The sequence below is a fragment of the Cherax quadricarinatus genome, unplaced genomic scaffold (genome assembly GCF_038502225.1).
Source record: "Cherax quadricarinatus isolate ZL_2023a unplaced genomic scaffold, ASM3850222v1 Contig617, whole genome shotgun sequence".
Lineage (NCBI taxonomy): Eukaryota > Metazoa > Arthropoda > Malacostraca > Decapoda > Parastacidae > Cherax > Cherax quadricarinatus.
Genome location: NW_027195643.1, coordinates 4,236 through 148,414, shown reverse-complemented (window position 1 = coordinate 148,414; position 144,179 = coordinate 4,236). Strand labels below are relative to the sequence as shown.

Below are 144,179 nucleotides of genomic sequence, written 5' to 3'. Positions count from 1 at the left end.
TCATGACTTGGTCGGAAAATGCCAGTTGCAGCTAAATGTGAAAAAGTGCAAAGTTCGAGTCTTACTGAATGAAAATAATTCAAGCAGTTAATACTAAATAATGTAAAACGTTATCATACAGAAAGTGAAAAATATTTTGGAATCATTAAAAGTATTAAATTGAAATTGGGCGGGGGGCCTTTAAATTTAAAAAGAACTGGATTTTTAATAAAAACACAACAGGTGGAAGCGCAGAAAACCTTGATTAATTTTGAGAATTTCGACATATGGTTTTAAAAATTAAAAGGTAATGTGACATTTTTTTGAATTTGTTTTCAGGGGGTTTGTGCCGTTACAAACAATAATGGGTAGAGGTAAAATATGGAGGGGTGAATACTAGGGGGAGAAGAGTGGAGAGAGAGAGGGAGAGAGAGAGGGAGAGAGCAGTGGGAGTAGAGAAAAGGGGTGAAAGTGAGAGAGAAAAACCCTCATGACGGGGATTGTCTACCAACCGAACCCTACTCAACCAATTTTACTACACTAAAACCAATTTCACTACCACAACCAACCTTTCTACTACCAATAAAAAAACTACACAACCAAATTACTACTACAACAAATTACCTACCAATAATATTTTCTACACTACAAATTATTAAAATACCCAAAAATACTACAATTCCCCCTAGATTAAAGTCACCAAAAATAATATCCCTCCGTGTCTATGATTGTTTAATCTTTTGCCCTGGGGAGCAAACAAACCCCAAAAATGTCCATTAGTTTTAATTTTTTTTTATAAATGAAATTAGTCTGTTAGGCTGTTTTTATGTCGTCAGCAAATTTATTTATTTCACAGTTCTTTCTTCATGAAGATTATTAATGTAAATAACAATCATTTTCTTCATTCACTCAGCATTCAGTTCCATTTTCTTCATTCACTCAGCATTCAGTTCCATTTTCTTCATTCACTCAGCATTCAGTTCCATTTTCTTCATTCACTCAGCATTCAGTTCCATTTTCTTCATTCACTCAGCATTCAGTTCCATTTTCTTCATTCACTCAGCATTCAGTTCCATTTTCTTCATTCACTCAGCATTCAGTTCCATTTTCTTTCCTAAATGATGTTTAATCCTTAAATTCATCACTTTTGTATAATTTTAATCCATCTTATTTATCTGCTTGGAATACAAATTCCTTTAGAAGCTTGTATTGTATTTAATAAAATATTATACTGAAAGTACTTTTCATGTCCCAGTCAGCATAAAATAGTATTTTCTGAGTCGATTATAATAATTCGCCGAGAAAATATCTGCGACCCTAATGGCATTATCCTTATAACATTTCCATTAAATGTTCAATGTAAAATAAATATACTTGCTCATAGGAACCTCCTGTGCGATGTATTGTTAGAATAAAATTCAGCAGGTTATTTCCTCTCGTTGGTTCTGTCACAAACTGCTCTAAGTTTAGGTCTGTCTCAGGAAAGTAGTTAGACTCTAGATTCTCAATAAATAAATCCCTGTCACATTGGTTAGAACTAAAACCCCATTAGATTAGGTGTGTAATATCATTCTTCGAACGGTATTACACACCTGAGATTAAATTTTCATTTCACTCAAAAATTTACTGTTACAGAGATTCTTTGTCAGTTCTCTCACTTTCTAAAATATTTAAAATAAGACTTGATGTTTGTTTCTAACAGCAGTGAATAATTTACACCGTTGTATATGGCATTTATCAAGAATTTCCCAGTTCATTAAAACCAGGTTTAGGTAATAGCAATCATATCAATGTTTTTGTGCATGCAATTATTCTTAATTCATTATTTATCTTAGTCACTATTAGTGTAATAGATGAATAAACTGATTTGTGTTGAGACTGAAAATTATTATTATTATTATTATTATTATTATTATTATTATTATTATTATTATTATTATTATGTGAGTAAATCACCTGCATGAAGTTTACAGGGTATTTACCTGAATAATTACCTGCAGTAATTTGGGTGAGGTAAGTGGGACTTGGTCACAGTATATCATTGAACTGCAACTCCTTCGTCTGTCCACTTCTTCACCACTCTCACTAAAAGCTAGACCTGACATTAAATTAATAATTATAATATTTGAACCAGCTACTCTGGTAATTAAGATTGTATGGACTGCGTGAGATTAGGTTTGCTGGATACACAAATTATAATTGGTATTAACACTTACCATTTAATTACTGGAAGATACTTAATGTTGATGGAACCCACCATAACCTGGCAGCTAGAATTTACGATGGCCAAGACATGCAATTCTTGAAGTCCCGCAAATTTCCTGTCCAAATTCTTCAACAGAGGACATTAACACGAGTTCCTTTTACAAATTCAGGCCGAAACACCTCATTATGGCCTTGATGACGCCGGATTATTAAACGATTGTAACACCAGTGTACGACCATTAAATTCAACATGCAATTATTATATTATTTATATGTTCTACCTTTAGGCCATTAATGGCCAATGATATTTAGTGGTAATAACATTTATGTTTTTTGGGAGGGTATGTCTGTATTGTAATGAGTACATTAACTATATTACGTAAGTGAAATAAATGAAATGATATAACGGTGATGTTACTATGACCAGTTGGGTCTGATAAAAACTCAGTGTGACTTCTATATTTCTTTTTGTTGCACTACTGCTCACAAAATGAACATGGAGATCACATTTAGGTGACATAAATATTGTCTATAAATTCTCCATCCTAGTGGTAAGCATACAGGCTAGCATCTTATTCTTATCCCTCTCAGAGACAGGAACTGTCCTTGAGAGGTAAACTATTGTACACTCAATACCACACTTCTCATCACAGCACATAAGAGTTCCCAATACTATATCACTGCTACATTATGTCACAGTACAGGATAGCAAAATGACTTTTTACAAGAGTGTACCATCATTCCTATACCATCACTAACCACCAATCTTTGCTACTATGTACCATACTAATGCTACTGATCACTAATGTAGCATTCCTAGTGCTGCTCCAAACAATATATAATAACAAATATCGTTTTTACCGTACACTAACACTATTAATAATACTATTAATAAGAGTACCATTACTTAAAATATTATTCTTCCTAAAATATTGTTACACTAATAGAATCTCAGACGATCTCAACAGAAATATCCTTTAGTTTAAAACGTGTATATAACCATTCCGAGACCCTCTGAAACAAAATTTCTCTCAGGTTACCCCAGACTTGGGTGTTCTTTTCAAAAGTGCATTTAGCCTAGTTTGATCCACTTGGCTGAGTCCTGAAGATCCTCAAATGCTGCAGTAGCTACTGGTGGGAGGTGACCGGTGAATCCTTTTCAGAGTCCTGAAGGATGGCCAGTGCTGGAATTGGATTAGGCCTACTAGGAATTTTTAAATTGAAAATGCGCTTTATGTCTCAGGATATCATAATAACATGATCGCAGAGAAATTACAGAACGGGTGGGGCTCGAAGCCATGGCAAGTGAGTTCTAAAGCTCACAAGCCTGTAGTGAGCATATTGCAACTTTTAACACCTGTAGTGAGCATATTGCAACTTTTAACACCTGTAGTGAGCATATTGCAACTTTTAACACCTGTAGTGAGCATATTGCAACTTTTAACACCTGTAGTGAGCATATTGCAACTTTTAACACCTGTAGTGAGCATATTGCAACTTTTAACACCTGTAGTGAGCATATTGCAACTTTTAACACCTGTAGTGAGCATATTGCAACTTTTAACACCTGTAGTGAGCATATTGCAACTTTTAACACCTGTAGTGAGCATATTGCAACTTTTAACACCTGTAGTGAGCATATTGCAACTTTTAACACCTGTAGTGAGCATATTGCAACTTTTAACACCTGTAGTGAGCATATTGCAACTTTTAACACCTGTAGTGAGCATATTGCAACTTTTAACACCTGTAGTGAGCATATTGCAACTTTTAACACCTGTAGTGAGCATATTGCAACTTTTAACACCTGTAGTGAGCATATTGCAACTTTTAACACCTGTAGTGAGCATATTGCAACTTTTAACACCTGTAGTGAGCATATTGCAACTTTTAACACCTGTAGTGAGCATATTGCAACTTTTAACACCTGTAGTGAGCATATTGCAACTTTTAACACCTGTAGTGAGCATATTGCAACTTTTAACACCTGTAGTGAGCATATTGCAACTTTTAACACCTGTAGTGAGCATATTGCAACTTTTAACACCTGTAGTGAGCATATTGCAACTTTTAACACCTGTAGTGAGCATATTGCAACTTTTAACACCTGTAGTGAGCATATTGCAACTTTTAACACCTGTAGTGAGCATATTGCAACTTTTAACACCTGTAGTGAGCATATTGCAACTTTTAACACCTGTAGTGAGCATATTGCAACTTAACACCTGTTCAGGAAATTGAAGTGCTTTATGTCCACTAAGATAGACGTAGATAAATTAGACACATGTGCAACTCTTGGGTATCTTTACTGAGGAAACGTTTCGCCACACAGTGGCTTCATCAGTCCATACGTTCTCTGAACCATTCATCTACAAGATAGACGTAGAACTCATCAAATGCATTACTGTTTGATGCATATATTAGTGTTGTTTTAAACGTTTTTATTGATACCTGGAGTTTACTTGGAGAGAGTTTCTGGGGTCAACACCCCATCCCCCCCCCGCGGTTCGGTCTGAGACCAGGCCTCATGGTGGGTCAAAGTTTGATCAACCAGGCTGTTACTGCTGGCCGCAGTAGCAACCTGGCACAGCCTGCCAGTAACAGTCCTGGCACAGGACAGGCACAGCTCGGCTGTGCCTGTCCTGTGCCTTCTTGAAGACAGTCAGGGGTCTATTGGCAATTCCTCTTATGTATGCTGGGAGGCAGTTGAACAGTCTTGGACCCCTGACACTTACTGTGTTGTCTCTCAGTGTGCTCGTGGCGAAGCTGCTTTTCATCGGGGGAATGTTGAATCTCCTGCCGAGTCTTTGCTTTCATAGGGAGTGATTTTCGTGTGCAAGTTTGGTACTAATCCCTCTATGATTTCTCGCCTGCATTCCAAGGAATACAAATCAAGGGACTTCAACCGTTCCCTGTAATTTTGGTGTCTTATCGTACCTTTGAGTGCTGTAAAAGTTCTTTGTACCCTCTCCAGGTCAGCAATTTTGCCTGCCTTGAAAGGGACAGCTAGTGTACAGCAGTATTACAGCCTAGAAGGAACAAGTAATTTGAAGAGAATCATCATGGGCTTGGCATCCCTAGTTTTGAAGGTTCTCATTATCCATCCTATCATTTTCCTAGAAGATGCAGTAGATACATTGTTGTGGTCTTTGAAGGCGAAATCCTCTGACATTATCTCTCCCAGGTCATTCACATTACTTTTTCGCTCTATTGTATAGTTAGAATTTGATGTATTCCTGATAGTTTTAATTTCCTCAAGTTTTCCATATTTGAGTACTTGAAATTTCTCTTCATTTGAATATTTTGTTGACGTCCACTTGGAGTCTCGCGGTGTCATCGATGGAGGTCAATGTCATGGTAATTCAGCAGTTTTGAAAATAATTTGAATATTTCTTATGGTTTATGTCAATTGGATTCATTTATAATTAATAAATTTTGGGATGAATTTAATGATATATTAAACAAGTAAAAAATCTTAATGCTCAGGTAGAGTATTTTTTTTTTATATTTTATTTAAAACCAATACAGCTTAACATAAAACCCCTTAAATAAAATTTAAAATGAATACATTATGGATCTCAATCCTGCAGAACGTACATCGACAAAATAAAAAAGACACAAATTAACTGACACAAAGAGATTGCACATATACACTCGCAAATATTGCTATATAACAGACGTAACATTAAGAAGAATGGGTAATCTTAACCCTATTTCACAAGAAACCTAACAAGGACATAACTTACAGGTGACCTCTGTAACAGGGCCAAATAATGAATTATATAAACATCCATTGAATCGAAACCCTTTCAGGTATATATAGTTTACATAATATTACTGTGACATATGACAAAGGCTCAGTACAATAGAAAGAATATTCACGAGAAAATATATCAATTAATCTCAGCCTTCACTTTTTTTTTTATATATATTTTATTTAAAACTCAGATACAAAATATATATGGGTGCATAAATTAATATGTCAACGAGATACCAGGCACTAACAAGATTATTATTATATAATAAATATTAAAATCAAAACACTGGAAAATATAAAGACTACAATAAACAATGTGACAAAAACAAGCACACAAAATTACACACGTACACAAGCAATCACGTATTATACAACATGACACAACATCTGGCATATAACTAGGAGTGGCTTCCGCCTGCCAACACACAACGTATCCATGACTTAATCTAAGAACTCAGGTGCCTTAAAGAGCACAACAATACGTTAATTTGGGCGACTACCACGGGGTTATTATCATGGACTAAGAATAGGCATTACTGTTCAAAGGTGGAACAGGATGACACTACAATTCACAAAAATGAAAATATCTAATGTAACAAAACGAAACTACACTGTGATATTTGGCATCTCAAATAAACAAAAAGAAAAGACAATGCAAGCAGCTACAAGTGAACTTATACACTGACGAGAGGCAAACATTGAAAAATACTGCCTCCACATATAGTTCAAGCTCCATCACAGCTTACAGAAAAACAAATACTTGCATAGATACAAATACTATTGAAAAGCACACGAACACGGCATAAAGTATAAACAGAAATAAGAAAATGGTCAACTGTGCTAGGAAGCACACCATATACAAAATGTACACCAATGACTTGTATTGAGGCATAAATGACGGAAAACATTCCTAAAAGCTGTATATACAAAGCCTTAAGATATATCGTCGTCACCGTCACATAGGAGACGCACATAAACACAGCGATCACAAAACATTCACGCACTTGACATACACAATTAAACAGCTGACAAGCCCGTTAGATTACCCACTGAACACTCACAACTATCTCAAATCTCGTAACTCCAAGGCTTTATATTCAGACGGGAAGTCTCTATCCCATCTCCCCTCATATATCAACCTATTTCGACATTTTGTCCTATAAATCGTCCTCGCTAAAACCTTAATTCTACTGTTACCATCAACGTGCCTCATAGCCCATGACACGAAAATATAATCGGCCACAACGTACGATACCGCACGTTGTACACGCAAGTCAACCCCACCTACATCAAAACTCAACGCCCAGAGCACCGACAAACCTCCCCCCCCCCACCAAACGCAAAACCCTACTGAACCACTCTCGTACCATACCTAAAGTCTCACAGAAATACACAACGTGAAAAGCAGATTCCTCCATCCCGCACGCCGGACAACTCCAGTCTTCCCCCAAACGCCTATTATACAACACCACCCCGGACGGCAAGATTCCATGTAAAAATTTAAAAACCACTTCCCGTACTTGAGCAGGCAGACGCAACTGTTGAACCCGCCTCCATATATCACCCCACGCATACATGGGATACATTCCTTCAACTCGCACCACGACTATCTCCACACCCGCCCTTTCTAAGGTACATAATTTTACACAGCGCACGTCCCTCATGTGCAATAATACGTGGAGCATTGTGTCGCACCTAATTAAATTCCTCCCTCCCCACCACCTGCGCAGGTCGTGATAAAATTTACTTAACCCACCATGCATCCCACCCAGTCGGAGAAAACGATGCTTTACGTAACATGCCATGACATGAGCCTCTAGAGGAATGAGACCCAACCCTCCCTGATGCATTGGTGTCTCCACCACCGCTCTTGTGAGCCAATCGAATCTGAACCCCACAAAAATCGATAAACTCTATGCAAAAGACGTTTGACATCCCCCTGCAACAGAGGATACAGTGCAGCAACATGCCATACTTTGCTATAAAGCAGGACATTAATGACCACCGCCCTCTGATGCAGGGTTAAATGTCGCGGCCGTAGACTATTTAGGCGCCCCAAGACACTATGTACAACCCTCCCAGAATTACACGCCCTCATCTGATCGACCTCCCGTATATAATGAACACCACATGTAGTGATACGATCAACCACAGTCCACCCCTCTGCATCCACCCCATCCCCCACCCACTCCCCCAACTCCATAATCTTCGATTTTTCTCTATTAACACATCCCCGTAGCCTTGCCAAATATGTAAACAAGTCTCCCAACAAAACCCAATTGCTCCTGTGAACGTAATAACACAGTAGTATCATCTACATAACCCACAAGGGTCGGTCGACCACTACTCGGACCCCACGATGTCTCTACTCCCCGTCCACAAACAGCCCAGTAAAAAGGGTCCTGCATACATGCAAAAAGCATTTGAGACATGGGGCATCCCTGACGAATGCCCCTGCTCAAGTGTACAAAAACACCTAACTTCCCATTAACTTGTACTTTAAATCCCGCTCCATTGTACTACGAATGGGCCCACATGACGACCTCATTTCCAAAACCCTGCCATCTCATAAATTTCCACAGAACCTCCCTTTCCACATTATCAAAAGTGGCTCGCCAGTCTAAAGCCAAAACACCACCCCCACCCCTCACCCTGCATTCCTCAACAAACCCCCTGATATTCCCATGACCATCATACATTGACCTACCTGGCACACCAAACTGACTCTTTTGGATTACCTTATCAAACACTTTCTTAATTCTATTCATCAAAATTTTCGCATTTGGATTACCTTATCACTTTCTTAATTCTATTCATCAAAATTTTTGCATTTAGTTTATAGTCACTACACATCAATGATATGGGACGGTAGTCCTTAATTGCTAACGGCACATCACATTTCCTAACTAAGACCAACACTGCCGTACGCTGAGACAGACCTAACACCCCCCCCCTTCATCGCATTGAGTAAACGAACCATAAAAGTCCGTATTACCTCCCAATGTTTGATATAAAATTCACAAGGGATGCCATCAATGTCTGGTGCCTTCCCCTTACTCATTCCTTGTAGTGCCTCCCACACCTCTACCTCAGATATAGGCCCACCCATGAGAAGGCGATCATAATCATTTAACTCGCATCGTACTCCTCTCCCCAATTCCTATATTGCATGCTCACTCACATCTTTACTTTGCATCTGGATCTTACTCCATGTATCGACATAAAAACTTATCCCCTCAGTTGTTGTTAAGGCCTGTCCCTCACTATACCTGTCAATTTCATCCTGCACCACTAAACTCAAAATTTCAGTCACCTTTCGCCTTTGTGTCTGACTTTGTAAGACACAAGCAGATGGCTTGTCACCCCACAAAGCCTCCTCCACCCCACCCAAAATGCGCGCCCCATCGAAAACCTTATTTTTCAATACCTGGATTTGTTCTCTAAGATCGTCAATCTCATCCACTGGATAAACCCAAGATGCCTCTCCCTGCGCATAACATTGTCGTAGATGACCCTCCAGGTACCTCAGAAAACCATAATCCAAGCGAGTGGCCGCCTTACCCCGATGCACATAAAAATCCTTAATTCGAGGCTTCACAACCTCATCCCACCATCGCACTAAATCCCACCCCTCCCAGGAGTCTACTCTCATAGAAGCCCACAAGTCCATGAATAGTGCCCTATCATCTGCACTTTGTAGCATCTGCGTATTCAATTTCCAGTATCCCTTAAAACGATTCGGGAGACCCCCCCAGCCGAGCTCTACAAAAACTCCCCGGTGGTCGAAGAAAAAGACATTCAACACACGCACATTGATTACGACCACCCGCTGAGGCACATACACCCTATCTAAACAGGCACACACGGCAAAGAATCAGACTCTTGCGATGCTAAAAGGTCACTCAATGCAGATACAATATCAGCCTCCATATCACCTGCCTCTCTTGCTATAGAGATCTCACTGCTCACATGTTTCACCTCGTCAAGGGAGGCAGTCCCAGGTAGAGTCACACAAGATGATTCTAGTAGCATGGCCCAATCAACCTCAGCACTCCACGATGTCAGACGCGGCGAATCCTCGACAACCTCTTCTTCTAGAGCCTGACGGAGTACCTCGCCGTCAGGAAGACGACCACGCCCTGAGGGCGGCTGGCGCTGAACACATTGAGCTGCCATGTGATCCAAAGTGCCGCAGAGGCGGCAAGTTCTTCTCTGTCCAGGATATGTAATATACACCTAAGAACGAAAATCCTCCAGGTGTACATACGAAGGAATCGGCTGATGCAGGGACATTTTCAAAGTAAATGACCCCTCCTGAAGACCAGCATAGAGGCCGTCAGACCACCTACCCATGGTGACCAGGTGGATCTTCCCATAACGTTCAAAAACGTTACGTATATCGACTTCATTGGCCTGAAAAGGCACATTTCGCACACGTACCCAAGTATAGTACCGTGAAACGTCATGCAACTGGACAGTAACAGCTGGGGTGACTTGCTTACTTATATCCTGGTACCGGGTCACAATCTTCTCCTAAATCTGAGCATCACAAAACTTGAAGATCCATGAAGTTCCATTCAAGGCGACACCACACAAGGATTCACGCTGAATGCCATATGTATCACGAATGATTGCTGGCATTAACACATTTATTGATTCGCTGGTGATAGAGCCCTGTATTAGTTGAATACAAACAGTATTAACACACCGGCGAAACGCAGTCGCCATTGTTGTTGATGTAGTAAAAACTCCTCCATCAGGTGTCGGGACTGAGGAGAAGCAGCTGACAACCGCTCAGCACAATGTCTGAGCAGAGAATAGCCTTCATATTAGTCGATAAACGAAATGACCTACATCATAATCTCATTAAAACAAGTACATACTCTTCCCCAACTAACCCCTGATACAGGAACTTCACTAAACATACATACATGCCTCACTACAAACCTTATCGAGTCATTACAAAATAATGAAAGCCATAAGCATTCCGCCCTCATCCACAGAATGAGCACATTATATAATACAAAAAGAAAATGAAAGAAAATGCATTACAATCAATACAAACTCTCTTTGTCAGGGCAATGCGTGTAAGAAATGCACAGTATACCACACAATCAATAAAGGAGTATATCCTAACATAAACAGCCATAACACTTCATAAATAACAACAAATTAACACCTCAAATCGATAAACATATCCCACATGAACGTGTCCACAAGGCTGTATATGCACAGTCTACATAAACCCAAATACTCCTGCAAGGTCTTACACCAACATTCATAACACAAATCACACTTAGTATATTAAGATGGTCATGAACCCACATTCACGTCACTCTCACCCCCTCCTAGGAGGCGACCCCGCTGTGACCCCCTGACTTCCCGCTCTACGTATATAATCCCCAAAACCCCCACCCTTTACTCATCCCAAATTCACAGATTCACGAGAATCTCTAACGTTAGCATTCTATATCCTTCCGAAAAATCCTGCGCCCACCTCTTCCAATACAGTTCCTTGTTACGACACATCGTAAGATAAAACATTACCACAAGTACCCGCCACCGCACCTCACAAACCCTCCTCCCTCATCATCCACGATATATATATATAATCCACCATGATATAATCCAAAGCTCTTGTAACATCCTCGTCTAACCCTCCCACATCTAGGCTTAGTGCACGCAGAACCGACACCTAACTGCCCCCCACTCTCTGCACCACCCTACTTAACCAACACCTGACACCCTCCAACCCCTCACAAAAATATACTGCAAGGAACGCCGTCTCATCCCCACCACAGATCCCGCACCTCCCGCCCATTACTACCCTTCTGGTTCTTAGTACCTCTCCCGATGGCAGGATGCTGTGTAGAAAATGATACGTTACCTCTCGCATCCTAGGATTTAACTTCAGCTTGCTAAACCTATACCAAATACTCCCCCACGTGTACATGGGGAACAGCCCCTCTACTGGGACAACGATCCTCCCTGCAAGCAACCTACACAAAATCCCTATTCGAATTTTCCTAGGTTCACTAACCAACATCAAAGCCCGCAAGACGATTTCACATTCCCTCAACTCCTCTCCACCATACAACTTTCCCAACCTATCATGTACTTTTTTCAGCAGCCACCCCCCCCCCCTCACTCCCTCGTGCAAAACCTTCCATTTAAGAAACACACATTTAACCCTCCTTCTCAGATCCATCAACCCCAACCCACCCTGATGCACAGGTAACATTTCAACCTGTCTCCATAACCAATTGCAACTTAAACCCCACAAGAATTTAAACACCCGTCTCAGAATCCACGCAATCGCCGTCCCTGTTATTGGGAACACAGCCACCACATGCCAAACCTTACCATACAATAATACAATTATGACAATTACTCTTTGCACGAGGGTCAGATGATGAGGTTTCGATGCACCCAGACACCCCAGGATCCTTTCCAAAAACTGATTAGAGTTTTCCTCTCTTGCTGCATCCAGGTCATCCCTATAGATGATACCGCAAATTTTTAAAGACACCGTCTGTTTTCTCACATTACGTCTCCCTCCCCCCCTACCCAATCTCCCAACCCCATGACCATTGACTTCTTACTACTTACCTGCATTCCTGTTGCACGTCTAAACAATTGCACAACATCATCCAAAACCCCCAGCGACATCCCTTCCTGAACCAGGACGGTTGTATCATCTACATATCCTATTAATCCAGGCCATACTTTTCCTGCCTCCACTCCACCCCCACTCTTATTACATACACTACGTTCAACCATTCAATAGAAGGGGTCCTGAATGCACGCAAACAATGTTTGTGACATGGGACACCCCTGCCAAAGTCCCCTTCACATTGCAATCTCCTCCCCCAAGCATCCATTTATCTGTACCCACATCTTGGCTCCTTTGTACAACGTGGTTGCCCAATTAACTATTTCTTCTCCATAACCCTGCCTCCTGAGTATAACCCCCAATGCTCCCCTTTCCACTCTGTCATAGGCCCCCTGCCTCTCTAAAGCCAACAACGCCACCCCCCTCCCCTCCTTTTGACTCCACAAAACTTCTCAGTATCCCATGACCTTCAATCATTGACCTTCCAGGCAACCCAAACTGCGTTTTCGAAACCACTCGCCCCACAACACATTTAAACAGATTACCCAAGACTTTAGCAAACAACTTATAATCTGCACATAGCAGTGATATTGCACAGTACTCCTTGAGGGTGTGCTGGCCCTTACCCTTTGGGACCAACACTACAACTGCTGTTGCTTGCTTCTCCCCCATCTCACCCTTCTCCATCTGATTCAATAACCTGACCATGAAATCCCTCATCAGCTCCCAATATTGTAGGTAAAATTCAGCTGGGAGACCGTCTATTCCCGGTGCTTTGCCCTTCTCATTCCCCTTAATGCCTTCTCTATTTCCTTTACCGTAATTACCGCTCCTAATGCCTTTCTATCACTGTTCCCTAAATTGCACGTCACATACTCACACACCTCTAAAGCCACATCCCCCACCCCTCCACTTGTCCAATACCCTTCATACCATTTATCTGCATACGCACACATTCCTTTCGTAGCTCTTATCTCCTGACCTACCCTATAACCTCCCGCTGACTCGTGTACCTCTAATCTTGGAATTGCTGTAACCTGCTGCCTTTGCTTTTGACGTCGCAACACACATGCCGATGATTTGTCGCCCCATAGCACCTACTCTACCCCTGCCTGCACCCCTACCACTTGAAACCTCTCATTTTGTAACTCCCTCAGTCCCCACTTCACCCCGACAATATCATCCATAGGATAGTTGCCCCCTACAGCCTCCTGCCCATAACAGCCCCTTAACCTGTCCTCTAAATAGTTTGAAAGTCCATATTTTAAGTTATTTATACATTTACCCTCCATCAAATAATATTTCCTAATCTTTTCCTTAACAATACAATCCCACCATTTCACGACATTTTCCACTCCTTGTGCATCCTCACTAAGCTTCTTCCTCATCACTCAACACACTTATGTTTAATTTCCAGTAACTCCTGTATATTTCTGCAAGCGCCTCCCACCCTACCTCAACCACCACTGTTCTATGATCTGACAATGCTACCTCAACAGTTTTGAAAGATTGTACTACAACCCCTTGAGAAAGATACATTCTGTGTAACCTCGCTGCATACCCTCTCCTAACAAATGTATGCTCTGTCTCCCACGCCCCCCCCCCCATCAAATGCGTCCCATAACCGAATATCCCTCATTAAATCTTTTAGGGTCACAGACACATAGCCTGCCCTTTCGGTTTCACATAGGCCCTCCTAATAACACAATTCCAGTCGCCTCCTACTAGTGCCACCTCTGGTAATGCACGCAAGGAAAACACAAGGTCTTCACACACAAACTCCTGTTTCACCTGTATGCTATTTTCTGCAGGCGCATACACGCTTACGAAGGACACACACTTGCCCATCCACCAACAATCCACACGCAACACCCTCCCCCCACTCCCCCCTCACTTCTCTGCAAAACAAACGGGCTCGCCTCCCTAATAAATATACCCACACCTCCTTTTAAATGGGCAGATGGCAGGGTTACCACCTGAAACCCTGCCACCTCTAACACCCTACCCTCCTTAAAATTATTCTACTGAAGTAACACAACATCCACTCTAGATTTATTTAGAATCGTTCTAAACCATTCTCTCTTTACACTATTACACAAACCGTTAACATTTACTGTCATACACTGGAGGCCTTTAAAGTTTCCACCCCTGCCTCCTCTCTCCACTCTTCCCTGGGGCACCAGAGCTTGTGGTTCCACTTGTCCCCTTCACACTTCCCTCTCTCCCCTCCCTTCTTTCGGTACCTCCTGTCATGGCCACCACTACCTTCATCTTCAGCCCAAATCTGCTTCCCAGGTCGCTGTACTGGCGTTAGACATCATCTGAATCCGACACAGCAGCCCTCTTCCTCGTGACGATCACATCCTCCATAGCAAGCTTGGTGTGGGGATGCCTCACAATGGACCACTACTTCCGCTGTTGTACATTGTTTCATTGATCCCGGTGACACCTCTGTCACGCTGTCAGTCCTGTAGTCCATATGGTTCTCCTGTCGTTGATGCACCTCAGCAGTCAACTCGTCGTCAACTACCCACTCAGGTGCAACCGCCTCCTCAGGCAGTGACAAAGACTTCAACACCTCAGCCAATTCCTCCTCAATTTCCAACACTTCCTCCTGTACTTCCTGCTCGACACTTGCCTCTGGAAGAGTCTCTGGGCCAGTTAACTGGTCGAGGGCCTCACCCTCTCCCCCAGCCATATGCGCCTTATCCACTATCTCGCTCAATAGACGACCACGCCCTCCCTCACGTCGTTGTTCCCCATCTGCTTCCTCTGTTGCAGGAATGGATGCCTCCACCGCTGGGCCAGGTGCTCGTTGCTGCTTCCCACACGCCGCTGCTATGTGATCATATTCCCCAGATAGACGGCATGTACGTCTTTGCCCGGTGTACGAAACCATGACCTGCGTCCTGAAGTCCTGTAGGTACATGTAGGACGGTATGGGGTGTCGTAAAGTCATTTTTAGGTTAAAGGTGCCTTCCGGCAGACCCACATAGGCTCCTGTTACCCACGTACCATGCTGGGCCAAATGAACTGTCCCATATTTCTCAAAAACTCCTCTAATATCTGCCTCATCCACCTCAAAGCGAACATTATGAAGCTCGATCCATGTGTAATTCCTGGATACATCAATCATCCTCACACGAACAGCTGGCGTAGCATCAAGACTTACGTCCTGAAAACGATTGACCAACGATTCGTAGACCGTTGCTGTGAGCAATTTCACAAAAATCCTGTGCACTCCATTTAAAGCTACCCCGTATAACTCTCCATTATGAATGCCATATGTCTCTCTGATGATCTTGGGTAGTAATACTTGTGCCGAAACAGGCAATATTGCTCCAGGAGAAGCTCAATTCCTAGAGTGTTGATTCTGCGTCTATGACTGAACGCCATGTTGACTAATGGTAGCTCTCCTGGTATGACAGAAGAGGCGCGACAAGCACCACCTCACATCACCGCAGCCAGGCAACTGAGGAGCGTCTGCGCAGTAGATCCTCCCGGCCCGAAAGCGAAGAAAACAATGGAGGGTAGAGTATTAGGTGGGTTTTACAAAGTCGGGTGTTGTCACGCCTGTGCGAGGTGTTCACTTTCAACTTTCTTCCTTTACACACCTTCCCAAACTCGTCCACTAACTTTTGCAATTTTTCTTTAGAATCTCCTAAAAGCACAGTTTCATCAGCAAAAAGTACCTGTATCAACTCTCATTTTGTATTTGATTTCCCATAATTTAATCCCACCCTTCTCCCCAACACCCTAACATTTACTTCTTTAACAACTCCATCTATAAATATATTAAACAACCATGGTGACATTACACATCCCTGTAAGACCTAGTTTTACTGGGAAGTAATCTTACTCTCTACTACACCCTAACCTGAGCTTCACTATCTCATAAAAACTCTTTACAGTATTGAGTATCTTACTAGAGTGCTTTACAGTACTTTACAATATTTAGTATCTTATCTGCCACATTGCTTCCCTATCTTCCCTACCATATGCCTTTTCTATATCCATAAATACAATGAAAACGTCCTTACCTTTATGTAAATACTGTTCACATATATGCTTCAATGTATTCACTTGATTTACATATCCCCTACCCAATCTAAACCCGCCCAAATGTGTATATATATACATATATAGTAGGCAGTAGGTTGGTAGACAGGAACCACCCAGGGAAATACTACTGTCCTGCCAGATGACTGTGAAACAGAAACCTGTAACTGTTTTACATGATGGTAGGATTGCTGGTGTCTTTTTCTGTCTCATAAACACGCTAGATAACAGGGATATCTTGCTACTCCTACTTACACTTTGGTCACACTTCACAGACACGCACATGCATATATACATATATACATACATCTAGGTTTTTCTCCTTTTTCTAAATAGCTCTTGTTCTTCTTTATTTCTTCTATTGTCTATGGGGAAGTGGAAAAGAATCTTTCCTCCGTAAACCATACGTGTTGTATGAGGTGACTAGAATGCCGGGAGTAATGGGCTAGTAACCCCTTCTCCTGTAAACATTTACTAAAAAAGAGAAGAAGGAAAACTTTATAAAACTGGGATGCTTGAATGTGCGTGGATGTAGTGTGGATGACATGAAACAGATGATTGCTGATGTTATGAATGAAAAGAAGTTGGATGTCTTGGCCCTAAGCGAAACAAAGCTGAAGGGGGTAGGGGAGTTTCGGTGGGGAGAAATAAATGGGATTAAATCTGGAGTATCTGAGAGAGTTAGAGCTAAGAAAGGGGTAGCAATAATGTTGAAGGATCAGTTATGGAAGGAGAAGAGAGAAAATGAATGTGTAAATTCAAGGATTATGTGGATTAAAATAAAGGCTGAATGCAAAAAGTGGGTCATTATAAGCGTGTATGCACCTGGAGAAGAGAGTGTAGAGGAGAGAGAGAGATTTTGGGAGATGTTAAGTGAATGTTTAGGAACCTTTGAACCAAGTGAGAGAGTAATTGTGGTAGGGGACCTGAATGCTAAAGTAGGAGAAACTTTTAGAGTGGGTGTGGTAGGTAAGTTTGAGGTGCCAGGTGTAAATGATAATGGGACCCTTTGATTGAACTTTGTATAGAAAGGGGTTTAGTTATATGTAATATATATTTTAAGAAAAAGAGGATAAATAAGTATACAAGATATGATGTAGGGCGAAATGATAGTAGCTTGTTGAATTATGTACTGGTAGTCAAAAGACTGTTGAGTAGACTTCAGGATGTCCATGTTTATAGAGGGGCCAGATATATCAGATCACTTTTTAGTTGTAGCTACACTGAGAGTAAAAGGTAGATGGGATACAAGGAGAATAGAAGCATCAGGTAAGAGAGAGGTGAAGGTTTATAAACTAAAAGAGGAAGCAGTTAGGGTAAGATATCAACAACTATTGGAGAATAGATGGGCTAATGAGAACATGGGCAATGGGGTCGAAGATGTATGGGGTAAGTTTAAAAATGTAGTTTCAGAGTGTTCACAGCAGGGAAGACGTGGCGAGCGGTGTGGGAGAAACGTCGCCGTGTTTCGTGGGACGAAGCACGGTGGAGGTTGAGGTCCATCATGCGGCCTCCTTCGACGATAACATGGAGGACTAGGTTCTCACGAGGAAGAGAGCCGTGGCATCAAATTCTGATGATGTCCTGATGCCGGTGCAGAGACCAGGGAGGGTTGATGAATTTCGTCGTGGTAGCCAAGACAAGAGGCACCGGAAGAAAGGGGATGGGAGGGAAGGTGATGTGAAGCCTGGTAGAAACCCAGGTGCAAGTGGACCTGGGAAGAATGGAGAAAGGAGGCAGGGGTGGAAACTTTAACAGCGGCCTCAGGTGTATGACTGTGAATGTGAATGGACTGTGCCAGGGTGTGAAAAGGGAATAGTTTCGAATGCTTCTGCTCAAATATAGAGTAGATGTAGTGTTTCTTCAGGAGCACAATTTCAAGGAGGGGAGAGTGCTGGAAGTGGCAGGGTTTCAGGTCATGACTATGCCCTCTGAATGTCTGAAAGGTGGTGTGGGTATTATGATCAGGGAGGCGAGCCCATTTGTGTTAAGAAGTGAGGGGGGGAGGGGGGAGAGTATTGCATGTGGATGGGTGGTGGATGGAGCAGAGGGTATCTTTTGTAAGTGTGTATGCACCAGCAGAAAATGATGTGAGAGTAAAAAGGGATTTTGCATGTGAAGAACTAGTTTTCTTCTTATGTGGTTTACCTGCAGTGGCCATCGTTGGTGGGGACTGGAATTGCGTTATTAGGAGGGCTGACGTGGAACCAAAAGGGGCGGGGCACACGTCGGCAGCCTTGCGAGATCTCTTGAGGGATATTCAGTTGCGGGATGCGGTTGGAGGAGGGGCGTGGGAGGTAGAGCACACTTTTGTAAGAAGGGGTTACGCAGCTAGGTTGGATAGGCTGCATATATCTCAAGGGGTTTGGTTGACATTTTTCCGTACAATAGAAGTAGCTTATTCAGATCATCAGGCGGTAGTAGCAGAGGTGGGGTGGGAGTCACTAGCAGGTATATCTAGGGGATATTGGAAGTTAAATATGAGTGTGTTAGGCGATGAGGAGGGGATAGAGGGTTTTGCAACGCTGTGGGAGGGGTTGAGTGCAGAGGTAAATGGGGTAGAGGATGTGGTGATATGGAGGGATGGTGTGGCTAAAGAACGGATTAAGCAATATTATGTAAGAGAAGGAAAATGTATCAGTTCTTTAAAATATGGGCTTGCCAACTATTTGGAGGACAGGTTACGGGGTTGTTATGCGAGAGGGGCGGTGGTGGGCACTTATCCTATGGATGATATTATGGCAATTAAAGGGAGGCTGCGTGAGGTACAGGATGAGAGGTTCCAAGTGGTGCATGTACAGGCGGGGGTGGAAGAGGTGTTATGGGGCAATAGACCTTCATCGTGCGTATTGCGTAGGCAAAAACAAAGACAGCAGGTGATGGCTATTCCATGGTTGGAGGTTCATGAGTCGATAGTGGGGTACAGGGAGGGGCAGGTCATACAAGCTATGGAAGGAATGGGGGAGTTTGCAGATAAGTGGTATGAGAAGTACTGGCAATGATAAGGGGTAGAACAGGTGTGTGGGAGTGTGGTATGTCAGTTGCATAACAGTGACAGGGAAGCACTGGGTGGGGAAATAACTGAGGGGGAAATATAGAGGGCTTTAAGTGGAATGCAAAAGGGCAAAGCACCGGGAATTGATGGACTCCCTGCAGAATTTTATCAGCAGCATTGGGAGCTAATGAGGCGTTTTTTGGTTAGGTTATTAAATTACATGAAGGAGAGTGGTGAGCTGGGAGAGAAGCAGGCAACGGCTGTCGTTGTTTTGGTACCGAAGGGTAAGGGGCAGCATATGCTTCGGGATTACCGGGCAATCTCGTTATGTGCGGATTACAAGTTGTTTGCTAAGATTTTGGGAAATCGGTTTAAGTGCGTGGTGGGGCAGGTAGTATCGAAAACTCAGTTTGGGTTGCCAGGGATGTCTATGGTGGAGAGGCATGGGTTACTTAAGGATTTCGTGGAGGCAAAAGGGGGGAGGGGGAGGTTTGGTGGCACTCGATTGGCAAGGGGCATACGATAGAGTGGACAGTGAAGCACTGAGTACCATCCTCGGGGGACAGGGGTTTGGGGAAGAAATAGTGGGTTGGGTTGAGGCGTTGTATCAAGGTGCAATGGCGAGGGAACAGATTAATGGTCGATTGGGTGGGAAGATTGTAATGGAAGATTGTAATAGGCAGGGGTGTCCTATGTCACAATTATTGTTTGCCTGCATACAGGATACCTTTTATAGATTGGTGGAGCAGCGTATGTGTCATGTAGAGGGACCAGGGAGTGGGGTTGCGAGGGTTTAGCCAGTTTTAATAAGGTATGTGGATGATACTACTGTTTTGATCAGGGAGGGGATGTCAATGGACACATTAGATGGGGTAGTACAAATGTTTGCAGGGGCAACTGGTATGAGGGTGAATTCAGACAAGTCCATGGTCATGGGGTTAGGAGCGTGGGCGGGAAGGGTTGAGTGTGGTAGTGCAGTCGTGAAGAGGCAGGTGAATTCGTTAAAAATTTGCGGTCTTATCTATGCAGACAATCTGACTGTGGCACGCATGGAAAACTCGATTAGGATGGTAGACAAGATTCAGGGATGCTTAGTTGCATTGCGACCTTATCATTATGGCACGTGGCAGCCGTGTTCCCATTAACTGGGTTGGCAATAACGAACATACTTAGGAGGGTTTTTAAATTCTTGTGGGGTTCGGGCTGTGACTGGCTTAAAAGGGAAGTGGTAATGTTACCTGTGCATCAGGATGGGGGGATTGCTGGACTTAAAGTGGAGGGTCAAATGTGTCTTCATTAAAAGGGAGGTGATGAGGGAAGGTGTGGGTGGGGGGGGGGTTTGGCCAGGATCCACAACAGATTGCAACAGATATATGCAGGAGTTGAGTTGCATGAGCGTGAAACTGTTTTGAGGGCTATGGCGTGGGATCGAGAGCCGGGGAAGGTCAAAATAGATAGGTTGTGTAGATTGTTAGCCGGGAGGGTTGTAGCGCCTGTAGAGGGAATTTTCCCCATGTATGCATGGGGAAGTATATGGAGTAGGTTGAGTAGGATGAGGTTGCACCTCGTGTTCGGGACGTAATGTATCGTTTTCTGCATGGCATTTTACCATCGGGTGTGGTTCTACGGGAAAGACGAGTGGTTGACGGGGATATGTGCGGGATATGTGGTGGAGAGGTGTTGGCGTTTCATGTGGTGTTTTTGTGACGGACTGAAGAGTGTCAAGGGGTGGTTAAATAGGGTGATATATAGGATAGGAGGTCAAGGAATTTCTGTATTGAGAGCATTAAGTCTCGACGTGGGGGGTTGGGATGAGAGTGTTATCAGAGCTGTGGGGTACATTATGGTAGATTATATATATATAGCGGGTGAGGTGAAGAGGAGAGTGTTAGCGGTAACGTTCTATAAAACAGTATGTAGAAATAAGGAAATTTATGGGAGGAGGTGGGAGAGGGATTTTTCAGAGGGATATAGGCAACTTACGTTACAGGTTTTATTAGACTTGTAATGTACGAGGGAGGGGAGAGTACGACTGGAAAGTGTTGCTGGGGTAGGGAAGTCGTGGGTGAAAACAGGGTCGCCTCCCTGGTTATGGACGACAATAAATGTTTGCGTGTGTGTTGGATGAGTGATGCGTGAGTGAATAATGTATGGACCACGGGTGCTAGCACCTGTGGAGCTGGCCAGTTTCTTGTGTGTCATGCACTATACACTATTCATATAGTCCTCATGTTCCTTCAAGGTAGTAGTGAATGATGGATAAGGTATAAATTCGGGGGGTCCTTGCCTTTAACAGTGCAGAGTGAGGGTAGGGCAGTATATTGTGTTGGAAGTGATGGACAGTTGCTTGTCCAGTGTATTGTAGTCTAATGTGTAGATAATAAGCATATTATTGCATATAGAAAGATGAGACAACATACAAGTTGGACTTGGACTTGTACAATGAGAATTATTCTCTTACACCTGATATGTTAAGGCGGATTTATCAACTGTGATTCATTCAAATTAGATTTATTATTATGTTATCTATGTACATATCAGTCTTAAGTAATATGATGTGAGTTGTGTTAAGGTGCAGTTGTCACAAAAAGTTGTTTTGTTTTATCTGTGTTAGGGAAGTATGTGGAATTTTTTGCGTGTAGCCGCTACATGGCTGGGGTTTTATACCTTATACCTTTGTATTCTGTGATGTTTTTCATAATATAAAGTTTTTATTTATATGCTGTGTTGAATGAATAGGGTTTACATGCTAAGATAATTGCACATAAGTTGCCTTTGGGAGTTGTTGAGATTCATTGTTGCAACCTTCTTAGAATATTTATCTTTTGAAGTGTATTTTCTTTCACCAGGTTGAGGTGTCATTGTGTTTAAGTAAAGACATGTATCCCATTGTTAATAATGTTATTAATATTGTTGTGTCTATGGTGTTACTGTATCATTCATGATAGTATAATTACTATGTATCCTTTAATGTCAAGTTAAGATGCAATCAGGTTGGTGATGCTTATATTTTGTGGGTGGGGGGTGGTGAAATTGTGACGTAAGTTTAAGCCTTCACAGGTATATAATTCTGGTATAACTGGGTGTATATGGTGTGTGAAGTGATAGGGTGTCAGAACACTTTTGTCTGGTGTAGTCATTTTTTGTAAGGGTAAATTTGGAATTTGTGATTTAACTCATTTTGTGTACCTTTTAATATAATTTCCACCTTGTATTGTAATGTTTTAAATATAAAAAAAAAAAACTCTGAGAAACTCAGCTCCTGAGCCGTAGCTTCTGACCTAATTTGTACTGGTATCTGTGTACTGTCACAGTCGGGGATTTTCTTATGCTGAACCTAGATTCAGTAGTATGGGAGTTTTGTGACTTTTGTGGAGGATCTGCAGATGGTCCCTTAGGGTCGTTATGTTATCTCCTTGTTCCTGATTCTGTGTTGGTGCTGCTTGTTGTTTGGCGAATCAGTCGTTTTACTGTTCAAGCAAGCTGTTCTGATTGCCAGGTTGGTCAAGAAGTTAGTTTATGTGAGGACTTTTAGTCAGTCACTGGTTAAGTCTAGTCGAGTCTTGAGACATAGCAAACTATTTAGAGCACATACACACATACTCACTTGTATATATTAGAATTATGTTCCTAAATGCTGCAAATGTGCCAAACGGTACTTAAAAGCCATAAAGATATGATATGTGCCTTCAGCACAATACTACTGTACACTAGAAAAGCGTAGGAACTTGTATCCTATATTATATTAATGGATTACTTTGATTTACTTTGATATTGTCCACCTAGACAACTTTATCTTTACTAATAAACTTCTTACATTAATTTCTTTAGTAGAAGCCAACCAATTGTAATCCTGAAGCACTACTGAATCTTACTATTAAATTCTAATTGATAATTGGACCAGGATACTGACTACTTGTTACAAAAAAAAAAAAAAACAGTAACAGGCCGGATGCTAGAGGGACAGACCTTTCTAGTATTCACTATCATTATTCTCTATCATTATTAGATATCGCGTTTTTGTAACTATATATATATATATATATATATATATATATATATATATATATATATATATATATATATATATATTCTAGGTAGTAGGTTGGTAGACAGCAACCGCCCAGGGAGGTACTACCGTCCTGCCAAGCGAGTGTAAAACGAAAGCCTGTAATTGTTTTACATGATGGTAGGATTGCTATAAATATATATATATATATATATATATATATATATATATATATATATATATATATATATATATATATATATATATATATATATATATATATATATATATATATATATATATATATATATATATATATATATATATATATATATATATATATATATATATATATATATATATATATATATATATATATATATATATATATATATATATATATATATATATATATATATATATATATATATATATATATATTCATATATATATATATATATATATATATATATATATATATATATATATATATATATATATATATATAATATATATATATATATATATATATATATATATATATATATATATATATATATATATATATATATATATATATATATATATATATATATATATATATATATATATATATATATATATATATATATATATATATATATATATATATATATATATATATATATATATATATATATATATATATATATATATATATATATATATATATATATATATATATATATATATATATATATATATATATATATATATATATATATATATTCTATATATATATATATATATATATATATATATATATATATATATATATATATATATATATATATATATATATATATATATATATATATATATATATATATATATATATATATATATATATATATATATATATATATATATATATATATATATATATATATATATATATATATATATATATATATATATATATATATATATATATATATATATATATATATATATATATATATATATATATATATATATATATATATATATATATATATATATATATATATATATATATATATATATATATATATATATATATATATATATATATATATATATATATATATATATATATATATATATATATATATATATATATATATATATATATATATATATATATATATATATATATATATATATATATATATATATATATATATATAGATATATATATATATATATATATATATATATATATATATATATATATATATATATTTATATATAATGTATATATATATATATATATATATATATATATATATATATATATATATATATATAATTTATATAAATATATATATATATATATATATATATATATATATATATATATATATATATATATATATATATATATATATATATATATATATATATATATATATATATATATAGAATATATATATATGTATAGAATATATATATATATAGAATATATATATATATATATTCTATATATATATATATATTCTATATATATATATATTCTATATATATATATATATTCTATATATATATATATATTCTATATATATATATATATTCTATATATATATATATTCTATATATATATATATTCTATATATATATATATATATATATATATATATATATATATATATATATATATATATATATATATATATATATTCTATATATATATATTCTAGATATATATTCTATATATATATATATATATTCTATATATATATATATATATTCTATATATATATATATATATATATTCTATATATATATATATATATATATATATATATATTCTATATATATATATATATATTCTATATATATATATTCTATATATATATATATATTCTATATATATATATTCTATATATATATTCTATATATATATATATATATTCTATCTATATATATATATATATATATATCTATATATATATATATATATATATATATATATATATATATATATATTCTATATATATATATATAGTCTATATATATATATATATTCTATATATATATATATATTCTATATATATATATATTCTATATATATATATATTCTATATATATATTCTATATATATATATATATTCTATATATATATTCTATATATATATATATATATATTCTATATATATATTCTATATATATATATTCTATATATTCTATATATATATATTCTATATATATATATATATATTCTATATATATATATATATATATATATTCTATATATATATTCTATATATATATATATATATATATTCTATATATATATTCTATATATATATATATATATATATATATATATATATATATATATATATATATATATATATATATATATATATATATATATATATATATATATATATATATATATATATTCTATATATATATATATATTCTATATATATATATGTCGTGCCGAATATGTAAAACTGGTTATTTAGCAAGAACTCATTTAAAATTAAGTCCTTTCTGAAACTTTCTCTTATACGTTTAAAGATATATTTTTTCATTAATGTTAATGTAAAAAAATTTAATTTTTCTCCAAAAGAGCCTTAGAAAACTTACCTAACCTAATTATAACAAGAACAATTTATTTTAGCCTAACCCAACTAAATATATTTTAGATTTGTTTACAATAATTTAATACTAAACAAACACAGTGAAATATATTTTTTTCGTTAGATCCAGAATGATTTTGGCGAAATTATTGCATACACAAATTTTCACTTGTCCTATATGGCAAGATGAGCGTTGCTATTTAAGCCAAGATCGCAAGTTCTGCCTATTCGGCACGACATACATACATATATATATACATACATATATATATATATATATATATATATATATATATATATATATATATATATACATACATATATATATATATATATATACAAGGAATTCGCAAGAGCAGGCGAAATATGCACAAACACTGATCTCTGGCTGAAGGAGACTCGAACCTACGAACCTTGGAACAAGGTACCCAGTGCTATACCAATCTCACCACTGACAATCTCACCAGTGTGGTGAGATTGGTATAGCACTGTGTACCTTGGTCCAAGGTTCGTAGGTTCGAGTCTCCTTCAGCCAGAGATCAGTGTTTATATATATATATATATATATATATATATATATATATATATATATATATATATATATATATATATATCGATCGTCCCGAATAAGTAAAATTGGTCAGTTAGCAAGAACTCATTTAAAATTAGGTCCTTTCTAAAATTTTCTCCTATTCGTTTAAAAATATTTTAAGGCAAAAATTAATAATTTTATACCAAAGGAACCTTAGAAAATTTACCTAATCTGACTATAACAAGCGCAATTTAATTTAGCCTAATCGAACAAAACGTATTTTAGATAAGTTTAAAATAATTTAATTATAAACGAACACAATGAATTTTTTTTTTCATTACGTTCAGAATAATTTTTCCGAAATTATTGCATACACAAATTTTCACTTGCCTTATTAGGCAAGAAGAGCATTCTATTTAAGCTAAAATCATAAATTTTACCTATTCAGCGCGACATGGTAAAAATTGTGAAGGGATGCAGGGAAACAGCTTAGCCAGACTAGAAGTGAGAAGTACAGTGCCTGTGCTGTAAAGGAGGGGCGCTTATATGTTGCAGTTTTTTTCCTGTAGTGTAGGGATGCCTCTGGCTCTACAATGATGGAGCGAATGGTGATGAAGGTGTTTCTTCTTTTTCTGGTCACTTGCCATGGTGGGTAATGGACGATGTGTTAATAACAAAATAAAATGTTACTCCTCAGGAAGTAAGACATATTTAGCGTTCTCATTAGGTGTTATTTCTCTCAAGTTTTTCTAATTCATTTCTTTTGCATATTTCGGGAATTTGTTATGCATGAGGCCAAATAGCAAAGATGTCATGTACATAGAGGAATAAGAGTGAAGGTCGTACATCAGCAGTAGGAAGAAGAACAGTCTCGAAGTATTCCATTTAAAAATTAACAAGAATAGGAGATAGAGGAGAGCCCATAGAGACACCGAAGATTTGAGAATAATATTTACATAGGAAGGAAAAGGAATTTGAGTCCACACAAAGGCGGATAAGATCAAGAAAGACATCCGTATGTATAGGGAGATGAAGTAACCCTTCATTGGCCTTCTCTCTGAGAAAATTAAGGACATCATAAATTGTATCTCGTATATGTATCTCATAAATGCCAACCTGTGACCCAATCAAACTTTGTTACTATTTAACTTCATTACCTGACATAATACTCCATTCTACTGATTACACAGCAACACAGTAATGACCATATGACCTGTCTTTGTAATACTCATTTGTGCTAAATTGTTATCTGTTTTACAATAATTTTTGTACCACTGAATATATCATTGCTTAGTTAATCTTAAGTTAATTTTAAGCCTGCCCGTAATGCTCTGCATTCAAGTGGCTTTGGCATGCTGCACTTTACTGTATTCTTTTGTACTTCACTGTATCATGTTCAAATTAATAAATAAATAAATAAATAAATCATCAAGAGGGACATTAGTGAAGAAGGACTCAATGTCAAGACTAAGCATCTTACAGGTCGGGAGAGAACTAACCCGTTTGATGAAGTCTTGAGAGTGACGAAGGTGGGCAGGAGAAAAAGTACCAAATCTCCTGTTCTTGCTAATCTCTACACGGAATACTTCGAGACTGTTCCTCTTCCTACTATTGATGTGCGACCTTCACTCTGGCTCAGCTATGTTGATGACATCTTTGCTCTGTGGCCTCATGACTAGTTTTTCAACTATTTCTTGACACCCTTAATCTTGCCCTTTCCATTAAGTTTGAAGCTGAATGGGAATCTTATTTCTTGCTTCCTTTCCTTGATGTTCAAGTCCACCGCTCAGATACAGGTTTTGCTGTACCCGTGTGCCGCAAGCCTATGCACAGTGGCATGTACATTCACTATTTTTCCTATCATGCTTCATCTGTCAAGAAAAGTGTTCTTATCTCCCTCTTTCTCCGTGCTCTCCGCATTTATGATCCTCAGTTTCCTGAATCAGAAATTTGAGCTCTTCGTAATTCATTTTCCCATCTAGGCTACCCTTCCCATTCCACAGACTGCCTTCTCACGTGCTAAACCGACTTTCTTCTTTCCCAAACTTTCTACTCCTGTGAACTCTCCTGTCCTCTGCCTTCCCTATATTTACAGTCTTTCTAATCTCAACTCTCTCTCTTCCTTAAACTTCAAACTTATTTTCCGCCAGACTAACACTCATCACACCAAAATAGTTCATACCTCTCCTCACTCCATAGATTCTCCTGATATCTACTCTATTTCTTGCTCATCTTGTTCTCTTCAATTCTTTGGAGAAACTGGTCGTTCTCTTTGTGACAGACTCAGGAAATACAAAAGTAGTGTTAGGCTTGCCGACACCAACAATGCTCTTTTCTGTCGTGTCAGAGATCATAGTCATCCTATTGACTGATCTTCTGCCCAAACTGTCTAACCTACGTCTAACTTTCACAGTCACCGTCTGGTTGAATCCTCCCTTATAAATAACTTTCCTTGTGCGAATCTTAGTTGTAGCTTTGTCTCTGTAGATGCCTTCCTTTCCCAGCACACTGTAAAATGCTCCAAACTTCAGAACACCTGTGACTTAACCTGATTCTTGTTTCCTCTTTTTCTCTCTTCCTCTTTCCTCTTTCTTCTCTGGGTTTCCTTTCTTCCGCCTTGGGTATTTGGTCCATTATTATTTTCCCCTGTGTTCTTTTTGCTACCCTTTGTGGGCCTCTATCTCCCTTGCAGTGCTCCTCTTTCTTAGTCTTTGACTCCACTACTGCTATTACCTCTACCACTACTTCTCATCTTCCTGTACTACCTCTCTTGTCCCGTCCCTGTCTGCTGGCCTATATATGCTCCTTCCTCTCCTTTACGTTAGTGTGACTTTGTAAATGATCCAAGTTGGACGGAAAGTTCCTCTCTCCTATTTGCGAGTTATTTGTGCACTATGTCGACAAGTGGTAATATCTACTTCACTGTCGTTAAAGAAAAATTCAAGACAGGTCGTTATCAAGACAAGTGCACAAGGTCCAACAAGTGCACAAGGTCCAACAAGTGTACAAGGTCCAGCAAGTGTGCAAGGTCCAGCAAGTGCGCAAGGTCCAACAAGTGTGCAAGATACAACAAGTGTGCAAGGTCCAACAAGTGTGCAAGGTCCAGCAAGTGTGCAAGGTCCAGCAAGTGTGCAAGGTCCAGCAAGTGCACAAGGTCCAACAAGTGCGCAAGATACAACAAGTGTACAAGGTCCAGCAAGTGTGCAAGGTCCAGCAAGTGTGCAAGGTCCAACAAGTGCGCAAGGTCCAGCAAGTGTGCAAGGTCCAGCAAGTGTGCAAGGTCCAGCAAGTGTGCAAGGTCCAACAAGTGTGCAAGGTCCAGCAAGTGCGCAAGATACAACAAGTGCGCAAGGTCCAACAAGTGTGCAAGGTCCAGCAAGTGTGCAAGGTCCAGCAAGTGTGCAAGGTCCAGCAAGTGCACAAGGTCCAACAAGTGCACAAGGTCCAGCAAGTGCACAAGGTCCAGCAAGTGCACAAGGTCCAACAAGTGCACAAGGTCCAGCAAGTGTGCAAGGTCCAGCAAGTGTGCAAGGTCCAGCAAGTGCACAAGGTCCAACAAGTGCGCAAGGTCCAACAAGTGTGCAAGGTCCAGCAAGTGCACAAGGTCCAGCAAGTGCACAAGGTCCAACAAGTGCACAAGGTCCAACAAGTGCACAAGGTCCAACAAGTGCACAAGGTCCAACAAGTGCACAAGGTCCAACAAGTGCACAAGGTCCAACAAGTGCACAAGGTCCAACAAGTGCACAAGGTCCAACAAGTGCGCAAGGTCCAACAAGTGCACAAGGTCCAACAAGTGCGCAAGGTCAACAAGGTACAAGTGCACAAGGTCCAACAAGTGCACCAGGTCCAACAAGTGCACAAGGTCCAACAAGTGCACAAGGTCCAACAAGTGCACAAGGTCCAACAAGTGCACAAGGTCCAACAAGTGCACAAGGTCCAACAAGTGCACGAGGTCCAACAAGTGCACAAGGTCCAACAAGTGCACAAGGTCCAACAAGTGCACAAGGTCCAACAAGTGCGCAAGGTCCAACAAGTGCACAAGGTCCAACAAGTGCACAAGGTCCAACAAGTGCACAAGGTCCAACAAGTGCACAAGGTCCAACAAGTGCACAAGGTCCAACAAGTGCACAAGGTCCAACAAGTGCACAAGGTCCAACAAGTGCACAAGGTCCAACAAGTGCACAAGGTACAAGTGCACAAGGTCCAACAAGTGCACAAGGTCCAACAAGTGCACAAGGTCCAACAAGTGCACAAGGTCCAACAAGTGCACAAGGTCCAACAAGTGCACAAGGTCCAACAAGTGCACAAGGTCCAACAAGTGCACAAGGTCCAACAAGTGCACAAGGTCCAACAAGTGCACAAGGTACAAGTGCACAAGGTCCAACAAGTGCACAAGGTACAAGTGCACAAGGTCCAACAAGTGCACAAGGTCCAACAAGTGCACAAGGTCCAACAAGTGCACAAGGTCCAACAAGTGCACAAGGTCCAACAAGTGCACAAGGTCCAACAAGTGCACAAGGTCCAACAAGTGCACAAGGTCCAACAAGTCGAAAAGATTCAATTCACACACAAGCTTTATTGAGACATTTCATTTGCTCCACATGTGATACACTTCAATAAATCTCGTCTCAGCATATTGTGTCTTTATTTAACAGTTCAATATGATACATGCAAAATAATTTTTAGGAACCTACGCAGAAACATTAGAAGAAGCAAGTAGCATCTTATAATCCAGCTTCTCAGTTTATTGTCCTTCAATATTTATTAGAAGGCAACCTTTTTTATCCAGGCTAGATATGGAGGATTACGAAGGTTGACGTAGAGTCCAGGGTAGTCCTTGTGGCCACAACCATACCCACGAGAGACAACTGCAGCCAAGGTGTAATACCCAGCTGAGTGCAAGCCAACAAGTGGTCCACCTGAGTCACCCTGAGGAAAGTAAAAGATCATACAAGGCTTATAAAAATGAGAATTGGAACAATACGAAAGGAACAATTTATCTTATCTTATGAAAGGTACACACGAAGATTTTCATTTACGTGTGACTTTTATCGTTTATATCTGACGGCGAAATGCCTAGATTTCACACAAAATTCAGATAGGAGTGAATTATTTTTTGACATAATAAAACATCAATTATGTATGAAAGCTGATACGAATCTTATGGGTATGTGAATTATTAGGAAATTCATCCCACCAGAATAATACAGTTGTGGCTGGAATACTTTTAAATTAATTTACAACCATCGTTAGCAACATACTCGTGTTAAAGTAATGGTGAATTTTGCACTTGATTTAGAACAACTATTTGATGTAAGAAATTTAATTATTCATAGCATAAATATCGACCTTAAACTATAAGTAGGGCATTAAAACTGCAATTTAATATTATGACCTGAAAGTAAATTAATAAAATAATATTAAAATCACTGAAAAATTAAAGGAAAAATATAATGCATCATTAAAGGTAAAATATAAATGTAAAAGACGGCATAATCTCACAAACAATATTTGTTAAGAGACATGTTAAGTGTCTCCTGATAGGGGTTTTATTCATATGTACAATGTGCAAATCATAGTGGATTATCATCTTAATCATAACTAAGTGCTAAGCTCATAAGGGTCATAGAGCACAGCAGGGCAGGATGTAATAAAAGGTTTAATATTCTTGATCAGAGATCATTTGTTAAAGAGTATAACAGAAGTAGTGTTTGTAAGGGCGGTGAGGAGTGCTAAAGGAAGAATAATCAGAAGTTGTGCAATCTGTTTCTGCCAAAAAGGCAAAGAGGGAGTCTGTGTCAAAGATGGGTCCGTCAGTGAGGAGGGAAGATAAAGTAAGTGTTTTAGAGTGGTGACGACGTTGGAGGTAAATTCTGTGTGGTCGCTGATAAACGGGACAGTCCAAGAGTGGAATTGGGCGCCTCTCCACGAGATACCCACGAGTGAGACGTGTGTGTCCGATGCAAAGACAGGAAAACGTTGTCTCAAGACCACAGCACTTATGATAAGAAGACCAGGATCCTAAACCTGGACTGATAACAGTGGAATTTGTTATGAATTAATTCAGACCAATGTTGTTGTCAACGGTTGCAAAAGTGCTAAAGATTACAGCAATTAATCTGAGAATGGAATACCTCTGTATAAAACTAGAAGATCATGTACAGATGACAATGCAGGAGAGGTCGGCCTGCTCGTTGCCCTGAGCATCAACATAACCAGGGGCCCAGCAGAAAATTATTTCTTTGTTTTTATTAGAAATGCGGCACAACCAAAGTTGTATACGAAGAACTAGGGGAAGAGACAAATTAAATGTTTGGATAGCTTGTGAATCACTAAAGTAGTCTGACACTACCACAAATGTTGAAGTAGGCCTGCAAGCAATACGGATAACTGCAATGAGAATTGCATACAGTTCAGCTGTCAAAATGACCTCAAACACACTCCGTGAATACAGCTATAAACACGACACCGTCAGAGAATTTAGGACCATCACTGTAAACTGTAAAGGCATGAGAATAAAACTGGTAGTGGTTAAGAAAAAGGGAGCGAGAAACCACTGTAGATACCTGAGCTATAGTGCACGGTAGTGGGTAAGAACAGACACGAACTGTCGGAACCTCACCAGGGGCAAGGGAAAAATTAGATGCTAGATGAACACATGAAGGGGGCAACTGAAGAGAAGTCAAGAGCGATTGAATTCACAGAGAAAAGGGATGGAATAAACAGGGGCAGCGAGCAAATACTGGACCTCTACCTATGTCCGTTTCTACCTTGTATGTAGAAGGGTTGTGAAGGTCATGAGGACCCACAAAATAACTGAGGCAATGAACATAACAGCGATAGTTCAAGGATGAAATATTCTCCTCTGCATGTAGGCTCTCGAAAGGTGAGGAGTGAGTGGGAGTGCGAGGGTCGAAATGAGTGGGACTACCTGTATTTAAATCATGTAGGGGAAGAGAAGTGAGAAGAGCCTCTAACTGATCGCTACAAGAGTGCAGTGAGACCCTTCCCAGAGATGCCACATCTGGAATAGATGATGGCTGAGAAGGAGAAAGATACAAAGAGTAGACTGTATACCACTTGTCCAAGTAGATGTGTAATGCAGTGAAGTATGGGCAAGTATCTATGAATGCTGTATACCTTGGCATACAAGTAGTGCACTTGCATTAAAAGTCCCATCAGGAAAATGATCCGATGAATGCAATTAGATATAGCCCGAGATGGAACGGAAAACACCAGAGCACAAAGTTGGTTCTTGCAGACAAACACAAACAGATCAAAACTGGGAGAACACCTGAAGCTCACTCACATTATTCCTGAGCCCTCTAATATTCCACGGTAAATAAGCCACGATCGGCTAATAGAGCATTACAGTAACATTTTATAGGTGTTGACGGACCAGAAGGGTCAGTAAATTCAACATGCATAGACACTGGGAGCTAGTAAGAAGTGAAGTATTGGGATGGTATGAAGAAAGGTGGTGTGAAGGCGCGGATGGTGAGAATGTTAAGTGTCGAGGAGGGGAGAAGACGAAGAGAGCTTGGCGGCAGAGGGAGAAGGTGTAGTTTGGGTAAAAAGTGGAGAGACAATAGAAGACACCAAGGAAGGGGGAGAAGTGTCTTAGAAGGCAGAAATTTCCTGAGGGACAGGCAAAGGAACAACTGTACTCAAGGGTGCACGAACCTCGAGGCTGAGAGATAGAGAAGAACGTTTGGGAAAGTCATGTGGCTAAGGGGTTGAAGGAGTTTTGGAGGCATGTGTAGATGTAAACCTTGGCGTTGATTTAGATTGGAGGGGTGCGTAGACAATGAAGCATGTAAGTGTGAAGGTGAAGTAGAAACAGAAAGAGATGATGAGCCTCAGAGCCCAGGACCGTAAAAGGGTCGGGCACTGAGTTGACTGCAAAAGGGGCACAGAGACAATTGTGGAATCAGGCACCAGCGAATTCTGAGGACGTCTAGTGGCCCTGAAATAAGAAAGCCATGGAAGTTTCCCTTGGAGGTGGAGATGGGAAATTACCATGGTTTGATTTATGAGAAGCCCTCTTTGTCTTCAAGACAATGGATCTCCCTCTCTCTTAAGCAAATTAAGCATTGGCGAGAATAGGCCGGGTGTGCCTCTTTGCAGTTAAGGCAAGAGGACATGCTACCTCTGACCTGCAACAATTTAGTGTGTGGCCACAGCACCGGCATTTTTCGAAGGTAGGGATTGCCTCCCGCACTTTTCGTCATTGTCCCGCTACATAAACAGATGGTGGCAGTTGAAGGATCAGGGAATACTGACATGGGTCGATCCTAGGTCCGGTGCTATTTCTTGTGTACATGAATGACATAATGGAAGGAATAGATTCAGAAGTGTCACTATTCGCTGATATGAAACTGATGAGGAGAATACAAGCGGACGAGGATCAGTTTAAATTACTAGGGGATTGGGACACACTACAAGTCTGGTCCGACAAATGGCTCCTGGAGTTTAACCACAGTAGGTGAAAGGTCATGAAGATTGGGGAAGGAGACAGAAGACCACAGACGGCATACAGGTTAGGGAATCAAAGGCTGCAAACGTTACATAAAGAAAAGGATATTGGGGTAAGCATTATAACAATCATATCCCATGAGGCACACATCAGTCAATTAACTGCTGCAGCATATGGGCCCTTGGCAAACCTGAGATTAGCATTTAGACATCTGAGTAAAGAGTCATTCACGACATTGTACACCGTGTATGTCAGGCCTATACTGGAGTATGCAACACCAGTATGGAGCCCTCACCTAGTCAAACACATCACGAAACTTGAGAAAGTGCAAAAATTTGCAACACGATTAGTTCCGGAGCTGAGGGGTATGTCTTATAAGGAGAGGTTAAGGGAACTCAACCTGATGACACTAGAGGATAGGAGGGATAGGGGGGGACACGATGTTAACGTACAAAATACTGAGAGGAATTAACAAGGTGGAAAGGGTTCAAATGTTTCAGAGATAGGATACAGGAACAAGGGGCCACAGTTGGAAGCTGAAAACCAAATGAGTCATAAGGGTGTTAAGAAGCATTTCTTTAGCATTAGATTGTCAGGAAGTGGAATAATCTGGAGAGTAAAGTAATGGAAGCAAGTTCCATACATAGCTTAAAGAAGAGGTATGATGAAGCTCACCGAGCAGGGAGAGAGTGAATAAGTATCGGCCAGAGAAGAGGATGGGCGAGGAGCTATGACTCGACCTGTGCAACTACATATAGGTGAGCACATATAGGTGAGTACACACACACACACACACACACACACACACACACACACACACACACACACACAGAAGTGTCCCTGTTTGCAGATGATGTGAAGTTAATGAGGAGAATTAAATCTGATGAGGACCAGGCAGGACTTCAAAGAGACCTGGACAGACTGGACACCTGGTCCAGCAAATGGCTTTTCGAATTTAATCTTGCCAAATGCAAAGTCATGAAGATAGGGGAAGGGCACAGAAGACCACAGACAGAGTATAGGCTAGGTGGCCAAAGACTGCAAACCTCACTCAAGGAGAAAGATCTTGGGGTGAGTATAACACCGAGCATGTCTCCGGAAGCACACATCAATCAGATAACTGCTGCAGCATATGGGCGCCTGGCAAACCTGAGAACAGCATTCCGATACCTTAGTAAGGAATCGTTCAAGACACTGTACACCGTGTATGTCAGGCCCATACTGGAGTATGCAGCACCTGTTTGGAACCCGCATTGATAAAGCACGTCAAGAAACTAGAGGAAGTACAAAGGTTTGCGACAAGGTTAGTTCCAGAGCTAAGGGGAATGTCCTATGAAGAAAGATTAAGGGAAATCGGCCTGACGACACTGGAGGACAGGAGGGTCAGGGGAGACATGATAACGACATATAAAATACTGCGTGGAATAGACAAGGTGGACAAGGACAGGATGTTCCAGGGAGGGGACACAGAAACAAGAGGCCACAATTGGAAATTGAAGACACAAATGAGTCAGAGAGATATTAGGAAGTATTTCTTCAGTCAGAGTTGTAAGGCAGTGGAATAGCCTAGAAAATGACGTAGTGGAGGCAGGAACCATACACAGTTTTAAGACGAGGTTTGATAACGCTCATGGAGCGGGGAGAGAGAGGGCCTAGTAGCAACCGGTGAAGAGGCGGGGCCAGGAGCTAAGACTCGCCCTCTGCAACCACAAATAGGTGAGTACACACACACACACACACACACACACACACAACACACACCACACACACACACACACACACACAAGAAGTATAGAAGGCAAAGGACCCAGGAGAATAAGAAGAGCAGTCATAGCACCAGAAGTTAATATGCTGAGCTAAGAAGGGGGGCCGATGAACAATTCGAAAATGACATATTGCGGGGCTTTGTTTACTGGCATTAATATCTGTTGTCCTGGAGCGGAGGCCAATAACTGCCCCTCCACTCCAGAAGTGTTTTCAGTTGGTGTGGGATTTCTGTCATTTCTTCCCAGTGATTTTTTCCTTCCTGGCACTAAAAAACTTTCTTCTCTGGAAAGGTTTGGCTTCCCATTTTTGTTTCCCATGGTCAGGGTGATCTGTATCTTCTTGTCCCTTGACGGTATATGTTGTAGCATTGTCTTTCATGAACTGACGAGTGACACATTTTGGGGTGAAATAAGTTGCAAGAGGAAGAGCTGCACCCTCCTGTTGTCATGTGGGTGCAGCATTTTTTGGGATAGTTAAAGGTGCATGTCCCACCTGTTCTTCCAGATACACCATGACTGCAGAAACCAAAGGCATAGAATCTGCATAGATTGGATTTTTGTTTGCCAGAATTTTTTGTGGGTGTTTCCTACTGGAGCATTTTTTCTTTCCCCACTGCCTACAGCCCCTGTATGGACATCAGTGCTTCCACCAGTTTTTACTGGTAATATGTCAAAACTATTTCCTGAGACATCAACCCCTTGTGCTCCATCTCCAGCAGTATTGCTACTTTATACCTTTGGAAATTGTATAACATTGTCTTTACCTGTGTCATCACCAGGGCCACTATCTCCATTTGGTGCACTGTCTTCAAAGACAACACCAGCCCCATCTGGTGCACTATCCTCCAGGACAACACTAGCCCCATCTGGTGTACTGTTCTCCAGGGTAACACCCACACTCTCTGGTGCACTGCCCTCCAAGACAGCTGCATCCGACCCACTCATTTTATTTTCCCAGCAGTTATACAAGGCTGTCGTGTTTTCTAAGAAGGAAATTTTGTTAGCGTTCTTGTATTTTAATAAAGATATAATTTTCTCCAACAGGTGTATCTCACTTGGGCAGAGCCAAAGACAATTTCCTGAATTTATATTAATAGTGATTACTGGTTTAAAGTTCCTGCATGACCCATGGGACCATTTATCACAGAGATTGTATGCAATCCAAGCATGACTACACTTGTAACTCTTTCTGTAAACTGCACAGATATTTCATGATGGTGGTCATTTCCAACTCCTGGCACACTTGGCAACTCTTCTACTTAGCTAATTGAAAGGTCTACTAAAGGTATTTAGCTTTCATTGTTTGAACAGTTTTTCTGAGTAAGCTGGCTAGGATAAGCTTACCTTAAGAAAAAGAATTTTGCTTTATATGTTGGTATATATACTGTAGTTTGATATACATGAATTTTATATAATATAGTTTCAATCGTATACAACAATCTTTCTTCCTGGTGCACTTGAACAGTTCTCCTGGGTAGGATGGATAATAAGCCTACTATCAAAGTATTTTGTTTTATATGTTGTATAGATACTGTAGCTGGATAATATATATATATATATATATATATATATATATATATATATATATATATATATATATATATATATATATTACATAAATAACACTGATCTCTGGCTGAAGGAGACTCGAAACTACGAACCTTGGAACAAGGTACGCAGTGCTTTACCAATCTACCCACACTGGACCAATAATACCTTGGAGTCCAGCTTGCGCTAGACGTTGATCCAAGGCTGCCAGCTTTCAGGGAGAAGGCTTACAACTTTTCATCTCATCCCCTGCATGCATCAGCCTTACTATCGTAGGTTCGAGTCTCCTTCAGCCAGAGATCAGTGTTTGTGTATATTTCGCCTGCTCTTGGGAATTCCTTGCACACACACACACACACACACACACACACATATATACATATATATGTGTATTAGTAATTATTAATACTTTCATTATCACAAACTTTCCTCGTGGTACACTTAAACAGTTTTCCTAGGCTGGCTCGGTATAAATCTACGATTAAAGTATTTTGTTTTAAATGCCAGAATATATACTGTAGCTTGATATATATAGTTTTATGGATTATTCATAGCTTCAGTATCCCATGCAACAAACGTTCCTCCAGGTATACCTGAACAGTTCTGGTAATCCTGAACAGTTCTCCTGGTATACCTGGAAAGTTCTCCTGGTATACCTGAACAGTTCTCCTGGTATACCTGAACAGTTCTCCTGGTATACCTGAACAGTTCTCCTGGTATACCTGAACAGTTCTCCTGGTATACCTGAACAGTTCTGGTAATCCTGAACAGTTCTCCTGGTATACCTGGACAGTTCTCCTGGTATACCTGGACAGTTCTCCTGGTATACCTGGACAGTTCTCCTGGTATACCTGGACAGTTCTCCTGGTATACCTGGACAGTTCTCCTGGTATACCTGGACAGTTCTCCTGGTATACCTGGACAGTTCTCCTGGTATACCTGGACAGTTCTCCTGGTATACCTGGACAGTTCTCCTGGTATACCTGGACAGTTCTCCTGGTATACCTGGACAGTTCTCCTGGTATACCAGGTAGGGTAAAGGTCTACTATAAAAACATTTTGTTTTATATGTTGGTATATATACTGTAGTTTAATATATATACTTTTATAGACTGTAAAGATATTATTACTGTTTGACTTGCATGTTTGGTGAACTGGTGACTGGTGGCAGCTTCTACTGCGTACTGGAGGAAGTTCGTGACCTCTAGCAACCTTTTAAACAGCCTGAGGTTTTGGGCACTTACAGATCACTATTTAACTTTCCTAGCTTTTTTCCACCTCCACCTCATCAAATGCTATTTGATCACTTTTGTTAGCTATGGTAGGGCGACTGGTGAAGAAAGATTACTGGAAGAATATCTGCTTTCCGTTGTGTATATTGCGACCACTGCTGCCAACTACACAAGTTTTACCTATTTCCACAAGTAACTATACTTCTCGTATTTCAATAAATAATAATTTTCTAATTCTCGTCACTCCAGCACACTAAGTACCATTTTGTTACTGTTATTAGCTATGGTAACACTGGTGAAATGGTTTTTGGATGATAAATGGTCTTATGTTGTGTACGTTGCGTTCAATGACAACTCTACACTGTTGTGTATGTTGCATTCATTAGCAGCTCTACAGTGTTGTTGTGTATGTTGCGTTCACTGATAACTCTACACTGTTTATCGTATTTCTACAAGACTGAACACTTCGTATTTCCTAAAGATTGTGCAACTTCTCGTATTTCAAAAAAAAATTTTACTCAGTGGTATTACTAGACTATACGTCAGGTACACTAGCCTATACGTCAGGTACACTAGCCTATACGTCAGGTACACTAGCCTATACGTCAGGTACACTAGCCTATACGTCAGGTACACTAGCCTATACGTCAGGTACACTAGCCTATACGTCAGGTACACTAGCAGGTTTAGGAAGATTATTAATACGAGCTGACCTGTGTAGTATCAGTGGTATCACTAGACTATACGTCAGGTACACTAGCAGGATTAGGAAGATTATTAATACGAGCTGACCTGTGTAGTATCAGTGGTATCACTGGACTATACGTCAGGTACACTAGCAGGTTTAGGAAGATTATTAATACGAGCTGACCTGTGTAGTATCAGTGGTATCACTAGACTATACGTCAGGTACACTAGCAGGTTTAGGAAGATTATTAATACAAGCTGACCTGTGTTGTATCAATGGTATCACTAGACTATACGTCTGGTACACTAGCAGGTTTAGGAAGATTATTAATACAAGCTGACCTGTATGGTATCAATGGTATCACTAGATTATACGTCTGGTACACCAGCAGGTTTAGGAAGATTATTAATACGAGTTGACCTGCGTAGTAGGATCCTGGGGACTGCTGGCAGCTGTTTACAACTGTACTTACAATAGCGGGTTGCAATACAAAGAGAGCCTCTATTATGCCTTGGCATTATAGGCCAACTTAACATTACTGGCTTACAGACTACTTACCACTAAGGATTATATCATAGTTGTACAGTAGGATAGTAATTATTTCATAGTTGTACAGTAGATTATTAATTATAAGTGAATCAAAATTTGTGTAAGACAAAAGATATATTCATATTTTCGAAAATGCTTTTTGTGAAAACAATGATTCAATTATATTCCTGTCAACAATGGATAAAAGGTTCAAAGTGATTGTTGAAGTTATGATGTGGGAGTACATAGGTGAGTTATGTGTGTACTGAGTATTTAGCATTTAGTCTAGGGTGATTAAGTGGCTTTTGAGAAGAGTCTTAAATTGATTTTCAGACTGGGTTACTTTAATATCTTCTGGTAATGAATTCTATATTTTGAGGCCCTTTATGTGCATAGAGTTTTTACACAGTGTGATATGGACACGAGGTATATCAAATAGAGAACTGTGTCTTGTGTTGTGGTCATGTGTCCTGTTTAGGTTGGTGAGGAGAAGTTTGAGTGGAGGGTTTATATTTGTGTGTATTGTTCTTGGGGGCTTTAGGTGATTAAAATTTTATCCCCAACCCAACAAAAAAAGGATTGGGGGGAAGGGGTAACAGTACAGGGGAGATTAAATTGTAAAAAGAGCCCCTTTTATCTTTTGATAGATGTCACAGTTTTGGAGATTTTCGGGGATTTGTTGAAAAATTTTGGAATTTAAAAATTGTCAAGGTGGATACCTGGAATTTTCCCCTCTGTGAGTCTTGTGACTGGATCCATTTATTTGGTTATGTTAATTTTGGATCATTTGCAGTTTGTTTCCAAACTAAAATGAATGGTTTTACGTTTTCAGGTTTTTAAATTAACATCCAGGAAAGATATTTTCTGAAATTTTTGGCATTGACTGTGTTAAAAGGGGGATTGTTTTGGGTGGGAAAAAATATGAAAAATTAACTGCAAAAAAAAGGGTTTAAAAAAAGTTGTGATTTTCGGTGATTTTGATAAAATTTTTAAAAGGGAGGAGGGTCCGGTTTTTTTCCCTTGGGGGTTTCCCACTGTGTTTGGGTTGGGGGAAGAGTTTGACCATTTGCATACACAATTGAGTTCTGTTATTTGGGGGTATGATTTTTGGAAGGGGGGAGTCCTTTCTGAAAACACAGTGCATTATTTGGGAGTACAGCAGTTCATGGCCGATAGATCAAAAGTTTTATGTATATCAGTGAAAAGGGCCCATAAATTCTTTTTCTTTAGGGGTGCGGTATAATTAGTTCTAGCATTTTATAAAAAGATCTTTTGTACCATTATTCCTGAATTAAAAAAAAGGGTTTTAAATTGTTGTGGAGACGAGGGGGAATAGATCCTCAGAATTAATTTTTTTCAAAGATTTTGGGGAGCATTTGGGGTAAGTTAGATATTGGTTTTGTTATTAAAGTAAAAGGGGTCCCCTTTTATTGTGGATCAAGTGACCCTCCCCTTTTTTGAGGATTGCTAAAGGAAAATTTTAAATTTGGTTTTGTTAAAGACCCGGCCAATTTGGGCCAAACGGCATTTTTGGAAAACCCCTGTTCCCGGGGGTTTTTATGAAAATTTTTTTAAGGGTGTTTTGATGAGCAAAATTTGGGTATGGGTTTTGGGAGGAATAGCGGGTTTTTTAAAAAAAACCCAGGGGAAACCTAACCTAGGTTTGCTTTTGGTTTTTTTGTTCACTAGTTTTTTTCCATGGTGGAGAAAAAAAACATTAAGTCTTTTCCCTCCCCCCCAAGGTATGAGTGGGGGTTCATCTTTTTTGTTATTTGTTTTTTTTTGGATAATTTTTTAGTTCCAAAAATTTTCAGATATTTCTGTTTTTTTTTTCCCCTTTTGGTGTTACATAATTTTAATTTTCAAATAAAATTTTTTAGACCCCTTATCAGATTAGGTGCTGAGAGTAACTTTTTAAAATTCTTTTTTTTTGGGGCCATTCATACTTTTTTTTCATATTTGTGAAAAGGGAAGGGTTTTTGATGATGTTTTGGGTTACCCGGGGGATTATTCCCCCCTTTTGGCTGGGACCCGTTTAGTTTTGGGGAAACTTGAAAGAGGTTTTTTTAAAAAATTATTTATACTTTCCATTCAATCTGTATATGTTTTTGGGTTTCTTTTTGGGAATCGATGTTTTCATATTCCCATAATGGTGTTAAAAATGTTCAAATTTAATTTAAGGGTTACTTTAGTAATTTTTGGGCTTTTCCCCTTTTTTGGGAAAAATTGAAGGGCTAAAAAATTTCATTTTATGCCCCTGATTTTGGGGATTGGTTTTCCAGATGGGCCCAAATAAGAGATCCCTTGGGCCCGGGGATTTTTGTAGGTTTAGATATTGCTGGAGCAACAGGAAGTTCCCGTGTTTGTGAATTGGTTTACTTGGGTCCGGTCGTGGATGTTTTATGTTGAAATTCCTGTTAGTGGGTGGTTTTTTTCCCATGTGTCTGGTAATCATGTTTCCAAATTTTTCTACCAAAGTGGAAAAATTTTGACGGGGCATTTAAAAGGTTTTTGGGGTTTTTTTTGCAGGTTTTTTGATTTAAATTTCCATGAATATTCCCCATTGCCCCTTTTAAAAAGATTTATTGATACATTAAATTTTTTTGAAACATATATTCCTCCTTTGCGGGTTTTTTTTCCAATTTTACCATTTGGGGAATTATAACATTCAAAAATGGGTTTAAGCCGGGGTTTCGGAGTGTGATGTTTATTTTGGGAAATAAATTGGAATTGAGAAGCTGTGGGGTTTTAACATAATTTTTTCCCTAAATGACCCGACATTGTAAAGAAAAATTTTATGTTTTTTTAAAAACAATAAAAATTTTTTAATAATTTTAATTTCCCCAAAGGGGCGGGCCTTTTCCCTTTTATGTCCTACCTCCCCTCCCACCCCTTTTCCACCATCACCCTTTTTTTCCTTTTCCCATTTTTACCAAAGTTTAAACAAAGAAGAAGTCTTTTTGGTCGGGCTGATAATAATTACAGTTGTTTTTGATTCATGAAATTTCTTTTGGAAATTTTTCACCAAAACTTTAGGAAATCGGATCAAACACTAGGGCCCCATTGCCATATACGTTGTACAACCATGAAACACTATTACCGGGGAGATTTTTTTCCTCCAAATTTTGTTCAAAGTTATTTTTTTTGGGACACAGCCCCCTAGGCCTATAGGGGCCGGGGGTTCAAAAAGGAGATAAGGGGGTTGGAAGATATACACACTTTTTGGGATGGTAACAATATATTGCGGGTGTGAAAAAGGGGAGCCCAACCTGCCGTGTTTTGGCCGGTAAAAGGCTTAACCCTTCCCACGACTTTGATAACCTTGTAACGATGAAAAGCAGGGAGGAAACCCTTTTTGGCTGGCTGGGCTGGATGGTGTGGGGTTTGACCTTGGGGTTTCTTTTGCCTCAGTTCTCGGTTTATGTTATTGCAAACTTTATTTTTTTGGTTCCAGGGAACTATTTTTTCTGGTTTAAGTCTGTTGGCCAGTGAACTTCATTTTCCCCGGGAAATTTTAAAAGTTTCCAGAGAAGGACAAATGGGACTGCAGAGGTCTAAGAGGTAAGAGGCTGCCAAACTCACTCATGGATAAGGATCTTGGGGAGAGCATCATACCGAACACATCTCCTGAGGCGCACATCAACCAAATAACTGCTGCAGCATACTGGCACCAGGCAAACCTGAGAATAGCGTTTCGACATCTAAGTCAGGAGTCATTCATGACACTGTACACCATGTACAACAGGCCTATATTGTAGTATGCAGAATCAGCATGGAACCCACAGCGGGTCAAGCACGTCAAGAAATTAGAGAAAGTGCAAAAGTTTGCAACAAGACTAGTCCCAGAGCTAAGGTGTTTCTCCTTTGAAGACAAATTAAGGGAACTCAACCTGACAACACTGGAGGACAGGAAGGATAGGGGAGGACATGATAACAATATAAAAAATATTGAGAGCAATTGACAAGGTGGATAGTGACAGAATTTTTCAGAGGTGACACAGCAAAAAGGGGATCACAACTCAGATGAGTCATAGGGATGCAAGGAAGTACTTCTTCAGTCATAGAGTTTTTAGGAAGTGGAACAGTCTGGAGCATGTAGTGGAGGCAGGATCAATACACAGTTGTAAGAAGAGATATGATAAAGCTCATGGAACATGAAGAGAGAGGAGCTAGTAGCGACCAATGAAGAGGAGGGAGCCAGGAGCTGTGACTTGACCTCTACAATACAAACAGGTAAGTTCCTAATTAATCAATCTTCAAACACCTACCCCCACCCACACACTCATGCACACACACACACATACTCATACACACACACACACACACACACACACGAGGAGGACATGTCTGAGCTAATAAATTTTCAAAGAATAGGAGGGGTCCTTGAAGGAGATAAATCAGCCAGCTGAAGTGATTTTCAGAACAGAAACAGTGTGGGACAGGATCCTGCGGGAGAAACCGCAAGCTAAAGTAATCATCAACATCCTAGAGGGTGTTCCTAGACCGTGACAGAACGAGGACAGAAAAACAGCAGCTGAGAGGACACAGACGAAAGAGGCAAGAAAGGCAAGGCAGTAGAGAACAACCAGAGTCGAGTGGAGCAGAGTACACAAACACCCACAGAACCACCTTTGGAACCTCATAGCCAAATACACATCCCACACTCACAGCTCCCACCCCACAATATGCAGTAGAATCAAATACCACCCTGCCAGGTCCCCACCTCACAAACCCCCCAGAATACAGTGTTGGGGAGGAAACTGAAGGTATGGTGCACCAATGCTAATGGTATAATGAATAAGTGGAGGAGTGGCATGTAAGAATCAAAGAGGCATCACTAGACATCATAGCCCTCACAGAAACCAAGTTCTCAGGTATTATAACAAATGCCATTTTTCTAATTGGAGATCAGATCATCAGGAGGGAAATGGGGGAAGGGGAATTTTGAGGAGATGGGAAGGACAGACAGAGAAGAAGCAAGGAACTACATAAAAGGAACACTTGAGACTGGAGATCAAGAAGTAGTGATTGCAGTGTTGTATAACCCACCACAGAATATCAGGAAACCAAAACAAGAACATAAGAGTAACAGAGAGATGGTTGATGCACTGGCTGAAGTGGCTAGAAAGGCCCTTGTGGTTGTAGGACACTTCAATCACAAAGAAATCGACTGGGAAAACCTGGTGCCACATGAGGGCCCAGAAACGTGGAGGACAAATATGTTGAAGGTGGTACTGGAAAACCTCATGCATCAACACGTTAGGGACACTACCAGAGAGAGGGAACTGGATGGCAAGACTATCTAAGCTTCGAGTACATAGTAGAGTTACAAGTGGAGAGCGAGGCCGGAAGGGTAGGAAGAATGAAATGAAACCAGACTACCAGAGACAGGACTTCAGACGCATGAGGAATTTCCTGCAGGAGGTCCATTGGGACAGAGAACTGGCAGGGAAAACGGTAAATAAGATGATGTAATATGTGACAACAGTATGCAAGGAAGAGGAGGAGAGGTTAGTGCCGAAGGTGAATAAACATAACGAGAAAGCCAGGATGAGCCCTAGGCTCACCCAAAGCTGTAGAGTGACTAAAACCAAGTGTGCTAGAGAATGAAAGAAGTATAGGAAGCAAAGTACCCAGGAGAACAAGGAGCATAGTCGAAGAGCAAGAAATGAATATGCACAGGTAAGGAAGGGCACACTACAAAAATGGATAAAGCAGCGAGAGCCAAAACTGAAACGAAGCTGTTGTACAGTCACATCAGGAAGAAAACAACAGTCAAAAACTAGGTAATCAGGCTGAGGAAGGAAGGAGGGGAGTTTACAAGAAACGACCTTGAAGTATGTGAGGAGATAAACATGAGAGTCAAAGAAGCATTCACAGAGGTGACAGAAGTAACTCCAGAAAGACAGAGAGGTTGGATACACCAACAAGTGTTGGACACTATACATACAACCGAGGAGGAGGTGAAGAGGCTGCTAAGCAAACTAGACATCTTAAAGGCGATGGGGCCATATAACATCTCTTTGTGGGTCCTTAGAGAAGGAGCAGAGGCGGCCAAAATAGCACTAACAACAATCTTCAACACATCTATCGAAACAGGGCGACTACCTGAGGTATGGAAGACCGAAAATGTAGTCCCAATTTTTAAAAAAGGAGAGAGACACGAAGTATTAAACTACAGACCAGTGTCAGTGAAATGTAGTGTATGCAAAGTTATGAAGAAGATTATCAGGAAAAGAGTGTTGGACCACCGAGAAAGGAATGAGCTTATAAACGACAACCAGTAAGAATTAAGAAACAGAATATCCTGTGTCACAAACCTACTGGAGTTCTATGAAAAGGTAACAACAGTAAAACAAAAGAGAGAGGGGTGGGTAGATTGCGTTTTCTTGGGTTGTAAGCAGGCTTTTGTCACAGTTCCACACAAGAGATTAGTGCAAAAGCTGGAGGGCCTGGCGGGTATAATAGGGAAGGCACTGCAGTGGATCAGAGAATACTTGACGGGAAGGCATCAGTGAGTCATGGGACGTGACGAGATGCCAGCGTTGGCTCCTGTGGCGAATGGGGTTCCACAGGGGTCAGTCCTAGGACCAGTGCTGTTTCTGGTATATGTGAACGACATGGTGGAAGTAATACTCAGATGTGTTCGTGTTTGTAGACAATGTGAAGTTAATGAGGAGAATTCAGTAGAAGAATGACAAACCAGGACTACAGAGGAATTTGGACAGGCTGCAGGCCTGGTCCAGCAACTGGCTCCTGGAGTTCAACCCTACCAAATGCCAAGTAATGAAGATCGGGCAAAGGCAAAGAAGATCACACTCAGTGTGCAGTAAAGGGGGCAAAAGACTACAAACCTCACTCAAGGACAAAGATCTTGGAGTGTTTATAATACCGAGGACATCTCCTGAGGAGCACATGAATCAAATAACTGCTGCACCATATGAGCGAATAGCGAACCTGAGAATAGCATTCCAGCATCTCAGTAAGGAGTCGTTCTGGGCCCTGTACACTGTGTACGTCAGGTCAGTATTGAAATATGCAGCTCCAGTTTGAAACCCACACCTGGCTATGCACGTCAGGAAACTGGAGAAAGTGCAAAGGCTTGCAACAAGACTAGTCCCGGAGCTAAGGGGCATATCTTACGAAGACAGGTTAAGGGAACTCGATATGACAACACCGGAGAACCGGAGTGACAAGGGGACATAATAACGATATATAAAATACTGAAAGGAATAGACAAGGCAAACAGAGACAGGATGTTCCAGAGATGGGACACAGCTGCAAGAGGTCACAATTGGAAGTTGAAAACTCAGATGTGTTACAGGGATGTTAGGAAATATTTCTTTGGTCATAGAGTTATCAGGAAGTGGAATAGTCTGGAAAGTAATATAGTGGAGGCAGGTGCAATGCTTAGCTTTGAGAAGAGGTATGAAAAACTTCATGGACCAGAGAGAGGGTGGACCTAGTGGCAGCCAGTGAAGAGGCGGGGCCATGAGCTATGAATCGACCCATGCAACCGACATTAGGTGAGCAAACACACACACACACACACACACACACACACACACACACACACACACACACACACACACACACACACACACACACAGCATTGAAGTACAGACCATTGTCACTGACATGTATAGTATTCAAAGTCATGGAGAAGATTAACAGAAGAGTGGTGGAGCACCTAGAAATGAATGAACTTATTCACGACAACCAGAACAGGTACATGGAAGGGAAATCCTGTGTCACAAACTTACAGGAGTTTTACGATAAGGTAACGGCAGTAAAGCAAGAGGTAGAGAAGGCTTTTGACACAGTTCCACACAAGAGATTAGTGAAAAAGCTAGAGGATCATGCAGGTGATGGCATTCAAATGGATCAGAAAGTACCTGGCAGGAAGGCGACAACGAGTCATGGTACGTGATGAAGTGTCAGAGGTTGGCGCCTGAAACAAGCGGGGTTCCACAGGAATCAGTCTTAGGACCAGTGCTGTTTCTGGTATATGTGAATGATATGACGGAAGGGATAAACTCAGAAATGTCCCTGTTCGCATATGAAGTTAATGAGGATAATTCAGTCTGATGAAGATCAGGAATTACTACAAAGGAATTTGGACGGGATGCAAGCCTGGTCCAGCAACTGGTTCGCCAATTGCAAAGTCTTGAAGATCGGGAAAGATCAAAGAAAACCACAGACAGCGTGCAGTATTGGGGGACCAAAGACTACAAACCTCACTCAAGGAAATGGATCTTGGAGTGAGTATAATTCCGAGCATATCTCCTGAGGTGCACATCATCGAAATAACTGCAGCAGCATAAGGATGACTGGCTAAGAATAGCGTTCCGACACCTCAATAAGGAATCGTTCACCGTGAATATTTGGCTCATATTGGAGTATGCAGCACCAGTTTTGAACCCACACCTGTTCAAGCACGTCAAGAAATTAGAGAAAGTTTAAAGGTTTGCAACGAGAGTAGTCGTGGAGCTATGTCGTGCGAGAAGTTAAGGAATGTCGACCTGACGACACTGGAGGACAGGATGAATAGGAGGGACATGATAACGACATATAAAATACAGGGAGTAATTAAAAATGTGGGCAGAGACAGGATGTTCCAAAGATGGGACACAGCAACAAGGGGTCAAATTGGAAGTTGAAGATTCAGATGTATCACAGAGATGTTAGGAAGTATTTCCTCAGTTATAGAGTTGTCAGGAGGTGGAATAGTCTAGAAAGTGATGTAGGGAAAGCAGGATCCATGCACAGCTTTAAGAAGAGGTATGATAAGGCTTGTAGAGCAGGGAGAGAGATTAGATCTAGTAGCGACCAGTGAAGAGGCCGGACAAGGGGCTATGACTGTTCCCCTGTAACTACAATAGGGTGAGTACAATTAGGTGAGTACACACACACACACACACACACACACACACACACACACACACACACACACACACACACACACACACACAAACACACACACACACAAACACACCACAAATAGGTGAGTACAAATAGGTGAATACACACACATACATACATAGGAATGGGAAGAACAGAATGAGCTCTTGGTTTACCCGAAGGTGTAGGGAGGCAAAAACTAAGTGCACTAGATAATGGAAAATGTACAGAAGGCAAAGGACCCAGGAAAATAAGATTAGTCGAAGAGCCAGAAACGAGTACGCACAGATAAGGAGGGAGACCCAGCGACAGTACGAAAACAACATAGCATCGAAAGTCAAGTCTGACCCGAAACTGCTGTATAGCCACATTAGGAGGAAGACAACAGTCAAATACCAGGTGATCAGGCTGAGGAAAGAAGGTGGGGAACTCACAAGAAACAATCAAGAGATATGTGAGGAGCTCAACACGAGATTTAAGGAAGAATTTACAGTGGAGACAAGAAGGACTCAGGGAAGACAGAACAAAGGGGACACCAAAAAGGACTATACCAACAAGTGTTGGATGACATACACACAACTGAAGAGGAGAAGAAGAAGCTGCTAAGTGACCTTGATACTTCAAAGGCGATTGGTGGCCTGGTGGCTAACACTCTCGCTTCACACGGCGAGGGCCTGGGTTCGATTCCCAGCCAGAGCAGAAACATTGGACGTGTTTCTTTCCACCTGTTGTCTATGTTCCCCATCAGTAAAATGGGTACCCGGGTGTTAGTCGACTGGTGTGGGTCGCATCCCGTGACACTGACCTAATTTGCCCGAAATGCAGAGCATAACAAGGGAGTTTCTATATAGTAGTATGTCATTGTTGTCAGCTAGGACTGTATACCTTGTACATGTACTTGTAGTAAATAAAGATATTATTATTATTATTATTATTATTATTATCTCCCCGTGGGTCCTTAGGGAGGGAGTAGAGACGCTGTATGTGCCACTAACCACGATCTTCAACACATCCCTCGAAATTGGGCAACTTCCTGAGGTATGGAAGAAGGCAAATGTAGGTCCCATTTTTAAGAAAGGAGACAGAAACGAGGCACTAAACTATAAAAAAGTGTTACTGACGTGTATAGCATGCAAAGTCATGAAGAAGATTATCAGGAAGAGTGTGGTAAGCACCTGGAACGGAACAAGATTATAAATGACAACCAGCACGGATTCATGTTACAAAACTCCTGGAGATTTATGACAAGGTAACAGAAAACACGAGAGAGCGGGGTGGGTTGACTGCAATTTCTTGGACACAGCTCCTCACAAGAGATTAGTGCAGAAGCTAGAGGATCAGGCACGTGTAACAGGAAGGGCACTGCAATGGATCAGAGAATACCTGACAGGGAGGCAACAAAGACGCATGGTACGAGATGAGGTATCACAGTGGGCGCCTGTGACGAGCGGGGTTCATCAGGGGTCAGTCCTAGGACTAGTGCTGTTTTTGGTATGTGTGAATGACATGATAGAAGGGATAGACTCAGAAGAGTCACTGTGTGCATATAAAGTGAAGTTAATGAGGAGAATTCAATCGGACGAAGATCAGGAATTTCTAGAAAGGAATCTAGACAGGCTATAAGCCTGGTCCAGCAGATAGCTCCTGGAGTTTAACCTCACCAGTAAAATCAGATGAGGATCAGGCAGGACTCCAAAGAGACATGGACAGGATGGACACGTGGTCCAGCAACTGGCTACTCGAATTTAACCCTGCCAAATGCAAAGTCATGAAAATCGGGGAAGGGCAAAGAAGACCGCAGACAGAGTATAGGCTAGGTGGCCAAAGACTGCAAACCTCACGTCTCTGGAAGCAGACATCAACCAGATAATGGTAGCAGCAAATGGGCGACTGGCAAACCTGAGAATAGCGCTCCGATACCACAGAAAGGAAACGTTCAAGACACTGTACAACATATACGCCCACACCTGATCAAGCAGGTCAAGAAATTAGAGAAAGTGCAAAGGTTAGCAACAAGGCTAGTTCCAGAGCTAAGGGGAATGTCCTACGACATAAGGGAAATAAACGAAATAGGCCAAACAACACTGGAGGACTGGAGGGTTAGGGAAGACATGAAAACGACATACAAAATATTGCGAGGAATAGATAAGGTGGACAGAGACAAGATGTTCCAGAGATGGGACACAGAATCAAGAGGTCAAAATTGGAAGTTGAAGACTCGGATGAGTCAAAGAGATGTTAGGAAGTACTTCTTTAGTCATAGAGTTGTCAGGAAGTGGAACAGCCTGGAAAGTGAGGTAGAGGAGGCATAGCTTTAAGACGAGGTATGATAAAGCTCATGGAGCAGGGAGAGAGGTCCTAGTAGCGATCAGTGAAGAGGCGGGGCCAGGAGCCGAATCTCGGCTCCTGCAACCACAATAGGTGAGTACACACATACACGCGCTTACACAAACACACACACACACACACACACACAGGTATGGAAGACAGCAAATGTAGTCTCAATTTTTAAAAAGAGAGACAGACATGAAGCACTAAGCTACAGACCAGTGTCACTGACATGTATAGTATGTAAAGTCATGGAGAAGACTATCTAGAAAGGAATGATCTCATCAACAGCAGCCAACATGGTTTCACGGATGGGAAATCCTGTGTCACAAACTAACTGGAGTTCTATGACAGGGTGACAGCAGTAAGACAAGAGAGAGAGGGGTGGGTAGATTGCATTTCCTTGGACTGTAAGAAGACGTTTGACACAGTTCCACACAAGAGATTAGTGCAAAATCTGTAGGACCAGGCAGGGATAATAGGGATGGCACTACAATGGACCAGGAAATACTTGTTAGGAAGACAGCAGCGAGTCATGGTACGTGGCGAGGTGTCAGAGTGGGCACCTGTGGCGAGTGGGGTCCCACAGGGGTCAGTCCTAGGACCAGTGCTGTTTCTGGTATTTGTGAATGATATGAAGGAAGGAACAGACTCCGAAGTGTCCCTGTTTGCAGATGATGTAAAGTTGATGAGAAGAATTCATTCGGACGAAAACCAGGCAGAACTACAAAGGGATCTAGACAAGCTGCAGACCTGGAGTTCAACCCCACCAAGTGCAAAGTAATGAAGATTGGGGAAGGGCAAAGAAGACCGCAGACGGAGTACAGTATAGGAGGCCAGAGACTACAAACTTCACTTAAAGAAAAAGATCTTGGGGTGAGTATAACACCAGGCACATCTCCTGAGGCGCACATCAACCAAATAACTGCTGCAGCCCAAAATACAAAAGAGAGACTACACAGGCATGAAAAATTTCCTGCATGAGGTTCAGTGGGAAAGGGACCTGTTGGCAAAATCAGTAAATGGAATGATTGAATATGTGACAATAAAATGCAAGGAGGTAGAGAAGAGATTCATACCCAGTTGCAACAGAAATAATGGGAAGACCAAAATGAGCCCTTCACTCAACTAAAGGTATAGAGAGGCCAAAACTAAGTGCACTAGAGAATGAAAACCATAGAAGACAAAGGACCCAGGAAAATAAGTAGATTAATCGAAGAGACAGAAATGAATATGCACAGATAAGGACATAGCATGGAGAGCCAAATCTAACCTGAACCTGTTGCATAGCTACAGAAGGAAGACAACAACAGTCAAAGGCCAGGTAATCAGGCTGAGGAAGAAAGGAGGGGAGTCACATTGTAACGAACGAGAAGTATGTGAAGAGCTCATTATGAGATTAAAAGAAATATTTTCAGTGGAGTCAGAAAGGGTTCCAGAAAGCCGGAATAACGGGATACACCAAAAAGTGCTGGACACAATACACACAGCCGAAGAGGAGGTGAATAGACTGCTAAGTGAACTAGATACCTCAAAGACGGTTAGACCTTACATCTTTCCGTGGGTAATGAGAGAGGAAGCAGAGGCGCTCTGTGTGGCACTAACAGCAATCTTCAACACATCCATCGAATCAGGGCAATTACCCGAGGTGTGAAAGACAGCAAACGTAGTCCATATTTTTAAGGAAAGAGACAGGCAGCATTTTACTACAGGCCAGTATCACTGACATATGCAAAGTCATGGATAATTAGTTCAAAAGCTAGAGGAGTAGGCAGGTATAACAGAAAAGGAACTGCAGTGCCTCAGAGAATACCTGACAGGAAGGCAACAACGAGTCATGGTATGTGAGGTGTCTGAATGGGCGCCTATGATGAGCGGGGTACCACAGGGGTCAGTCCTAGGGCCGGTGCTAGGATGGATTCAGAGGTGTTCCTGTTTGCAGACATTTTGAAGCAGTAGGATGAGGATCAGGCTGCTGGCACGGTCCAGAAACTGGCTCCTGGAGCTCAGCACCACCAAGTGCAACATAATGAAGATTGGGGAAGGGCAAAGATGACCACACACGAGTACAGTCTAGGGGACCAAAGACTACAAACCTCACTCAAGAAAAAGGATCTTGGGGTGATTATAATACCGAGCACATCTCCTAAAGTGCACATCAACCAAATAACTGCTGCAGCATATGGGCGCCTAGTAAACCTAAGAATAGCATTCCGACATCTCAGCAAGGACTCGCTCAGGACTCTGTACACCATTTAAGTCAGCCCCATACTGGAGTACGTAACACAAGTTTGGAACCCACACCTGGCCATACACATCAGAAAATTAGAGAACATGCAAATGTTTTCAACTAGACTTGTCCCGGAGCTAAGAGGCATGTTCTACGAGGAGAGGTTAAGGGAAATCGACTTGACAACACTGGAGGACAGGGTAATGGGATATGATAACGACATATAAAATACTGAGAGGAATCGACATGGTGGACAGAGACAGAATGCTCCAGAGATGGGGCTCAGCAACAAGGGGTCACAATTGGAAATTGAAAACTTAGATGAGTCAGAGGGATGTTAGGAAGTACTTCTTCAGTCATAGAGTTGTCAGGAAGTGGAATAGTCTGGAAAGTGATGTAGTGGAGGCAGGATCCATACATAGCTTTAACGAGAGGTATGATGAAGCTCATTGAGCAGGGAGAGAGTGGCCTAGTAACGACCAGTGAAGAGGTGGGACCAGGAGCTATGATCGACCCATGTAACCACAATTAGGTAAGTACAGTTAGGTGACTACAGCCAGGAGTTAAAACTCGACCCTTGCAACCACAAATTGATGAGTACTACATACATGCACATGCACTTACACACACACACACACACACACACACACACACACACACAGGAGAGAATGAAGCAGCAAGGCTGGAGCTAGTATTCACCTTGAGTAGTGCAGACACTGAGGTTATCACATATGAGACCTAGTGACCATATGGTCCTGAGTTCTGAATACACTGTACAGTTAACAGTGGAGAATGAAGCAACACGAGAAGGACGTGAGAATATAAACTAGAAAAGAAGTACCCAGGCATGAGGCAAATCCTGCACGAGGTGCACTGAGGAAAGAAAACTGAAGGAAAAGACAGTAAATGAAATGGTACACATGAACATAAAATGAAATGAGGCAGAGGAGAAGCTCGTACTCAAGAGCAACAGAAACACTGGGAAGACCAGAACGAGCCCTTGGGTCACCCAGAGATGTAGAGATGCCAAAGCTATGTGTGTCGTAGAGGATGGAAAAACAGATATCAAAGGATGCAGGAAAATAATAAAAAAAAAAACGAAACGAAAAGCAAGAAATGAATTTGTATGGATGAGAAGGAAGGCCCAGCAGCAATACGAGAACAACATAGCTTTAAAAGCCAAATCTGGCCCAAAGCTGTTATACAGCCACATCAGGAGGAAAACAACACTATGGGAAAGGGTAATCAGGCTGCAGGAGGATCACAAGAAATGACCAGGAAGTAATTCCTGAGTGCAGCACGAGATTTAGGTAGGTATTTTAAGTGAAGACAGAAAGGGTTCCAGGAAACAGGGATGGTAGGGTACACCAACAAGTGCTAGACACACTACAAATAACTAAGGAGGGTGTAAACAGACTTCTAAGCAAACTAGATACCTCAAAGACAAAAGCAATCCATGGGCTATGGGTGAGGGAGCAGAGACACTGTGTGTGTGCCACTAACAACAATCTGCAACACATCTATCGTAATAGGGCAACTATCTGAGGCGTGGATGTCAGTAAATGTAGTCCCAGTTTTTAAGAAAGGAGATATACAGGCAGCATTAAACTACAGATCAGTGTCAGAGATATATATAGCATGTATAGTCATGGAGAAGATTATCAGAAGAGTGGTGGAGCACCTACAAAAATAATAAGCTTATCCACGATAACCAGCATGGTTTCAGTGAGTTTGAAACCCTATGACAGAAAGGCGTACACGGACTGCATTTTCTTGGATTGTTAGAAGACTTTTAACACAGTATCGCTCAAGAGATTTGTGCAAAAGCTAGAGAAGTAGGCAGGAATAAGAGAAAAGTCACTATGATGGATCAGGGAACACCTGAGAGGAAGGAAACAGCGAGTGATGGTACGTCACGAGATGTTCGAGTGGGCGCATGTGATGAGCAGGGATCCAGAAGGGTCAGTCCTATGGCTGGTACTGTGAATGACATGACGGATGGGACATGTTAAAAGGTGTCACTATTTGAAGACGACATGAAGGTAATGCGGAGAATTCAAGTGGACAGGCTGCAAACCTGATCCGACAAATGGCTCGTGTAGTTTAACCCCACCAACTACGAAGTCATGAAGACTTATGAAGGTCAAAGGAGACTGCAGACGGAGTACATGCTATGGGGTCAAAGGCTGCAAACCTCACTCAAGGAAAAGGATCTTAGTGTGTGTTATACCGAGCGTATCTCCTAAAGGGCACATCAACCAAATAACTGCTGCAGTATATGGGAGCCTGGCAAACCTAAGGAAAGCGTCTCGATACCTAAGTAAAGTCATTGAAGATACTATACAAAGTGTACATTTGACCCAAATTGGAGTATGCAACACCAGTATGGGACCCAACACCTGATCAAGCATATCAACAAATTAGAGAAAGTGCAAATGATTGCAACAAGACTAATCCTGGAGCTACGACATATGTCCTATGAGGAGAGGTTAAGAGAAATCTGACAGACGACACCTGAGGACAAGATGGATAGGGGTGACATGATAGCAACATATAAAATACTGATATGAATTGAGAAGGTTGATAGCGACAGAATGTTTCAGAGATGGGACACAGCAGCAAGCAGTCACATCTGGAAGTTGAAAACTCTGATGAGTCACAGGAATGTTATGAGGTATTTCTTCACTCATAAAGTTAGCAAGAAGTGGAATAATCTGGAGATTGATGTAGTGGAGGCAGGATCCATATATAGCTTTAAGAGGCATGATACAGCTTTTGGAGCAGGGAGAAGGTGACAGCGAAGAGGCTAGGCCAGGAGCTGTGAATTGACCCCTGTAACCATAAACAGGCGAGTACAAGTAGGCAAGTACACACACACACACACTAGTATATAAGATAAAGCTTTACCTGACAAGCATCTTTTCCTCCTTTTGGATCTCCGGCACAAATTGTCTCTTCCTTTATACTACGAGGCCAGACAGTAGAGTATTCCTGTAGCGTCGAATAACTCTCTACACATTTTGTAGATGGTAATATTGTTATGTCCACTTCTTGCAAAACTGAACTTGACGATCCACCTGGAAAACAAATAAATGCATAATGTTATATTTAATGACGGTTTTGAAAAAAAAAATATAGAGTTTTCTAAATATAGATCTACCAGAGGAATTTTTACCAATTGTCTCAACAGATTCTGTGGAAATTTCACAAAAAAATATGTTAGGATTATTTTATGCAATTAGTGAGAGAGGAATATGTGTATTTCATTATTATGGAAGTAATTAGTGTATGTCTGTTAATAAAATAACTACCATATGAATTGTGCTTATCAACAAGTCCAGAAAAAAAAATTAATATAATAATAAAGGCTGCATCTTTTCCATACTGAGAGACTATAGCAATGTGTTACACAGTAGAGAAAGGATCATTATTAATATATCAAGTACCAATAACACACACTTAAATTACAGACTTGTTAATGTAACCCTATGACGAGGGATGAAGTACCCAAGGTCCAAGCTCCTGATCCGTACAGGTGTCTGGCAAGTGCATTGCCACCGCCGCTCAAAATAGTAAATACTTTCTAACCAAAACTCTTAATTTAATTTTAGTGTTGGAATAAGCACCAGCTTTGCCCCAAATAACTGTTTACAGACTTCTCTTTTCTCCAGGATGAGTGTACTTCAGTGGTTAGTGAGATTAAAGGTACCACTAACTCCCCTGCTAATCAAGGTAAGAACATTCTGGTAGTGGGTGATTCTCAGGTAAGGTATATGGATGGTGCTTTCTGTAACAGAGTTAGGAAGTTGAAACAGAGTGTGTGCTTCCCAGGTGCTGGTGTTGATGACAGTCAACAGGTTGGATAATATGTCAGGTAATGGGAACAAGTCCATTATCTGTCTTAGTGCTGGTGGAAATGATATTGGGAAGGGTAGGAGACAGGAGCTGCTTGATCAGTATAAGTCAGCCATAAGTGTAATTATACACAAATAACCCGCACATAAGAGAGAAGCTTACGACGACGTTTCGGTCCGACTCGGACCATTGACAAAGTCACAGTGTGACTGTCAATGGTCCAAGTCGGACCGAAACGTCGTCGTAAGCTTCTCTCTTTTATGTGCGGGTTATTTGTGTATCGTTCCAGTCACGGTTTTGTGCCTTTGTTATTTATAGGTGTAATTAGATTTAAGGAAGGGGTGTGAATCATATGTAGCATCTTGCCTAGAAGGGGAGTGGGCAATAAATGAATATCTAGGGCAACTGGTGTAAATTGCTAGTTAGACAGGTACTGCAAGGAACTTGCAGTCCCATTCATTGATAACTGGGACAAATTTTATGGCAAACGTGATATGTATGCAATGAATGGGGTTCATCTCTCAGGGGTTGGAGTGGCTGCATTAGCCATCTCGATTGAGGGGAAACCCACTGCTAACTTGTCTAGGACTTTACACTGATTGATTATAGAGGTATGAAGGTGTGTGAGAATCATGCGGCAGCACAAGGGTTGAAAACAGAAGATATTACCAGGATTCCTCAGGGATATTTTTAATAGACATTATTCAAAATAAAGTTGCTAGTAAAGGCAAAGCAATTGATCAACAAAGAGAGACAGTAGAGGACAGCGAGTGACTAGTTCTGTTACGACTTTGATGTCGTTACTTAAAATGTTCCTGGCTCCTATAGGCTGCTTACACTGCTGTCTAGGGGTTACAAAATTACTCTGAAAACACAGCAAACCTTGGGCCAGCATGTACTCATACAAATTAAGCATGAGTTCAAATAATTAACGTTGTATAAGGAAGGACACAAAAACTCGCCTATACATAAATATATAAGAAGAAGAAGAACATAAGAACGAAGGAACACTGCAGAAGGCCTACTGGCCCATGCGAGGCAGGTCCAAGTCCCTACCGGCTTAAGCCAATGCACCCAACCTAGTCAGGTCAGGTCACATTGACTCAAGGGAGGAACACGGCAACCGACCCGTTAGCACAAGCTATCAGGTCTAACTCACACCCACCCACATCTACTCATGTATTTATCCAACCTATTTTTAAAGCTACACAACGTTCTGGCCTCTATAACGGTACTTGGGAGTTTGTTCCACTCATCCACAACTCTATTACCAAACCAGTACTTTCCTATATCCCTCCTGAATCTGAATTTTTCCAACTTAAAACCATTGCTGCGAGTCCTGTCTAGGCTAGATATTATCAGCACACTATTTACATCCCCTTTATTTATTCCTGTCTTCCACTTATAAACCTCAATCATATCCCCCCTAATTCTACGTCTTTCTAGAGAGTGCAGTTTCAGGGCCCTTAGTCTATCCTCATAGGGAAGGTTTCTGATACATGGGATCATCTTTGTCATCCTCCTTTGTACATTTTCCAGAGAATTTATATCCATTCTGTAATACGGTGACCAAAACTGTGCAGCATAATCTAAATGAGGCCTAACCAAGGATGTATAGAGTTGAAGAACAACCTGAGGACTCCTATTATTTATGCTTCTTGATATGAAGCCAAGGATTCTATTAGCTTTATTGCGAACACTTATGCACTGTTGTCTTGGTTTCAGATTACTGCTAACCAGAACTCCTAAATCTTTTTCGCAATCCGTAATATTAAGATCTACATTATTTAGTTTATATGTGGCATGGTTATTGTCCTGTCCAACATTTAGAACTTTGCATTTGTCTATATTAAACTGCATCTGCCACTTCTCCGACCACTGCATCAGTCTATTCAAATCTTCCTGGAGTGCTCGAATGTCCTCGTCAGAATGAATTCGACGGCCTATTTTGGTGTCATCGGCAAACTTGCCGATGTCGCTCTTTATGCCCTCATCTATGTCGTTTATGTAGATTGTGAACAGCAGGGGGCCCAACACTGACCCCTGTGGAACACCGCTCGTGACGCTTCCCCACTCTGATTTCTCCCCATTTATGCAAACTCTCTGCTGCCTATTTGTCAACCATGCCTCTATCCAGGAAAAAATTTCTCCTCCTATTCCATGTGCTTTAATTTTCCTCAATAGTCTCTGATGTGGGACCCTGTCAAAAGCCTTACTGAAGTCCATATACACAATATCATATTCGTTACCATGATCTACCTCCTCAAATACCTTAGTGAAAAAAGTTAATAAATTCGTAAGGCAGGAACGTCCCTTTGTAAAACCATGCTGAGATTCGTTGATTAATTTATGCTTTTCAAGGTGGCTACGAACTGCCTCGGCAATTATTGATTCCATAAATTTTCCCACTATGGAGGTTAGGCTTATTGGTCTATAGTTCGAAGCTAAGGACCTGTCACCTGTTTTGAAAATAGGTATCACATTTGCCATTTTCCACTTATCTGGCACCATGCCAGTTTGTAGTGATATGTTGAAAAGATTAGCCAAAGGTGTGCTAAGCTCCTCTTTACATTCCTTTAGAACCCTTGCATACAGTTCATCAGGGCCTGGGGATTTGTTAGGTTTTAATTTATCTATTTGCCTAAGGACCATGTCACTTGTGACCCTAATAGTGCACAGTTTATTATCGTCCTGTTCTACATAATTTATCATTACTGGAATATCACTGGTATCCTCCTGTGTAAAAACTGAGAGGAAGTATGTGTTAAAAATTCTACACATTTCCTTATCACTGTCAGTGAGCTGACCCGAGGAACTTTTGAGTGGGCCTATCTTGTCCCTGATCTTACTTCTGTATACCTGAAAGAATCCTTTTGGGTTAGTCTTCGATTCTCTTGCAACTTTAACCTCATAATCTCTTTTTGCTTTTCTAATTCCCTTTTTTATTTCTCTCTTTAACTGAATATATCGATTTCTTAATTGCCCCTCTCCTCTTTTGATTTGCCTATATATGCCTCTCTTTTGACCAATCAGATATTTTAATCTATTGTTCATCCATTTAGGATCATTTTTGTTTGATCTGATTTCCCTATTTGGAACATAATTTGACTGAGCAGCTAGAACTATGCCCTGGAAAGCATCATATCGGCAACCATCACCACCTACCTGACCCCTAGTCAGGTCATTCCAGTTCAGCCCACCTAAGTAATTTTTCAGTCCTATGAAATCAGCCAAGCGAAAGTCAGGGACGGAGACTTGATTGCCATTATTAGGGGAATTCCATGATATGTTAAAACTGAGTGATTTGTGATCACTCTCCCCAAGCTCATCATTAACCTCAAGATTATTAATTAGTGTTTCCCTACTGGCAAGAACCAAGTCAAGGAGGTTATTTCCCCTAGTTGGCTCTGTCACAAACTGTTTTAAAAAACAATCCTGGATCGTATCAAGAAAGTCACCCGACTCTAAATTTCCTGTCAAATTGCTCCAGTCAATCTGTCTATAGTTGAAATCTCCCATTAGCACAACATTTTCGTATGTAGATGCCTTACGAATTTCGTCCCATAGAAGTTTACTGCACTCCCTATCAAGATTTGGGGCCCTGTAAATCACACCCAAAATTAGTTTTTCTCGGCCCTCGAGAAGCTGTAACCAAACAGATTCAGTGGCTGACGCTTCTAATTTAATATCTTGTCTAACACAACAATTTAAATTGTCTCTGACATACATCGCTACTCCACCACCTTTCCTGTTGACCCTGTCAGTGTGGAATAATTTATAGCCTTGTATGTGACATTCAGATGGCATCTCTCTATCTTTCAGATTGAGCCAGGTCTCTGTTATAGCAATAATATCTATGTTTCCTGCACTTGCAATTAATCTTAGCTCATCTATCTTATTTCTAACACTCCTGCTATTAGTATAGTAAACCTTAAGGGAGCTAGTCCCTTGCTGCCCTCTGCTGTCCCCCTTTGTTTTCTGACCTGTTCTATTGTCTTTATTTATAACTTCATGCTGAATGCCTTTTATACATTTACTGTTTCCAACCCTAGTGTTGCAACCTGCTTGTTTCCCACACACACCCATACCTCTATCTTCCATCAGTTTAAAATCATAGGCATTTCACCAATGGCCTTCTCAATCGAGTCTGCAAGTGCTACCACCCCTGCCCCAGAGAGATGAACCCCATCCCTTGCATACATATCATGTTTGCCATAAAAGTTGTTCCAGTTGTCAATGAATGGGATTGCAAGTTCCTTGCAGTATCTGTCTAGCCAGCAATTTACACCAATTGCCCTAGACAACCATTCATTTCCTACTCCCCTTCTAGGCAAGATGCTACATATGATTGGGATCCCTCCCTTAGACTTAATGAAATCTATAGCTGACCTGTACTTATCTAGCAGCTCTTCTCTCCTACCCTTCCCAATATCATTTCCACCAGCACTGAGACAGATAATGGGCTTGTTCCCATTACCTGACATGATATTATCCAGTCTGTTGACAATGTCCCCAACACCAGCTCCAGGGAAGCACACTCTATCTCTCATCTTCTTATTCCTATTACAAAAAGCACGGTCAACATATCTTACCTGAGAGTCACCAACCACAAGAATGCGCTTACCTTCATTAGCAGGGGCAGTAGTACCCTTACCTTCACTGGCCACTGAAGTACATTCATCCTGGAGAACAGAGAAGCGATTTCCTACCTTCAGATCTTCACTCTTAACTTTCCTTACTCTGATGCGCCTCCCATTACTGTGAACAACTCGCCACTTGTAGCAGGTGCTGGGCTGCACCTCACTGCTGGTACCCGTTGCTACCTCCCCACCTACAGCCTCCTCACAGTGAGAGACAGACTGCACCTCACTGCTAGAAGCCTCATTCCCCACATCTCCAACCACCTCACACTCTCTCCCAGGGCCATTGAGGTGGACCTTCAGCCTCCTAATCTCCTCCTGGAGAAGCAAGACCTCCTCCTTCAACTCTCCAAACTCAGTTTTTAAAACACTGCAGAAGCAAGCCATGCTTTGTAACCGTCCACGCTAATCCCCAAAGCAGCTCAGGGTCTGTGACCTCACGTGACGACTGACCACTGACCACTGTAATAACTTACATACAACTTACAATCTAATCCAAAAAAAAACCACCACACTCCAGTACACATTAGCTCACTACCACACTGCTACTAATTAGAGTTAAACAAAATAAATGAACATTTATAAACAGGGAGAATCCATGACACCCCCCCAGAAAATAAACAAAATAAATACACTAAAAAACTTACCAAAATTACCTACTCATACTACCACCCAAACATGATGACTTTACTCCCATCACCACTTGTCTCGTACTGAACTAAACACACTTCTCATCTGCTCCTGTTCTGGCCACTGCCTGACTGACAGGAACAAAATGCGTTCGCTTTCAGTTTAATCCCGAACTATGTTAAATAAAATATTTTTTTCTGCATGTCACTGCATAACACGCTCCCTTGAAGTTTACTATACTAATAGTAGGAGTCTACAAAATAAGATAGTTGAGCTAAGATTACTTGCTTATGCAGGTAATGTTGATATTATTGCTGTAATAGAGACCTGGTTCAACCTGAAAGACAGATAAATGTCTTCTGAATGCCACATACAAGGCTATAAACTATTCTACACTAAACGAGTCAACAGGAAGGTTGGTGCAACCGCAATGTATTTCAGAGAAAAATTTAAATTGTGCCAGACAAGATGTAAGATTAGAAGCATTGGTCACAGAATCTGTTTGGCTACAGTTTCTCAAATCTTGATGGCTGCGATGGGACGAAATTCATAAGATGTCTAGATATGAAAATGTCGTGTTAATGGGAGATTTTAACTTTAGACAAATTGACTGGAACAATGTGACAGGAAATCTTGAGTCTAGTAATTTTCTTGATACGATTCAGGATTGCTTTTTAAAACAGCTTTTTGGCAGAGCCAACTAGAGGAAACAATCTGCTTGACTTGGTTCTTGCCAACAAAGATTCACTAATTAATAATCTTGAGGTTAATTAATGATAAGCTTGGGGAAAGTGTTCACAAATCACTTAGTTTCGATATATCATGGAATTACCCAAATAGCTGCAATCAAGTTTTTGTCCCAGACTTCCACTTCGCTGATTTCATGGGACTGAGAAATTACCTGGGTGAGCTGAATTGGAATGACCTGACTATGGGTCAGTTAGGTGATGATGGTCACCAATTTTCCGTTTTTCAGTGCATAGTTCTAGCTGCCCAGACAACTTATGCTCCAAGTAGAGAAATCAGATCAACCAAAAATGATCCCCAGTGGATAAACAATAGGTTAAAACATCTCAATGGTCAAAAGAGAAGCATATATAGGCATATCAAAAGAGGGGATGGGCAGCTAAGGAAACAATATATTCAATTAAAGAGAGAAATATAAAAGGGATTATGAGGCTAAAGTCACAACTGATTCGACGACTAACCCAGGAATTTCCTTTCAGGTATACAGAAGTAAGATAAGGGACATGACTGGCCCACTCAAAAGTAACTCAGGTCAGATCACTGAGAGTGATAAGAAAATGTGTGAAATTTTTTACTCTTATTTCCTCTCAGTTTTTATGCAGGAAGATACTAGCAAAATTCTGACGCACGTCCCTTTCCACCTGGCGTTAGTATATAAGTGCCAGCCTCCTTGCTATGCTCCAGAACCTCCACGACTACGGTGCTCTTCACACCAACTCCAAGGCTGAGGAACTGATTGCCTCATCCTTTGTATATAGTTCTACTGTCTTCAATTTATGTCGTAGAATTCGTATTGATAAAGCCACTGGATGGCGAAACGTCTACAATAAAAATACCAGATGTTGCACATGAGTCTTAATTTCTTCTTGTCGGTATTGTATACCATTCTTGTACAACGGGCGAGGTTTAACTGGAATTACCAATAGATCCTCTGATATGTGGGTGATTTCACCCAAACCAAGTATTATAGGCAATTCAGATGATGCTGAGATATACGCTTCTTTGGGGCAAATTGTATAATAAACTTGCTAATCCACATCCAATATGGACTCTGGGACGGCACGCCAAAGGGATGTCCAGGGAGAGGCTGCTGGACATTGTGCTGTTAAGTACCGATTACTATATGTTTGTTTCATGCAGGAAAGTGTACTGATGTAATCAGTTCTGCACACCTGACCTGACCAGGTTGGGTCATTGGCTTAAGCCGGTAGGTGACTTGGACCTGCCTTGCATGGGCCAGAAGGCTTGCTGCAGTGTTCCTTCTTATGTTCTTATATAGGCGCAAGTCTACATTTGTTAATGTAACTTTTATGCACATATAAACGTAAATTGCTCGGTTAGTAACCTGATGAAGGTTCTCACAATTTATCTAACCTTATTTTTTTCAAAACTAAACTACTACATAGTAACACCGAGAAACAACAGGGAGTGCCTGACTGTGAAAATTATTTCTTATTCGCTGTTACTGAACGGAGGATCGAGCCTCCATTCCTTGCGCTTAACGACTCACACTGATTTAGTACTTCATATAAATACAAAAATATAAAAAGAGAAAGAACTGGTACAGCATATATATTACGCATGTTGACATACACATTATCAAGATGTGATACCCATTATCCATACTGGCATACATATTTAAGGCCAACATTCAGATTCACTGCTGACATGCATATTTAATGCTGACGTACTCATTACCGATTATAACACGTTACTCATGCTAATACACTACAGCCAGACCATTCCTGCAACTTTTCCTTTTCACATCATCTGCCTGTATCTTGTCTGTGTGTTAGCACAATGGTGACACATCCCACCTGTCAGAGCTGGCGCCAAAATGTGTAGCATAACCTGTGTTAATTCATTCCTCAGCCTATATTACCAGCACTTGGTCCCTCCTACCATCGGCACCATGGATCACGGCTCTCACCAACCAGGCTTTGACTTTTTATAAATATAGCACAAACCGCCATAAACACTGATTCATGTCCTGCAAACTGGTCAACCCTTATCAACATTAAGAATGTCATATTTAGTGGAAGCAGGAAAGTATTTCATGCGTCTTCACACTCACCAAGCCTAGCTATCACGCCAACACAAATGTTAGAACCTAGACAAGTTACTTAGAGAGACAGAGACAGATACAAATTGCTTTGTCTCCTGTGAAGATATCCAACATTTTATATCGCTTCAACAGCCGTCAATTTGTCTCTACCAGCCCATGTTGAAAACAAACTGTCTACCCGAATTCTGTAGAATTTTTTTTTTCAGACATTCTGTGCAGGACACCTGTTGCTGCCACCTGAGGTCACACCACATGAAAGCCTCTTGAACTCCATGTCTCTGCCAGCAATACCTACGTCAACACATACATTGTTCAGTACAATATTCTGTACACGTCTACGAATGTTTTAGATGGAGGATCAAAGTAAAGTGTGCTGGACTCTGAGCGTCACGTTGTGTATCGCCTTCCTAATCTCCTGTGCTCTTGCTCCGGCAGCCTATTGCCAGATAATCTGTGCAAAAGCATGGCGGAAGTGAAGGAATTGGCTTATTTTGTTAGGAGTTTTTTGGGTCACTACAGATTATACCATGTTGAATCCTGCTTATCAGTTTTTGGGAAGAAATAGTGCTCGAAACTTGATGAAAAATTATATGGGAACAGGAGTTCCTTATGAGACTAGAAACGCTTTTCCCAAGCCCAAGAAATCAGCAAAGCGGAAAAAGGAACTTGCGTATAGCGCCTTGATGAAGTGCCCAGCGCACAGGAGGAATTCTGTGTCCTGTGGGTTAAAATAATTATCCCGGGGAGAGAATGCTGTACCCAGTGTGCAGTGAATGATTAAGGGAGAGAATGGGAGTAATCTGTTATGCTCTGAGTAAAGTAAAACGACCGACGCTGCAATCTGAAAGAATTATCCTCCCGTGGTCTTTATGGTATTGTTTTTCACGCAGTAACGTTACTATAGTAAACCGTCTTGTTATCCTAGTGGAACTAGCCGTCAGCCATTGCTAACTCCGGCTGCTCTGTGCCGATATTTTTAATTTTAATTTCTTTAAGTTTTGATTAATTAGCAATCCATTTTTGCAACTCAAAATGTTTGTGATAATTACACTTCCCTACTGCTTACCAAGTTTGCAAGAGACTTGTAATGAAGTTGTTAAGTTGGTATCGGGTCCTTTGCTCACCGCTTGCAACTTATACACCCAGGACAGAGGTAACAACCTGATATCACACACTCCATGAGTGTCTTTTGCAGAAAATTGCCGACTCCAGACGTTGTTTGGCTGTAAGTCGTCCTTTGAATAGCTGTGAATGCTGCTCTAGTGTATGCCACCACATGCAGCATATATAGATGAATGGTTCAGAGAACCGACAAGTTGATAAATGAGACATGTGCAACACTTGGGTATCTTTAATGAGTAAACGTTTCGCCACACAGTGGCTTCATCAGTCCATACAAAAGAGAATGGTGAAGAACAAGAGGAGTTTGAGGTAATCAGTCCCTCAGCCTTGAGACGATGCAATCAGTCCATCAGTCTTGTAAAGAATACAGCATATATACCAAGCAGTGGCTTATATACTGTATAAGTGTTGCAACTTGTCGGTTCTCTGAACCATTGATCAACATTCCTGTCAGACAGAGCAACGTCTTTGGATCTTAATACAGGGAATTCTTCACTTGCCCCTCCTTTAGATATGACCTACTTCCACGTTTGGATTTGCCAACTGTGATACCACCTACGACTGCTGCACCTCTCCTGCCTACAGTATATAAGCCACTTCTTCGCATATATGCTGTATTCTTTTAAAGATTGATGAACTGATTACATCGACTTATGGCTGAGGGACTGATTACCTCAAACTCTTCCTGTTCTTCACCATTCTCCTGTGTATGGACTGATGAAGCCACTGTGTGGCGAAACGTTTCCTCATTAAAGATACCCAAGTGTTGCACATATGTCTCATTTATCAACATGCAACATAGACCCCGAAACACGCCAGTGTTCATAACTTGAGTGTCGTACACCTTAATCAGCCTCACATGTTACCCGAGTGTCTATATAACTTGTCACCAAGTTACAGTCTGCTTCAGCCTGGGAAAATATGTCCCACAACAATTATTATTATAATCAAAAAGAAGCGCTAAGCCACAAGGGCTATACAGCGCTGGTCTCACAACAAGAAAACTCAATTAAGCTACTTACAAATTATAACCTGATAGAAAACAGCGAGATGTCACCGTCAGAAGCAACAGGAAACTTGTGTTGTCTTGTCAAATATTTTATATATTGAAATTTCTTATTACAACCCAGAAATATCTGATAAAGAAAAATAATAAAATAAGTAAATTGAATTAGCAAGCTTTAGAAATACACGGAACATATTGATATTGAACAACATCAGTTTTGGGGAGAAAATACATTTGTAGTTCAGTACTGAACATAATCAGGTATATAATTGCTACAGTGAAGAGGTACTTCAGGAAAGTTCTTTGTAGTTAGAAAACTAATTTGGATGAATTTAAAGCCGTGGAAGTAAAAATAGAAAATAAGGTTAATAAGAGTTCCATAGATCCATAATATACCCCTTATATGTATTTTACAGTAGGCGTCTTGAACTTTTTCCATTGATTAAAATACCGGAGACGTGTGACAAGAATTACAATACCCCTCATGTGTTCAATGACAAATTCGCACATTTACATAAAAAATAGAAAGTGGTGCAGCAACTGGGAGAAAGACTGAGGGGACTACAGCCCCCCCCCTTGATGAAAATAAGTTATGTACATGAATAGTACATTGTACCCACAAAATGAAGAATGACACATGTGTAACATCTGGGTATCTTTATTTGCAGACGTTTCGCCAACCAGTAAATCAGTCCCTGGAGTCAGTGAAAAACACCATAATCTTGAAGAATCTGAAACACAGCCATATATACCGGCGTCAGGTGAGGGACGAGCAGCAGGTGAAAGCATTGTTGTAGTGTACTGATCAAGCCGCTGGTTGGCGACACGTCTACAAATACATACCTAGATGTTGCACATGTCTCTAATTCTTCATCTTGGTTGGTAAGCGAGACACATAGGCAACAGTTAGGCATCTTCATTCCGTAACGTTTCGCCTACACAGTAGGCTTCTTCAATCGAGTATACAGAAAGTAGGCAGGAGCAGTAGAGATGTGAAGACTATGTAATCAGTCCATCACCCTTGAGCATGTAGATTTGAGGTTGTCAGTCCCTCACCCTGAAAAAGAGTCTTGTTCCATAGTCAGTATTGTAGACGATTTTAATATTCACTCTGTCAGACACCAACAGAATGGCATCTTGGTACAGAAGAGAAAACACCTTGGAGAACTTTTTCAAATGAGAATGGTTGGATCTGAGAGGGACGTGAACTCTCAGTGATTACATTCTTTCTTCTACCACTCTACACCTCTCCTTTCGACAGTATACAAGTCTCCACACTGTCGTTTGATTTTCACAGTTTCAGAGTATTGAACAGAACTCTTCTCCAGGCTGAGGGATAGACAACTTCAAATCTAAGTCTTCAAGAGTGATGGACTGATTACACCGTTTTCACATCTCTACTGCTCCTACCTGCTTTCTGTACTCGATTGAAGAAGCCTCCTGTGTAGGCAAAACGTTTCGGAATAAAGATGCCTGTTTCCTGTGTCTTACTTTAGCGTTATTACACCGTGATCGCACTTGTCAAAGGCTTTCGTAAAGTCTGTATATATTATATCTGCATTCTGTTTTTCTTCCAGTGCAACCAAGACCACATCACAGTGATCCAGTAGTTGCGAGAGGCAGGAGCGACCTGCCCTGAACCAAGTTGCCCTGGATTGTGTAGTTTTAGGGAATCCAGGTGATTGCAATCGTGCTTCATTTACTTTTATTTTATTTCAGCTAACAATACTTTATTAAGTTGTACAACGATTTCATCAATTTTATTCAAGTTGTTTACACTGTACTAGGGTACAGAGGAAGAACGGTAATTACACCATATGTGAAGTGTGTAATTTGTGGGTGCACAACGGTTGTAATTTTGGTTATGTTAATGGTGCTAAATATCTGTTTGCAACAAGAACATTTGAGCTCCATTACCCTCCAGCAGTGCCGACATTGATTTATCTAACAGTTTTACTACAAATGAACCCCTGCCATATATTAATGACTATGTTTCAAGAAAGAAGACCTTCACTTTACTCAGGTCAATGTTAGATCACTTTCACCAAAAATGTCGGAAATTAGGATTCTAGCAAACAAGAGTAATGCGGCAGTTACATCCCTCTCTGAATCCTGGTTAGATGACACGATGACTGACGACGAAGTTAAAATAGAAAACTACAAACCATACCACGGGCGGGGATAGAACCCGCGATCATTGAGCCTCAAAACTCCAGACCGTCACGTTAGCCACTGGACCAGCTAGCCACAATAAGATTCATCCAACTAGGTATATTTCTACACCATAGGAAGGTTAGCACAGGCACAACTGTGACCACAAATGCAAGTTTTTACAGACGAATCTCCAGCTAGCGTGGCCGTGGCAATCGTGTCATTACGATTTCGTGAGTCAAGAAAACTACAATATACAACTCTTGGATAGAAATAGACAAGGTGGTGGGGTACGTGTTTAAGGAAGAAATGATTTAACCTACAACCCAAGATCTGATTTGTATGACAATAAACTGCAGTAACTAGTAGGAACTAGTTACTGCAATGATCAGTTTTTAGAAAACTTTTCGAGAATCTTGTAAAGAACTAAGAACAATAGCAAGATAATAATAAATTAGACACATGTGCAACTCTTGGGTATCTTTATTGTGGAAACGTTTCGCCACACAGTGGCTTCATCAGTCCATACAAAGGAGAAACTTGAAGAACAGGAGGAGAATGAGGTAATTAGTCCCTGAACCTTGAGTCGATGTGGTCAGTCCATCAATCTATTCAAGATTGATTGACTGACCACATCGACTCAAGATTGGACTGATTACCTCATTCTCCTCCTGTTCTTCAAGATTCTCCTTTGTATGGACTGATGAAGCCATTGTGTGGCGAAACAGTTCCTTAATAAAGATACCCAAGAGTTGCACATGTGTCTAATTTATCAACATGTCGGTTCTTTGAACTATTCATCTACAAAGATAATAATACTTGGAGACTTCAATATCTGTTATCAACAGTAAATTAACGGGCTATGTAACAGGTATAAGCAATATCTAGGACTAAATAGTCAGTCAGCCATCATTATTACAGATCTTAGTGATCATTTTATCATTTATTGCACCAGGATAAATTATTAGTAAATGGACAGGTCTACACAAGACAATAATAATGAGGTCAACTAGCAGGTACAGTAAAGAAACACTGGTAAATAGTCTACACAGTTGTGACTGGACTGTGATAAGTTGCACAAAGGTAAATTATGGGTGAGAAACATTCCAAACCATGTTCACTGCCATCCTTGATAGCTCTGCACTAATTAAAGAGGTTAGATTAAACGAAGAACTGAACTCTGGATAACTGCTGAGATATTTAATATCAAACTCGGGGACCCATTGCTGAAAATATTTAAGGCAAAGAGACAGAATATTTCAGCTCTAATTGAATTCAAAAGGGTAAACAACAGACTACAGAATACAAAAATAACCACAAAGTTCTGGTAACAACTAAATGACCTGGGGTATAGCCATAAACCTGTAAATAGATCTAACAGTGCTAAATATTGATAATGAGGTATGTTATGAAACATTTTAAATCATACCACACATCTCTGGCATCAACACTAGTAAGTAAACTGCCGGTTGCACCGAATATCTTAACACAGACTCCAATAAGATTAAAACATACTAGAGTAATAAAGGAGTCACCCCAAACAGCTGACAACAGTAGGTGTATCTTATGATTTCGTGCGAAAAGAACTGAGTTAAACCCAACTAAAAGCACCAGTACAGAAAACATCCCGTCTAAGTTCCTAAAGGATGGAGCCTCTGAATTACCAATCTCCATTGCTCACATAATAAATTTGTCTGTCACCAACAGTACCATGACAGAGGTTCAAGAAGGCCGGATTTGCTCCTATCTTCAAGAAAATGATAGGTCTGACGTCAGCAACAATAGACCTGTTAGTATACTCACTATGATGTCCAAAATTATAAAGCAGTGTACTGTTAAGTAGTTAAGTATCTTAATGACAAAAAATTCTCCATAGTTACCAAACAGGCTTCAGGAGATCTTACTCTATCGACACCACTCTAATTAGTCTCATGGACTATCGTAGAACTCAAATGTCATTAGGGAATCTCATAATTACGGTGACCCTGGACTTGCAAATGGCCTTCGATATGGTCCACCATAACATATTATGGATGAAACTACAAGCTATCGGCATAGGTTCGGTAGACTGGCTCAAGTCAGAATCCCTGCCGATAGCATGTGGGGTTCACCAGGGCAGCATTCTGGGGTCCCTTACTGTTCCTATGTTATGTGAATGACATGCCCATCAATGTCAAGAGTAAGCTTCTTTTGTATGCAGACGACAGCTAAGGTACTGTCACTAGAACGAGAGTTCTGCTGCAGTGGCGGCTCGTGCGGGGGTACTGCAGAACCCCCTATTTTATTAATTCTTTGAGTATATAATGTACAAATATAAAGAATTATAGAAAAAAAGACTCATTATATTGAATGTTATCGATAATATCAAGTGAAAATAGGGGGTGCTGCAGTTCTGCAGCACCCCCGCACCAGCCGCCACAAAAAATTGATGCAGGACTCCTGCATCAAATTATCGTTACACCGAGGGAAAATGGAAGCCATACTCTTTGGTGCGAAAAATTAACTGGAAAGGAAAAATAATTTTTATGAATTGTGTAATCGGCAACCCATCACTTCGGTATTCTCTGTGAAATATCTGGGAATCCCGTTTGACCAAAGGATGTCAAGAGAATTTAGAGGGAACAGTGTAGTAAAGAAAGCGAGTGCCAGACTAAAGTTCCTCTACAGACAGGCACGGTGTCTACCTACTGAAGCTCGCGGGACCCTATGTCTAGCTCTGATACAAAGGCAGAGAGATTACTGTTTCACTTCATGATGCTGTCTTAATAATGGTGAGACTCATCCTGGACCTGGGTCCAAGAGAGCATATAAGCCAGGATGAATTACAACAACTGGATATGCTGAAGACAAAATAAAGCAACTGAAGTTAAATCACGTTTATAAAATTGCTCACAAGCAGAGTCCAGAATATCTTGCTGCCAAGTTTGTCAAGACTGGGAACACAACTTTGTAGGGAACACAACTCTGTAGTACCCACAACAGTTGGTCAGGCTTCAAACACCTTTCATTGTATAGCATTAAGATAAGATTTCGTTCGGATTTTTAACCCCGGAGGGTTAGCCACCCAGGATAACCCAAAGAAGTCAGTGCGTCATCGAGAACTGTCTAACTTATTTCCATTGGTGTCCTTAATCTTGTCTCCCAGGATGCGATCCACACCAGTCGACTAACACCCAGGTACCTACTTGCTGCTAGGTGAACAGGACAAAAGGTGTAAGGAAACGTGTCGAAATGTTTCCACCCGCCGGGAATCGAACCCAGGCCCTCCGTGTGTGAAGCGGGAGCTTTAGCCACCAGGCCACCAGGCCTGCCTGCACATGTCAAAGCCAGTCATAGTATGAGCCAGTTCAGAAAGAGGGTTAAACGGTACTTAATGAATGAAGCTACAGAAAGGGAGAGTGATTTCATGTATAGCTAACATTCATGTACCTATTACTGTTACATTCATGTACCTATTACCGTTACATTCATGTACCTATTACTGTTACATTCATGTACCTATTACTGTTACATTCATGTATCTATTACTGTGATCTGATCCTCACTTTAATGATAATGTAAGATAAGATAAGATTTCGTTCGGATTTTTAACCCCGGAGGGTTAGCCACCCAGGATAACCCAAGAAAGTCAGTGCGTCATCGAGGACTGTCTAACTTATTTCCATTGTGGTCCTTAATCTTGTCCCCCAGGATGCGACCCACACCAGTCGACTAACACCCAGGTACCTATTTGCTGCTAGGTGAACAGGACAAAAGGTGTAAGGAAACGTGTCGATATGTTTCCACCCGCCGGGAATCGAACCCGGGCCCTCCGTGTGTGAAGCGGGAGCTTTAGCCACCAGGCCACCGGGCCTGCTTTTTCCCACAGTTGAGCTACTTAGCATTTTTTAACTGTTAAGATTTAAATAATAAGATATTGCATGGATCATAATTAGTATGTGCAGGCTGCAAGCAGCAACAACAACGGTTGCTCCTATATCATTGCCGTCCCCTGGGCCGATCCATGCTCCAGTGATGGCCTAATTACAAGTAATGCTGCACCAACATACATACAAGGAACCTATAATGACAAGAAAACTGACAGTGACGACTACGAACGGACCAAATATGACTAAAAGAAGACGACCGGCATTCAAATGCCAGATCTGTTACCAGACGAACAGTCAAACAAGCGACGCTTTCCACTGCACTATAGTAACTGACCTTATATCAGTGTTCACTGGGAGGACAACATAGGAGAAAATCTAACAACAAAACTCCAAGAAAACTGACAGGTCTGTAGTGACGGTTTTTTTCCCTCAGCGCCAAATGCGGGAAGTGAACATTGCTGATACATCACGTCAAGGTCAGGACCAGTCAACAACAGGATGCCAGCCCCACTAGAGTGGACCGAGGAGGCCACTAGGATGGATAACACCATGGACAAGAACTTTTTATCTTGCCAGGATGGAAATGGGTTACTAGAAGTGTGAAGGGAGAAGCGGGATTGTGAAGTGAAGGGTGAAGTGGGTTTGTGAAGCATGGGGACGGATGAGGGGTGAAGTGGGCATGTGAAGCAAGGGGACAGGTAAGGGGTGATGTGGGTTTGTGAAGCAAGAGGCTGGGTGACGGGTGAAGTGGGTTTGTGATGAAGGGGGCCAAGTGAGGGGTGTAGTGGATGTGTGAAGGACAGGAAATTTACTAGCAATCAATGGGGACCGCTGGAGTGGCCTCTTGGCTATTGTTAGATGACTGATAACGATCAATGCTTCTTGAAAAAAGGAGGAGGAAACTTTTTTGCCGTGAAGGGACAAGGGAGTGAAGAGTGAAGATGGTAGACGTTAGAGGAATACGCGTTGCCATAATTGTATTTATGTGTCTTCTGAAATTTGGAGAAGGAAATCCGTCATGGGGACTGGAAATGGTAACTGGAGTAATGGCACCCTGGACAGTGATAGCCCCATAAATGCCATCCTATCAGAAACGTAAATGTCCCTGTCGCTGCAAGGCATGACAACACCGCATACCCATAAAAACAAAACAGTGGCGCACAGCTCATTTTGTGGCGCTGTTTTGTGGTGATATTCAAACTAATCCAGGACCTTAAACTAATGTACAGGTGCACACCAGGCAGATTAGGTGTCCCTGTAATTATTGTGGTAAGGGTGTTGGTAGCCGCAGTCGGGCGATAAACTGTGATGTATGTGAAGAGCGGGTGCACAGAAGGTGCACGGATAAAATAAGTGACGATATATATGATGGACTAGGAGCTAGGAATGCCAACCTTAACTTTGTAATGCATGAAAAAGTCAACGTGAGACCACAGAAACAATACAATTACCTCAAATAACACCAGACAAATCTTTATTACCTTGTACTAAGACACGAAAGAAGTACAGAAAACACATCATATGTAAACGTGTAAGGGGTGGGTGCATTATGATTGTATGTTCGGTCATATTAATGTTTGTAACAAATGCACTCTAACCCAGTGGTTTGGTAATAGAGTTGTGGATCATTGGAACAAACTCCCGAGAACCGTCATAGAAGCTAAAACGTTGTGTATTTTTAAAAATAGGTTGGATAAATACATAAGTGGGTGTTGGTGGGTGTGAGTTGGACCTGACTAGCTTGTGTTACTAGGTCGGATGCTGTGCTCCTCCCTTAAGCGACGTGTCTGACCTCACTAGGTCAAGGCATTGGTATAAGCTGGTGGGAGAATTGGACCTGCCTCGCATAGGCCAGTAGGCCTGTTGCAGTGTTCCTTCTTTATGTTCTTAAAATAAGGAATATCAAAATGGTATACAATACCGACAGGTTGGTAGGTAAGACACATAGGCAACAGTTAGGCAACTTTATTCCGAAACGTTTCGCCTACACAGTAGGCTTCTTCAGTCGAGGAAATGGTATGGTGATACCGACAAGATGTGGAAAAAGACACTTATGTACAGTTCAGGACATTTATTAAAGGAAACGTTTCGCCACGAGTGGCTTCTTCAGTCCTAATACAGAGAAAACTAAGAAAACACATATATATAGTGGCGGGAGTCAGGTGAGGTGACGCGTGGGTAGAGGTGGTGGTAGTAGTAGTAGTAGTAGTAGTAGTAGTAATGGAACTAAGGAGGTGAGGCAAGAGAGGGACCTGCTGGCATCAAGTAACACCAGTTCCCAGGATGGGTAATATCCTCTTGCTTAGTAATTTTGAAATACTGTAACTATTCAGTCGAGTACAGAAAGTAGGCAGGAACAGTAGAGATGTGAAGACGATGTAATCAGTCCATTACCCTTGAAGTCGTAGATTTGAGGTTGTCAGTCCCTCAGCCTGGAGAAGTTCAGTTCCATAGTCAGGAACTATCTGAAGATCAAGCGACAGTGCGGAGTCTTAAATGCTGTCGGAAGGAGAGGCGCAGAGTAGTAGTAGAAGTGAGAAAGCAGCCTCTGAGAGGTCAGGTCCCTCTCAGATCAAACAATTCTCACTCGAAAAAGTTGTCCAAGGTGTTTTCTGTGTCAAGATGCCATTGTGTTGCAGTGTGACAGGGTGAATATCAAAATGGTATACAATACCGACAGGTATTGTATTCGACTGAAGAAGCCTACTGTGTAGGCGAAACGTTTCGGAATAAAGTTGCCTAACTGTTGCCTATGTGTCTTACCTACCAACCTGTCGGTATTGTATACCATTTTGATATTCACCCTGTCAGACACTGCAACACATCTTGGTACAGAAAACACCTTGGACAACTTTTTCGAGTGAGAATTGTTTGATCTGAGAGGGACCTGACCTCTCAGAGGCTGCTTTCTCACTTCTACTACTACTCTGCGCCTCTCCTTCCGACAGCATTTAAGACTCCGCACTGTCGCTTGATCTTCAGATAGTTCCTGACTATGGAACTGAACTTCTCCAGGCTGAGGGACTGACAACCTCAAATCTACGACTTCAAGGGTAATGGACTGATTACATCGTCTTCACATCTCTACTGTTCCTGCCTACTTTCTGTACTCGACTGAAGAATCATACTGTGTAGGCGAAACGTTTCGGAATAATGTTGCCTAACTGTTGCCTATGTGTCTTACTCTTTAAATAATGAGATTCATTCTGGACCTGTGTCCAAGAGAACATATATGCCAGAATGAATACAACAACTGGATATGTTGAATGTTGAAGACAGAGTAAATCAACTAAAGCTAAATTGTGTGTGATGAATGGTTTTGAAAACCGACAAGTTGAAGAATTGAGACACTTATGCAACACATGGGAATCTTTATTGAAGAAACGTTTCGCCACATAGTGGCTTCATCAGTCCAATACAAAGTAGAAATGGGTAAGGAGGGTAGAAGTTTGAGGTAATCAGTCCCTCATCGATTCCAGGTTGAGGGACTGATTACCTCAAACTTCTACCCTCCTTACCCATTTCTACTTTGTATTGGACTGATGAAGCCACTATGTGGCGAAACGTTTCTTCAATAAAGATTCCCATGTGTTGCATAAGTGTCTCAATTAAAGCTAAATTACATTCATAAAATTGGTCACAACCAGTGTCCCCAATATCTTACTGCTAGTTTGTGAAGGCTGGCAACCAATACAATTACAAAACTAGGGGAAGGATGAACAACTTTGCAATACCTGGAGTCAGTGGTCAGGCTTCAAAGGCATTTTTCTATTCAGCAATAAAGGAGTGGAATGGACTGCCTGCACATGTCAAAGCCTGTCATAGCATGAGCCACTTCAAGAAGGGAGCCAAAATGTACCTCATGAATAAGTCTACAGAAAGGGATGATAGTTCTTATATAAAAATAACTAATTTTACCTCTCCCTTAGCATATCTTCTTTTATTGTGACTGCTTTTACATAGTTAAGATACTTACCTGTTTTTAACTATTAAATATAAATAATAATAATCACAAGGACCCAGTTGGAAATAAGTCACTTTGTCTGCCTTTTATGGGTTAACCCAGGTTCTCCACACGTATACTGCTATGTATGACAATTTATGTAAACGTATTTATGTGTACCTGTACCTGAAACTTACAAAGTGGGAGGAGCTAGGAAGACCATGATGAAGCCAGCAATGACGATGAAGATGGTATTACTGGAAAGAGCATGTCACTTATTGCTTTATAAAATGTCATATTTTGACAATTTAATATATTTATCTATCATATATACTCCAAAACTATATTAGACATACAATAAATACCATACAAATATAATACAGTCTCCTAAATGAATAAAAAATGACATTTCCAGGAGCCGTTGGAACTGAGCGTATAAACTGCATGGCAGTGTACGCTCTAGGCTATAATATTAATCACTCTGGTCTACTGACAAAGAAAACTGTGTGTATCATAGGGGGGTCACTAAACCTTACTCTAGAAGACGGGCAGTGGAACCAAGCTACACTTCCAGTTAGAATAGGAGGTATTGGTGTCCGCAAGTCATCACAGACTGCGCTACCTGCTTTTCTGTCCTCGTGTATTGTATCCAGAGGGCTTGTAGCAGCAATTCTCCCTGAACATCTTAATAACAAGATTGGAGTCCAGGACCAAAAGTTCATTGACGGAGCCATGATCTGGGATAATCTAACGGGCTCTGAAACCAGACCTGCTCCCCCCAACAACTACAAACAGTCGCACTGGGACGGTCCAATAGTGGAAAATATAGCATCAATAGTGCTTCAGAGTGTGTCAGGGAAGGATAGAGCCCGCCTCCTGGCAGTGAGGGATCCTCATGCAGGGGACTTTCTGTATGCTGTTCCCAACTCGAGCCTTGGCACACGCCTCGACCCACAGAACATCCGCATTGGTGTTGCCCTTCGACTTGCCGCCTCTGTTCTCGCCGAACACAGGTGTATTTGTGGCAGCGAAGCAGCAGTCCGATTCGGGTACCATGGTCTTGTGTGCCGTAAATCCGAGGGAAAGATTGCAAGACATGAGGAGAATAACATTATCAAGAGGAGCCTCACAACAGGAGGCTCACGTTAGGGTGTGTAGGAGAGAGGAAGATTACTTTCCAGTAAAAGTAGGTCTTAGACAGTGATGTGTAATGTCACTATGGCTGTTTAACATATTTATAGAAAGAGATGAAAAAAAAGTAAATGCTAGAGTGTTGGGAAGAGAGATAAGATTAAATTATGGGGGAATCAAATACAAAATGGTAGTAGTCACAGATACTTTTGCTGATGGGAGATTCTAAAGAGAAGTTGCAAAGGTTAGTGGACGAGTTTGGGAGTGTGTGTAAGGAAAGTTGAAAGTGAACATAAGAGAGATAAGATAAGATTTAGTTCGGATTTTTAACCCCGGAGGGTTAGCCACCCAGGATAACCCAAGAAAGTCAGTGTGTCATCGAGGACTGTCTAACTTATTTCCATTGGGGTCCTTAATCTTGTCCCCCAGGATGCGACCCACACCAGTCGACTAACACCCAGGTACCTATTTGCTGCTAGGTGAACAGGACAACAGGTGTAAAGAAACGTGTCGAAATGTTTCCACCCACCGGGAATCGAACCCGGGCCCTCCGTGTGTGAAGCGGGAGCTTTAGCTACCAGGCCACCCACCAGGCCACCGGGCCACCCCACCAGGCCACTAGGCCACCGGGCCTGGAGGGTATCAAATGCGTTAGATAAATTGGATATCGCATTGGAGGGAGGGAGTATGGAGGGAGTGAATGTGTTCAGATATTAGGAAATGGATGTGTCAGCAGATGGGGTTATGAAGGAAGAGGTAATCATAGAAATGATGAAAGAAAAGAGGCGAGTGGTGCTCTGAGGTGTCAGGGGAGACAAAAAACGTTATCCATGGCAATGTACGAAGGCAATGTACGAGAGTATAGTGGTACCAACACTCTTATACTGGTGTGCAGCATGGGTTGTGAATGCTGCAGCAAGGAGGAGGCTGCAGGTAGTGGAAATGTCATGTCTAAGGGTAATGTGCAGTGTTAATATTATGCAGAGAATTCATAGTGTGGAAATTTGTAGGTGTGGCGTTATACAAAGTATTACTCAAATGGCTGAAGAGGGATTATTGAGGTGGTTTGATCATTTAGAGAGGGAGGAGTACAATAGAATGACTTGGAGGGTGTATAAATCTGTAGTGGAGAAGAAGAGGGTAGGTGTCGTCCTAGGAAAGGATAGAGGGAGGGGGTAAAAGAAGTTTTGTGTGCAAGGGGCCTGGACATGCAGCAGACATGTGTGAGCATGTTAGATAGGAGTGAATGGAGACGAATGGTTTTTGGGACCGGACGAGCTGTTGGAGTGTGAGCAGTGTTATATTTCGTTAAGAGATTCACTAAAACTGGTTAGCCTGGCTTGAGTCCTAGAGATAAGTACATTGCCTGTTCTTTATAGAAGTGGTTTGATATACTGGCTGTTTGGAGTGACATCTAAAATGTCATATTTGGGCACCTCTGTAAAGACAGTGAATATGTGTGAATGATGGTAAAAGTGTTGTATGGTGACGAAAGTGTTTTCTTTTTTAGGTCAGCCTGCCTCGGTGGGAGACGGCCGGCGTGTTGAAATAATAATAGGATTGATGAGGGGAAATAGGTGTGTGGTGCACTTAGGAGTCTGTGGAGAGAAAGAACTGTCCATGGAGGCAAAGAGGAGAATATATGAGAGTACAGTTATACCAACGTTCTTATGTGGGTGTGCAGCATGGGTGATGAACGTTGCAACAATGAGAAGGCTGGAGGCAGTGGAGATGTCATGTCTGAGGGCAATGTGTGGCGTGAATATAATGCAGAGAATTCGTAGTTTGATAACTAGGAGGTGTTAGAATACCAAAACTAGTATCCAGAGGGCTGAGGAGGGGTTGCTTAGGTGGTTCGGTCATGTAGAGAGGATGAAACATAACTGAATGATTTCGAGAGTGCATAAATCTGTAATGGAGGGAAGACAGGACAGGGGTCGGCCTAGGAAAGGTTGGATGGAGGGGGTAAAGGAGGTTTTGTGTGAGGGGCTTGGACTTCGAGCATGCATGCATGAGCGTGTTATATAGGGGCGAATGGAGACAAATCGTTTTTAGGACTTGACGTGCTGTCGGAGTGTAAGCAAGGTAACATGTATGAAGGGATTCAGGGAAACCTACAGGCCGGACTTGAGTACAGTGTTTGCACTCTGAAGGAGGGGTGTTAATGTTGCAGTTTTATAACTGTAGTGTAAGCACAAGAGACGGGCCACCCTGCCTTGGTGGGAGATGGCCGATGTGTTAATAAAAAAACTATAATAATATTTAAGTCAATTTCAAAAACATTAATCATACTTAACTGTTACACACGTGTCTTACGTATCAACCAAGAGAAAGTAAACAAAAATCTACTTCAACTGACCAAACAATGTGTCGCCCCAGCCAGTCAGCTTCATCTTGCTGCCAGTAATGTTGGCGAGGCTCTCCTGGCCCCAGGGAAGACAAACTGGCCTTATATATTTCTGAAACGATAATTATAAAAAGCTCATCACATCAGTAAATAGACGAAAAGAAAATATGCTCACCTGAATTCATATTAGTTCCCCAGTTCTTCCTAACAGACTGTTCTGGTTGTGTTAGTAATCCAATTATAATACCCTCCCAGTTAAATGGGTAAATAAATAATATATATATATATATATAAAATATATATATATATATATATATATAAAATATATATATATATATATATATATATATATATATATATATATAAAATATATATATATATAAAATATATATATATATAAAATATATATATATATAAAATATATATATATATATATATAAAATATATATATATATATATATAAAATATATATATATATATATAAAATATATATATATATATATATAAAATATATATATATATATATATAAAATATATATATATATATATAAAATATATATATATATATATATAAAATATATATATATATATATATATAAAATATATATATATATATATATAAAATATATATATATATATATATATAAAATATATATATATATATATATATATAAAATATATATATATATATATATATATATATATAATCTATATATATATATATATAAAATCTATATATATATATATATAAAATCTATATATATATATATATATATATATATAAAATCTATATAAAATATATATATATATATAAAATATATATATATAAAATATATATATAAAATATAAAATATATATATATAAAATATATATATAAAATATAAAATATATATATAAAATATATATATAAAATATATATATAATATATATATATAAAATATATAAAATATATAAAATATATATATAAAATATATATATAAAATATATATATAAAATATATATATAAAATATATATATAAAATATATATATAAAATATATATATAATATATATATATAAAATATATATATATATATATATATATAAATATATATAAAATATATATATATATATATATACATATATATATAACATATATATATATACACACACACATAAACAATCGCAGACGGGCGATCTTAACTGTGCAGGACAAGCCGGGGGGGGGGGAAGGTTGAAATCTTTAGCTCAAGTATTTTCACACTTCTCAGTGCATCATCAGGTGCTGTGCAATGTTGCAAGGGAGCAACCAAAGCAGGGAGAGAGGTCTCAGAGTAGCGTAGGTGTCACCATCCACGGTTACCCTTAGACTGGGTTAGTGGTCAGTGCCAACCCCACCCTACCATCATCCCCCCCACTACCCATATTGGGTAGGAAGGTTTCTGAGATGTGAAGTATGAAATTATAAGATATAAAAAGCCAATCCTAAGCTTTTTCTAATCTTTTATAACAGGTCATGTGGTTTGAGAAAATATTTGATATTAAATGTCTTAAGAAGATAAGGCATATCAACCAAGTTTTCATGGTAAGGGAGAACCAACATATGTTTAGTTGAATAAGGTTGGTTGTCCCTTTTTGGATTGTAAAAAATTATTTCTAGCAATTTTAAAAGATTTATCAATTACATTCCTTGGGTATTCCAGATCATTAGCTTTTTCATAAATTTTGGATATTTCTTCATCTATGAACTCTGGACTACAAATACATAAAGCTCTCTAAAACATTGATGAGAAAACTAACAGTTTAACTCCATCTTGATGTGAAGAATAATACTGCACATAGAAACAATTATTTGTAGGTTTTCTGTAAATTTCATACTTAAAGTCGTTTAATAATAAAAACGTCTAGAAAAGGCAATGAGTTATTTGCTTCAAACTCAATAGTAAAGTTTAAAGAATTGGCTAAGCTATTTAATTTAGCAAAGAAATGGTTTATATCTACATTCTTAGGCATAAGACACAAAATATCATCTAAACCACATATCTCTATTAGGGAGGATTGTTTCAAAAAATTCCATGTATAAGTTACTAAGAACAGGTGAGAAAGGATTTCCCAATGCCATACCAAACTTCTGAGTCCAAAACATATTATTAATTACAAATTTTGCATCAACAATGAAAAGTATAAAAAGCTTAATGATAGTAGGAACTGGCAATGGTAAATCATAATTAACAAGTTCTTCAGATAAGAAACTTAATAAATCATTAACTAACCATCATCAAAACTAATCATTTTAAAATCATTAAAGTCAGTCAAGGTGCTTAATTTATCAACTAAATCTATGTTAAAAATAACATTAAAGTTAGAAATTTTTCCAACAATAGGGAACAAAATGTCGACAAGAAATATAGATAATTTATAAGAAACTGAACCTATGGATCTTATAATTTGTCTAACTGGATTAACTGGTTTGTGCATTTTTATTAATACATATAAATAGGGTAAAGATGGATTAGTGGAATAATTTTTTTAATTAATTCTTCTTTGCAGCTCAGTAGATGTTGGAATTTCACTGTTCTTTCACAGTGGTTGCTTTGCGTACTGTGATATCACCTGTTTATTGTGATCTTATTGCATATATCCGAAAAGTGCAAAAACCGAAGTAATATTTCCTTTAAGACAATGTAAATACAATTAATCCATTCCAGACACCCAAAAATCTTCACAAAAAAAATTATTTTTTAAAGAATAACTATAGTTTTACATACAGAAAGCAATGATAAATAAATGTAAGTAAATACAAACATTACATATCGTTACTAAAGATTGTTGGCGTAATAAAGAAGGTGAGGAGGGGAGAGGGAGTTGAGGGTATTATTTGTAAGGGGAATCCCCCTTCATAACGACTTTAGGAATCTAAGCTCTTCCTGGGGTTACTTCCCGTCTTTGTCTTTTACTGCCACTAGGACCAGCTTGAGAGTTACTCGACCCGTGTCGCACAGAAAAAAAAAAAAACTGTCCTGAGAACTGTTTCTGGCGTCTCTTCAAGATTTGCCTGAAGTGGGAGAAGGTTTTGTCACTGAAAACTTTGCACATATGGCTTGTTTCAGCTTGGTCAGGGTGATATTATTCAAGAAATGTTTGCAACTCATTCCATTTTGCACATATGTTCTTAATCAATGAAGAAGGCACCTTCTTCCCTCTCTCTTTCGCTTCCTCCGAAGCAATATTCTCAGCTGCAGTGTGTTGCCGTTCCAGTTGAAGGTCTTGCAGCTTTTCAGTGGTTAGTTATTACATGTGATCCTCCAACTCTTCCACATCCTGGCAACTCACATCCAACCCCATGGACGTCCCGAAAGACACCATACTTTCCACAACAGGCATAGGGTCGGCAATGTCCGCCTCAAACCCTTCAAAATCTTTGTCGATGACACATTCTGGCCACAGTTTTCTCTAAGCAGAGTTTAAAGTCCTGGAATTCACTTCCTGCTAAGCCTTACCTATAAGACTTATGTAATGGAGGATATTGAAGTGATCCCTCCAGAACTCTCTTAAGGTCAATTCAGTGTCCGAGGTCATTCAAAGCACCTTTGGAACATTGCTTTCGTGTAGAGTTTTTGGAAGTTAGAAATGACCTGCTGGTCCATGGGCTGGATGAGAGGAGTGGTGTTAGGAGGCAAGAACTTCACTGTTATAAAACTCAAGTTCCTAAACAATTGGTCTTCCAAGTCTGGAGGATGAACAGGAGGATTGTCCAGTTTTTTTTTTTTTTTTTTTTAACCAGGAAGCACCTGAGTGGCAATTTATTTTCCAGGAGGTATTTTTTCACTCGGGCCAAACACTGCATGGACTCAGTCAGTGAAAATTTGCCTGTTGACCCATGCCTTATTAGCTTTCCACACCACACAATTTATTCTTCATGACATTGTTTTTCTTGAACACTCTGGGATTTTCAGAGTGATACACAAATAAAAGCTTCAATTTGAAATCCCCACTAGAGTTACCAAAGAACAAAAGAGTAAGCCTATCCTTCATAGGCTTGTGTCCTGGCAGTGCCTTTTCCTCCTTCGTGATGTAGGTCCTCTTTGGCATTTTCTTCCAAAAAATCCTGTTTCGTCACAACTGAACACTTGTTAGGGAAGGAATCCTTCAGCCTCTACGTAATACTTGAATTCGTGCAACTGCACGTTTGTCTGAATGTGCAGCCTCACCATGCCTTACAACACTGTATGCCACTACGCTTTTTGAATCTGTCGAACCAGCCTCTGCTGGCCTTAATTCACATACAGCAGCACTCGCTCCAGGCATTTTCTTTACGAGATCCACATGTAACTACCTTGCCTTTTCTCAATGAACGACTCAACAACACTATTTCTCACTAACTGTTTTTCGTTGTTATCCACACCAACAACAACTTCTCCACATCTTCCATTGCTTGTGATCTCTGTTTCGCTAGCATATTCACCCCTGTCGCAAATTTAGCTTCCTTGATTTCTACTTTTTTGCCAGGATGGAAAAAATTGTTGATTTCGACTTCCCATACATCCTGGCAAGCTCTGCTAAACTTATGCTACTTTCGTATTTTTCTACAAACTCTTTTATTTTAACTCTATCGTGTTTCTCATTTTTTTTTTACCAAAGGGCTGGTACTAGGAACTTTCTTTGGCTTATTTAACAGTCACAATCAACACACACACACACACACACACACACATATATATATATATATATATATATATATATATATATATATATATATATATATCAATGCCCCTGTTTGGAGAGCATGAAATCACATTATCAGAGGGTGTCCAGCAAGGGGATCCTCTTGCACCATTTCTCTTCTGTATAGCAGTTAGGGAAATCACAATCAGACTGACCAGTGAACTGATCCATTGCAGTGCCCTTCCTGTTATATGTGCCTAATCCTCTAGCTTCTGCTCTAATCTCTTGTGAGGAACTGTGCCGAAGGCCTTCTTTCAGTCCAAGAAAATGCAATCAATCCACCCCTATATCTATAGGGTCACTAGACTGATTAATGATCATTACTTGAGATTGAGTATATACATTGAGAAAGAACACTTTCACTGAGTAACACATTGGCATAAGGTAAATATCACTTAAGAGTTCTATACTTGACAGAGGTCGTCATACTGAAGGTAACTGTACATAGCTGTCCGCAGACTTCACTTCAGAATGTACCTCCAGCCGGTTCAAGAGTTTCTACAACAATTCTCTATCCAAGTGAGAACAAGGCGGAGTACTATAGGGACTGCCAAGCCAATGTTCACTGAGTCGGCAGACAGAGCGAACTGACTTAACACAGTTAATCAAGGACATACCTTGTTTCATCTCTTAGCCAGCTGTTACCTACCTACCAAACACATTACTCCAAATACATAATTATGTATACACATCATACCCGGGTATAATCGTAATAATACATATCCCCAAACCAGATATTATAAATTAGTGGAATCTTTAATTTAGCTAATATTAAGGAGTGAGATTAACAAGTTAAGGAAGCCTAGAGAACAAATTGATTTGTCAGTTAAAAATAGGAGAGGAGAGTTATTAAATGGAGAGTTAGAGGTATTGGGAAGATGGAGGGAATATTTTGAGGAATTGTTAAATGTTGATGAAGATAGGGAAGCTGTGATTTCGTGTATAGGGCAAGGAGGAATAACATCTTGTAGGAGTGAGGAAGAACCAGTTGTGAGTGTGGGGAAAGTTCGTGAGGCAGTAGGTAAAATGAAAGGGGGTAAGGCAGCCGGGATTGATGGGATAAAGATAGAAATGTTAAAAGCAGGTGGGGATATAGTTTTGGAGTGGTTGGTGCAATTATTTAATAAATGTATGGAAGAGGGTAAGGTACCTAGGCATTGGCAGAGAGCATGCATAGTTCCTTTGTATAAAGGCAAAGGGGATAAAAGAGAGTGCAAAAATTATAGGGGGATAAGTCTGTTGAGTGTACCTGGTAAAGTGTATGGTAGAGTTATAATTGAAAGAATTAAGAGTAAGACGGAGAATAGGATAGCAGATGAACAAGGAGGCTTTAGGAAAGGTAGGGGGTGTGTGGACCAGGTGTTTACAGTGAAACATATAAGTGAACAGTATTTAGATAAGGCTAAAGAGGTCTTTGTGGCATTTATGGATTTGGAAAAGGCGTATGACAGGGTGGATAGGGGGGCAATGTGGCAGATGTTGCAAGTGTATGGTGTAGGAGGTAGGTTACTGAAAGCAGTGAAGAGTTTTTATGAGGATAGTGAGGCTCAAGTTAGAGTATGTAGAAAAGAGGGAAATTTTTTCCCAGTAAAAGTAGGCCTTAGACAAGGATGTGTGATGTCACCGTGGTTGTTTAATATATTTATAGATGGGGTTGTAAGAGAAGTAAATGCGAGGGTCTTGGCAAGAGGCGTGGAGTTAAAAGATAAAGAATCACACACAAAGTGGGAGTTGTCACAGCTGCTCTTTGCTGATGACACTGTGCTCTTGGGAGATTCTGAAGAGAAGCTGCAGAGATTGGTGGATGAATTTGGTAGGGTGTGCAAAAGAAGAAAATTAAAGGTGATTACAGGAAAGAGTAAGGTTATGAGGATAACAAAAAGATTAGGTGATGAAAGATTGAATATCAGATTGGAGGGAGAGAGTATGGAGGAGGTGAACGTATTCAGATATTTGGGAGTGGACGTGTCAGCGGATGGGTCTATGAAAGATGAGGTGAATCATAGAATTGATGAGGGAAAAAGAGTGAGTGGTGCACTTAGGAGTCTGTGGAGACAAAGAACTTTGTCCTTGGAGGCAAAGAGGGGAATGTATGAGAGTATAGTTTTACCAACGCTCTTATATGGGTGTGAAGCATGGGTGATGAATGTTGCAGCGAGGAGAAGGCTGGAGGCAGTGGAGATGTCATGTCTGAGGGCAATGTGTGGTGTGAATATAATGCAGAGAATTCGTAGTTTGGAAGTTAGGAGGAGGTGCGTAATTACCAAAACTGTTGTCCAGAGGGCTGAGGAAGGGTTGTTGAGGTGGTTCGGACATGTAGAGAGAATGGAGCGAAACAGAATAACTTCAAGAGTGTATCAGTCTGTAGTGGAAGGAAGGCGGGGTAGGGGTCGGCCTAGGAAGGGTTGGAGGGAGGGGGTAAAGGAGGTTTTGTGTGCGAGGGGCTTGGACTTCCAGCAGGCATGCGTGAGCGTGTTTGATAGGAGTAAATGGAGACAAATGGTTTTTAATACTTGACGTGCTGTTGGAGTGTGAGCAAAGTAACATTTATGAAGGGATTCAGGGAAACCGGCAGGCCGGACTTGAGTCCTGGAGATGGGAAGTACAGTGCCTGCACTCTGAAGGAGGGGTGTTAATGTTGCAGTTTAAAAACTGTAGTGTAAAGCACCCTTCTGGCAAGACAGTGATGGAGTGAATGATGGTGAAAGTTTTTCTTTTTCGGGCCACCCTGCCTTGGTGGGAATCGGCCAGTGTGATAATAAAAAAATAATAATAAAAAATTAAGGAAACCCCAAGTATAATATTAAATGGATATAAATTCATTCTATATAAGTCAATATCGAAATCACCTTGGTCATAACAGTACCCCACTGTTTTGTCTTCCCAGTGTCCCTTCAGCCTCCTCTGTAAATACTTCTGTGTGTATGTGTGTGTGTGTGTACTCACCTAATTGTGGTTGCAGGGGTCGAGACTCGGCTCCTGGCCCTGCCTCTTCACTGATCGCTACTAGCTCTAGCTCTCTCTCTAGCTCTCTCTCTCTCTCTCTCTCTCTCTAGCTCTAGCTCTAGCTCTAGCTCTCTCTCTCTCTCTCTCTCTCTCTCTCTCTCTCTTTTTCTCTCTCTCTTTCTCTCTCTCTTTCTCTCTTTCTCTCTCTCTTTCTCTCTCTCTGCTTCCTGAGCTTTCTTATACCTTGCCTTAAGGCTATGTATGGTTCCTGCCTCCACTACAGTACTTGCTAGGCTATTCCACTTCCTGACGACTCTATGACTGAAGGAATACTTCCTAACATCCCTGTTACTCGTCTGAGTCTTCAGCTTCCAATTGTGACCTTGTTTCTGTGTGCCCTCTCTGGAACATCCTGTCTGTCCACCTTATCTATTCCACGCAGTACTTTGTATGTCGTTATCAAGTCACACCTTGACCAGGTGTGAGTTCCAAACTGGTGCTGTATACTCCAGTATGGGCCTGACGTACACAGTGTACAGTGTCTTGAACGATTACTTACTAAGGTATCGGAACGCTATTCTCAGGTTTGCCAGGTGGCCATATGCTGCAGTAGTTATCTGGTTGATGTGTGCCTCCGGAGACGTGTTCGGTGCTATGGTCACCCCATGATCTTTCTCCTTGAGTGAAGTTTGCAGTCTTTGCCCACCTAGCCTATACTCTGTGGTCTTCTTTGTCCTTCCCCAATCTTCATGACTTTGCATTTGGAAGGGTTGAATTCAAGGAGCCAGTTGCTGGACCACGTGTCCAGCCTGTCCAGGTCTCTCAGTAGTCCTGCCTGATCCTCATCTGATTTAATTCTTCTCATTAACTTCACATCATCTGTGAACAGGAACACTTCAGAGTCTATCCCTTCCATCATGTCATTCACATATATAAAAAATAGCACTGGTCCTATCACTGACTCCTGTTGGACCCCACTAGTCACAGGCACCCACTGTGATACCTCTTCACGTACCATGACTCGTTGTTGCCTCCCTGTCAGGTGTTCTCTGATCCACCGCAGTGCCCTTCCTGTTATACACACCTGATCCAGCTTCTGCACTAATGTGAGGAACCGTGTCGAAGGCCTTCCTTTAGTCCAGGAAGATGCAATCAACCCACCCCTCTCTCTCTCGTGTCTTACTTCTGTTACCTCGTCATAAAACACCAGAAGGTTTGTCACACAGGATTTGCCTTCCATGAATCCATGCTGGTTGTCGTTTATAATTTTGTTCCGTTCCAGGTGCTCCACCACTCGCCTCCTGATAATCTTCTCCGTGACTTTGCTTACTATACACGTTAGTGAAACAGGTCTGTAGTTTAATGCCTTATGCCTGTGTCATTTTAAAAAAATTGGGACTACATTTGCCATCTTCCATACCTCAGTTTCAATGGATGTGTTAAGATCTTTGTTAATGGCAGAAACACCATCTCTGCTCCCTCTCTAAGGACCCACGGAGAGATGTCTGCTTTCATCGCCTTTGAGGTATCATGTTTACATAGAAGCTCCTGTACTTCCTCCTCGGTTATGTATACCTCATCCAGCACTTGTTTGTGTACCTCCCTGTTCAAGTTTTACCTGTTTCCACTGTAAATACTTCTTTAAATCTTATGTTGAGCTCCTCACATACCTCTTGGTCGTTTCTTGTGAACTCCCCACCATCCTTCTTCAGCCTGATAACCTGCTCCTTGACTGTTGTTTTCCTCCTGATGTGGCTATACAACAGCTTCGGGACAGACTTAACTCTCAATGCTATGTCATTTTCGTATTGTAGTTGAGCTTCCCTTCTTATCTGTGAATATTCGTTTCTGGCTCTAACATGTTGATGCATGAGGTTTTCCAGTACCACATCCATCATGGCTCTCCTTGTTTTGGGACCCCCATGGGGCTTGAGGTTTTCCCAATCTCCTTGTGATTGAAATCACCCATAGCTAGTAACTTCGCTCCTCCCCATGCGAGCTCTTCTGGCCACATTGGCTAGTGTGTTAACCATTACTCTGTTGCTCTCGTCGTATTCTTCTTTTGGCCTCCTGCAGTTCTGTGGTGGGTTGTACATTACTGCAATTACCACCTTATGGCCCTCAGACTGGATTGTTCTTACTTTCCCAAATTCCATCCATTCCATCCATTTCCTCAAATACCCACCGGTTTTAATGAGCAGTGCAACGTCTCCTCCCCCTCTCCTCCCTCTATCTTTCCTGCGGATTTGATATCCAGTTGGGAAGATTGCATCTGTTATCTTCCTGGTGATTTTCGTTTCTATGAGTGCTATCATGTCTGGGGATGTCTTCTTGATTCTTTCATGGCACTCCTCGCACTTATTTGTTATTCTGTCTGCATTTGTATATCAAACCTTCAACTTCTTTTCTAAAACTGTGGTCTGGGGGTTCCGTTGGGGTTGGGAAAGTGGGAGATCTTATAAGGAACTGAGTGGTTGCTGTGAAGGCGGAGTTTGTAATGAGGTGGGTGGGGGAATTGGATATGGCATGTGTTTTTTTTTTGGGGGGGTTAGAATGTTTGGTTTTACCCCCTGGACCTCTATAACTTCATATTGAAGGGAAATACACCTGTTGAATATACTAGGTAAAGAGTTTGGTAGAATAATTATGGAAAGAATGTAGAGTATGACGACTGCCTGAAGCACCGCATTATGGAACTTGAGGGAATTTCAAGTCCCGGTGAGAGGCACGTCTGTGTGATCCTTCAAGTATAATTAAATGAGAGATCTAATCATGTGTACTTATAAGCCTCAACAGTATATAAGTATGAAAATATATATTGTTACCATGTTAGTGGTATTCGAACCTACTATTTTATATCACTAAAAATATGTGAAGGATATGGTAATATTAAAGCTGTGGTAAACTAATGTAGTAAATTAAAAGAACTAACCTGTATGTCCACCTTCTGAGCTAGTTTGAGGAGAGCCAGGTCATGGTATGCCTGTGGAAACGTATAGTCAGGGTACAAAATAGTTTCAGCCACCTCAAAGTCCATAGGTTCTGCACTGTCATTGTTGTTGTTGTAGTCGTGTTCACCAAGACGCACAATATTTGCCTCTCTGAAAAATTAGCATCAATCAGTGACTCGCAGAATTTGTTCCATAAACATGGAGCATGTTGTGAGTGCAAGAGAAGAGAGTGGTGAATCAGTGTAAAAGGAAAGTGAAAGAGAGTATACCTGGAGCGGGTTTAGGGGGGGCAACGTCCCCGTGGCTTGGTCCGAGACCAGGTCCTTTGTACATATTTTAGTGAGTATAAGAAAAAGGTCTTGGAGTGAGATAAGTTGAAAAAGCCCAAGGAACGAAAGAATTTAACCATTAAAAAAAAACAGTTATTAGATGAAGAGATGAAAGTATAAGAAAGATAGAGGGAGGTATCGACTTTATGTAGTGGCCAGGAAAGTATAACATACTTTAGGAGTGAGGAAGAGCCAGATATGAGTGTGGGAGAGGTGCACGATGCAGTTGATAAAATAAAACGGGGTAAAGATGCTGGGATTGAATGGATCGAGACAGAAATAATAACAGAGGGTAAAGATATAGAATTTGAATGGTTTTGTGCTTTTGTTCAATAAATGAATGAAAGAGGGAAAGGTATCTATGGACTGGCAGAAAGTGTACATAGTGTTAGCGCAAAGGAAAAGAAAGATCAAGAATTATAAGGCGTATGCAGGCTACTGCCTAATTGTGATAAATTATATTATAAAGTGTTTATTGTGTGAGAAAAAGTGGTCTATAATTTTGTAAATCATATCGGTTTTTTGTGGACGTTTTTAGTGAGTGGTCGCACCTTACATGATGAGATCTGGGACACATCGCAAGTGAGGATGCAGATAAGTAGTGTTCGGTGTTTTTTGCTCAAGCAGTAGGTTGTTTGAGTGCTGTTTTGCACTTATGTGGGTCCTGGACCTATTGTTCGAGTGGGGGCTGTGTGAGGTGCAAATATACATAAATAATAGCGTATTTATCTGCTGGCTGGAAGCCGACCTTGGAGTATGGCGGCACACTGGCGTCATTAACTAATAATTTCTAGCGTATTAACTATGGTTTTGTAACATGTGCTGATGGCATTCTCAGTGTATCTATACCGCTTGTACAATATATATGTTTATTTTTGTAAAGGACAGTTTCACTGGTCTTTCTGAAGGACCAAACCTAAGATGATTAAGAAATAAGTGTTAACCACCTGTTTAGCACTCTGAGTTTACGAGCCTCTGGCCATACGGTGGTTTATTTTAATAATTTTCTGTTTACCTCAACGCAAGTATTTTACCCCCTGAACCTCTATAACTTCGTATCAAAGGGAAATACACCTGCTGAATATACTATGTAAAGAGTTTGGTAGAATAATTATTGAAAGAACGTAGAGTAAGTAGGAGAGCAGGATCGTAGATGACCAAGGAAGTTGAGGGAAGGGCCATGTGTTTGCACTGAATCATGTAAGGAAGTTTTCTTTCTATTTATGAATTTAGACAAGGCATATATAAGGGTGAAGAGGGGAGTAATGTGGCAAATATATGGAAAAGATGGTAGGTTACTTAAAGCAGCTAAGAAATTTTATGAGGATAATGAGGCTCAGCTGAGGGTATGTATGAGCGAGGAAGATTATATACCAGCAAATGTAGACCATAGACACAGATGCATGATGTCATAATGGTTAGTAACATATTTATAGATAGAGTTGTAAATGAAGTAAATGGTATGGTGTTGGGGAGTGATGTGGGATAAAAGATAAATAATCTAATACAAAGTGAGAGTTCTCACAGCTGCTTCTCACTGATGACATGGAACTTTTTGGAAGATTCTGATGAGAAGTTTCAAAGGTCGATGGAAGAATTTGGGAAGGTATGTAAAAGAAGGAAATTAAACGTGAACATATGAAAGATCAAGGAGATGATGGTAACACAAAATTTAGGTCATGAAAGATTAGATACCAGATTGTGTTCATATATTCAGCGTTAACTTGTCAGTAAATGAGTTAATGAAAGACGAGGTGAATCATAGAAATGATGAGACAAAGAACGTTGTCCATGGAAGCAAAAAGGGGAATGTCTGAGAGTATGATGTACTACCAGTTTTTTATGGGTGTGAAACATGGGTTTTGAATGATGTCACCAGGAGTAGACTGGAGGCAGTGGAGACATCGTGTCTGAGGGCAATATGTGGTGTGAATATTATGCAGAAAATTTATTGTATTGAAATTGGAAGGAGGCATGGAGTTATTGTAAATAGTTTCCAGGAGGGATGAGGAAAATTGTTGAGGTGGATTGGACATTTAAAGAGGGTGGGGGAAAAGAAGATGACTTAGGGTGAAGGGAAGGATAAAGGAGGATTTGTATATGTGGAGCTTCGACATCCAACAAGCATGTGTATGCGATCGTGTTAGATAGGAGTGGAGGCAAGCAGTTTTAATGACCTGTTTTCCCTGGACACTCAGGGAAAACAGCTGAACTTGAGTCCTGGAAGTGGAAAGTACTGTGGCTGCACTCTGAAGAAGTCACCTGAACTATAGTATCGGCGTGTCTCCGGCAAGGCAGTGATTGAGTGATTGTGAAATTGTTTCTTTTTTTTAGGGTCACTAGCGTGGTGGGAGATGGTTGTTGAGTTACAACAAAATACACGCATTGAGCATTAGAATAAAAGTGGGATATGAAAAGTGGGTTATAGTAAATGTTTATGTATCTCGCAGCTAGAAAAATCTAAGAGAGAGAGAGAGAGAGAGAGATTTGAAGGAGTTTTGAACTAAGTGAAAGTGCAACTAATTGTTTTGAGTGACAAATGCTAAAATCGGAGCTACTGTTACAGGCATCAAAGGTAAGTTTGGAGTGCCTGGAGTGAATGATAAAGGAAGGCCTCTTAATGAATTATGTATATGAAAATGTTTGTTTAAACAAAACTCTTTTTTTTTTTAAATGAAACGCATAAAATATTTATGATGTAGTGCACATTGGAAGCGGTTTTGTAGACATTGTATTGAAGCATAAAATATTGGCGAGTTAACTAGCGTTAAGAGGAAAAGAAGGATTGCAGAGGAACGAGCAGGATTTAGGAAGGGTAGATGAGGTATATACCAAGTATTTACCTAAAAACTTTATAAGTACATAATAATAATGGTAAGAAATTGATTATCTCATGAATTAAGAATAAAACAATTGAGAGGTCTGATGGGGATTCAAAGTGGAAAATGATGCAAATGTATGGACCCCTCAAGGAAGGTTCCTTGATGTTGGTGAGGGGCTCTTGATTTAGGGAATTGGATCTGTGCTCCAGTTCCCCGAATTAAGCCTGAATGCCTTCCACCTCCACCCCCAGGCGCTGTATAATCCTACGGGTTTAGCGCTTCCCTTTGATTATAATAATAATGTATGGAAATAGTAGTAGGTTATTACAAGCAGTAATAATTATAATGGAGAGTATATAGCTCAGGTTAAGGTACAACACTGAGAACGGAACAATTTTCCAGTAAAATTAAGCCTTGAGCAGATGTGTGTTAGGTTAGGTTAGGTAAGGTTCGTCAGGAAACAGGACAAATGTTTCCTGACGCGGGTCTTAGTCAGATGATGACCCGCCTTTGGAGCTTTTGGTCATCTGACCGAGGCCTTCCGCTGGCTTACCGGTCCACCCCTTTAAAAATTATGGTCATTTATAACCATTGTTATAACAGATGTGTGTGATGGTGGGGCGTAGCGGCGAAATATCTTGGAAATATATCAAGACAAGATGAAATTTTGCAAATGTTAGTGGTCGAGTTTGGAAGATGTGTAAAAGAAAAACAATGAAAAGAGTGAGGTGATTAATTAGAAACAATTACGTAATGAAAAACTGAATATGAGACCGGGAGGAGGAGGGAGCATAAATTTAGAAAAAAAAAATACATTCTTTTAGGTAAGTAACTATGTTCATAATTAGATTTTCAAATTAACAGATCCAAAGTAGAGAAAAAGTATGAGGGTCAGCCTAGGCAAACTTACGAATATAATAAATTAGTATCTAACACTCAACGTCCGACTTATTATGTAAAAGAGTATATGGAACTAAGAATATCCTCAGAATTTCTTATAATGGACCTGATCTGGCCAACTAACACTTTAGTTTTCTCTCATTACAAATACTCCATCAGAATCTGTGTTGTTCTACCGCAGTTGTCTTCCTTAAGTCAATTATCACAACCAAAGGAAATTATCAAAACTATCGCATACTGTAATATAAGGATAAACACTTTATTCTTATTCTAGTCACTAAATTCAATAAATATTAAAGCTATAAATGCCTCTAACTATTCACTCCACATATTTAAAACTCTTCACTGTAATATTGTGGCTGATGGAAGACACTGTTAGGAAAACTATTTAATAACACAAAAACATCACTTAAAAAAAAAGTCTCTCATATTGCTAGTGATAGTCTAAAACGCTATAGAAAAACAGCATAGATAAAAGGGCTAACAATATAGAACAGTTTGCATAAGAAATATAAAAATCACAACTTAATGAATTTAAGAAATTAAAAAACTTAACGAAATTTCTTAGCGTAATGTACTTCCTTTGAATCATTTTCTACATTGATCTTATACCTTTATGTCCACGTTAAAAACTGCACTGTGTTCCTTGGTATTTTTAATGTCAATGATATATCTCCAACCATTATTAAATTATTATTACTTTATTTGCTTTATAGTTCTCCTAAAGTTAAGTTTCAGTTTAGTAATAAATAGTTATTAACGGCTTCATTTAAATGCTAGAATTTCACTAAAATTTGTTTTATAATATTTCGTAATTTTATGTTTAAATTTCAGTGTGTACTACATATATACATATTGTCTACTTTTAAATTCTTCTACTATTAGTTCTAGCTTAAACCTATGCTAGATATGTCCTAGTAAGACTTAAACTTGTATTTCAGAAGTGTATAACTCTAATGCATCTTCTTGAAAAGTAAGTTACCACATTACATCCTGAGAGCAAGTGAGGGTTTGTTAAGGTGGTTTAGGTATTTAGTGAAGATGGATCATAATAGGATGACTGAGAGGGCACATAAATCAGTGTTGGAAGAAAGAAGGGGTAGGGAGTCGCCTCAGGAAAGGACGGAGCAATGCTGTGATGGTTTGAAATGACAGGTGTTTGATCATCAAGTAGGTGTGTGAGTCTGGTTGATCGGGTTGAAAGAAGTGGTTTTAGGGATTTGGCGTATTGTTGGAGTGTTAGAAAAGTAACATTTTGAAGGGATTCAGAGAAAACCAGTTAGCCGAGTCTTGCAAGTGAGAAGTGGTGTCTGGACTCTTCCAGAGGGATTGGAATGTTCCAGTTTAGATGCCAATTTGAGTTGTGATGTTTACACACTTCCAGCAAGTGTGTTATTGAATGAATAACGGTCGTCTTTTTTTAATTTCCGTAATTTGACTGGAGATGGACGATGCGTTAAATTCACTAAAAAATAGAACTATTATACCTAATAGCTAGAATCTTAAGGTTACTTAGAATATCTCATTATGACTTCTAACTAACCTGCGTAATCTTCATAACGTGTTGTACATATCGGTCAGTTCTTAATACACAATGTAAGACAAAGAAGAGAACACTCGCTGTCGTTTGCTTAACAGTAGGGAAGAGAAATCGTGTACACATGAATCATTATCCTTGCCTCACTCTCGTAGGGAAGAGAAATCGTGTACACATGAATCATTATCCTTGCCTCACTCTCAAAGCAAGTACAATACTTGTCCCTTCCTCTCCTTCCATATTTCAACAAACTCAAGTTGGAGCTGCCCCTTCTCCTGAACGCCTTCATGGGTATTACCATGATCTTTCAAACTTGAACATCACGTTAAACCAATGGACCGTTTACCTTCACTTATTACAATCTTGGCAGTCACATGTGCCTGCTCAAGGTCTCGCAGCAACCCTTTCTTTTATATGCAGGTGTCTAGTGAAGGGCTCTTCTCCCTTACTTACCTTGGATCAAACCTTATTCTTCCTTTCCAGAAAAGACAATATATTCTCTGCTGGATATTCGTACAAATATAATCTACAACATTCTTTACACCTTTCCACTCATCCTCGGTGAGGTAGAAGGACAACCAGTAGAAATGAAGATGACAAAAACAAAATTAGTGTAGGCCTACAAACAGTCTGAGAATATTTCATTCACAAAGACCAATAAGACAACACTAGATTTTTTATTTTCTTTCTCCAATTTCTCAGATTTTATTTCGTTGGTGACACGAGAACGTCTCGTCCAGTCAGCTTCAAATCCCCAATTTGTGTCAGGAAACGAGAAGAAAATTCTTGTAACAAATGTGATGCTCCCGTGCCCTTGTAGAACTCATTCTCTGCATCTTGTAATGACTCATAACTTCCAAAATCCCTCAGTGTTTTAACGTCATTCAAAAAATAGTGTCAAAATATAAGAAGATGGAGGAGAGTGAAATTCAGATATGTAGTTAAAGATTTTACCTGTGTAAATTGTGAAATTTTCCGTAAAACACCAATAATTTTCACTTTACAGAACGGCTTCAATATTTAATGGTACATGCATCTCAGGCTCTACTACTGCTGTAGTACAAGAGTAAAAAAAATTAAAATCCTTGGAATACATAACTGGTAAATGACTCATTTGATCGGCTGTAAATTTTCACTTTAGTGGCTCCTGAATACAAGGTCGGGAACCACTTAAGTGGAACCACTTGAGTGGCTCCTGAATACAAGGTCGGGAACCACTTAAGTGGAACCACTTGAGTGGCTCCTGAATACAAGGTCGGGAACCACTTAAGTGGAACCACTTGAGTGGTTCCTGAACACAAGGTTCACCACTTGAGTGGTTCCTGAACACAAGGTTCACCACTTGAGTGGTTCCTGAACACAAGGTTCACCACTTGAGTGGTTCCTGAACACAAGGTTCACCACTTGAGTGGTTCCTGAACACAAGGTTCACCACTTGAGTGGTTCCTGAACACAAGGTTCACCACTTGAGTGGTTCCTGAACACAAGGTTCACCACTTGAGTGGTTCCTGAACACAAGGTTCACCACTTGAGTGGTTCCTGAACACAAGGTTCACCACTTGAGTGGTTCCTGAACACAAGGTTCACCACTTGAGTGGTTCCTGAACACAAGGTTCACCACTTGAGTGGTTCCTGAACACAAGGTTCACCACTTGAGTGGTTCCTGAACACAAGGTTCACCACTTGAGTGGTTCCTGAACACAAGGTTCACCACTTGAGTGGTTCCTGAACACAAGGTTCACCACTTGAGTGGTTCCTGAACACAAGGTTCACCACTTGAGTGGTTCCTGAACACAAGGTTCACCACTTGAGTGGTTCCTGAACACAAGGTTCACCACTTGAGTGGTTCCTGAACACAAGGTTCACCACTTGAGTGGTTCCTGAACACAAGGTTCACCACTTGAGTGGTTCCTGAACACAAGGTTCACCACTTGAGTGGTTCCTGAACACAAGGTTCACCACTTGAGTGGTGACATGAACATGAACACTGGTCATAGAGCACTCACAAATACCAGTAGTCACATGAACACTGGTCATAGAGCACTCACAAATACCAGTAGTCACATGAACACTGGTCATAGAGCACTCACAAATACCAGTAGTCACATGAACACTGGTCATAGAGCACTCACAAATACCAGTAGTCACATGAACACTGGTCATAGAGCACTCGCATATACCAGTAGTCACATGAACACTGGTCATAGAGCACTCACACATACCAGTAGTCACATGAACACTGGTCATAGAGCACTCACATATACAAGTAGTCACATGAACACTGGTCATAGAGCACTCGCATATACCAGTAGTCACATGAACACTGGTCATAGAGCACTCGCATATACCAGTAGTCACATGAACACTGGTCATAGTGCACTCACATAAACCAGTAGTCACATGAACACTGGTCATAGAGCACTCGCATATACCAGTAGTCACATGAACACTGGTCATAGAGCACTCACATATACCAGTAGTCACATGAACACTGGTCATAGAGCACTCACCTATACCAGTAGTCACATGAACACTGGTCATAGAGCACTCGCATATACTAGTCACATGAACACTGGTCATAGAGCACTCACATATACCAGTAGTCACATGAACACTGGTCATAGAGCACTCGCATATACCAGTAGTCACATGAACACTGGTCATAGAACACTCACACATACCAGTAGTCACATGAACACTTGTCAAGCACGTCAAGAAGTTAGAGAAAGTACAAAGGTTTGCAACAAGGCTAGTCCCAGAGCTCAGAGGGATGTCGTACGAGGAAAGTGAGGGAAATCGGACTGACGACACTGGACGACAGAAGGGTCAGGGGAGACATGATAACGACATACAAGATACTGCGGTGAATAGACAAAGTGGACAAAGATAGGATGTTCCAGTGAGGAGACACAGAAACAAGGGGTCACAACTGGAAGCTGAAGACTCAGACGAGTCACAGGGGGGTTAGGAAGTACTTCTTCAGTCATAGAGTCGTCAGGAAGTAGAATAGCCTAGCAAGTGAAGTAGTGGAGGCAGGAACCGTACATAGTTTTAAGAAGAGGTATGACAAAGCTTACGAAGCAGAGAGGGAGAGGACCTAGTAGCGCTCAGTGAAGAGACGGGGCCAGGAGCTGAGTCTCGACCCATGCAACCACAATTAGGTGAGTACAATCAGGTGACAACACACATATACCAATAGTCACATGAACACTGGTCATAGAGCACTCGCATATACCAGTAGTCACATGAACACTGGTCATAGAGCACTCACATATACCAGTAGTCACATGAACACTGGTCATAGAGCACTCACATATACCAGTAGTCACATGAACACTGGTCGTAGAGCACTCGCAAATACCAGTAGTCACATGAACACTGGTCAGAGCACTCACATATACCAGTAGTCACATGAACACTGGTCATAGAGCACTCTCATATACCAGTAGTCACATGAACACTGGTCATAGAGCACTCGCATATACCAGTAGTCATATGTATGAACACTGGTCATAGAGCACTCGCATATACCAGTAGTCACATGAACACTGGTCATAGAGCACTCACCTATAGCAGTAGTCACATGAACACTGGTCATAGAGCAATCGCATATACCAGTAGTCACATGAACACTGGTCAGAGCACTCGCATATACCAGTAGTCACATGAACACTGGTCATAGAGCACTCGCATATACCAGTAGTCACATGAACACTGGTCAGAGCACTCGCATACACCAGAAGTCACATGAACACTGGTCATAGAGCACTCACAAATACCAGTAGTCACATGAACACTGGTCATAGAGCACTCACATATACCAGTAGTCACATGAACACTGGTCATAGAGCACTCACAAATACCAGTAGTCACATGAACACTGGTCATAGAGCACTCACATATACCAGTAGTCACGTGAACACTGGTCATAGAGCACTCACAAATACCAGTAGTCACATGAACACTGGTCATAGTGCACTCACATATACCAATAGTCACATGAACACTGGTAATAAAGCACTCGCATATACCAGTAGTCACATGAACACTGGTCATAGAGCACTCGCATATACCAGAAGTCACATGAACACTGGTCATAGAGCACTCACAAATACCAGTAGTCACATGAACACTGGTCATAGAGCACTCACATATACCAGTAGTCACATGAACACTGGTCATAGAGCACTCACATATACCAGTAGTCACATGAACACTGGTCATAGAGCACTCACATATACCAGTAGTCACATGAACACTGGTCATAGAGCACTCACATATACAAATAGTCACATGAACACTGGTCATAGTGCACTCACATATACCAATAGTCACATGAACTGGTCATAGAGCACTCACATATACCAGTAGTCACATGAACACTGGTCATAGAGCACTCACATATACCAATAGTCACATGAACACTGGTCATAGTGCACTCACATATACCAATAGTCACATGAACTGGTCATAGAGCACTCACATATACCAGTAGTCACATGAACACTGGTCATAGAGCACTCACATATACCAGTAGTCACATGAACACTGGTCATAGAGCACTCGCATATACCAGTAGTCACATGAACACTGGTCATAGAGCACTCACAAATACCAGTAGTCACATGAACACTGGTCATAGAGCACTCACATATACCAGTAGTCATATGAACACTGGTCATAGAGCACTCACATATACCAGTAGTCACATGAACACTGGTCGTAGAGCACTCGCAAATACCAGTAGTCACATGAACACTGGTCAGAGCACTCACATACCAGTAGTCACATGAACACTGGTCATAGAGCACTCGCATATACCAGTAGTCACATGAACACTGGTCATAGAGCACTCGCATATACCAGTAGTCACATGAACACTGGTCATAGAGCACTCACATATACCAGTAGTCATATGAACACTGGTCATAGAGCACTCGCATATACCAGTAGTCACATGAACACTGGTCATAGAGCACTCACATATACCAGTAGTCACATGAACACTGGTCATAGAGCACTCGCATATACCAGTAGTCATATGAACACTGGTCATAGAGCACTCGCATATACCAGTAGTCACATGAACACTGGTCATAGAGCACTCACATATACCAGTAGTCACATGAACACTGGTCATAGAGCACTCACATATACTAGTCACATGAACACTGGTCATAGAGCACTCGCATATACCAGTAGTCATATGAACACTGGTCATAGAGCACTCGCATATACCAGTAGTCACATGAACACTGGTCATAGAGCACTCACCTATAGCAGTAGTCACATGAACACTGGTCATAGAGCAATCGCATATACCAGTAGTCACATGAACACTGGTCATAGAGCACTCACATATACCAGTAGTCACATGAACACTGGTCATAGAGCACTCACACATACCAGTAGTCACATGAACACTGGTCATAGAGCACTCACATATACCAGTAGTCACATGAACATTGGTCATAGAGCACTCGCATATACCAGTAGTCACATGAACACTGGTCATAGAGCACTCGCATATACCAGTAGTCACATGAACACTGGTCATAGAGCACTCGCATATACCAGTAGTCACATGAACACTGGTCATAGAGCACTCACATATACCAGTAGTCACATGAACACTGGTCATAGAGCACTCACACATACCAGTAGTCACATGAACACTTGTCAAGCACGTCAAGAAGTTAGAGAAAGTACAAAGGTTTGCAACAAGGCTAGTCCCAGAGCTCAGAGGGATGTCGTACGAGGAAAGTGAGGGAAATCGGACTGACGACACTGGAGGACAGAAGGGTCAGGGGAGACATGATAACGACATACAAGATACTGCGGTGAATAGACAAAGTGGACAAAGATAGGATGTTCCAGTGAGGGGACACAGAAACAAGGGGTCACAACTGGAAGCTGAAGACTCAGACGAGTCACAGGGGGGTTAGGAAGTACTTCTTCAGTCATAGAGTCGTCAGGAAGTAGAATAGCCTAGCAAGTGAAGTAGTGGAGGCAGGAACCATACATAGTTTTAAGAAGAGGTATGACAAAGCTTATGAAGCAGAGAGGGAGAGGACCTAGTAGCGCTCAGTGAAGAGACGGGGCCAGGAGCTGAGTCTCGACCCCTGCAACCACAATTAGGCGAGTACAATCAGGTGAGAACACACACATACCAATAGTCACATGAACACTGGTCATAGTGCACTCACATATACCAATAGTCACATGAACACTGGTCATAAAGCACTCATATACCAGTAGTCACATGAACTGGTCATAGAGCACTCACATATACCAATAGTCACATGAACACTGGTCATAGAGCACTCACATATACCAATTGTCACATGAACACTGGTCATAGAGCACTCACATATACCAGTAGTCACATGAACACTGGTCATAGAGCACTCACACATACCAGTAGTCACATGAACACTGGTCATAGAGCACTCACATATACCAATAGTCACATGAACTGGTCATAGAGCACTCACATATACCAATAGTCACATGAACACTGGTCATAGAGCAATCACATATACCAATAGTCACATGAACACTGGTCATAGAGCATTCGTATATACCAGTAGTCACATGAACACTGGTCATAGAGCACTCACATATACCAGTAGTCACATGAACACTGGTCATAGAGCACTCGTATATACCAGTAGTCACATGAACACTGGTCATAGAGCACTCACATATACCAGTAGTCACATGAACACTGGTCATAGAGCACTCGTATATACCAGTAGTCACATGAACACTGGTCATAGAGCACTCACATATACCAGTAGTCACATGAACACTGGTCATAGAGCACTCACATATACCAATAGTCACATGAACACTGGTCATAGAGCACTCACAAATACCAATAGTCACATTAACACTGGTCATAGAGCACTCGCATATACCAGTAGTCACATGAACACTGATCATAGAGCACTCATATACAAAGAGTCACATAAACACTGACAATAGAGCACTCTCATATACCAATAGTCACATGAACACTGGTCATAGAGAACTCACATACCAAGAGTCACATGAACACTGGTCATAGAGCACTCACATATACCAATAGTCACATGAACACAGGTCATAGAGCACTCACATACCAAGAGTCACATGAACACTGGTCAAAGAGCACTCACATATACCAATAGTCACATGAACTTGTCATAGAGCACTCACATATACCAATTGTCACATGAACACTGGTCATAGAGCACTCATATACACAAAGAGTCACATAAACACTGATCATAGAGCACTCACATATACCAATAGTCACATGAACTGGTCATAGAGCACTCACATATACCAATTGTCACATGAACACTGATCATAGAGCACTCACATATACCAATTGTCACATGAACACTGGTCATAGAGCACTCACATATACCAATAGTCACATGAACTGGTCATAGAGCACTCACATATAACAATTGTCACATGAACACTGGTCATAGACCACTCACATATACCAATAGTCACATGAACACTGGTCATAGAGCACTCACATATACCAATAGTCACATGAACTGGTCATAGAGAACTCACATACCAATAGTCACATGAACACCGGTCATAGAGCACTCACATACGAATAGTCACATGAACACCGGTCAGAGCGCTCACATATACCAAGAGTCACATGAACACTGGTCATAGACCACTCACATATACCAATAGTCACATGAACACTGGTCATAGAGCACTCACAAACCAAGAGTCACATGAACACTGGTCATAGACCACTCACATATACCAATAGTCACATGAACTGGTCATAGAGAACTCACATACCAATAGTCACATGAACACCGGTCATAGAGCACTCACATACGAATAGTCACATGAACACCGGTCAGAGCGCTCACATATACCAAGAGTCACATGAACACTGGTCAAAGAGCACTCACATACCAATAGTCACATGAACACTGGTCATAGAGCACTCACATATACCAATAGTCACATGAACACTGGTCATAGAGCACTCACATATACCAGTAGTCACATGAACACTGGTCAGAGCACTCACATACCGGTAGTCACATGAACACTGGTCATAGAGCACTCACATACCAGTAGTCACATGAACACTGATCACAGAGCACTCACATATACCAGTAGTCACATGAACACTGGTCATAGAGCACTCACATACCAATAGTCACATGAACACTGGTCATAGAGCACTCACATATACCAATTGTCACATGAACACTGGTCATAGAGCACTCGCATATACCAATAGTCACATGAACACTGGTCATAGTGCACTCACATATACCAATAGTCACATGAACACTGGTCATAGTGCACTCACATATACCAATAGTCATATGAACACTGGTCATAGAGCACTCACACATACCAGTAGTCACATGAACACTGGTCATAGAGCACTCACATATACCAGTAGTCACATGAACACTGGTCATAGAGCACTCACATATACCAGTAGTCACATGAACACTGGTCATAGAGCACTCACATATACCAGTAGTCACATGAACACTGGTCATAGAGCACTCACATATACCAGTAGTCACATGAACACTGGTCATAGAGCACTCACATATATCAGTAGTCACATGAACACTGGTCATAGAGCACTCACATATACCAGTAGTCACATGAACACTGATCATAGAGCACTCGCATATACCAGTAGTCACATGAACACTGGTCATAGAGCACTCACATATACCAAGAGTTACATGAACACTGGTCATAGTGCACTCACATATACCAATAGTCATATGAACACTGGTCATAGAGCACTCACATATACCACAGTCACATGAACACTGGTCATAGAGCACTCACATATACCAGTAGTCACATGAACACTGGTCAGAGCACTCACATACCAGTAGTCACATGAACACTGTTCATAGAGCACTCACATATACCAGTAGTCACATGAACACTGATCACAGAGCACTCACATATACCAGTAGTCACATGAACACTGGTCATAGAGCACTCACATACCAAGAGTCACATGAACACTGGTCATAGAGCACTCACATACCAAGAGTCACATGAACACTGGTCATAGAGCACTCACATATACCAATTGTCACATGAACACTGGTCATAGAGCACTCGCATATACCAATAGTCACATGAACACTGGTCATAGTGCACTCACATATACCAATAGTCACATGAACACTGGTCATAGAGCACTCACATATACCAGTAGTCACATGAACACTGGTCATAGTGCACTCACATATACCAATAGTCATATGAACACTGGTCATAGAGCACTCACACATACCAGTAGTCACATGAACACTGGTCATAGAGCACTCACATATAGCAGTAGTCACATGAACACTGGTCATAGAGCACTCACATATAGCAGTAGTCACATGAACACTAGTCATAGAGCACTCACATATACCAGTAGTCACATGAACACTGGTCATAGAGCACTCACATATACCAATAGTCACATGAACACTGGTCATAGTGCACTCACATATACCAATAGTCATATGAACACTGGTCATAGAGCACTCACATATACCAGTAGTCACATGAACACTGGTCATAGAGCACTCACATATACCAGTAGTCACATGAACACTGGTCATAGAGCACTCGCATATGCCAGTAGTCACACGAACACTGGTCATAGAGCACTCACATATACCAGTAGTCACATGAACACTGGTCGTAGAGCACTCACATATACCAGTAGTCACATGAACACTGGTCATAGAGCACTCACATATACCAGTAGTCACATGAACACTGGTCATAGAGCACTCACATATACCAGTAGTCACATGAACACTGGTCATAGAGCACTCGCATATGCCAGTAGTCACATGAACACTGGTCATAGAGCACTCACATGTACCAGTAGTCACATGAACACTGGTCATAGAGCACTCACATGTACCAGTAGTCACATGAACACTGGTCATAGAGCACTCACATATACCAGTAGTCACATGAACACTGGTCATAGAGCACTCACATATACCAAGAGTCACATGAACACTGCTCATAGAGCACTCACATACCAGTAGTCACATGAACACTGGTCATAGAGCACTCACATATACCAGTAGTCACATGAACACTGGTCATAGAGCACTCGCATATACCAGTAGTCACATGAACACTGGTCATAGAGCACTCACATATACCAAGAGTCACATGAACACTGGTCATAGAGCACTCACATATACCAAGAGTCACATGAACACTGGTCATAGAGCACTCACATATACCAAGAGTCACATAAATTTTGCCCCTGATCCAGTACATCAGAGTTGAAAATTTAACCTGACCGAGTAAGACTTTCTCTAGTTATAAACAAAATTTTAGGGGGAAAAAAAAGCCTAAAAAATGTAGATTAGAATGTTTGGAAAATGTGAATGTATCCTCGTTAAATTTTTTTTTTTTTTTTCATTTTGTTTTGTCATCTTTATTGTATTCAAAATTATCTATAATCCTTAAGAAAAAAAAAAACCTGATTTTGAGAGAAAATAGGATTTGATATATTTTTCATAATAAATTGGCATTTTGGTACCTTCGCAGCCAAATGTCAATATAAAAACACTTCAAGTAAAAAAAAAAAAATACTAGTGGTTAGGAAACCATACCCCCGGCCGGGATTGAACCCGCGGTCATAGAGTCTCAAAACTCCAGCCCGTCGCGTTAGCCACTAGACCAGCTAGCCACAATAAGATTCATCCAACTAGGTATATTTCTACACCATAGGAAGGTTAGCACAGGCACCACTGTGACCACAAATGCAAGTTTTTACAGACGAATCTCCAGGTAGCGTGGCCGTGACGAACTCTTGCATTTGTGGTCACAGTGGTGCCTGTGCTAACCTTCCTATGGTGTAGAAATATACCTAGTTGGATGAATCTTATTGTGGCTAGCTGGTCTAGTGGCTAACGCGACGGGCTGGAGTTTTGAGACTATGACCGCGGGTTCAATCCCGGCCGGGGGTATGGTTTGTTTGCAATCGTGTCATTACGATTTCTTGAGTCACTAGTGGTTAGGGTTTGATGCCGATCAGAAGGTTGATTCTCTAGTTTTACAGGAGAAATAATTTATTTTTCAAAAAAGCAAATTAAAATTTACACATTGAACGTCAACTGCTTCAACAAATTTCCTGTAATTATATGCAACTTTAGCAAAGTTCAGCCATGATGTATTGAAGAATTTGACACTTTATTACACAAAATGGTCGAATTTGCCCCTACACACTTGAATGTCAATTTCTGCTATTCTCTATTATTTTTGACACGTTTTAGAGCGTTAGAAGCTGCACTACAGATAATTTTGAAGTTATTAGAGCTATTGCAAAATGTTGGGAATGAGTTGAACAACTTAGGTCATATCGCACGTCAAAATAATTGTTCCAAGAATTTGGCGACCATTACTGTATAAATTGTTGATACTTAAGGCGACTTTATGAGCCATTCTCGAGTTATGCGAGAAATATAATCGAAAAGTTAAAAAAAAAAATCCATGCATCATTTTATGGTATCCCTTCTTATGGTATCCCTTCTTATGGTATCCCTTCTCATGGTATCCCTTCTTACGGTATCCCTTCTTACGGTATCCCTTCTCACGGTATCCCTTCTCACGGTATCCCTTCTCACGGTATCCCTTCTTACGGTATCCCTTCTTACGGTATCCCTTCTTACGGTATCCCTTCTTACGGTATCCCTTCGAGGATACCTAATAAAAGTAAAGATGTAGAAGTAAAAATAATAAAAATTAGAGGAATAAAAAGTAGAAAATTAACAATTAGAAAAACAGCGACAGTAATAGTATTTTTATGGGAATAATAACCGCGGAGGTTAACAACTCTGCATAACAAAAGGACATCGATGAACGTGACAATTTTCCTCGGGACTTCAAGGTCTTTTCAGATCTTCTTTACGACAACCATTTAACTTAAAAAGATCAGCAACTGTGTAACGTCAGTAAGAAATATTTTCAACGTTGTTTTGATAAAAGTACACCCATCGACACCATGCCTAACCCTTCTAGGGTAGGGTAGGTGCCTGAGCCCGAGCCTTTAGCTCATAAGACTGTCATTCCCATTAGCCCCCTTGGGGCGGGGATGGCAGACCAGAGAGGCCTAGCTTGTGGCTAGGCCTGGGGACAGTTGGTCCCAAAGATGAGGAGGTACTTGTACCTCCTCCCATGGGAGACTTAGGTCTCAGACACTCCCTAAAGAGGGAGCCAAGGCCGGGCCACCACTTGGAAAAGGCCCGGGCCGGGAGAATACCGGCTAATCTTTAATAATAATAATAATAAAAGTACACCTGACACCCAGGTAGCAAACTTGTTAAACAATAAAACTGAACATTGCTGCTGATAATCTCAGGGTAACACTGGCATGCGCGCGCACACGCACGCACGCTTAGTCACTTATTCTATACAGGCCAAGTGTCTATCGACAAGTAACTGACAACGAGTAACTAATACTGGATTATATGGTATTTGGATGAACGATCCTAAATTGAGCTCAACATTTTAAGCTGTTTGTTGACAATGTGTCAACCCAGGAGACATTATTCATCAATATTACTCACATTTACTTCATCCATTATGAGTCCTTTAAAAAGTGTTTTTTGAATAACACGAAAAATAATTATTATCACTTACTTATAATGAAAACAGTGGAGAGCTGTCAGGACCCATTGTTGGTTGATAAGAACACCAGCACAGAACCAGTTAACTGAACCCTGGACAGTCCGCTCTCCCAGTAGTGCCTAACATAAAGCTTTAATTAATTATAAATTACTAAAGTGGACTCTGTAATTCGCGTATTATCAAATATAAAAACAATTACATTCTTATCAGCATCTCCTAGTTTATGGTGTTGGGAGAGTTCTTTATATGAGCAGAGACATAAGGCGCAACTAAGTTTCCCTGTCTTCTAAAAACATGTTCATTATTTCGTAAGGTGAAGTCTAGGGTCTTTACTTAATTCATGGTATAACTTATCAAATCTTTGATGACAGTTGTGTTGCAGAGGTCTAAGTTGTGCTCAACCTCTACAACACAATTGATCCTAGACTTCACGTGGACTTCACCTTACGAAAGCAGACAATGCAAATGCGATAGTAATTACTGATGAGTTAGATTATAGGGAAAAATAAGCATGATATTAGAAGACAGGGGAAATTACTTGCCCCTGAATCTTGTTTCAATATGAATCAGATAGAGGACCGAGGGAAAAAATGCTGAATGATTTGAGTAAAAAAATTGGTTGCAAAATAAATATGACTGGTAAATCACAAGGAAAAATGGCAAAATTGGGGGTAATGAACCGTTATATTAATGTAAAATACCATCTGGGAGACAAATAAAACTTGTGGAATGATATGATGATCTGGTGTATTATGTAATGGAAATTAGCTTCGAAAATAATTTTTACAAGCAATGGTTAGTTCAATAAGGATTTTGATGCTAATGCATAAGTAATTTAAGAATGAACTTTCTGTTGAGATGAGAATGGTTAGATTAGCACTTTTAAAGGCATTAAAGTCACTAAATTTAGTAATTTTAAAGATATAATGAAATTAAAACTTTAAATTTTCTAATGGGTAATGCACAATGACCCAATCTTTGTTTTTCTCCTAAATCAGAGATTCTGGAGATTTTAATTTTTTTTAATGCAAAATAGTCAACCCTCCTTTAAGGAAAATCGAGCTAATGACTAATTTGAGAGAGTTGGTTATGGTCCAAGAGCTGGAACGCGAGGGAGAGGCATGGTCTTAGCTGTAATCTTGATCCAAGGTGTTGGAGGAAGATGGTGTTCTTGACGTGGGAATTGTAGGTTGATTTGTATTGTTCTAACTGACAGAGACAAAGTTCAAGAGGGGGGCTAAAAGACTTTTTTTAGTTAACCTATTTGAATGAAATTTTTACTACGATTTAAACAGCATTTCAGACGTGGACGCCATGTTTGTAGTGACTTTTGCCTCAAAAGATAAAGAAATAAAATAATTTCCTATTAAAATAGGACATTATAATACAAAAATCATATTGCAAAATTGGTAAGTATAAAAAAACACAAATTGGCATCATGTCCTCTTGGTGATAGCAAAGAAAAAAAATACATTTTTATTTTTGGAAAAAGATACTTAGAAATATGATACAAACAAGTTGATTGCATCAACTTGTTTGTATCACATTCTGGCAACAAGTTGATTGCATCAACTTGTTTGTATCACATTCTGGCAACAAGTTGATTGCATCAACTTGTTTGTATCATATTCTGGCAACAAGTTGATTGCATCAACTTGTTGCCAGAATTATGCACTAATTTGGGTAAGAAAACATTTTTTCCCAATTTTTTTTCTTGTAAAAGCCCTCTCCTCTCAAGGCGGATCTTGCTTCAAGAAATTGGAGCTTGGATATTTAAGATGAGAAAGATCTAGATCCAAGAAAATGCATTATGGTCTTTGATGTGGTAAAGGGACTGGAGATGTAAGTGGAGGATGGTATGCGATGGGATCATGATCATAGGAAATGGAGCTAGGTCAGTCATGATCCAAGAACTGGCGCATGTGTGATGGAGAGTGGGAATGAACAAGTGGTTTTAGGCAAATAACATTACAACTAGCCGGGGATCGAACCCCCAATATTTTAGCATGCCGTACATGTAACAACATGACCCACCACACACTGTAGTCAGTTATGCAACACCTTAGCAAAATGTTTATAACTTGCCCATAAGAGTGAAATAGCACGATAATGACAACTTCCCACCTGTGTTTTATTTTTAGGGACCAGAACAACGACCGCCGTCGACTGAAGAGGTCCCAGTCTATTCACCTTTTACATCGCATTCAGGAGGTGTACCAAAAATCCCCACAATAACTTCCAATGCTTGACAAATCCAACTGGAATACCATCAATTCCCGGAGATTTACCCGATGTCATTCCTGATATTTCCTTAAAAAAATTCTTTTCTAACGCTGGCCTGCCCCTCTTCTTAAGATTACACAAAATTCCCTTACAAACATCGGACACAGCTCCTCCCTCCGCTACCTTCTTTTCCAATATTTCTCATACCACCTGTCCACGAAAATACCCATCTCATCTGTGGTCTGCAGAACTTGCCCCTCCTGAACCCACCCACTTGACAATGCACATCTATGTAAAGTAAAAGGACACAAGTGCAACTAATGTGACATTTATTGTGGCAACGTTTCGCTCTCCAGGAGCTTTATCAAGCCATTACAAACAATACATGGACACAGAGGGTATATAAAGGCTCAGAGTGAGGTGAATACTAGTGAGGTACCATTGCGATGTTCACTAGTGGTAGTAGTAGTAGTAGTAGTGGTAGTGACAAAAGTAATACAATATGGTAGAGCAATTAATTCGTACATGAGTAAAAGGATATAAAAGCTATTACTTGGGTAACATAAAAATAGGTTGGACAAATATAGACTGGAATGAGGCAGCTTGTTTCAGTGTTCACTCTCTGTGCTTTGTGTAGTATAACAGGAGAGACTATGTGATGGCAGGGTTTACTGTTTTCAGGAGGATTCTTGCTAAGACTTCGGAGATGGTGAAGCTGCCGTTGTTTTGTTTAATTGTATTCGAAACAGCGATCAGTGCTGATTCAAGGCACTTGCGTGTGCGGAAATTAGTTTCTTTTATCACTAATTGGGCGTCTCTCCATCCGTAACAAGAAACTAAGCAGTTTGGATGTGACTTCCCTCTTCACAAAAGTACCTACCAAAAAAGCCATCGAGGTTCTACGACGTAAAGTCAACCAGGACCTTAATCTTCCTTTACCTCCCGGAGATTTTGTTGACGTGATTGAACTCTGTTAACTTCAACTGTTTTTCCTTCAATAACAAGCTCTACAAACAAACCTACGGCATGGGAATGGGGTCCCCAATAAGTGCCGTCCTAGCCAACTTATACATGGAACACCTAGAGTCCGAACACTTCGCCAACATCATCCCTTCAAGCGTCACTTGGTTACGTTACGTGGACGATGTCCTCGTAATAACTCCAAAACGTTTTGATGTACGGGATCTTCAGGCAAGGCTCAACGCAGTTGAACCAGCGATTCAGTTTACACTAGAAGAAGAGTCCAATGACAAGCTACCTTTCCTCGACGTCCTCATTCACAAAGTAGACAACAACCTAAGATTTCAAGTTTATCGGAAACCCACCAATAAAAATGATCTCACACACTTCTATTCCAGTCAAGATACCAAGACCAAAAGAGGCATCATCATCGGGTTTTTCCTAAGAGCATACCGAATTTGTAGTCCTGAGTTTCTTGACGAGGAATGTACTTACATTCACCAAACATTCACTGAGTTACAATTTCCTTCTTTTTTCATCAAAGACTGCAAGAAAAGAGCTCTTCAGATCATCAATTCTCCACGCATCAACACCGCTCCCAACAAAGTTATAATTCTTCCCAACAGCCAGGTTGCACTAAACGTCTCAAAAGTACTTTCACAAGCTAACACCAGAGTCGCCATCGCTTCTACCACTTCAATAAAGGATCTAACCAGGACAAAACCCAAGCACCACGAACCAGTCAATGCAGGAGTTTACACTATACCCTGTGGAGGCTGTGACAAGATCTACGTAGGTGAAACAGCAAGAAACCTCGACACCCGCCTCAATGAACACATATACGCATGTAGGAACGACAACTTAAACAACGCCTGTGTACAACACCGAAATTCCACCAATCATCTTATGAAATTCAGAGACGCCCAATTAGTGATAAAAGAAACTAATTTCCGCACACGCAAGTGCCTTGAATCAGCACTGATCGCTGTTTCGAATACAATTAAACAAAACAACGGCAGCTTCACCATCTCCGAAGTCTTAGCAAGAATCCTCCTGAAAACAGTAAACCCTGCCATCACATAGTCTCTCCTGTTATACTACACAAAGCACAGAGAGTGAACACTGAAACAAGCTGCCTCATTCCAGTCTATATTTGTCCAACCTATTTTTATGTTACCCAAGTAATAGCTTTTATATCCTTTTACTCATGTACGAATTAATTGCTCTACCATATTGTATTACTTTTGTCACTACCACTACTACTACTACTACTACCACTAGTGAACATCGAAATGGTACCTCACTAGTATTCACCTCACTCTGAGCCTTTATATACCCTCTGTGTCCATGTATTGTTTGTAATGGCTTGATAAAGCTCCTGGAGAGCGAAACGTTGCCACAATAAATGTCACATTAGTTGCACTTGTGTCCTTTTACTTTACATATTGTCGGTAATTCTACCAACTTTATTACAATGCACATCTAGACATAAAATAGTCACCCGCCTCCACTGCTGCTGTGCTAGTAACACACACGCAGATGGTTTGTCACCCCATAATGCCTCCTCCACCGCCGCCTGTACCCTCAATGCATCATACTGCTCATTATGCAAGCCCCTGATTAAGAACTTCAAACTCTTCATTTCATCCATATGGTACATCCCGTTAGCCGCCCCTTCCCTATCATATTGACGCAGTCTACCTTCATAATAATTCATTAACCCATATCTCATAGTTTAAGCCTCCTACCATCTCCCACATAAAACTTATGGATCGCAGGTTTTGCCACCTTGTCTCACTAACACACCAATCCCTCTTCACCCACCCCATATTGTTTTACCTCCCACCATCCCTCAAAACCCACTACCACTTCCTCACTGCCAGTGTATCCCACTCCACCTCCATGAGAACTGCCTGACCTGATAAAGCAGCTGTCACGGTGTTTACCGAACGCGCTGTAACGGATGATGTAACAAATTTTATCCATTCTATCCATTCCCTCCTCAAATACGTGTGGGCTGGTACCACCTCTGGCATGCAGCACACATCCTGCAGGTGTATATCGCGTAACAACTCTCTCAAAACCTGGGAATAATTCCCCGCCTCTCCTGGGGTCACATGCTTTTTCCTAACCACACAATTCCCCTTATTGACCCCAGTATTGACCTATGGAAAAACTAAAACTTCCCTAATAAAACCGTTATTAACCTGCACATTCCCATTCACTGGCGCATACACAGATGGGAGAGACATGGGAATTCTGTGAAGTTCCTTCTACAAGTATAATGCGACTATCCACCTCCATTTTCACAACAATGATACAAACGGGCATGACTTCCCCACTAAGAGGGACACATCTCCTTTTAAACAAACAGTAGGCAACGCATCCACTGCATAACCTGGGATCTCCAAATCCCATACATTTTTAAGGTCTAGCAAATAACTAAATCCACCCTATACCTGCCAATGAACCTGGCAAACCTGTGCCTCTTTGCTACCACACACAGTCCATTAACATTAATAGTCATGCAACTAAGGCCTAGGTAAAAGGTGGTTTGCCCCACTGACCGACTCGATCCTTATGTTGTCAGCAATACCCCTATTACCTACTTTACTACTGATCATGAGCCCTGGTTTCACAGGCCCATTGGCACTATGTTGTTTGTTCCTCACAGCCGCAGAACCAGTGCCCATTTCTACCCATGACTTTTTACAAGGCCGTTGAGCAGGTGTCAAAACACCATCTGAATCTGAAGCTGATGCTTCAAGTTTCCGGGCAAGCTTGTCCTCTACCACACACATTTCAATTGATGCATCCCAACGCACATTCACATCTGCCTCCGCAACACTGATCCCATTCCTCAGACTCATCGCTCAGCACAGGAACAATGGATGGTTCCGTTTTCGTAGTGCAGCCTCTTCACACAATTGGGCCTTAGGGCCCTCCTCTAATATTGGTGATACCCCTTCCGACTGCAGGAAGGATGATGTTCACTAACACTTTTTCCAATTCGTCCACCAGCGCCGGGCGTACTCGAACTTTATCATGCAACATGGTAACAGATGCCTGTCTTTTCCCTTGTAGGGTCTGCATCATCCACCACTACAACACTCTCCTGCTCGATGTTGTTGGGCTCCCTATTTTTATGGCTGCAACACTCGCCCCATGGCCTCAATTCTCGCTCCTTCTCAGAAAGGTCTGTCCTGTCCACACACTGTTGGTTCTTTCTACGAGGACACTACATTATTATAATCAAAACTAAGCGCTAAACCCACCAGGGTCATACAGCATTTAGGGCACTCTACAGCTATTTGATCATACCCCTCGCAAAAAGAACACTTGCGTCGCTGTCCATCACCTGCGTTCGGAAATCCGCCAGGATTACATATGACGGCACTGAGTACTTTAACGACATCGTGAGAGAGTACGTCCCTTCAGTAACCCATCTTAAACACCAGTCACCCATGTATCTTGTTGGGTCACATATGACCCAACAAGATACATGTGGCTCAACAAGATACATGCATCTTGCTAGGTCACATGTATGGTACAAGTTTAGGGAACATATGACGTAAATCTGCTCCATCAGCCTCAAAAGGCACATTGCATAGTTGGATCCATGTGTATCGCTTTGATATGTAAATTAGGCTGACTCTGATGTCATTAACCATCATTGCTATATCTTAGCAAAATTGGATGCATCTACAATGTTCTCCTAATCTATTATCTATGACAATTACAGAGTAAGAATTAAAGGTAATTATGTTTTCCTGTTTTTTTACATCAGGTTTTATAGCATTAATATACAGTGTTGTAATCTATCATCAGAGTCTTGTGTGTGTGTGTGTGTGAGAGGTAATGTGTGTGAAAGTGTATGTTGTCAGCATAGTTGCTGATCCCTGTGTTGTATAGCATATCAGTATCATCCATGTGCTTTAGATAGGAGATCCCTAGGCCTGTGACCGTGTGACGTCACGGGATGCACATGTGTACGTTCGTACCTCTGCCACTCTCTCAGTTGGCGTTTGACATAGGCTAGGACAGGCAGAGGCTGGGCTCCATTTCCCATCATCACAGTCTGACAATATATCGTTACCATCCAACAAGTGTGTCTACCTTCAACCCTCGATATCTCCATTTAAGAACCCCTACGATAAATGGTGGCAGCGGTGTGGGCGTAAAATTGATAATTATGCCGATGTACAGAGATTTCTTTCGACCAGCAAGACGGCCATTTTGTGTCGCCAGTAGGCCGACCTAGCCAAGCCTGCTACCTCAAGTCAGCTACTCTCTCAAGTTCCTACCAGGTACTACATTATTCACAGGTCAGTCTCTTTGTATTAGTGTTTATCTGCTTATTTGCATCACTCCCGAGGGGTTGACCCGAGTTTGCAAAATAAGCCAGCTTCCAGTCTGTGGTGGGGGAGTCAGAACAACCGAGTCCAGTCTAGCCTAGTCTACTCCATCCAGTTCCTTTGCTTGCCAAGCCAGTTTTCCACCCCTGCTGTGCTCACCGTGAGAAGTTCTCAAGCCATTCTGTGTGAAGGGTTAAGATAAGCCAGCTAGCAACTAACCCAGGTGTCTTAACCCAGTACTCAAGTAAGCCACATCAGTAGTCTTCATTGCTTGTGATTCAAGCTCCAAGCCATTCTGAGTGCTCTTTCATCCTTGTGGTGTTGTGGTATTTCGTGGGTATATTTTAAGCCAGCTGGCTTAGAATATCTTCGCGCCTGTGTGGGTGTCCGCAGTGAAGCTTAATGCCGTTCAACCCATAGGCCCACGACCACGTGTCTCACCACGTAGTCTCGGTCTTAGCCCTGCTAACCCCACTAACTCACCAAGCAGTCTCAGATGCCTTAGCCCTGTTTACCCACAAACCCAACCACTACCACTGTTTGGTAAACTACTAGGGGTTATAGCACCATATTTTAAGGACCACATAGGGGGTCAAGAGCTAGAGTGTGTCTTCAACAGTGGTGCCACCGTTAAAAGCCTCCTGTGTAAAGTCTATCGTCGATGTAAGCGCAATTCTACGATCACGTGTGCAGAGGACAGCAGCAAGACGACATAAACAATCCTCCAACCTTCCACCATCTACCTCATTCTACACCAAGTCGTTACAGCGATAATATTTTTCATAGACACATTTGCGAGTGTCGAGACATTTCTTTTGTGTTCCAGTAATTTTCTTAGTGACATTCAGTGACTCTCGATCAGACTCAGTGTTTGTTTGCAATAATTTGATAATCTCCTTAATTCAGTGTTAATTTTCATGCATTGTCTTATGTCTGTTGTGTTGTGTGTCTTTTTATACACTTGAAGTAAGTACTTAATGTTTTTCCTTTGTTGTGTGTGCAACATGAGCAGTATAGAACTTGTGTTTACACTTCATAATCACCTTGTGTTCTCAGTATTCCAGTGAATTAATTCAGTAATTTATTTAGTTGTGTCCTGCATCACAACTCAGTGTTGACTGTTGCATTTTTTTTTCTTAGCATTTGTGTATTCTTGTTTTGTTCCCTGTGTGTTGAACATTTTTTTTTGTGTTCATATTCTTTCATTTAGCCAGTGTCTAATTTGTCTTATTTCCACAGACAATAGTGCCATTATTTTGTGCAAGCAAGAAATTATTATTATCAAAAGTTTTCACACATCAAGTTTCATTGCAAGAAAATTCTAGTATTGTGTTTATGTTGATGTGTTGTGTTCTGCATCACTAAGTGTTCAAACCTTTTTGTTCTGTGTTTTAGCACCTATTTTTCATTGAACAAATTCACTCTTAGTGCAATTTTTAAGTTCTTCTTTTAAAGTAAATTGTTCTTTTGCTTGTTAAGTGTTGCTTGAGTGCAGTTAAGAGTCAAAGTGTTCCCACAGTTCATTCCTTGATATATTTTTCTTGTGCGTGTAATAATTTTTTTATTATTGCACATTGACTCATTTTGCAATAATTCTTGTGCAAATATTGTGTTGCCATTAAAGTTTTTCTTGCAGAGATTTTATGCAGTATTGTGCAATACTTTTTGATTAGCAATTGTCATTTGCAATATTGCTACAGTTTACTTCAGTGCAGTTTCATATGCTCTGTTCTGTGCATAATATTTTATTCTTTCTGTGTCATTTTGTTTTATTTCAGTGAATTGTGTCCCAGTTTGTTTTATTTTTTGCACAAGCTTTGAGTCCATTTTATCATTTTATTGTGTATTTCCCTGTTGAATTGAAAGTAAAGACAACTCACTGTGCCATTCATTCAATTTACAGTAAAAATTGAGCAAATCAGATTTGAGTAAAGTACAAGTTCTCTTGATTTTCAAAGTATTGTTTGTTCAGATAAGCATTTTCTCTGTGACTGAGTTCTTTGGTTACTGTGTGACCTGTCAATTTTTAATTACTTATGCAGAATAGTTAAGCATTTTTTTTCCCCATTTAAGTTCACTGTGTTGTGTGTGTTTCTCAGTTACATTTTCTTTAGTTTCTCTAAATTCTTGTTTTACATTTTGCAAACAAGTCTCAAGTTTTCTCAAGCGATGTCTCAGCACATGCTGCTAGTACAACCATTAATGCGTCAGCCCAAAATTCGAGTAACTCCTTATCAAACGATAGACATACTCAGACTTCTAGCCTGCGTAATTTTAGTCATGATCCATATGATGCTATGCCATTGTTCAATGGTAATCCAGACAACCTTGAAGGTTGGTTTTCTGCTGTTCGAGCCAGAGCTGATGCTTCAGTTGATGGTCTTCCATCTGAGAGTTGTTTAATCAGTATCGGAAAGACGAGTCTAGCCCGTTCTCCAGCCGCCTCACATGAAGGACTTTCAAGATCTAACCAGGTGGCAAGATTATAAACAGTTAATTCGTAACTATCTTGAACCAGTGCGAGAAACCGATCCGTTTGTCGTTCTCAAAGAATTAGTTTGCACAGCTCTGAGGCCAGAAGAGTCATTAGAGGAGTTTGCTCTCCGTCTTAATAACCTAATGTCCTCATTCATTAAAGCAGGTCAAAATTCCAAATACCTTAAAGATAGTGATAAACCAGCCCTTGATGGGTTTGCCAAATTAGCCGCATTCGGAGTTATTAAACAACTAATGCCACTGACATCTAAGTATGTGTACAATTCAAGTCCGCTAGATGCTACTATGGGACCGCTCGCAGCTCTCATCCATGTACAAAATTTGTCCCGAGGGAACCTTCCCTTATCGTAAGTCTATGCCAACCATTTTGTCTACTCCTGTACCTCCTCTAGTTTGTGCTACTACCATAACTCCCAACCCTCATCACTCGCGTCCATCATCCAAAGCAAGTGTTAAGAGCCATCATTCCCGTAGCACCCGTAGTATGTACAGAACCCACAGTCAAAGAATTTGCTACAATTGTGGTTACCGTGGCCATATTGCTATTAATTGTCATGATAGTAACCCTAAGAAGCATCGTACTGATGATGAGTACCAGTCAGATCTTCCCTACTGTACTAATCATAGAATTCATGGACATGACACATCTGAGTGCAATGCTCTCTACAACCTGCAGTACTCTAGATCTTTCCGTGGCCGTTCCAACCGCAGAGCCAGGAGAGGAAACAGACATCGTGGTTCACAAACTAACCAGAACCAGGCTCAATCTTCCAATTCAGGGAATCCGAGCACCCAAGTCTACTCGTCCAGTTGTGACAGTAGTAGGTGATAACGAGTACACCATCCCAGTTCAAAATTCCTATGAAGCCTTAGCCAGCCTTGAGAATGACAACCCTGCTGTTGATGTTGCTTCACACGTCTCTGACAGAGGAATTTGGGGATGAAGTAGAAAATGCCTTCTCCGATGACAACCCACCTTTCTGTTTGCATATAACTCCTAACGAAACGATTGGTCCTTTAATACAAGCTTCTGTCCATAATGCGCCCGTTCATGTGTTCATGGACTCTGGTGCACAAGTTAATATCATCAGGTCTAGCTTGTTTAAAGAGAAGCAGTTACGATGTGTCCTCCTCGTTGAACCAACTACTGTAACCTCCCTTAGTGGAGTGGCTGGTTCCCTTCTGCGAGTCCGAGGTTAGACTTCGCTCACCTTTACTATCCAAGGCAGAGACTTTACTGCTGCTTTTCTTGTTGTCGACCAGATTACTTTCCCTGGTGACCTTCTTCTGGGATTTGCTTCCATGCGAGACTTACGCATTGTGCTCGACCCGTACCGATGGCATGCCCAAATTGACGACTTGATCGTTCCATTCTGGGGTTATCAGCTTGGATCAGAAATCTGTCATACTGCTGCAGAGTATGATGTACGGATTAAGTCCTTACAAGCCAATGCATTCTCCAGTAGCGTACCCAAGCGGTCAGGCACTGGTAACTGTCACTCCCATCTGTGTTCCACCTACAGCTTCAGACTTGCAAGATAGTGTTCCGTTGCCTCAAGTGTCCAGGGACACTCAGACTGCCTTTAGTGCACAGCCTATCCCTGCAATGACTGCTAGTTCGAGTAGTAGTTTCTCCACAGGGGATGCCTTGTCAGAAAACGATTACTTGAAACTAGTAATGCCATCTCTTGTTGATGTCACATGCCGTCTGCAGAAAGACGTCTCTGTTGCGGCTAGTGCTCTCACTAGAGTGTCTGTTGTTGTTCCTAATGTTCCAGATGGTGATAACGTCCTAGTTGACAGTGACTCCTGCAAGGTCAAGGGTTTATTTGTTGAACCTTCCTTACACGTTGTAAGAGACAGTAAGATCCATTTATTCCTTGCTAACACTTCGGGTCACAGTGTTCGTCTCAGAGCAAATACCAACCTCGTTGACCTAGCTCACTATCCTTACCCTGTTCAAGTACAGGATGACGTGTCACCTGACCAGTGGGTCAGTGCTATTTCAACAGTGGAGACCTCATCCACTCCGCTGGATCAATCCATTCCACCAGTTGAGGAGAAAGACTTAGCTCCCACCGACTTCCCAGACGAAGTCAAGCGTTTGTTGACTTTGTTGAACAAACATCATAACGCCATTTCCTTACCAGGTGAGAAGATGGGTATAACGAACTTATTGTCCCATCGTATTCTACTTGAACCTGGTACTAGACCTATTTATATACCTGTGTACAGAATGCCCCATTCCCAAGTTGCTGTCGCAGAAGAACTGATCAATCAAATGCTTAATGATGGAGTTATTGCATGTAGTAATTCACCCTGGAATGCACTCTTGATCCTAGTGCCTAAGAAGGATGGCACTTGGCGCCCGGTGATTGGCTTTAGGAAGTTAAATGCGAAAACTATTCCAGATCGCTTCCCACTTCCTGTACTAGGTGACCTTTTACGCAATATCGGAGATAAAGTCTTTTCGACCCTGGACTTGTTACAAGGGTTTTGGCAAGTCCCTCTTCATGAGGACAGCCAAGAGTTAACTGCATTCTCTACTCCCACAGGTCATTATCACTTCCTACGAATGGCTTTTGGATTACGATCGTCTCCTATCACGTTCTCAAGACTCATGACCAACATCTTTAGAGGTCTTATAGGTAAAGCACTTATGGTGTACTTAGACGACGTAATCGTCATGTCCGAAGATGTGGATACACACCTGAAAAGACTTGATATAGTACTTGGCAAGCTTGAAGAAGCCAATTTAAAGATCAAACTGTCCAAATGTCAATTTTTCAGATCAGAAATTAAGTTTCTGGGTCACGTAGTCACTCCTAGAGGGGTTACGACTGATCAAAGTAAAGTAACTGCAGTACTAAATTTTCCAACTCCCAAAACTGCTGATGCTGTAAGATCCTTTGTGGGTCTAGCAGGTTTCTACAGATCTTTCATTGTAAATTTTTCTTCAATAGCAGCTCCGCTAACTGAATTGCTTAAGAAAGATGCTCCTTTCGTTTGGACCTTCCGTCAAGAAAGAGCATTCCAAACTCTAAAAAAAGAAAAAGCTAACATCTGCTCCAATTTTGAAATTCCCAGATTTTTCTAAGCCCTTCTATCTGACAACTGATGCTAGTTCAATTGGCATAGGTGCTGTACTAGCTCAGAAGACTGATGGCAAGTACAATGCAGTTGCATTTGCTAGCCGAGTCCTTACGAAAGCTGAACGTAATTATACAGTAATGGAGCAAGAAGCTTTTGCAATAGTATGGTATTTAAAGCACTTCCAAGACATTATTTACCAGTACCCTGTTCATGTCTTGACAGACCATGCACCACTGATACCTTTATTCCAGAACAAACAACCTACTGGAAGGTTAGCCAGATGGACCTTGATTATCCAAGAGTTTAATCCCACTTTTGAACATTTACCTGGCAAGTCAAATGTAGTCGCAGATGCTTTATCGCGACACGTTAGTGTAGTTACTGCAGATCCTCCATTTACTGTCGAGGATGTCAAAAATGCCCAAAGAACAGATCCCATGTGGTCTGGTGTGATTCGATTCCTGCTCCAGGAAGATCTTATTCTTACTGTGAAGCCACCAGCACCCATTAGTGACTTTGTAATGAGCCAAGAATTACTGTATCGAACAGCCGAGTTGGGTACTCCAAGCAGAAGAGTGTACCAGTTAGTAATTCCACAGTCACTAGTGAACATAGCTCTACAGCTAGTTCATGATGCACCAGGTGTTGCACACCCTGGTATGGATCGTTCTGTGAAACAAGCCAGAATGAAATACTTTTGGCCACGTATGGCAACTGACATTTCAGAGTATGTTAAGAAATGTATGGAATAGGTTGTAAGTTACTAAATGCTGTAAAAAAATTTTATGAGGATAGTGAGGCTCAGGTTAGGGTGTGTAAAAGAGAGGGAGAATACTTCCCGGTAAAAGTAGGTCTTAGGGTTGTAAAAGAAGTAAATGCTAGGGTGTTGGGGAAAGGAGTGGGATTAAATTATGGGAGACTAAAGAAAAGTTGCAAAGGTTAGTTGACGAGTTTGGGAGTGTGTGTAAAGGTAGAAAGTTGAAAGTAAACATAGATAAGAGTAAGGTGATAAGGGTATCAAACGATTTAGATAAAGAAAAATTGGATATCACATTGGAGAGGAGTATGGAAGAGGTGAATGCTTTCAAATATTTGGGGGTTGATGTATCAGTGGATGGATTTATTAACGATGAGGTTAACCATAGAATTGATGAAAGGAAAATTGTAGGAGGTGCATTGAGGTATCTGTGGAGACAAAAAACATTATCTATGGAGGCAAAGAAGGGAATGTATGAAAGTATAGTGGTACCAACACTCTTAAATGGGTGTGAAGCTTGGGTTGTAAATGCTGCAGCGAGGAGGCGGCTGGAGGCAGTGGAGATGTCCTGTCTAAGTGCATGTGTGGTGTAAATATTATGCAGAAAATTCGGGGTGTGGAAATTAGGAGAAGGTGTGGAGTTTGGCCATTTAGAAAGAATGGATCAAAGTAGAATGACTTGGAGAGCATATAAATCTGTATGGGAAGGAAGTAGAGTCGTCCTTGAAAAGGTTGGAGGGAGGGGGTAAAGGTCTTGTGGGTGAGGGGCTTGGACTTCCAGCAAGCGTGCATGAGCGTGTTAGATACGAGTGAATGTAGACAAATGGTTTTTGAGACGTGACGAGCTGCTGGAGTGTGAGCAGGGTAATATAGTGAAGGGATTCAGGAAAACCGGTTATTTTTTTAGTCGGACTTGAGTCCTGGAAATGGGAAGTACAATGCCTGCACTTTAAATATATAAGGAGGGGTCTGGGATAGTGACAGTTTGGAGGGACTTTATGGAAACTAACAAATCAAATTTCTTATGAAAAATAATGTAATGTTTCTGAACTGTTATATCTGAGCGCCTCTGCGAAGAGGTGAAGTGTTGAATGATGAAAGTATTTTCTTTTTGGGGATTTTCTTTTTTGGGTCACCCTGCCTCGGTGGGAGATGGCAGACTTGTTGAGAGAAACATATATGCGCGGAGAAATAGGGTCGATAAGGTGTATGAAATTATTTAACTTTATGGGAAAAAAAATGGTGGAAATAATTTGTTCTCTTATTCTACAGAACCGAGAACTTAACATTTTCAGTTGTCTTTCATGATGTTAAACATCTTAGTTACAGCCCTTAGACAGGACAGTTGTTTACATCTTGCTCCAAGTATTGAGTTGTATACTTTGAGAGAAATAAATAGGCCTTTATTTTTGCTTTTTGGTTCATATTTGTCAACGAAGATTTTGACAAATTTACTTGAATATAAACATACTGTGAAAAACTGTTTAGAAAGTATTAATTACATCAGTGCAATGTTTCTGTCAGCATTTTTTTTTTGTTCACTACTGGCAATCATCGAGAGAAACTTCAGAAAAAAATTATAAAGTAACAGCCATGAAAAGCCTTGGCCACTCACCATCCAAGGCCAAGCGTTTATCTTTGATGTAAATCCACCGACCACTGCAACCTTATTATCGAACCTTCTGTATTGAGCGTGATGGTCTTCGTTGAGCTTCGGTTTATGTATCACGTCAGAGACAGATCTTGATAAACTGTCGAAGGGAACATGAATGATCCTGGGATTACTCAACCCACACTCTGAAAGACAAAGTTGTTTGTTGTTCGTGCCGAATAGGTAAAACTGGTAAATTAGCAATAACAAATTTAAAATTAAATCCTATCTAAAATTTTCTCTTATACGTTTAAAGAGATTTTTTCATTGATGTTAAAGTGAAAATGAATAATTTTGTACCAAAAGAACCTTAGAAAACTTACCAAACCTTATTATAAAAAGCGCAAATAAATTTAGCCTAATCCAACTATATTTTATATAAGTTTACAGTAATTTAATAACAAACCAACACAATGAAATATATTTTTTTAGATAGATTCAGAATGTTTTGCGAAATTATTGCATACACAAATTTTTGCTTGCCCTATTTGGAAAAAAGTGTATAATTATATATATTTTTTAACACACTGGTCGATTCCAACCAAGGCAGGGTGGCCTGAAAAAGAAAAACTTTCACCATCATTCACTCCATCACTGTCTTGCCAGAGGTGTGTTTTACACTACAGTTCATAAAACTGCAACATTAACACCCGTCGTTCAGAGTGCAGACACTGTACTGTAGACAGCAACCACCCAGGGAAGTAGTACCATCCTGCCACATGACAAACAGAAACCTGTAACTGTAAACATTTACTAAAAAAGAAAAACATTATATATATATATATATATATATTTATATATTTATATATATATTTATATTTATATATATATATATATATATATATATATTACCATATCGGCCGTTTCCCACCAACCACGTCCACTCCTAAATATCTGAATACATTCACCTCCTCCATACTCTCTCTCCAATCTGATATCCAATCTTTCGTCACCTAATATTTTTTACACTGCTCATCATCTTACTCTTTCCTATATTCAATTTTTATTTTCTTCATTTAATTTCCCTACGAAACTCATCCACCAGCCTCTAGAACTTCTCTTTAGAATCTCCCAAAAGTACAGTGTCATCAGCAAAGAGCTACTCTAACAACTCCCACTTTGTGTTAGATTCTTTGTCTTTTAACCCCAGACCTCTTGCCAACACCTGCGCGTTCATTTCTCTTTCAACCCCTTCTATAAATATATTGAACATCCACAGTGACATCACACATCCTTGTCTAAGGCCTCCTTTTACTGGGAAATCTCTATCTCCTACATATTCTAACCCGAGCCTCACTATCCTGGTAAAAACTCTTCACTGCTTTCAGTAAACTACCTCCTATACCATACACTTGCATTATTATTATTATTATTATAATAATCAAGGAGGAAGCGCTAAACCCAGAGAACCATACAGCGCCTGGGGGGGGGGATGTGGAAGGCATTCAGGCTTAATTCGGGGAACTGGAGCACAGATCCAATTCCCTAAATCAAGAGCCCCTCACCAACATCAAGGAACCTTCCTTGAGGGGCATACACTTGCAACATTTGCCACATTGCCCCCCTATCCACCCTGTCATATGCCTTTTCCATATCCATAAATGCATGGGTTCGGCTCCTTGGCTAGTGCAGTGTTATTGATCAATACCATTCGTTTCGTGGGTACAAAAATATAATGTTTGTTGAGCTAGTACACAAACAGGGAGTAGAATGAAATTAGTTCAGAGTCGTCCACACCACCGTATGTCCTTCGATGGTGGGTACAACATCTAGCTTGGCTGGTTGCACCATTGTTAAGGATTGTGTGGTCTAGTGGTTTTACGACTTTGAAGTCGTAACTTAAATAAAATATTCCTGGATCCTAAAGGCTGCTTACACTGTTGTATAGGGGTTATAAAATTATTCTGAAAACACAGCAAACATTGGGCCAGCATGTACTCATATTAAACAATATTAATTATTATTAGGAAGGAAGGACAAAAACTCACCTATATATATATATATATATATATATATATATATATATATATATATATATATATATATATAAAATATATATATATAAATAATATTTTAACTTTATACAACATAACTACTACAAAAACCACCACACTCAGTTCATATTAGCTCACTAGCACACTGCTGCTAATGAGTTAAAAAAAATAAATCATCAGGAGGCCCCAAATGAAAAACCCCGTTTTTGTTTTCTTCTGGTGGACAAATTTAAGCAGGAAAGAAACCCCAAACAGTACTCCCCCAAAACGGTTTCCCCATACTGGTTCCCAAAAAACAAGAGCAAAAACCCCCTATTTTTAAAAATTGGAAAAAATTTCCCAATTTTTTCCTCAAAACCCCCCAAAAAAGGCGACTTTACCCCCGTCCCCCCTTTTGGTACTAAACCCCAAAAACATTTCCCATCTCCCTTCCTCCCCCACGGGGCCGGAAAAAAACGCCCATTTCCCCAAATTTCCAATCCCGGAACTATGTTAAAAAAAATTTTTTGCAATGGAGGGGTTTTTAATAAATATTTTTCAATATTTTAAAAAATAGTTTTAAAAAGGTTTTTTTTCCACCAGGGGGGGGGCTAAAACAAGGGTTCGGGGGTTTTGGTGTTTTTTTGATAAACCCTGTTTCGTGTCCTCGGATCACGGGGAAAAACACTAGCTAAATTTGCATTTTTTTTTTGTGATTCTTGTGGGTCCAAAAGTGGAAAGGCTTTTGTCTTGTTGCTGTTCTGGGGGGGTTTTGGGGTTTCAGGGCCGAGTCCGGGGCCTGCTTTTTAAAATGAGGGTTATATATTTTATTTTTTTTTTCTTTTTAAATTATTAAAAGGGCCACCCTTAAACGGGAAGGGGGAACTAAACCCAAAAGAAATTTTTAAACTTACCTCGGAAAAAACCCAAGGGTTTCCCGGACGGGTTTAAATTTTTTCACCCCCCTTAATTTATATTCTTTTGAACTTTTAAAAAACCCAGAAACATTTCAGAATATTTAAAAACGAATCTGGCACAATCCCAGACCCCATAAATTTTCCCCCTCCAGCTCCCCCGAGGCTGGCCGAGGCCGGGGGCAGGGGCCCAATTAGGGTTATGCTGGGGCGCGGGGAAATAAAGTGGCTGCCTTTTTTGGTGGTTCGAGAGTTCCCCCAAACCTTTACGAAAACGCGGGGCTTTTTCCCCTGACCAATTCCGCCCCACTGGGACAAATTGATTGCTCAAACCCCTGCTTCGATTTCAGCTCCTCCTGTGGTCAGTAGCTCCCCCGTCGCCCCCCCTGATGGTTTGGGGAAAAAGGTGGGGAACCACGGTAAAATTCCCCCCGGCAAGGCCCTTCCATTCTTTGGAGATTGATCCCCCCCGGGGGGTTTTCATGGGGGGGGGGGTAGGTTGGCTGCTAGTGATCGGGGCCCCCTCTCGGGGGGCACCCAGCTGTTTTGGCCACATATATTCTGTGTAAGGGGGGGCGGAAAAGGCCCTTTCCACTGAAATCGGGAGGGTCTTGGGGTCGAGTCCATTCCACCCCGGGAATGGAACTGTTTGGGGGAATTTTATGGGGTGAAACTACAGCCTGGGGGAATGCAATCCCCCTATCTGATGTTGCACCCCAAAAAATCGATAAACCCCTTTTGGCAATAAAAGGCCACCCCAGTTGACTGTTGGCAAGCCGGGCTGCCCCCAGGAGTGCTGGAGCCAAAAGTTCCCATTCGGTGATGGAAATTGGAAGGGGGGTCTTTTTTCATGAGCCCACGGGATTGGAAATTCTTATCAACCCTCGTTTGATGAAAAGGGATGGGAAAAGCTGGAAAAACCCCCAAATCTGTAATCCGTGGCTCCAACCCTCGACCGGAAGTGGGGTTTGAACCACTTCCATCGTCAAAAGATTAAAACCCACTCTAGCATGGTCTTAGGAAGAGAAATTTTCCCTTGGTTTTTAAACCCAACCCTGAAACTCAAAAAGAAAATTTTTGGAGGGGCCCCTGGAAGGGAGGGGAATAAGTGGCAAAGGGGGTTCACCCGTTTTCCATCTCCGGAGGTCTGGACCCCAGGATCAGACATGGCTTTGGCCCCCAAGGGAAACCAGGAAAAAGGCCGGGTAAAACCGGAAATTACTGGAAAAGGGCTATTTCGGGACCATCTGTTTTTGGTAAAACTATTTCATCTTTAGGGGAAAAAAGGGGCTTTCCCATGTTTTTTAATTTTTATTGGTTTTCCTGGGGGAAAAATTTCTTTTAAAAGGTTAGGTACCCCATGGGGGCCAGAATTGAGCCCCTGGAAATTAGGATTCCCATGATGACCAAACAGAATAGAAAAGGGGAGGGGGTCCCCGGGAAAATTTTTCCACGTTTAATTAAAGGCCCCCAAACAATTTTTGGAATAACAAAACCCGATTTCAAAGGGGATGAAAAAAATTTTCCTGTTGGAAAAGCACCCCTTCTGACTAAATTGAAAAGCATTGAAAAGCCCAATTGGCCCAAGGTTTTTTCATCGAAATGTTTTGAGGTCGGGGCATTGTTCAAAAAGCCCTGAAGCCTAAAACCCGATTATTCCGGCATTCCGGGCCCCTTCGATCCCCCTTCTTGCAGCCGGGCAAAGATCGGTTTTGGAACATTTTCAAGCCAGGCGGGGTTAAAAGTCACAGCACCTCTAAAACCCCCAAAATGCGGTTGAGTTTTTGTTTGGGTTGAGGCCTTGGTAAAACCCCCCGCGGCCCAGGGGGAAATGGCCTGGAATACCATAAACATCCGGGGAAAAGGTTAGATGTTTTTTCCCTCTCCCTGTCGGGGGGTCGTGTTGGTACTGGCCCCGGGGTTGGATGTTTTCCCTTTCCCAGAGTTTGCAGGGCTTGACTCCGGGCCCCATTTTTATCCTCCTGGTTATTTTCCTGACCCCCAAAATTTTCCCCTTTTTTTTTCCCAATTATTTGTTTTATATCGGTGTCCGAGGGACAAAGGGCCCACCCCTTTTGGAAAGGCATTTATTCCTAAAAACATTGTTATTCTTGCTTTTTGGTAAACCCAAAAAAGGGAAGAAAACAGAAATTTGGGCCCAGGATCTTTTGGAAGGGCTACCTTGGGTAAAGGGTGGATGTTTAAACCCAGGGATTTTTTGGGATGTCCCCGAGTCTGGGGGATTTAAATTTTGATTGCAGTTTGGGGGCCGCGGGAGGGAAGGGGTGGTGCTGGTTCGGGGAGGGGCTGTTGAGGCCTCATTGGACCCTTCCGGGACCCCGGGGGCATCCTTAAAAAAAGATCGGGCCACCCAGGGATTAGTACAACCATACCCTTTTCCGGCAGATGCCTTAAAGGGGCCTTTGGCCCCATTTGAAGTTTCGGGAACTCGCACTCCGCATTGCTGATATCGGGGGTGGGGGGGCCCCAGCTGGGGAAACGGGTTTGGGACGGCATGGAACCCAGGGGGGATGAGGGGGGGGAGGTGAGGGGGCAAACCCGGAATCAGGGGGACACAAAAGGAACAACCTTGGTCGGGGAAGTCAGTCCTGCCAAAGGGGGGGGGATAGGGATGGGGGAGGGGGCTCTGTGTTCCCCCAAAAATGCACATCCCCTTTTAATTGTTTAATTTTTTTCCCAAATTAAAAAAATTATTCGGGCCCAAAAACTAAAAATATTTTATATATATATATAATATATATAATAATTTTCCAAAAATGGCCCCCCAACCCTATGGTGCCCAAAAAAAAAAATCCCCCAAAAAAAAATTTTAAACCCTTTTCCTCACTCAAAAATTTTTTGTTTTTTAGAGTCTAAAAAATTGGAAAGTTTGGGAAAACCAGATAAAGAGGGCCAACATATCCTAAACTCCCAATGCCCCAACCCCTTCAAATTTGGGCATTGTTTTCCCATTTCCAGGACCCCAAGTCTGGCTTTTAAAATTAGTTTCCAGAACCCTTTCCCACCAAATATCCGCTCCCCCAAACGTGGCCCAGATCCCAAAACCTTTCACCCCATTCACTCCTACCCCAAAAAAGGGCTCAGCAATGCGGAATCTAAGCCCTGCCCACAAAACCCTCCTTCCCCCCCTCCCTTTTTGAGGACAATTTTCAAACCCCCCTTTCCCCTTCCCTTACGGGGTTTATCCATTCTCTAAACCAATTGGATTCATTCCCCCAAAGGGCCCAAAACCTCAACCCTTTCAGCCCCTAATACTTTCTTTCCCAAAACCCCTTTCCCCCCAATTTCCATCCAAAAATTTTCAAATATTTAATCCAGTTTTTTTAGAAAGAAAATCCCACTGTTCCCCCCTTTTGCCTGTTTTTTAAACCCAACCCAATAAGTGTGTTTTTTTTCCCTTTTTCAACATTCTCTTTTTTGCCCCCATAGAAAAACCTTCTTCCCACATATACCTGAACGCACCATCCCTTTTTTTTAAATTAATTAAAAAGTTCCTCATCCTTCTTAAATCAAATACGGGCTCCCAATTATCAAAACTTTCCCTTCTTCCCATACCCCCCTCCCAATTTGACATCCAATTTTCTTTTTCAAAAATCTTTTGATCCCTCCATTTACTCTTTTCTATGTTTACTTTCAACTTACCTTTTAAAAACCCCAAACTTGTCCCCCAACCCTTTTTCCAATTTTTCTTTAAAAATCTTCCAACTACAGTATCTTCAGCAAAAAGAAATTTAATTTCCCCTTTTTAATTTTTTTCCCAAAATTTTAACCCCAACCTTTAAAACCCCCAGCATTTACTTCTTTTAAAAACCCATCTAAAATATATTAAAAACCCAAAGTGACTTTCACACCCTTTGTCAAAAACTCCCCCAAGGGGAAGAAATTTCCCTCTGTTCTGAAACCAACTGGGTCACTACCCTCATAAATTTTAAAATTTAGAAATTTAAAACCAGGCTTTGCCTTTTAACATTGCCCCTCTATCCACTATAGGGTTTTTAAAAATTAAAATGCAAAAATTTCCCCTCCCCCGTCTAAATCCGTTCGAATATTCAAAAAAACATGATCTCCCATCCCCCCTCCTAAACCCCCTTTTCTATCTAATTTATCCCCCCCCAAAATTTCCCCCGAAAACCATACCGTCTTTTATTTTTATATCTACATTTTTCCCCATCTACAAACCCCCCTACTCTTTTTTTAAATTGAAATCCATTGCCCCCTTTGGCCTTTTAACTTGTTTAAAACCCTAAAAAATTTTTTCCAAAATTTTCCACCCTTTACTCCTTTCCCCTACCCTTCCCCTTTTTGTACCCACCCTCTCTTACCTTTCCTCCTTTTTTACTCTTCTTGTAAAACTTCTGCAAAAACCTTTTAAACTTTTTTTTTTATCACACCTCTTTTTCATCAATCACTCTTTGCCCCTTTTTCCCACCCTCCATAACCCCCAAACTTCCCCCACTTTTTATTGCTTTTTTAAACGGGTTTCCCCCCTTTTTCCACCCCCCCCCCACTATATTTCCCCCCAAAACCCCCCTTTTCAATGTTGACTATCTCACCAGAACTTCCTTCCCCCCTTAGTTTATACATTTTCCCCTCCTTTTATTTGCCCCCTTTTTTCCTCTTGTCCCATTTACCTTTTTATCTAACGGGGCCCCAAAATTGATCGATATTTGGGTTCCCTCTAAAAACTGTCTTGGAGCCCCTTTAAACCTTTATCCACCCAAATTTCAACAAACTATTTCATTATGTGTTATTCCCCCTTCTGTATATTTATTTATCCTTTTTTTAAAAACATCTTTTATTACCCCTCTTTCCCACTCCCCCTTCTTTCCCTTTTTTTTAATTGCCACTCAGGCATTCCCCCCCTTCCAAAAATTTTTTAAATTTCCCAGCACTGAAACCCCCCAAACCACAATTACCCCAATTTTAAAAACTCCCCCACTTTAATTTTTTCCCAAAATCCCTCTCCCCTCCCCTTTTTTTCCCCAAAGGTGCATAAAACCCCTTAAACCCCTTTTAAACCCCAACCCTTTTTTTCCCCAAACCCCTTAAATTAATTTATGGCTCTTTCCCCTCTGTTTACCCTTCAACTTATTGCAAATTTTTTTGGCTCTAACCCCCTTTTAAAACCCCTTGCCCTAATCCCATTTTTTTCCCCTCCCCCAAACCCCCTCCCCCTTCAGTTTTGTTTATTTAAAGCCAGGACACCCAAACCTTTCTCTTCCCTTTTTAAGTTCTCTTTCTTTAAAAAATTCCTTATACCCCCCGGACACCCTTTTTTAGTTCTCCTTTCTTATTCTTTTTGGAAATTAAAGGGGGGTTTCCAGTCCATTTTTCCCGGAATTTTAGTTGTTTTTTAAATACTATTGGAAACTGGGGGAAAAAGGGTTTGACCCCCCCAAAGGATTTTAAAGGGAAAAAATAATAAAAATAAAAACCCATTAAGAAAAATTCCCAAAAAAAAATTAAAGTTAGTGTGTATAACAAACTTTCTAGTTGTGTACTGTTGGACCAAGTGAAAATGGGTGCAAAAAGGGCCTGCAATCTTGCATTTTATGAGACAGAAAAAAACAACAGCAACCCTAAAAGGAATTAAAAAAACCTTTTTAAACTCATTTTTTAGGACGGTATTTCCCTTCCTGGGTTTCCCTTCAAACCAAACCTATATATATATATATATATATATATATATATATATATATATATATATTTAACCTAAAAGCTTGAATCTAAAAAAACGGGCTTTTCTTTTAAATTTAAACTAAAATATTTTTACATTTTATACTTTTTACAGTTCATTTCAGTTTGAAAAGGCCTTTTAAATTTTCCGTAGTAAAAACGGTTTTTTTGTTAATAAAGTTTTTTCAATTTACAGTACATATTGTTAAATTTTTGGGTTGAATAATTTTGGAAAGGGGAAAAAAAAAAGGAATTGTTTACCCCCAAAGTCTTTTGGGAAAAATACCCGGGATAGGATCAGATCCCTTTGTCGGGTTTTTTAAAGTCAAAATTCTGCAAAGACAAATTCTTATTTTTAATAATATTCACTATTTTTTAAATTTTTAATTAAATTTAGGGTTTTTGCTTTAAAATTTGTAAATTTAAATTAAAAAAATATAATATTGTTTTTTTGTGTAATTCAAAAATTAATGAAATCGGTTTATGAAAAATTCATCATTGTTTTATTTTTGGGATAAAAAATCCACGAAAATTTTGTTTGCAAATTTTTTTTAAATCCCTTTTTATAATTTTTTTTATAAATATAATTCTTCACATGTGATGAATGGTTTTGAAAAACCGACAAGTTGAAAGATTGAGACACTTATGCAGCATATGGGAATCTTTATTCGAAACGTTTCGCCACGAGTGGCTACATCGATCAATGCAAAGAGAGGAGCGTAAGAGAGGAGGAGAGTAGGTAATCGGTCCTCAGCCTGGAGTCGATGTGTTCCAGTCCCATCAATCTTGATTGATGGTTGTTCCAGTGAAGGACATTACCTCATTCTCCTCTCTCCTCTTGTGACAGACTGATGAAAACACTGTGTGTAACAATAAGTCCCCTTATGCTACGTAAATGCTGTGTTCAATTCTTTCTATGAAAATTTATCGTAGTTTAAGTTTTATTTAATTTTGGTTGTTGGAGTTCAGCATTCTTGTTAGTAAGTTTGTTAATTTACAAATATTAATAATAATAATAATAATAGTAATAATAATAATAATAATAATAATAATATCTTTATTTACTACATCAGAGTTTGTGCAGTAATCGGTTGCTGTCAAAGTTAACGAGGAAGAGATGAAGTAAGGGCAGTAGATTATTTATTATTGTCAAAGGCAACTAAACCTTGGCAAAGGGTTATACAGCGCATAACCAGGGCAGGGAAGGAAGGGATGCAGGTGAAATGGGTGGCAGAGAGAAAAGGGATGATTATTAGCATATGGAGTACAGTGGAGGGCAGTGGATAGTGCAGTGAGAGGGTAACAAGAAGAATGAAAGTGCAGGACGTAGGAAGGGTATTAGAGAGACATCATCAGAGTTTTGTGAAATAAATCGGTGCTGTCCAAAAGTCAATGAGTGTATGAATTACAGGAGTGTCCATCAACAAGTAGGGAAGGTATTGATGAAGAAGAGCACAGCCAAGTCTGGAGACAACGGGAGATTAGTAAATTGACATTGGAGTAAATTTTGCTGCTGGTTGATAGTGTGGACAGTTCCAGCAGAGATGTGGCTAACGAATACAGAACGGCAATTCTCACGCAGAAGGAACGGCCTCTCGCGAGATACGGAGGCTTAAGGCAGAGTGTGGCACGATGTGAGAAGAGAGGAGAGATTAGTCTAACCTCGACATTGATGACAAGATGATGGTCAGAAACTTATCTCAGTTTAATATAGAATGATTTGTTTGTAGACCAGATCAGACCAACATTATTTGCCAGCAGGTGCAAAGGTGAGTGGCAATTTCAACAAAATAGTCTGTGGATGAAACATCCTCTCTATATAAGAAACTCCATTAGAAGAAGACTTGCTGCAGAGGCTACAGAAGTGGATGTCAACAAATCTTTTAAATAGGCTGCACCATATGAAGTTCAACGATAAGAGAATTACTAATTATGCCGATATGGATAATAGGAACCTTGAAACCAGGATGCCAAGCCCATGATGACACTCTTCAGGTCACTTGTTCTATACCACACGCACGGCATGGCTGCGCACTCTTGCTTTGCTTCAAGGCGGGTGAGAGTGCTGACCTGAAAATGTACAAGAACCTTCACGGCGTGCATAACGGAGATAAAACACTTCAATTACCGGGAATGGCAGTTCTTAAACCTGTACTCCTGCAGGCGCGACAGATACATGATTATATACACCTGGAGAAAATTCTAAGAGGATCAGTAACAAACTTACCGGAAACGAAAATCACTCACTACAAAAGCCAAAAGACTCGGCAGACGATGCAACATCTCCAATGAGCTTCAGGTGTCACTGGCGTTAAGAACAACAAAATAATCATCAGGGCCCAAGACATTCAACTGCCTCCCAGCATACATACCAAATAGACCCTAGCTGTCTTCAAGCAGGCTGCTGAGTACCCTAAAGTCGGTGCCTGACCATGAGCCATGATGTGTATGTTGGAATGCGTCAGCAGCCATCAGTAACAGCCTGGTTATCAAGCCTGATCCACCATGAGGCCTGTACACAGACCGAGCCACGAGGGCGTTGACCCCCGGAACTCCCCTATGTAAACTCCAGGTAAACTCATGTACTGCTGACAGAGTGCAGCGGTGTCTGCCTGTTCATTGCTGTATGTCACCATGACCAGGGACCCAGCCAGAAACAATATATTTGTGTTTACTAGACATACAGCATAACTTAAGTTGCATACGAAGAACTAGGAAATTGAGGTGTATCAAATTTTTGTATAGAGCTGTAAAGCACTGAGGAGTCTGAAACGACCTGAAATAGTAACACAGGCATAGATGCTATGCGGATAAATTATACAGAATGGCTTACAGTTCAGCCGTAAAATGTTAGCCGAGGATAATAAATATCCTTGCCCAACACTGTCCAGAAACACTGCTGCAAATCTGACACCGTCAGAGACTTGAAACTATCTGTGTACACTGCATTGACATGAGAATGAGGCCGAAGTGGTCAGAAAAGAGCGAGAAGCCACTGTAGGTGATGGGGTTTTGCACATGTCAGTGGAAAGAACAGACACGAACAGCTGGAACTTCCCCAGGGGGCAGGGAAAAGTGAGTTGTGCATAGAACATAGAAAGATGGTAACTGAAGAAGACAGAATGAATGGAGGCAGAGAAAAAGGGGCAGGAGTAACGGGGGCATTAGACAGATAAAGAACGTTTACTAACTGATATAAGTATACAGAAGGGTAGTGGAGGTCATGAGATCAGACATATTATTGAAGGCAATGAGCATCACACGGCGATCAGACAGGATGGAATATTCGGCTGCGCAGAGACTCAACGGGGATGAACGAGGGCACCAATGCACAGACCTTGGTGATGAATGGGATCTAACTTAGGAATTACCCAGGGAGAGGCCACAGAATCGATTTGATGCCATAATCCAGCTTGGGCAAGACAAAGAGATTGGAATCTGAAACGGAAGAGTGCGAAGATCTGCTCCCCATGAATGTGCGAAAACTTTGAGATTTAGCCGACCATGGCAAGTTGTCTTTAAAGAGAAAGAAAGTATGTAGTCTCTCCACGTCAATGACTCTCAAAAAGCAGGCCCAAGTCTTGTGTATCACTTGCCAGAATATGTGAACCGTGTAAAGTACAAGGGTATCGAATAAGAGGATGTCTAGCAAAGTATTATTATTATAATCAAAAAGAAACGCAAGCCACAGGGCTATACAACACTGAAGGAGGTAGGGAAGGAAGCGAGGTATTGGGTGGCAGATGGGGAGAGATGATCAGTAGGTTACAGAAAAAAAGCGGGAGGCAGAGGATAGTGTGAGGGTTAGAGGGTAGCAAAGAGATTGAAGTAGAAAGGGCTGAAGGTATCATCAGAGTTTGTAAAACAGAGTCAGTTGTTGTCAAAAGTCAATGAAGGTCAGATAAAGGTGGAGTCCATCAGCGAGGAAAGGAAGAATTAAAAAAAAAAAGAAGAAAGGAAGCAGCGAACGAAAGAATGAAAGAAGTAAATTCTGCTCGTTGATAAAGTGGGCAGAATCTAACAGTAGCTGACCGATAATGGAGAACATAATTCTTACACAAAGAGGAGCAGGCGCCTCTCCGCGGGAATAATCCATGAGTAAGACGAAGTATGGCCAATGCGAAGATGGAAGAGTAGTCTCCCAACACTCGACAATGGTGACAGAAGGTGACAGTAACCTATACTCGGTTTAATAGATTGAAGTTTGTTACCAACGAAGTAGACCAACGTTATTTGTCAACGGGTGTGAGGTGGGCAGCTATTGCCCAGCAAAATAGCCCATAATGGAATGCCTCTATGTATGAAACTGGTAGGTCATGTACTGCTGACCGTGCGGCAGTGTCTACCTGTTCACTGCCTGTACATCAACATGACCAGAGGACCCCAACTTAAAAACAATATCTTCATGCTTGCAGGTAAAGATGGCGTAGCAAAGTTTAGATACAGGACACAAAGGGGTGGGTGTATCAAATTTCTGTATAGCCTGTAAAGAAGCACTAAGGTCTGAGACAACCACAAATAGCCTGAGCATAGATACAATGCGGATAAGTGCTGCACCAGAAGATATGGCATACAATTCAGCAGAAAAATATTAGCCGAAGATAATAAATGCCTAGTACGACGCAGCAAAATTCTGCTGCCAAATCCTATGCCATCAAGACTTAGACCATCTGTGTGACCACTGCAATATCCTTGAGAATGAAATTAAAGTGGTCAGAAAAAGAGCGGGAAGCTACCTGATGGGTGTGGCTGAGCTTTCCGAGCAAGGAGAGAAGAAAGAACGAGGGACTCAAGACAACTGGAACTTCCCAGGGGGTAAGGGAAAAGTGAGATGCTACACTTGAACACCAGAAAGGTGGTAGTGAAGAAGACAAGAGTGAATGTAGGCAAGAAGAGGGACCCAAGGAGCAAACAGGGGTGGCAGACTGAAATAAAGAATGTCTACTAATATTGGTGACCATTCTGTAAATGGAACGATTGCAGAATCACGAGCGTACATAGCAGCAGAAGGATATGAGCATCACGGTGATCGGATAAGGATGGAACGTTTAGCTTCTGCATAGTTCAGCTCTCAACAGGGGAAGAGTAAAGCACCAAGACATAACGTAATCCTTGGTGATGAATGGGAATTGAGCTAGAGAAGTAGCAGGAAAGACGGCTGAATAGATCTGGTCACCACTCAATCGTTTCGATAAAATGAGGTGGAGATAACAGGCAAAGGAGAGTTCGATGATCAACTCCCCATGAAAAGATGAGCAAAGGGATTTTAAGAAGGTTCAGCCGGCTGTGACAATTGCCTTCAGAGAGGTAATGTGAGGTTTCCAGGATAACCTACGATGGTCAAGAGAGCCCCAGAAACTATTTGCATCATGTTCAGGGATACCATAGAGGTACAAAGGATGATCCGGAGATGACAGGCGTCCTGATGAAAGTAATTTGGAGTTTTGGGTACTGGAAAATTTAAACCATGTGCAAAGTGGCCCAGTTAGGGCTTGGTCGACCGCATGCTGGAGAGAAACTGTAATGAGGTGACAGCCAGCGCCTGCACAGGTGCAATGTGAAGTCATCAACAGAGTGAGGACCAAATATTGGTTGGAAGACTAGGGCCAAATCATTTTATAGAAAGGAGAAAAAGTGTTGTGCTCCAGAACCACATCCTGAGGACACCTTCAGCAGATAAAGTCCGGGAAGCATTAACCGAACACGGGGAAATGTCTGTCAGTTTAAAAGTTCTTAGGAAGGATGGTGGAGTGCCTCGGAGGCCTAAGAGTGGGCAGGCCAAAATATTATACCTCAAGTTGTGTCATATATGCTGCCTTCTCAAGGTCAAAAAATATGGCAATAACTGAGTGGTTATTCGCAAAGCATTAAACACCAGGTATCAGCGTAGTAAGGGGTCTGTGTTAGAGCAGCAGCCCCTTACGAAGTCGTATTGACAAGTGGAAGACTGTGTATCTCTAAATACCACACTAAACGTCTATTTACCAGGCGTTCCATCACTGTTACCAAGCTGCTCTGGTAAGAGCAATGAGACGATAGTGGGAGGCTTCATGTCCCATAGTACCTGGCTTGCAGAAAGGGAGAACAATGGCAAATATCACGGCTGTGTGGAAGAACTCACTTGTGACCAAATAAAAGATTGAAAAGGCGTACTAGGACTGCAAAAGGGCTGACTGATGTAATGTTAGTAGCATACGAATAGATGTCGTCAGGCCCAGCTGCCGATGATCAGCAACTGAAGTCATTGCCTCCAGTTTCTGAAGTGTAAAAGGCATGCATACTGTTCTTCTCTGAGAAGAAAAGTCAAGGATGCTAACTCTCTGGGCTTTTGGAGAAGAAACGAGGGGCACAGATGGAGCCTGAGAAATATGGACCAGATGATTGCCAATTTCATTGGCAACATCTGAATGGGTTGCTATATCAACACCGGCAGCCACAGAACAGGAGCCAGGTCAGGAGAATATTTACCTCAGTTTTCGTACTTTTTTCCAGACTGCACTCCAGAGGGAGAGAAGCAGAGGGGTGATGGTGGAGAACAATCTCACCAACAACTGCGTTTAAGGCGTCTCTCCGTGGATTCCTATTGTATCATTACCTGCCCCACGCAGCATGTTTCAAACGTACTCTTTGATCACAAGCAAGAGAGAGAGAGACCACCACGGAAAGCTTACACAAACTCTGAAATACAAGAAGTTTTAGAAGGTATCAGGAATAAGAAAACTGCAGTTAAACTAAAGGGACAGAAGAGTATAAATAATAATGGAAGAAACAAGAAGAAAAGACCTCATACTAACAGTTGGTTAGTAAATAAGGATTCAAAATTATAATCAAATTACCAACGTGGAGTTACAAGGTGAAATTAAATGGCTGCTGTGTAATGCAGCGAAGTACAAACAAATAGCTGATGGTATGGAATATCAGTGCGTAGAAGAAGGGCACTTTCATTAAAGGTCCCATCAGGAAAAGGATCTGAAGAATACAATAAATTATAGCCTGAGATGGGATAGATAACAGCAGAGTGTAATTCTGGTTCCTGTAAGCAAACACCAACAGGGGAAAACTGGGAGAGTAACATCTGAAGCTCACCCCGATTACCCCTTGACTCCGCGTATATTCCACTGTAAATAGGCCATGATTGGTAATGATACCTGAAATTTGCAGGTAAGGGTTCCTATGGACTAGAGGGGTTAGAAAGGTCCACATGCGGTGGCAGCGGAAAACGTTCTAGCAGCGAAGGAAAGGTGCGCTGCGAAGAAAGGAGTTGCACAGACGGAGGAGAGGAGAGAGAAGGAACAGAGGGTGGATCAGTGTCCATTGATGGTTTGGTCTCTGCAATATATTCAGAGATAGCTTCAAGTGTTTCGGAATTCAAAGACGTCGTATGGGAGACAATACTGTAGATGGAAGGGGGAGGATGACTAAAGATTGGAACTGTAATGGACTGTACCAAGGTAGAGGGGGAGCAAAAGGGTGGAGGGAACTGGAGAAGAGTGGAAGGGGACAGAAGAGGCAGAAACCTGGGAGGTGGAATTAGAGGAAGAAACTTGGGATGGAACAGGGGAGGAAGACACAGTACGGGGAGGAGGGTGAACCTCTACACTTGTAACAGAGCCAGTGAGAGGGGAAGAACCAGGTACAGAGACCGGGAAGGTAAAATGAGGAGGTGGAAGTGAAGGAGGGGTTAAAGGAGCTTTTTTGACTTCTGAGAAGTAAAGAGAAGATTGGGAGGAGGTGTCGTACAAGATCTCGTCGATACCGAGGATTGTGAGGGAGAACACGATGAAGCGAGAACAGACTGCGGCGTTCAAGTAGGGACGTCTGAGCCCAGGACAGCAAAAGAATTAGAGACAGGAGTGACTATGGGAGGGGTAACCACAGAGGAGGCTGCAGAAGATGGAACCCCAGAAGTGGGGGGACGTTTTGAAACACGAGAATAAGAAACACTGGGTAGTCTCCCTTGGAGGTGGAGATGAGAAACTGCCATAGCATAAGGGAGACCTTCTGCCTCTGAGGTAATGGATTTCCAGCTCATTTAAGTAGACTTGGCAATGGTGAGAGTACGAAGGGTGAGCTTCACGACAATTAAGGCAAGAGGGAGGTCGATTGCAAGACGTATTAGAATGGTCATCGGCACCACAGACTGAGCATTCGGCTATAGATCTGCAATATTTTGCTGGGTGGCCAAATTGCCAGCAATTTCTACACTGTTGCAGTGTAGGGATCACCTTTCGAACTTGTAGCCGATCTGCTACATAAACTAAGGATGGGAGTTCACGGCTGTCAAAAGTTAAACGAGCCACATTGCTAGGGTATCGTCTCTGCCCGCGGGCAGGAAGAACACAAGTGTCTACCTTGAGGATTGGGAGATCTTGAAGTTCCAGCTGTTCAAGAATGTCATTACCACATGTCTGGAAATTTTGTTGAACTATGGTATGGGGCAGAATGACGGTACCACTACAAGAATTGAGGGAATTATGTTTTTCAATAGTGACAGAAATAGTATCGATATGGAAAAGAAGAGAAAGATCATGAGTTTGGGTAGCATTCTGGACAGTGATGATGCATGTACCACTCTTAAGAGCATGAAAAGAAATATCTTTACCAACATGGCGTAGGAGTGCCTTGCCAATACTATGGTCGGAAAGAGAGGCAATAGAGGAAATCAGTCATAAACTGAAGAATTTAGTCCATTGTGCATTCTGAAACTGAGCGTGGAAAGGAAGTGCATTACGTGTCGATCTTTTCTGAGAAGAACGAGAAGGTGGAGAAGTATCATCAGGTAATTGTCGTTGGTGTTTAGGAATGGGACCGGAGTTGGTCTGACGTGGAACAGGCTGGCGATTCGAAAATTGCCGCACTGTAGAGGGAGAGGCTGGAAGCATAGTCAAAGGAGAGCGGAGGTCAGACAAATCAAAGGAGTCAATCAAGACCTCAATACCTGAAGCGGGTGAGGAAACAGCACCGGCAAGAGGTACAGAGGCATTAGGAGTGTCTGAAGAGCGGTCCAAAGATGAGGCGGGGTCAGAATGGGGTGCGGTATCAAGAAGGGGCCCAGGGGAAGCAGGTTCATGGACTAGGGCTTCCATGGTTAGGTTACTTTTTTGTTTTTAAGAAAAAAAAGAAAGAAAAGAAAATAACAATAAAAAAAGAAAAAAAGGGGGACTGGGGAGGGATAGTTCCTGGGAGGAATGAAAGGGCCAGAAATCTCCCTTCACACCCAAGAGGACCTCAACACCGCAAGTAGCACA

The 144,179-nt window shown here is 40.8% G+C and overlaps 1 protein-coding gene across 1 annotated transcript; it reads right to left on the bottom strand.

Moving 5' to 3' along the window:
* Positions 1-31,386: 31,386 nt before the first annotated feature.
* LOC138851440 (venom protease-like) lies at positions 31,387-126,494 on the bottom strand. The gene is made up of 6 exons (XM_070080573.1): positions 126,312-126,494; positions 110,825-110,931; positions 92,543-92,711; positions 81,974-82,073; positions 57,363-57,532; positions 31,387-31,687 (listed from the first exon to the last, which is right to left on the bottom strand). The coding sequence occupies exons 1-6, from the start codon at positions 126,312-126,314 to the stop codon at positions 31,523-31,525; spliced, it is 714 nt and encodes a 237-aa protein (XP_069936674.1). The 5' UTR covers positions 126,315-126,494; the 3' UTR covers positions 31,387-31,522.
* Between the last annotated feature and the right edge of the window lie 17,685 nt (positions 126,495-144,179).

Bases quoted from the DNA above. Each gene is read 5' to 3' on its own strand.
- LOC138851440 (XM_070080573.1), bottom strand. The intron at 92,712-110,824 runs GTAAGTGATAAT...CTAATTTTTCAG, and splicing joins CTCCACTGTTTTCATTATAA to AGAGGCAAATATTGTGCGTC. The intron at 57,533-81,973 runs GTCAGTTGAAGT...TTTGTTTTCCAG, and splicing joins CTGGGGCGACACATTGTTTG to GTGGATCGTCAAGTTCAGTT.